The sequence below is a fragment of the Tachyglossus aculeatus genome, unplaced genomic scaffold, assembly GCF_015852505.1.
Source record: "Tachyglossus aculeatus isolate mTacAcu1 unplaced genomic scaffold, mTacAcu1.pri scaffold_78_arrow_ctg1, whole genome shotgun sequence".
Classification (NCBI taxonomy): Eukaryota; Metazoa; Chordata; class Mammalia; order Monotremata; family Tachyglossidae; genus Tachyglossus; species Tachyglossus aculeatus.
In genome coordinates this window covers 1,861,931-2,006,109 of record NW_024045093.1, presented here as the reverse complement: position 1 = coordinate 2,006,109, position 144,179 = coordinate 1,861,931, and the positions used below count along the sequence as shown (strand labels likewise).

Here is a 144,179-nt window from a genome sequence, read left to right as displayed (position 1 = left end):
AGACAGGCAGATGAAGAGAAACAAAGATAGGGAGACTGAAGCACAAAGAACAAACAAAATTCAGGGAGATACCTAGATCAAGAGACAAAGTTTTAATTATAGATCTGCCACTACCTTGCCATGTGACCTGCTGTGAGACCTTGGGACCTTGGGACAGTTACATAACTTGTTTTGTTTTGTTGTCTGTCTCCCCCTTCTAGACGGTGAGCCTGTTGTTGGGTAGGGATCGTCTCTATGTGTTGCCGACTTGTACTTTCCAAGCGCTTAGTACAGTGCTCTGAACACAGTAAGTGCTCAATAAATACGATTGAATGAATGAATGAACTTCCCTGGCCTCAGTTCCTTTATTTGTAAATAGAGATTAATGACCTTTTCTACCTGCTATGTAAACTGCGAGCTCCATTTGGGAGAGAGTTTATGCCCAACCTGATTATTAGAAAAGCAGCATGGCTTAGTGGAAAGAGCATGGGCTTGGGAGTGTGTTCTAACCTGACCTCTGCCACTCGTCCGCTGTGTGACCTTGGGCAAGCCACTTAAATTTGTGCCTCAGTTATCTCACCTGTAAAATGGGGATTAAGACTAAGACTATAAGCCCCATGTGGGACAATATGATTTCCTTGTATCTACCTCAGTGCTTAGAACAGAGATTGACATATAGTAAACGCTTAACAAATGCCATTATTATTATTGTTATTACTGTTATTATCTTGTATCTCTCCCAACACTTAGAACAATACTAGGTACATACTAAGTGCTTAACAAGTATCAATAAAGAAAAAAATGGTTCTCCATTCTACTTAGAGTGTGAGCTCCATGTGGGATATGGGCTATGTCCAATCTTGTATCAAGTTCATCACTTAGAGCAGTTTCAGCCCTTAGTACAGTGCCTGGAACATAGTAAGCACATAACCAATACCATAATCATTATTATTTTTATTATTATTACAAGACACTCACTAAGTACTTAGTACCTATAAAAATATCTGTTCTCCCTCCAATTTAGACTGTGAGCCCCTTGTGGGACATGTACTTTGTCCAATCTTGTATCTACTCCAGAGCCTAGCCCTGTGCTTGGAATATAGTAAGCGCTTATTAAGTTAGAGGAATACAAGGATGAGACAGGAACTCACATAGACAATGAAACAGCTGAAGATCACTGAAATGGATTTCCTGATGCACGTTGGCACTTACCAATGGATGGAAACAGGAGATTTCTCATCACATTTCTCCCAGACTTAAAACCTCCCCTTTTTGCTCAAGCTCGTAGTGGTAGGGGAACTTGTTTCCCAACTCTGTTATATTGCACTCTCCTGAGTGCTTAATACAGAGCTCTGAATAAAGGAACCGTTCAGTAAATACCACTGATTGATTGATTAAAGTCTGTCTCTCCCTCTGGACTGTGTGCTCATTATGGCCAGGGAACATATCCCCCAACTCTGTTATATTGTACTCTCCCGAGCGCTTAGTCCAGTGCCCTGCATACAGTAAGCACTCAATAAATACCACTTACTGGCCTATGGTTGTATTTGGGAGGAGACATCACTCTCTTGTTGAGGAGTTCCCAAAAGATGGTGTTTTTCACATTCTGCGCTCCTCTCGAGTGGCAGTTTATAATCCTTCCCACGTGACCTCTCTGTTCCCTTTGGAGAAAGCAGTATTCCTCTTTTCTTCTGAGGGAACCTCGTGACTGAAAGCCCCCAGAATCTACTGTGCTGTCAAATATGATTGAATGAATGAATCATCCTGGCTTCACCACGAGGATAATCAAGATACTCTCAACCTCACAACACTTCATATTTATAAATTATGAATTGTGTATCATGTTATTTAATTAGATTAATGCCTGTCTCCCTCTCTAGCCTTTTCACTTCTTGTGGGTAGGGAAGGTGTCTACCAACTCTGTTATACTGCAATGAAAATAATAATAATAATAATAGTATTTGTTAAGCAGTTACTATGTTCCAAGAGCTGTAGTAAATGCTGGGGTGGTTACAAGCAAATTAGGTTGCACACAGTCCCTGTCCCAGTGGGACTCACATTTTCGATCCCCACTTTACAGAGGAGGAAACTGAGGCATAGAGAACTGAAGGGACTTGCAAAAGGTTACCCAGCAGACAGATGACAGAGCCAGGATGAGAACCCATGACCCCAAGCCAATGCTCTATCCACTATGCAATGCTGCTTCTCTGTTACACTGTACTCTCTGAGCACTTAGTCCAGTGCTCTGTACACGGTAAGTGCTCAATAAACACGATTGATAGTGATGATTGATGATGGATGGCATCAAGTGAAGGAGGCTGGTATAATTTCTTCTTACCAGTACCATATCCTCATAGATTCTAAGATGTCTTCTCAGAGGCTACTTTTCTGTCATCTGGAATCAATTTTGTGATCAGTAGTCTCTTTATGATTCCTTCTGTATGATCTGGGATCCCCCCTTATCTAAGTCTTTCCTCTCTCTGTTTTTCTGTGCTTCTGCTCTCTTGTTCATTGAAGATAGTAATAATAATAACTGTGCCGTTTGTTAAGCACTTGCAATGTGCCAAGATCTGTATAAGCACTGGGGGTAGATACAAGCTAATCAGGTTGGACACAGCTTCCATTTCACATGGGGTTCACAGCCTTCATCCTCATTTTACAGATAAGGAAACTGAACCACAGAGAAGTGACTTGACCAAGGTCACAGTCACAGAGCAGACAAGTGGTGGAAAGGGGATTAGAACCCAGGTCCTCTGATTCCCCGGCTTGGGGTCTTTCTGCTAGGCTATTCTTCTTCCCCATTTGGTGAGCTCTACCAGAGCACTGTTCTAAGCCTTTGGAGAAAACACTAGGCTTGTTAAACAGTATCCTTATCTCAAGGGGCTTGCAATCTTATCGGGGAGGCAGACATTCAAGTGAATTCCCGAGGGAAGGAACTGAGTGTAAGGATTTGGACGTAAGTTCTGTGGGGCAGGGGCGTGGTAAGTATCCATGTCCTTAGGGGTAATGACCTAAGGGTCCAAGCAACCCAGAAAGGACGGTGAATATATAGGGTGGGTGGAGGCAGGGAAACCTTCATACCCGAACCACCCAAATACTACATCATACTATTCCCAAGCATTGGGAATCAATTCTGGGAGAGCACCTGGATTCTAGGGAGAAGGAAGTTAGCCACTTAATGCTAAAATATTGCATGGAAAGTCATCTGGGACCATATTAACCAATCAATCAGTGGTATTAATTGAGTGCTTACCATGGGCAGAATGCTATATTCAGCGCCTGGGATAGTATACTATAACAGAGTCGGTAGACACGTTTCCTGCCCACAGTGAGTTTACAGACTACTGGGGAGACAGAAATGAATATAAATAAATAAATTACGGTTATGCACATAAGTGTTGTGGGGCTGAGAAAGGGGTGAATAAAGAGAGCAAATCCAAGTGCAAGGGTGAAGCGGAAGGGAGTGGAAGAAGAGGAAATGAGGGCTTGGTCAGGGAAGACCTCTTGGAGAAGATTTGCCTGTAATAAGGCTGTGAAGGTGGGGAGAGTGTTCTTTAGTGGACATGAAATGGATCTGTTGAAAACGGAACGTCTTATGATTCTGGATAGATAGCAATTTAGCTGGGGACAGATTTGGAATCTGGGAAGTCAAGGGAAGGGAGATAGGGTAGGGAAGAGTGTTCAAGACTTTAAGATCCTTGTGGGAGAGGAATGTCTGCCAATTCTGTTGTGTTGGACTCTCCCAAATGCTTAGTTGGTTGCAGAGGGTAAACACCCAATAAATACCACTGATTGATCACCAGGGAAGGAGAAACAACAACACCAAATACAGTGCAGTTCATTACCAGGGGATTTGGAAATATTCTAGGGGCAAAGGTCAGGTCAAAAAGAGGGGATCTTTATTCTGGAGGAATGGGTGCCCCCTCAGGACCCTCCCCGGGGCCGTCTTCATGTCTCCGTTCCTCAGGCTGTAGATGAGGGGGTTCAGAGAGGAGGGCACCACAGTGTATAACGCGGAGACCAGCAGGTCCAGGGTCGAGGGGGAATATGACACGGATTTGAAGTAGGCAATGGCGCCAGTCGAGAAGAAGACGGTGACAACGATGAGGTGAGGAACGCAAGTGAAGAAGGTTTTGGCCCAGCCCTCGGTGGCCGGCATCCTCAGCACGGCCCGGAAGATGTGCACCTATGAGATGATAATGAAAATGAAGAATATGAAACTAAAGGTAAATGCAGTGGCCACAGTGACATCGATCACAATATGCGTTTTGGAACAGGAGATCCTCAGTAAGGAAGGGATTTCACAGAAAAACTGCTGGATCAAGTTAGAGCCACAGAAGCTCAGGGTTAATGTCCCGAATATGTACATCACCCCTAACAGGCCACCGCCTAGCCATGAGGCAGCGGCCATTTTCCCACAGGCCCTTTGGTCCATGATGACCTCGTAATGCAGGGGGCGGCAGATGGCAGCGTAGTGGTCGTAGGACATCACCGTGAGCAGGGCCACTTCGACAAATCCAGGGGTGACTACTAAGAAGACTTGAGAGATGGAATACGGGACAGAGATTTCTCTGCGGTCGGTCAGGGAATTATGGATGGATTTGGGGACGATGCCAGAGATGAGGCAGAGGTCGAGGATGGGTAGGTTCCTAAGGAAGAAGTACATGGGTGGGTGGAGGCGCCGGTCGAGGGCGGTGATGGTGATGATGAGGAGATTCCCAATCAGAGCAGTCAGGTAGACCAGAAGGAACAGAGTGGCATGGACCAGCTGCAGCTCCCGGACCTCCGAGAATCCCAGCAGGAGACATTCTCTCACTTTGGTGGTGTTTCCCATTTTCATGGATTATCTGTGGATTTTCCTTGAAGGCACAGAGGGAGCACATTTACAGGAAGTAATCTGAAAATCTCCATTTTTACTTTCAACTAACAGGCTCCTTCCGTTTTGGCTTCTACATCTGCCTTTTCACTTTCACAGAGACCCAGGATGGCAAAGCAATGGTTTTAGAGCATTGAAAAAGGGTCTGGGGTCCTAACACCCCCCACACCCACCCCTGTCTCTCTCTCACATACATACACACACACACACACACACACACACACACACGGACACACGGACACACGGACACGGACACACGGACACACACACACACGGACACACTTTACAAAGATATTTTTGTATCGTCTACCAACTCTGTTCTACTATACTCTCCCAATTGCGGTAAATGTTCAAATAAATACCGTTCATTAATTTATCATTTCTGCAAGCATCTTTTTGATGTGTGTCATAATGGAATCCTGATATTATCATTCAATTGTATTCATTCATTCATTCAATCGTATTTATTGAGCACTTACTGTGTGCAGAGCACTGTACTAAGAGCTTAGGAAGTACAAATCGGCAACATATAAAGATGGCCCCTACCCAACAACGAGCTCACAGTCTAGAAGGGGGAGACAGACAACAAAGCAAAACAAGTAGTCAGGTGTCAGTACCATCAGAATAAATAGAATTATAGCTATAAACAAATCATTAATAAAAGAGTAGTAAATTTGTACAAATAAAATGAATAGAGTAGTAAATATGTACAGATATATACCAGTGCTGTGGGGATGGGAAGGGTGTAGGACAGAGGGAGGGAGGGGCGATGGGGAGGGGATGAGGACGAGGAGAGGAAAAGGGGGGCTCAGTCTTGGAAGGCTTCCTGGAGGAGGTGAGTTCTCAGTAGGGCTTTGAATGGAGGAAGAGAGCTAGTTTGGTGGATGTGTTGGGGGAGGACATTCCAGGCCAGTGGAAGGACGTGGGCCAGGGGTCGACGACAGGACAGGAAAGAACGAGGCACAATGAGGAGGTTAGCAGCAGAGGAGTGGAGTGTGTGGGCTGACCTGTAGAGGGAGAGAAAGAGGGCCGCGGTGATGGAGAGCCTTGAAGACGAGAGTGAGGAGTTTTTGCTTGATTCGAAGGTTGACAGACAACAAGTGGAGATTTTTGAGGAGGGGAGTAACATGCCCAGAGCGTTTCTGTACAAAGATAATCCGGGCAGCAGAATGAAGTATAGACTGAAGCGGGGAGAGACAGGAGGATGAGAGATCAGAAAGGAGGCCGATGCAGTAATCCAGTCGGGATAGGATGAGAGATTGAACCAATAAGGTAGAGGTTTGGATGGAGAGGAAAGGGCGGATCTTGGTGATGTTGTGGAGGTGAGAACGGCAGGTTTTGCTGAAGGATTCAATGTGTGTCGTGAATGAGAGAGGAGAGTCAAAGATGACACCAAGGTTACGGGCTTGTAAGACGGGAAGGGTGATAGTGCTGTCTAGAGTGACAAGAAAGCAGGGAGAAGATAAGGTTTGGGAGGGAAGATAAGGAGCTCAGCACTGGACATATTGAGTTTTAGATGGCTGGAAGAATTGCAGATAGATATGTCCTGAAGGCAGGAGGAGATAGCCTAGAGGGAGGGAGAGAGAACTGGGTGGAGATGTAGATTTGGGTGTCATCAGTGTAGAGTTGATAGTTGAAGCCGTGAGCACTTACTGTATGCAAAGGACTGTACTAAGCACTTGTAAAGTACAATTCAGCAACAGAGACAATCTCTGTCCGCACCAGGCTCACAATCTAGAAATGAATGATTTACCTACATTGCCTAATATTTCTTCAACATTAATAGTGTTTCTTGAGCACTTTCTGTGTGCAGGGCACTGTACTAAGCGTTTGGGAGAGTACAATAGAACAAAATTAGTGGAAACGTTCCCTGCTCACAGCGAGTTTACAGGAGACAGACATTAATAAAAGTATATGTTATGAAAATGAGTATAAGTTCCCATCCTTATTTTGAGTGTGCTCTGCAGGTAGGCTCATCTTCAACCCAACTAAATATGACTGAGAGAAATCAATATAGGTAGATAGATTTTGTTATTCATAGCCTAAAAGGCAGTCCAGTAGGCAATCGATCAATCATTGGTATTTACCGAGCACTGACTGGGTACAGAGCACTGTACTAAGCCTTGGGGGGAGTACAGTAGAACAGAATTGGAAGACACGTTCCCTGTCTGCAGAGAGCTTCGAGACTAGTCCAGTCTCAGACTCGTTGTCCTTCGTCCTTCTCTTGGGATCCTGCCAGCTTCGTCTCGACTGGTTTCAACTAGATGTTTGCAGTCCACGCCTCCTAAGGCCTAAAACTCCTAACTCTTTTCTTTGGGCGGTCAATATCATTTCCATGGTGGCGGGTTTTACACCCACATCCCACGCCTGGCCTTTCATCTCACACCCATCCTTCCAGTTCCATCTTCTCTGCATTAATGGCTTTTTATCTTGCCCCTCTTTACAACCCGGCCTTGCATTCTACATCTTCCTTCCTGGTCTGGGATTGGCAAGCAGCGTGGCCTAGTGGAAATCCTGGGAGTCAGGGGACCTGGGTTCTAATCCCAACTCCACCATCTACCCTTTTTTGGGTGGTGTTTGTTAAGAGGTTACTAGGTGCAAGGCACTATACTAAATGCTAGGGTAGATACAAGCTAATCAGGTTGGACACAGTCCATATTCCACATGAGGGTCACAGTCTTAATCCCCATTTTACAGATGAGGTAGCTGAGGCAGAGAGCAGTGAAGTGACTTGCTCGAGGTCACGAAGTTGATAAACTGTGGAGCTTGAATTAGGACCTAAGTGCTCTGAGGCCCGTGATGTTTACATTAGGCCACGCTGCTTCTCACACACGTACTTATTCTCATATTCTCCTACTTTCCCTATCTGTAATTCATTTTAATGTCTCTTTTTCACACTAGATTCTAAGCTTCTTGAGGGTGGGCATTGTATTTACCCTCTAGTTAATGGAAAGCGCCCGGCCTTGTGTGTTCTAATCCCGGCTCCGTTGCCTATCAGCTGTGTGACTTTGGGCAAGTCACTTACCTTCTCTGTGCCTCAGTAACCTCATGTGTAAAATGGGGATTGATACTGGGAGCCCCACGTGGGACAATCTGATTACTTTGTATCTGTCCCAGTGCTTTGAACAAGAGTTGTCACATAGTAACAGCTTACCAAGTACCATCATCATCATCATCATCACTCTGTTGTATTGGACTCACCAAAGCACTTAGTACAACACTCTGCACACAGTCAATTGTAAGCTGCGGATGGGCACAGATCTTGTCTAAGAACTCAATTGTATTGTGCTCTCCCAAGTGCTCAGTACTGTGCTCTGTACCCAGTAAGTGCTCCATAACTATGATGGATGGATTGATCGATTGACTTTGACTCACCGGGGCGGTCCGGAGTTGGGGATGCTGAGTTCCTCCTCCTCGTCTCTTCATGTGGGTCTGTGGCCATGATGGGAAAGAGTGTGACATAAAACCAGTGCTCCGAGCTCCTCGGAGACAGCAGTCTCTGTTCTGGGCTGGATGGGGGAAGGGGGTTCCCCCGGGAGAACCAGCCCCAGGCTCTCCAGAGAGACTCGTCACCTTGGAAGACTCAGGAATATCAGAGGTGATGTTATCCCCGAGGCTCAGACTGTACCACTAATGTTACCTCCCTCACCCACGAGATTGTCCATGGTCACAAATTCATTCAATTGTCTTCATTTAGTGCTTGCTATGAGTAAAGCACTGTAGTAAGCTCTTAAGAGTGTACAGCACAACAATAAACAGATGTATTCACCACTCACAATGAATGTATGACGTAGAGAAATTCCAATAACGAACGAAACTCTGGCCAACTGACAAATTATGTGATCCTCCTCTGAGTTCTCACTCTCCCCACCTTCACAGTCTTATACAAATCTCCTCCAAGAGACCTTTCCTGTCTAGGCCCTCATTTCCTCTTCTCCCACTACCTTCCATGTCACCCTTGTACTTGGATTTGCACCATTTATTCAGCCCTCCCTCAGCTCCATAGCACTTATGTCCATATCCATAAATTATTTATTTATAGTAACGTCTGTCCCACCCGCTAGATTGTAAGCTCATTGTGGCCAGGGAACGTGTCTACCAACTCTGCTGTATTATACTCTCCCAACGGCTCAGTGCAGTGCTCTCCACACCGTAAGTGTTCAGTAAATGAGATTGATTGACTGATTCACTCATTCAATCGGATTTATTCAGTGCTTACATGTGCAGAGCACTTTACTAAGTGGTTGATTGGCCATGCATCTGGTTTTGCACTGGGTAGTCTGGTTTCTGTCTGTTCTGTCTCCTACTCTGGCCCCAGTATCCATGAGCGACCCCGTTGACCACATCACAGTTTCTCTGCCCCCTTGTCTAACAGCACCAACACCCCAGTGCCCAGTTGGGTGCCATGGCTATTGGCTTTCCTAGTCTTCTCTTACAATTCTATCTCCCCTTACATTCCTCCTTTCCTCTTATCCCACTCCCTTCTGCTCTGCACACAGTAAGCACTCAGTTAATACGATTAACTAACTGATTATTAAATGCCACCTCAATTTCACACCATCTCAGTCCTGATCAAGAACTGATCTTGGTCTGGTCCCAGTCAATGTTAATGCACTGGGTGAGCCTAATGGAAAGATCACGGGGTTGGGAGTCAGAGAAGGACCTGGGTTCTAATCCCTACCCCGCCATGTACCTGCTGTATGATCTTGGGTACGTCACTTCAATTCTCTGGGCCTCAGTTACTTCATCTATGCAATGGAGATTATGACTGTGAGCCCCGTGTGGGACAAGGACTAGATACAACCCGATTTTCTCGTATCTTCCCCAGCGCTTAGTACAGTACCCGGCATATAACGGGAACATATGTACTGATTCTGCTATATTGTGCTCCCCCAAGAATTCAGTTCAGGACTCTCTACACAGTAAACACTAAATTGATTGATTATTTTCTGTTTTCTCTTTTCTGTTAAGACAACTTCCCCTCCCTCCTGGGTGGCCTTTGCACTTGTATGTGTACCCTTTAGCACTTGGTGAATATTCACCCCAGGTCCACAGCACTCAGATACATATCCGTAAGCTAGACTGTAAGGTCCTGGTGGGCAGGGAATCCGTCTACCAACGCTGTCATATTGTCCTCTTCCAAGAGCTTAGTACATAAGTACATAAGGTACTTAAGGTACATAAGTGCTCTGGGACTGAGGGTGGGGTGAATAATCGATCAATATTGAGCGGTTCCAGTGTGCAGAGCACTGTACTAAGAGCTGGAGAGAGTACAATAGAACAGAGTTGGTAAGCTCAATCCCTGCCAGCAGCGAGTTACCAGGTCAGTCTAGTCTCTGTTTCATTGTCTGCTGATCTCCTTTTGGGATCCTTACAACTCGGTCTGATTGATAATAATCGCTTTACAAATGTTACAATTAGCCAATCTCCATGGTCACTACTCCATGTAGACGGCTGGCATTATGATCCATTTGGGCATGGTGGTTCTGGATCTTGAGGTCCAGATGAACTGGCTGTTCATCTTTCTCCGTGGGAGACTCCATGGTCACCAGTAGTTCTTATGTGACCGACCCTAAGGGGTGGATACCCAGCATTCTCCAGGCTAGAAGGGCCTCTGACCTCAGTTTCTATCGCCATTTTAGAGACATCGCCCCACTATCATTCTCCTCAGGGTGGTTTTCATGTCTCGGTTCCTCAGGCTGTACAGGAGGGGGTTCAAAGTGGGGGACACCACCGCGTAGAACACGGTTACCAGCAGGTTCTGGACTGAGGGCGAGTCAGACAGAGGTTTGAGATAGACAAAGGCATCTTTGGCTACAAATAAAGTGACGACAGCGAGGTGGGGTAGGCAGGTGGAGAAGGCGTTGACCTGGCCTTCGGCAGCCGGCATCCTCAGCACGGCCAAAAGATGTGCACGTTCGAGAAGACGATGAAAATGAAGGAGATGAAAGCAAAACCAAATGCATTGGCCACGCTGACATTGATAACAACGTGCTTTTCTGAACAGGTGATCTTCAGTAAGAAGGGACGTCACAGAAAAACTGCTGGATCAGGTTAGAGCCACAGAAGCTCAAAGTCAATGTCCCAGCTGTGTACATCACCCCAAACAGGCCTTCGCTGAAAAATGAGGCAGTCGCCATCTTCCAACAGGCCCCTCGTTACATGATGACCTTAGGGCAGGGGGCGTGAAATGGCGGCATAGCAGTCAGTGGACAATGCCATGAGGACTGACAGCTCCGAGGCAGCTAATGAAATCACAAAAAAACCTGAGCCACACAACCCCATAAAGAGAAGGTTGTGCCATTGATCAGGTAGTTATGGATGGATTTGGGGACGGGGACGTAGATGAGGTAGAATTCGTGAACGGATAGGTTCCTGAGGAAGAAGAACACGGGAGCATGGAGGTGCCAGTCGAAGGCAATGACAGCGATGTTAAGGAGATTCCCCGACAGGGCCGCCCGGTAGACCAGGAAGAACACTGCAGCGTGGACCAGCTGCAGCTCCAGGACCTCCAAGAATCCCAGCAGGAGGAATTTTGTCACCATTGTGGTGTTGGTCATTTTCATGGAGAATCTCTGGATTGCCCATGGAGGCGCAGAAAATTGATTCTGTTATTTATAACCTAAAAGGCAGCATAGTAGGCAATCAATCACTGATATTTATTAAGCACATACAGTGTGCAGAGCACTGTACTAAGCATTTGGAAGAGTACAATAGGACAAAGTCGGTAGACTCATTTCCTGTCCACCCTGAACTAACATTCTAGAGGGGAAACTGACATTCATATCAATCGGTAAGTGATGGAAAGGTTCATAAGTTCTCTGGGACTGAGGGTGGGGTGAATAATCGATCAATATTGAATGGTTCCTGTGTGCAGAGCACTGTACTAAGCGCTGTAGAGAGTACAATAGAACAGAGTTGGTAGGCTCAATCCCTGCCAGCAGCGAGTTACCAGGTCAGTCTAGCCTCTGTTTCATTGTCCTCTGACTTCCTTTTGGGATCCTTACAGCTCGGTCCTGACCGGTTTCTACTAGAGGTTAGCAGTGTGGCTTAGGGAAAAGAGCCCGGGCATGGGAGTCAGAGGTCGTAGGTTCTAATCCCGGCTCCGCCACTTATCTGCTGGGTGACCTTGGGTCAGGCCACTTAACTTCTCTGGGCCTCAGTGACCTTATCTGTAAAATGGGGTTTAAGACTGTGAGCCCCACGTGGGACAACCTGATTACCTTGTATCTACCCCAGGGCTTAAATAGTGCTTGGCACATATTAAGCACATAAGAAATACCATAATTATTATTAATCCACGCGTCCCACCTCAGAGACTTTTATTTTTCGGGCGTTCAGTATCTTTTCCACAGCGACTGGTTTTCCACCCACGTTCCACATCTGGACGCTCATCTCACACCTAGCCTTCCCGTTCCATCTTCTCTGCCTTCCTGGCTTTTTGTCTGCCCCTTCTTACAACCTGGACTTGTATTCTATATCTTCCATTTCGGTCTGTGATTGGGAAGCATCATAACCTAAGTGGAAAGCGCACAGGCATGGGAGGCAGAGGACCTGCGTTCTAATCCCAGCTCCACCACCTACCCTTTTTTGGATGGTATTTGTTAAGAGGTTATTATGTGCCAGGCACTATTCCAAGTGCTAGGGTAGATACAAGCTAATCAAGTTGGACACAGTCCATGTTCCACATGAGAGTCACAATCTTAAACCCCATGTTACAGAAGAGGTAACTGAGTCAGAGAGAAGTGAAGTGACTTGCTCAAGGTCACAAAGCAAATAAGTGGTGGAGCTGGGATTAGGTCTATGTTCTCTGGCTTCCAGGCCTGTGGTCTTTCCCCTAGGTAACACTACTTTTTAGTTGCTTCTCACACATGGACGTATTCTTATACTCTGATACTTCTGATGCTTTGAAAAGGCAGAGTGGCTCAGTGGAAAGAGCCCTGGCTTGGGAGTCAGAGGTCATTTGTTCAAATCCCGGCTCTGTTAATTGTCAGCTGGGTGACTTTGGGCAACTCACTTAACTTCTCTTTGTCTCAGTTAACTCATGTGTAAAATGGGGATTAAGACTGTGAGACCCCATGGGACAACCTGATTACCATGTAACCTCCCCAGCGCTTAGAACAGTGTTTTGCACATAGCGCTTAATAAATGCCATCATTATTTATCGCTATTCCCCTGTCTTTAATTCATTTTAATATCTGTTTCTCACACTAGACTGTAAACCTCTTTAGGTCTGACATTGTGTCTACCCACTCTGTTGCACTGGACTCTCCCAAACACTTAGAGCAGCACTCTGAACACAGTCAGTTGTAAGCTCCATGTGGGCACGGATTCTGTCTATCAACTCAATTGTACTGTGACCTCCCAAGTGCTCAGTACAGTGCTCTGCACCAAGTAAGTACTCCATAACTACGATGGCTAGACTGATCGATTGACTTTGACTCATTGGGGCGGTCCGGGGTTGGGGATGCTAAGTTCCTTCTTCTCACCTCCTCACGAGGATTTGTGGCCATGACGGGAAACAGTCTGGCATAAAACCAGTGCTCCGGGATCCTTGGGGACAGCAGTTGCTGTTCTGGGCAGGACGAGGGGAGGAAACCCCTGGGAGGACCAACCACGGGCTCAGCCTGAGAGACTCATTAACTGGAAGACTCAGGAGTCCCAGAGGTGATGTTATCCCCGATGTTCAGCAGGGCTCAGTCTGTCCCACTAATGTTACCTCCCTCACCCACGAGAATGTCCATGGTCACAAATTCACTCAGTTGTCTTTGTTTGGCACATGCAAGGTATTGAAGTAAGTGCTTAGGGGAGTAGAATACAACAGTAAACATAGTCACAGCTCCCAATAAATTTATAATGTAGAGACCCTCTGATAACGAACTAGACTCTGGCAAACTGACTAGTTATACGACCCTCCTCTGAGCTCTCACTCTCTCCACCTTTAGAGATTTATTAAGAGCACCTCTCCTCAGGAGCCCTTCTCAGATTAAGCCCCCATTTCCTCTTCTACTCCTTTCTGCGTAGCCCTTGCACTTGTATTTGCACCCTTTATTCACCCCGCTGTCATCCTCCTGCACTTATGTTCATATCTGTAATTTGTTTATTTACAGTAATCTCAGCCTCCCCCTCTAGACAGTAAACTTTTTGTGGGCAGGGAATATGTGCTTATGATTATACTGTACTCTCCCAAGTGCTTGGTACAGTGCTTTGCCCACAGTAAGTGCTCAATAAATACAACTGATTGGTAATAAGCCCTTTACAAATGCTACAGACAAATGATCTATCTCCACAGCCACCACTGTCTGTAGAGGGCCTGGCATTGTAATCAATTCAGGCAAGGAAGACCTTGATCCTGAGGTCTCAGTAACCAGGCCAGCCATCTTTCCTCACAGGAGACTCCCTCATCACCTGGGACTCCGGTGGGACCGATGCCAAGACGGGAGTGGGAGAGGGTGGGATCCGGCATTATTCGGGCTAGGAGGCCCCATGACCTCATGGAAAATGATGTTTTACTGTGCCATTTTAGAGGCATTTCCCTGCTATCATTCTTCTCAGGGCGGACTTCATGTCCCGGTTCCTCAGGCTGTAGATGAGGGGGTTCAAGACGGGGGGCACCACGGTGTAGAACACGGACAGCAGCAGGTCCAGGGTCGAGGGGTAGTATGACACGAGCTTGAGGTAGGCAATGGCTCCAGTCGAGAGGAAGACGGTGACGATGGTGAGGTGAGGCAGGCATGTGGAGAAGGCTTTGGCCCTGCCCTTGGTGGCCGGCATCCCCAGCACTGTCCCGAAGATGCGATGATGGCGAGGAAGTAACCGAAGGTGAGGCCGACTCAGATGGCTTTTGTCACAAATTCCTGGAGATTTCCAGTGGGCCCCGTGAGACTGATGAGCTGAGGGATGTCACAGAAGAACTGGGGGAGGACATTGGACCTCCAGACGGGGATGGAGAAGGTGGCGATGGTGTGCATCATGTCGCTCAGTGAGCAAAAGAACCACGAGGCTGCCGCCATCCTCCCACTGGTCCCATCATCCAAGATGACCCCGTAGTGCAGGGGGAGGCAGATGGCCGTGTAGCAGTCGAAAGACGTCGCCGTGAGCAGGGGAGTCTCTGAACAGGCACAGAGTATGAATGTAAACCCTTGGAAAGCACAAACCCAGGGAGGAGATTTCTCTACGGTCTGTCAGGGAGTTGGGGATGGAGTGATGCAGATGAGGCAGAGGTCGAGGATGGAGAGGTGCCTGAGGAAGAAGTACATGGGGGTATGGAGGCACCGGTCGAGAGCGGTGACAGTGAAAATGAGGAGATTCCCCGTCAAGGCCGCCAGGTAGACCAGGAGGAATAGCGTGGCCTGGACCAGCTGCAGCTCCTGGATCTCAGAGAAACTCAGCAGGTGAAATTCTGAAACCTCCATGAGATTGGCCATTTCCTTTTGGAAGATGGTTTTATCCAGCATGCTAGGATGAGAGAGCAGTGGGAAATGAGAAGTAAAGTGGGAGTCTTTTCCAAGTAATATCCAGGTCTTCGTGGGCACTAACAAGTTACTTATTCTTACCTCAGAAGGTAACAGTGCCTTCTGAGGTAGTAGACAATTCTTAACATTGCCTCACCTGGGCTTGGGAGTCAGAGGTCGTGGGTTCTAATCCCGGATCCCCCACCTATCAGCTGTGTGACTTTGGCCAAATCACTTAACTTCTTTGGGCCTCAGTTCCCTCATCTGTAAAATGCGGGTTAGGATTGTGTGCTTCATGTGGGACAACCCAATTACCTGTCTACCTCAGGGCTTAGAACAAAGCTTGGCACATAGTAAGCGCTTAACAAATACTATTATTATTATTGTTATTATTATTATTACAGGCCAACCTTCCCACTCCACTCTTGTAGCATCAACTTACTCACTGCGCCCCGATCTCGTATATCTCACTGCCGACCCCTTTACCAAGACCTCCCCCTAGCCTGGAACTCTGCACATGACATGCGCTCTGCACATGAATGCGTTCAATAAAAACCATTGATTGCTTTGATTGTCTCTATGAAATCTGTTGTATTTTACGCTCCCAAACTTAGTAAAGACTCAGTGATACTACTGCTACTACTAATAATAATGGTATTTTAAGTGCTTACTATGTGATGACTGGTGTTCTAAGCGCTGGGGTAGATACAAGGTAATCAGGGTGTCCCACGGGGGGCTCACAGTTTTAATCCCCATTTTACAGATGAGGTAACCGAGGCACAGAGAAGTTAAGTGACTTGACTAAGGTCTCACAGCAGACAAGTGGCCGAGCCGGGATTAGAACCCATGTCCTCTGACTCCCAAGTCCATGATTTTTCCACTAAGCCACGCTTGACTGACATGTCTTAACTGACCACCCTGTCTTTGTTTGTCCACTAGATCACACCTGTTAACTAACATGATGTGGCATATGTGTATCATGAGGATAAAAAAGGAAAAGTTTTACCTATGTAATTGCTGTATTTATCACCAGATGCTCTAGAGTGGTGTCTCAGACTGGATGGTCTGGTTTCCCGATATGTGTTCCGGATTTTTAATTCAATACTAGTGCTGAAAACCAAGGCTGGTACATTTTCAAGGACATGATAGAGGAATACAATTACTCTAGGATTAGGGGGGTCTGGATATCCTCACTTGCCCCCCTACAGCCTGGGAGAAGTGGTCTAGGAAATAACCACTTAGCATAGCTTACCAAGATCAGTCAGTGGTATTGGGGTACTTACTGTGTACAGAGAAATGTACTAAGCCCTGGCAGAGTCCAATAGAATAAGTTGACATGATTCATTCGCTAAAGGATCTTATAATCTAGTGGTAGAATTTATTATCATTATTTATTTTTAAGGACGATTGAGTCGGCACATATGTACATTCCAATCAATCAACCAATCATGTTTATTGAGTGTTTATTGTATGCAGAGCACCATATTAAGCACTGAGTAATAGAGCTGGTAGACACATTTCCTACCCACAAGGAGTTTAGTTAGAGTCTAGAGGGAGAGATAGACATTGCCATAAACAAACAAGTTACATCTATGTACATAAATGCTCTGGGGCTGAGGGAGGGCGAATAAAGGGTGGAAATCCAAATGTATTATATTTTATTATATAATAAGTTACAATTCATGAATTACATCCAGAATTGATTTATTTATGTTTATGTCTGTCTCCCCCCTCTATAAGCACACTATGTGCTGGGAACACATCTGCCAACTCTGTTATATTGTAGAACAGTACTTGGCACATAGTAAGTTCTTCACAAATACCGTAAATATTATTATTACTCTCCCAAACGCCTAGTACAGTGCTCTGCACACATTCAAAGTTCCATAAATCAATCGATTGATCAATGATAGGTGGTGAGTGCAGTTTGCTGGGTAAATTCTGTAAGGCTCTGGCCTCCCTTTGAACAGGTGGCTGGAACTCTCTCCCTCTCCATATACACCAGACCACCACTCTCCCCACCTTCAAAGCATTAATAAATACATTCACATCTCCTCCGAGAGGCCTTACCCAATTAATCCTTCTTTTCCTGACTTGCTCTCCCGATTCCGTGTCACCTATGCACTTGGATTTGTTTCACCACACGTTCAGCTCCATAGCACTTATATACACAGACATAATTTATTTTAATGACTGTCTCCTCACTCTAGACTTTGAGCTTCTCGTGGGCAGGGAATGTGTCTACCAACTTGCTTGTACTGGACTCTTCCAAGCACTTAGTACAGTGCTCTGCACATGACATGCGTTTAATAAAAACCATTGATTGCTTTGATTGTCTCTATGAAATCTGTTTTATTGTGCGCTCCCAAACTTAGTAAACACTCAGTGATAAGTGAAGGACAACCCATACGTGTGTCTGGTTGCTTGGGGACCTCAAGGCACGGGGGGAAACCTTGGGCTTTATTACCCAGAAGCCTTCAGGGACAAGGTGGTTGGCATCCCCGGGGTGAGCCTATAATGCATACCTATGTGGACCCAGAGGATGCTGCAGTGGAAACTGGGGAGGGGAAGGGGTGACATCAGCTCTCAGATCTCCCCCAGGTCCAAACTCCTCAGGGGCTGAGATGCGTGATGAAAAGGAAACAGTTACGACAGTGACTGTGCTGTCCTTTTTTTTAGGGTCTTTGTTAAGTGTGCACTATGTGCCAGTCACTGTACTAAGTGCTGGGGTAGGTACAAACTGATCAGGTTGGACACAGTCCATGTCCCACATGGGGGTCACAGTTTAATCCCCATTTAAAGATGAGGTAACTGAGGCTCCGAGAAGTGAAGGGACGTGCCCATGCTGACTACCTTGGGGAGTCACTGGAGCCCCATAGACGTGAAGTGAGTTGGTATGGGGGAGGAGGGGGATGTTACCAGCTCTGATTAGACCCTCTGGACTCTGCACCTTACGGGGTGGGAAATGAGAGTCTCAGCGGGGCAGTCTACTGGAAAGGGCCCTGGATTGGGAAGCCTAGTTTGGCTCCTTGCCCGCTATAACCTTGGACTAGTTAATTAGCCTCTCCGTACCCCAGTTTCTTCAACTGTACTCTCTCAAGCATTTAGTCATTCGGCCAATTGTATTTATTGACCGCTTACAGTATGCAGAGCTTGGAAGAGTTCAAGATAGTAATAGTAATAATTATGATATTTGTTAAGCGCTTACTTTGTTCCAGACACTGTGGTGGATACAAGCAAATTGGGTTGAACACAGTCCCTTGTCCCACATGAGACTCACAGTTTCAATCCCCATTTTACAAATGAGGTAAATGAGCCAGAGAGAAGATAAGGGACTTGTCCAAGGTTACCCAGCAGACAAGTGGCAAAGCTGGGATTAGAACCCATTACCTTCTGACTCCCAGGCCTGTGTTCTGAAACCCAGCAGAATGCCTCTAGTCTGTTCAAAAGTGGAAGATCATCATTGTCTCTATCCACCAATTATTCCGCTGTATTTACTGAGTGCTTACTGTATGCAGAGCACTCTACTAAGCATAGATCCATTGGAGGACAGAGATATGTGCTTCTCCTATGAATCACATGCACAGTCACTGCCCACAACGAACTTTTAGCCTAGAGGAGGAGGCAGACATTGATATAAATACATTCCAGATATGGGCATAAGAGTTGTAGGGCTGAGGGAGAGGTGAACTAAGGGAACAAATCAGAACAAGGCTAAAGGGAGAGGGAGAAAAGGAAAGGAAGGGTTTAGTCATGGAAGGCCTCTTGGAGGAAATGTCCCTTCAATAAGGCTTTGAAAGTGGGGATGGTCATTGTCTGTTGGATTTGAGGATGAAGGGTGTTCCAGGCCAGAGGCAGGACACGGGCAAGAGGTCGTTAGCACGATAGAAAAGATTGAGGTACAATAAGAAGGTTGGCATTAGAGGAGTGAAGTGTGTGGGCTGGGTTTTAATCTAGTGCTCAACAGAGTAAAGGAATATTAAATGTCCAAAGGTCAGAGATCCAAGCGCATAGATGACAAAGAAGGGAGAGGGAGCAGGAGAAAAGAGAGTTTAGTTGGGGAAGGCCTCTTGGAGGAGATGGGATTTTAATAAGGCTTTGAAGGTGGGGAGGGTGGTGGTCTGTCAGATATGAAGGGGGAAGTTGTTCTAGGCCAGAGGAAGGATATGGATGAGGGTTGCTGGTGAGATAGACAAGATAGAGGCACAAATTGTTCTATTTGAGTCAGTCAATCAGTGGTATTTATTAAGTGCTTATTGTGTGCTTATTGTGTGCACTTATTTATTAAGTGCTTATTGTGTACTAAGCGCTTAGTAGAGGACATTACAGTCTACGCCTATCTATCCTAATCTAGCAGGAGGGTATATTTTTCAGTACAGTGCTTGGAACACAGTAAGCATTTAGTAAATATGGCAGAAGACAAGTTTTCTAATTCCAGCTCTGCAGTTTGTCTGCTGTGAGATTTTGGGCAAGCCACTTATCTTCTCCATACCTCAGTTACCTCATCTGTCAAATGGGAACTAAGACTGTGATCCCTATGTGGGACACTGAACTGTGTCCAGCCCGAGTAGCTTGTATTTACCCTAATGCTTAAGCCAGAGTCTAGCACATACTAATAGCTTAACAATTATCATTAAAAAAGTAAGCCCTCAACAAATACAATTAAATGAATATCTAAGTGCCAAAATCTTCAGATTGCACATACTCATTCAATTCAATCGTATTTATTGAGCGCTTACTGTGTGCAGAGCCCTGTACTAAGCGCTTGGGAAGTACAAGTTGGCAACATATAGAGACGGTCCCTAACCAACAGTGGGCTCACAGTCTAGAAGGGGGAGACATATCTCTGTCCTCCAATAGATCTATGCTTAGTACAGTGCTCTGCATACAGTAAGCACTCAGTAAATACAGTGGATGGAGTCAATGTTGATCTTCCGCTTTTGAACAGAAAAGAGGCATTCCATTCCTTGTGAAAAATTTCCACCTAAGGACCTCCCCATGGCGGGCCTTCATGTCCCGGTTCCTAGGGTGTAGATGAGGGGGTTCTGGGCTGGGGGCACGACGGCAGAGAATGCGGACATCAGCAGGTTGAGCACCGAGGAAGAGTAAGAGGGTGGCTTGAGATAGCCAGACACGCCTGTGGAGGAAAAAACAGTGATGACAACGCGGTGGGGCAGGCAGGTGGAGCAGGCTTTGGCCCGGCCCTCGGTGGTCGGCATCCTAGGCACGGCCCGGAAGATGCATGCATATGAGACATCGATGGAGATGAAACAACCTAGGCACAGAAACATATCGAGGCCCAAAATGGCACTCTCATCACTATAGCATCTGGAACCGGAGAGTCGGATGAGGGAAGGGATGTCGCAGAAGAACTGATGGATGTTATTGGTGCCCCAGAAGAAGAGAGAGAAGGTCACGGAGGTGTGGATGCCTTCATTCAGCCTCCCGCTGAGCTATGAGGTGGCGGCCATCTTTCCACAGGCCCCTCGGTCCGTGATGACCTCATAGTACAGAGGGAGGTAGATGGCAGTGTAGTGTTCGTAGGATATTGCCGTGAGCAGGGCAACTTCAACATCCCCAAGGGTGATTACTAAGACGACTTGAGATATGCAGCCTGAGACAGAGAGTTCTCTGTGGTCAGTCAGGACATCGTGGATGGATTTGGGGACGGTAACAGAGATGTAGAAGAGGTCAAAGATGGACAGGTTCCTGAGGAGGTGCCAGTCGAGAGCGGTGACAGTGACGATGAGGAGATTCCCTATCAGGGCCTCTAGGTAGACCAGGAGGAACAGCATGGCCTGAATCAGCTGCAGCTCCCAGATCTCCGTGAAAACCAGCAGGAGGAATTCTGTCACCGGTGTGCGATTGGCCATTTCTTCCTTGTGGGGAAATAGGGTCCTGTCGGATGGATGGAGGTAAAAATATTAAATTATCCAAGCAGTGTGGCTTTAATCCCGGTTCTGCCATGTGTCTGCTGTGTGACCTTGGGTAAGTTACTTTCACTTCTCTGGGCCCCAGTTACCTCAACTGTAAAATGAGGATTAAATCCTACTCTTTTCTCCTTTGCATTTTCTCCTCTGTTCCCCTCTATCCAGGGTATGGCGTCTACAAATGAAAGACATTCAATCAGTGCTATTGTTTGATTGATGGATTGACTATTGGGAAATGCTGTGCTGGCAGGGAAATACTTGAGAAAATTGCCAGCAACTTTAATTTTTCTCTAAAACGAAGAAAGCTGCAACTACAACTGAACCCAAGCTCCTCCAGTTTTCAGCACCACCATGTACAATAATAATAATAATAATAATAATAATAATAATGATATTTGTTAAGTGCTTACTATGTGTCAAGCACTGTTCTAAGCACTGGGGGAGATACAAGTATTCAGGTTGTCCCTCGTGGGGCACACAGTCTTACTCCCCATTTTACAGATGAGATAACTGAGGCACAGAGAAGTTAAGTGACTTACCCAAAGTCACACAGCTGATAAGTGGCAGAACCAGGATTAGAACTCCCAACCTCTGACTCCCTAGCTCAAGCTCTTTCCACTAAGCCACACTGCTTCTCATAATTAATCAATCAGTTAATCTATCAGTGGTATTTATTGGGTATTTGCACAGCAATATACTAAATGCTTGGGAGAGTATGATACAACAGAATTAGCAGACATGTTCTCTGCCCACAATGAGCTCACAGTCTAGAGGGGAAGACAGATATTAATATAAATAAAAAATATGGTACAAAGCACCATATCACAGGCCACGGCAGGATGTAGGGCAGGTTAAGACTTCTCAGGGCAGGGTCTCAGCAGCCTCCAAGGACCCTCACACTAACAAGCCTGGGAGAAACAGCATGGCCTAGTGGAAAGAGCATGGGCCTGGAAGTCAGAGAAGCTGGGTTGTAATTTTGGCTCTGCCAACTGCTTGCTGTGTGACCTTGGATGGATCACTTAACTTCTCTGTGCCTCAGTTCTCCTCTCCTTTCCCTTATTTAGACTGTGAGCCCCATGTCGGACAGGGGCTGTATACAACCTAATTAACTTGTAATCTACTCCATTTCTTAGAAGATTAATAATAGAACAGCAGAGCAGCACAGAATGTAGAGCAGTAAAATAGAACAGTAATTCGAGTAATAATGGTTATACCATAAAAACAATATAGTAATGATGATAGTAAGCACTTAGCAAATACAAGCAGCGTGGCTTACAGGATAGAACCCAGGTTTGGGAGTCAGAGGTCATGGGTTCTAATCCGGCCTCCACTTCTTGTAAACTGTGCGACTTTGGGCAAGACACTTCACTTCTCTGTGCCTCAGTTCCCTCATCTGTAAAATGGGGATTAAGACTGTGAGCCCTACGTGGGACAACGTGATTACCTGGAATCTGTCCCAGGGTTTAGAACAGTGCTGGGAACATAGTAAGAACTTAACATACCATCATCATCATAAAAAAGCCTCTCTGTTCTCGGTCCCTGCTTCAGACCAGAACATCTCTCCCCAGACTAGTCATCCCCTATCCTATGAACAGTACCATGAGCTTGGTCTAATACAAAGAGCATAATTCCAGTTCTGTTGCTTGCCTTGACCTTGGGCAAGCCACTATGCTCCTCTGCATTTCGATTTCCTCAGTTGTTATACCGTAATTATTAAAATCAGGAAAATCCAGCTCAACTTCCTCACGGGTCTTCTTAGAATCAAATCTGGAATAAAGTGTCAATAAAATGAGCAAGCTTTGCTTCCTCCCTCTAGAAGGTCAGCTCTTTGTGGACAGGGAATGTGTCTACCGACTCTGTTATATCATACTCTTCTAGTATCTTCTAGTATCTAGTATCATTATTATTATTATCTTCTACCTCTGTCCTCAAATGCCCTCCCTCTACAAATCAATCAATCAATCAATCAATCGTATTTATTGAGGGCTTACTGTGTGCAGAGCACTGTACTAAGCGCTTGGGAAGTACAAGTTGGCAACATATAGAGACAGTCCCTACCCAACAGTGGGCTCACAGTCTAAAGGGGGGAGACAGAGAACAAAACCAAACATACTAACAAAATAAAATAAATGGAATAGATATGTACAAGTGAAATAAATGAATAAATAAATAAATAGAGTAATAAATATGTACAAACATATATACATATATACAGGGGCTGTGGGGAAGGGAAGAAGGTAAGATGGGGGATGGAGAGGGGAACGAGAGGGAGAGGAAGGAAGGGGCTCAGTCTGGGAAGGCCTCCTGGAGGAGGTGAGTTCTCAGCAGGGCCTTGAAGGGAGGAAGAGAGCTAACGTGGCGGATGGGCAGAGGGAGGGCAATCCAGGCCAGAGGGATGACGTGGGCCGGGGGCGATGGCGGGACTGGCGAGAACGAGGCACGGTGAGGAGATTAGTGGCAGAGGAACGGAGGGTGTGGTCTGGGCTGTAGAAGGAGAGAAGGGAGGTGAGGTAGGAGGGGGCGAGGTGATGGACAGCCTTGAAGCCCAGGGTGAGGAGTTTCTGCCGGATGCGCAGATTGATTGGTAGCCACTGGAGATTTTTGAGGAGGGGAGTAACATGCTCAGAGCGCTTCTGGACAAAGACAATGTGGGCAGCAGCATGAAGTATGGATTGAAGTGGGAGAGACATGAGGACGGGAGAACAGAGAGAAGGCTGATACAGTAGTCCAGACGGGATAGGATTAGAACTTGAACGAGCAGGGTAGTGGTTTGGATGGAGAGGAAAGGGCGGATCTTGGCAATGTTGCGGAGCTGAGACCGGCAGGTTTTGGTGACAGCTTGGATGTGAGGGGTGAATGAGAGAGCGGAGTCGAGGATGACACCAAAGTTGCGGGCTTGTGAGACGGGAAGGATGGTAGTGCCGTCAACAGAGATGGGAAAGTCCGGGAGAGGGCAGGGTTTGGGAGGGAAGACAAGGAGTTCAGTCTTGGACATGTTGAGTTTTCGGTGGCGGGCAGACATCCAGCTGGAGATGTCCTGAAGGCAGGAGGAGATGCGAGCCTGGAGAGAGGGGGAGAGAGCAGGGGCAGAGATGTAGATCTGGGTGTCATCAGCGTAGAGACGATAGCTGAAGCCGTGGGAGCGAATGAGGTCACCAAGTGAGTGAGTGTAGATCGAGAACAGAAGGGGGTCAAGCACTGAAACTTGGGGAACCCCCACAGTAAGGGGATGGGAGGGGGAGGAGGAGCCTGCAAAAGAGATTGAGAATGAACGACCGGAGAGATGAGGAGAACCAGGAGAGGACGGAAACTGTGAAGCCAAGGTTGTATACCGTATTGAGGAGAAGGGGGTGGTCCACAGTGTTGAAGGCAGCTGAGAGGTCGGGGAGGATTATGATAGAGTATGAGCCGTTGGATTTGGCAAGCAGGAGGTCATTGGTGACCTTTGAGAGGGCAGTTTCGGTGGAATGTAGGGGACGGAAGCCAGACTGGAGGGGGTCTAGGAGAAAGCTGGTGTTGAGGAATTCTAGGCAGCGCGTGTAGAAAACTCGTTCAAGGAGTTTGGAAAGGAATGGTAGGAGGCATATGGGGCGATAACTCGAAGGTAAGGTGGGTTCAAGAGAGGGTTTTTTTTTAGGATGGGAGAGACATGGGCATGTTTGAAGGCAGAGGGGAAGGAACCTCTGGAGAGTGAGCGGTTGAAGATCGAAGTTAAGGAGGAGGGAAGGGATGGAGCGAGAGATTCATGAGATGAGAGGGAATGGAGTCAGAAGCACAGGTGGCCTCAGTAGCACTTGAGAGGAGGGAGGAGAGCTCCTCTGAGGATACTGCTGGGAAGGAAGGGAGAGTAGCAGAGAGTGTTGAGAGCCGGGGGGTTGGAGAAGCAGGGAGAGTGACTTTGGGGAGGTCGGACCTGATGGATTTCATTTTGTTAATGACGTAGGAGGCCAGATCGTTGGGTTTGAGGGAAGCAGGAGGGGGAGAAACCGGGGGCCTGAGAAGGGAGTTGAATGTACGGAAGAGCTGGCGGGGATGATGGTCATGGGTGTCAATAAGGGAAGAAAAATAGTTTTGTCTGGCAGAGGAGAGGGCTGAGTTAAGGCAGGGAAGGATAAACTTGAAGTGAACGAGGGTGGCATGGTGTTTAGACTTTCGCCAGCAGCGTTCGGCAGCTCGAGCATAAGAGCGAAGGAGGCGGACAGTGGCAGTGATCCAGGGCTGTGGGTAAGTGGTACGAGAGCGGCGAAGGGAAAGGGGAGCGAGTGAGTCTAGCTGAGTAGAAAGGGTAGAGTTGAGAGCAGTAATCTGATCATCAAGACTGGGCAGAGAGGGGAGGGAGGCGAGGTGGGGTGTTAGGCGCTCAGAAAAATGGATGGGGTCAAGAGAGCGGAGATCTCTGTGAGGGAGCCTGCGAAAGAGACTGAGGATGAACGACCAGAGAGATAAGAGAAGAACCAGGAGAGGACGGAGTCAGTGAAGCCAAGGTTGGATGGCGTGTTTAGGAGAAGGGGGTGGTCCACAGTGTCGAAGGCAGCTGAGAACAATTTGCTGCACAGAGGAGCCAGTTTTATGAACTTCTGAAAAATGTACAACTCTCATCTTCTCCCATACCCGGGGGATCCTGCCTGCTCACAGAGGCTAGGATTCCCAGTGGGCCATTATGTTAAACCTCTAGAAGCAGAAGAATAGCAAATCTCACGGGAGAGATTGGTCCACCTAGATTTAACTGCCTAAATTCATGATAATTATTAATTTTATCAGCATTGCTGTTGCATTTGTTAAGCGCTTACCATCCTTTCATGGCATTTGTTAAGCACTCACTATATTGTTATTATGACATTTATTAAACACACACTACACTATTATTATAGCATTTGTTAGACACTCATATTGTTATTAGTATGGCATTTGTTAAGTACCCACTATATTATCATTATGGCATTTGTTAAGCACTTACGATATTCTTATTATGGTAAGTATTAAGCATTAGCTATATACGTACTATGGGATTTATTAGGCATTTACTATATTCTTATTACGGTATTTGTTAAGCACTCAATATTTTCTTAGGGCATTTATTAAGCACTCACTATATTGTTATTACAGTATTTGTGAAGCACTTCCTAGATTATTATTATGGCATTTGTTAAGCACTCACTGTATTATTAGTACGACATTTTTCAGTACTTACTATATTATTATTATGGTATTTGTTAGGCACTCATTATATCAATCAATCAATCAATCGTATTTATTGAGCGCTTACTGTGTGCAGAGCACTGTACAAAGCGCTTGGGAAGTCAAGTTGGCAACATATAGAGACAGTCCCTACCCAACAGTGGGCTCACAGTCTAAAAGGGGGAGACAGAGAACAAAATAAAACATACTAACAAAATAAAATAAATAGAATAGATATGTACAAGTAAAATAAATAAATAGAGTAATAAATATGTACAAACATATATACATATATACAGATGATGTGGGGAAGGGAAGGAGGTAAGACGGGGGAGATGGAGAGGCAGACGAGGGGGAGAGGAAGGAGGGGGCTCAGTCTGGGAAGGCTTCCTGGAGAAGGTGAGCTCTCAGCAGGGCCTTGAAGGGAGGAAGAGAGTTAGCTTGGCGGATGGGCAGAGGGAGGGCATTCCAGGGCCGGGAGATGACGTGGGCTGGGGATAGATGGCGGGACAGGCGAGAACGAGGTACGGTGAGGAGATTAGCGGCAGAGGAGCGGAGGGTGCGGGCTGGGCTGTAGAAGGAGAGACGGGAGGTGAGGTAGGAGGGGGCGAGGTGATGGAGAGCCTTGAAGCCTAGGGTGAGGAGTTTCTGCCTGATGCGCAGATTGATTGGTAGCCACTGGAGATTTTTTGAGGAGGGGAGTAACATGCCCAGAGCGTTTCTGGACAAAGATAATCCGGGCAGCTGCATGAAGTATGGATTGAAGTGGGGAGAGACACGAGGATGGGAGATCAGAGAGAAGGCTGATGCAGTAGTCCAGACGGGATAGGATGAGAGCTTGAACGAGCAGGGTAACAGTTTGGATGGAGAGGAAAGGGCGGATCTTGGCAATGTAGCAGATTTGAGACCGGCAGGTTTTGGTGACGGCTTGGATGTGAGGGGTGAATGAGAGAGCGGAGTCGAGGTTGACACCAAGGTTGCGGGTTTGTGAGACGGGAGGGATGGAAGTGCCATCAACAGTGATGGGAAAGTCATGGAGAGGGCAGGGTTTGGGAGGGAAGGCAAGGAGTTCAGTGTTGGACATGTTGAGTTTTAGGTGGCGGGCAGACATCCAGATGGAGATGTCCTGAAGGCAGGAGGAGATGCGAGCCTCGAGGGAGGGGGAGAGAGCAGGGGCAGAGATGTAGATTTGGGTGTCATCAGCGTAGAGATGGTAGTTGAAGCCGTGGGAGCGAATGAGGCCACCAAGGGAGAGAGTGTAGATCGAGAACAGAAGGGGACCAACAACTGAACCTTGGGGAACCCCCACAGTAAGTGGATGGGAGGGGGAGGAGGAGCCTGCAATAGAGACTGAGAATGAATGACCGGAGAGATAAGAGGAGAACCAGGAGAGGACGGAGTCTGTGAAGCCAAGGTTGGATAGCGTGTTGAGGAGAATGGGGTGGTTCACAGTTTCGAAGGCAGCTGAAAGGTCGAGGAGGATGAGGATAGAGTATGAGCCGTTGGATTTGGCAATCAGGAGGTCATTGGTAACCTTTGAGAGGGCTGTTTCGGTGGAATGTAGGGGACGGAAGTCAGACTGGAGGGCGTCGAGGAGAGAGTTGGTGTTGAGGAATTCGAGGCAGCGCGTGTAGACAACTCGTTCAAGAAGTTTGGAAAGGAATGGTAGGAGGGAGATGGGGCGATAACTAGAAGGTGAGGTGGGGTCAGGAGAAGGTTTTTCTAGGATGTTAGAGACATGGGCATGTTTGAAGGCAAAGGGGAAGGAACCTCTGGAGAGTGAGCGGTTGAAGATGGAAGTTAAGGAGGGGAGAAGGGATGGAGTGAGAGATTTCATGAGATGAGAGGGAATGGGGTCAGAAGCACAGGTGGCCGAAGTAGCACTTGAGAGGAGGGAGGAGAGCTCCTTTGAGGATACTGCTGAGAAGGATGGGAGAGTAACAGAGAGTGTTGAGAGCCGGGGGGTTGGAGAAGGGGGGGAGTGACTTTGGGGAGGTTGGACCTGATGGATTTCATTTTGTTAATGAAGTAGGAGGCCCGATAGTTGGGGATGAGGGAAGGAGGAGGGGGAGGAACCGGGGGCCTTAGAAGGGAGCTGAATGTACAGAAGAGCTGACGGGGATGATGGGCATGAGTGTCAATAAGGGAGGAGAAATAATTTTGTCTGGCAGAGGAGAGGGCTGATTTAAGACAGGAAAGGATAGACTCCCGGGACTCCGTTCCCGAGAGACCCGCCCGCCCGCCATCACACCGCGCGACCTTGATGCTCCCGGAAGGTTTCTCTCCTCAGAGCGCCGCTATAGACGCCAGGGACTCAGTTCCCGAGAGGCCCGCACGCCCGCCATCACACCTCGCGGCCTTGCTCCTTCCGGAATGTTCCTCTCCTCAGAGCGCCGCCATAGACGCCCGGGACTCCGTTCCCGAGAGGCCCGCCCGCCCGCCCGCCATCACACCGCGTGGCCCCCGCTGCTCCCGGAAGGATCCACTCCTCAGAGCGCTGCCATTGACGCCCGGGACTCCGTTCCCGAGAGGCCCGCCCGCCATCACACCGCGCGGCCTTGCTGCTCCCGGAAGGATCCTCTCCTCAGAACGCCGCCATAGACGCCGGGGCCTCCTTTCCCGAGAGGCCCGCCCGCCCGCCCGCTGCTCCCGGAAGGCTCCCCTCCACAGAGCGCCCCCATAGATGCCCCCTGCTCCCCCCCCAAATAAGCGACCTTCCTTAAGGTGCCCCCCATCCCCCCACTTCCCGCTCCGGTCCTGACTGACTCTCCCCTCTCCCCACACCGGAACAAAGGCCCTTGTTAGCACCAAGCTACCTTAACGACAACCTCATTGGCACCTACTCAGCCCTCCCATGCTAGTTGGCAGTTCACTCCTCTCCCCAGGTATCTCGCCTACCTGACCTCCTTAACAGGTCCACCTTACTCCAGGGCATAATAGTTTGTATCTGCTCTCTGTGACATCATTATCCGCCAATTTTATTATTGCCATAGCATATTAATTGTTTGACTACACCCTGTGATGCCATCGCCTTCTTGTATCATTGCTACTGTTCTATTGCTTCCGCATCTCAATTGTTAACGTCCCGCTGTACTGTCACTCGCCCTGCTGACCTCACCATGAACTTTCAATTCCCTTGCTCCCAACTGCCGTTCCCATTCCTCACCTTCCCCTTTCCCTCACCCACCCAGCTTTTCCCCTCCCTCTCCCCCACCAAGATCACTCCCCCTCACCCCCTACCAAGGATCTCTCTGTACCAGAGCCAGTCCTCCGCTCCTTCCTCCCAGCCCCCTCACTCCCCTCCTCCTCGCCCCCAACCCATCCCAGTTCCCCTTTCCCATTGCCACCCAACTTCCCACTCTCCCCACCCAGGCCCCTGCCAACTCATCCCAATCCAAACCCTCCCAACCCCTTACACCCTTCCCCCTCCCTCCCCTCCCTCTACAGATACTGTCAAGTGTGGCCTCTGGAACCCCCGCTCCGTTTTAAGTAAGACCCTTTCATCCTGGACCTATTCCTTTCAAGCTCTCTACTCCTCCTCGCCCTAACTGAAACATGGCTGTCTCCGGACGACACGGTCTCTTCTGCTGCTCTCTCCAGTGGAGGCCTGTTCTTCTCCCACTCTCCCAGACTCACCGGAAATGGAGGAGGTGTTGGTTTCCTTCTCGCCCCCCAATGTCGCTTTCGGACTATCCCTCCTCCCCCTTCCCTTTCCTTTCCTTCCTTTGAAGCCCACATTATTCGCCTCTACCACCCGCTCCAGATTCTTGTAGCCGTCATCTACCGCTCTCCCGGCCCCACCTCCAACTTCTTTAACGATTTTGATACCTTCCTCACCTTCCTTCTCTCCTTCTCCATGCCCACTCTGATCCTAGGACACTTCAACATCCACATGGTTATCCATGATGACTCCTGTGCCGCCCGCCTTCTATCTCTCCTCGACGCTGCCAACCTCTTGCTCCACCCCACCTCACCCACTCACCAACTTGGTCATACCCTCGACCTCATCATCTCCTATCGCTGCACTGTGCCCACCATCACCAACTCAGAAATCCCTCTCTCTGATCATAATCTTTTCACCTGCCTCCTCACTCACACTCCTTTCCTCTGTAAATCCATATTACTCCCTCACAGAGATCTCCACTCTCTTGACTCCATCCATCTTTCTGAGCGCCTCACACCCCACCTCGCCTCCCTCTCCTCTCTACCCAGTCTTGATGATCAGATCACTGCTCTCAACCCTACCCTTTCTACTCAGACTGCCTCAGTCCCTCCCCTTTCCCTTCGCAGCTCTCGTACCACTAACCCACAGCCCTGGATCACTGCCACTGTCCGCCTCCTTCGCTCTTATGCTCGAGCTGCCGAAAGCTGCTGGCGAAAGTCTAAACAACATGCCAAACTCGTTCACTTCAAGTTTATCCTTTCCTGCCTTACCTCAGCCCTCTCCTCTGCCAGACAAAACAATTTCTCCTCGCTCATTGACACCCACGCCCATCACCCCCGCCAGCTCTTCCGTACATTCAACTCCCTTCTCAGGCCCCCGGTTCCTCCCCCTCCTCCTTCCCTTACCCTCAACGATCTGGCCTCCTACTTCATTAACAAAATGAAATCCACCAGGTCCGACTCCCCCAAAGCCATTTACCCCGCTTCTCCAACCCCCCGGCTCTCAACACTCTCTGTTACTCTCCCATCCTTCCCAGCAGTATCTTCAGAGGAGCTCTCCTCTCTCCTCTCAAGTGCGACTCCGGCCACCTGTGCTTCTGATCCCATTCCCTCTCATCTCATGAAATCTGTCGCTCCATCCCTTCTCCCCTCCTTAACTTCCATCTTCAACCGCTCACTCTCCAGAGGTTCCTTCCCCTTTGCCTTCAAACATGCCCATGTCTCTCCCATCCTAAAAAAACCTCTTTTGACCCCAGCTCACCTTCTAGTTATCGCCCCATATGCCTCCTACCATTCCTTTCCAAACTCCTTGAAAGAGTTGTCTACACGCGCTGCCTCGAATTCCTCAACACCAACTCTCTCCTCGACCCCCTCCAGTCTGGCTTCCGTCTCCTACATTCCACGGAAACCGCCCTCTGAAAGGTCACCAATGACTTGCTGCTTGCCAAATCCAACGGCTCATACTCCATCCTAATCCTCCTCGACCTCTCAGCTGCCTTCGACACTGTGGACCACCCCCTTCTCCTCAACACGCTATCTGACCTTGGCTTCACAGACTCCGTCCTCTCCTGGTTCTCCTCTTATCTCTCCGGTCGTTCATTCTCAGTCTCTTTTGCAGGCTCCTCCTCCCCCTCCCATCCACTTACTGTGGGGGTTCCCCAAGGTTCAGTTGTTGGTCCCCTTCTGTTCTCGATCTACACGCACTCACTTGGTGACCTCATTCGCTCCCACGGCTTCAACTATCATCTCTACGCTGATGACACCCAGATCTACATCTCTGCCCCTGTTCTCTCCCCCTGTCTCCAGGCTCGCATCTCCTCCTGACTTCAGGACATCTCCATCTGGATGTCTTCCCGCCACCTAAAACTCAACATGTCCAAGACTGAACTCCTTGTCTTCCCTCCCAAACCCTGCCCTCTCCCGGACTTTCCCATCTCTGTTGACGGCACTACCATCTTACCCGTCTCACAAGCCCGCAACCTTGGTGTCATCATTGACCCCGCACTCTCATTCACCCCTCACATCCAAGCCGTCAACAAAACCTGCCAGTCTCAGCACCGCAACATTGCCAAGATCTGCCCTTTCCTCTCCATCCATACCTCTACCCTGCTCGTTCAAGCTCTCATCCTATCCCGTCTGGACTACTGCATCAGCCTTCTCTCTGATCTCCAATCCTCGTGTCTCTCCCCACTTCAATCCATACTTCATGCTGCTGCCCGGATTTTCTTTGTCCAGAAACGCTCTGGGCATATTACTCCCCTCCTCAAAAATCTCCAGTGGCTACCAATCAATCTGCGCATCAGGCAGAAACTCCTCACCCTCGGCTCTCCATCACCTCGCCCCCTCCTACCTCACCTCCCTTCTCTCCTTCTACAGCCCACGCCGCATCCTCCGCGCCTCTGCCGCTAATCTCTTCACCGTACCTCGTTCTCGCCTGTCCCGCCATCGACCCCCAGCCCACGTCATCCCCCGGGCCTGGAATGCCCTCCCTCTGCCCATCCGCCAAACTAGCTCTCTTCCTCCCTTCAAGGCCCTACTGAGAGCTCACCTCCTCCAGGAGGTGTTCCCAGACAGAGCGCCTTCCTTCCTCTCCCCCTCGTCTGCCTCTCCATCCCCCCATCTTACCTCCTTCCCTTCCCCACAGCCCCTGTATATATGTATATATGTTTGTACATATTTATTACTCTATTTATTTTTTTATTTATTTTACTTGTACATATCTATTCTATTTATTTTATTTTGTTAGTATGTTTGGTTTTGTTTTCTGTCTCCCCCTTTTCGACTGAGAGCCCAGTGTTGGGTAGGGACTGTCTCTTTATGTTGTCAACTTGTACTTCCCAAGCGCTTAGTACAGTGTTCTGCACACAGTAAGAGCTCAATAAATACGATTGATTGATTGATTGATTGATTGATAAACTTGAAGTGAACGAGGTTGGCATGGTGTATAGACTTTCGCCAGCCGCGTTCGGCTGCTCGAGAATAAGAGCGAAGGAGGCGGACAGTGGCACTGATCCAGGGCTGTGGGTTAGTGGTACGAGAGCGGCGAAGGGGAAGGGAAGCGAGTGAGTCTAGCTGAGTAGAAAGGGTAGGGTTGACAGCAGTAATCTGATCATGAAGACTGGGTAAAGAGGAGAGGGAGGCGAGTTGGGGTATGAGGAGCTCAGAAAGATGGATGGGGTCAATAGAGTGGAGATCTCTGTTAGGGAGTAATATGGATTTACAGGGGAAAGGAGTGTGAGTGAGGAGGCAGGTGAGAAGATTATGATCAGAGAGAGAAATTTCAGAGTTGGTGATGGTGGACACAGTGCAGCGATAGGAGATGATGAGGTCGAGGGTATGACCAACTTGGTGAGTGGGTGAGGTGGGGTGGAGCAAGAGCTTTGCAGCGTCAAGGAGAGATGGAAGGCAGGCCGCAGAGGAGTCATCATGGATATCCATGTGGATGTTAAATCTCCGAGGATCAGAGTGGGCATGGAAAAGGAGAGAAGGAAGGTGAGGAAGGGGTCAAAATCGTTAAAGAAATTGGAGGTGGGGCCTGGGGGGCGGTAGATGACGGCTACAAGAATCCGGAGGGGGTGGTAAAGGCGAATAATGTGGGCTTCAGAGGAAGCGAATGAAAGGGAAGGGGGAGGAGGGATAGTGCGAAAGTGACATTGGGTGGCGAGAAGGAAACCGACACCTCCTCTTTTTCCGGTGAGTTTGGGGGAGTGGGAGAAGAAGAGGCCTCCACCGGAGAGAGCAGCAGAAGAGACCGTGTCGTCCGGAGACAACCATGTTTCAGTTAGGGCGAGGAGGAGTAGAGAGCTGGAAAGGAATAGGTCTAGGATGAAAGAGATCTTACTTAAAACACAGCGGGGTTTCTAGAGGCCACACTTGGCAGTAGCTGCCGAGGGAGGGGAGGGAGGGGGAAGGGTGTGAGGGGTGGGGAGGTTTTGGATTGGGATGAGTTGGCGGGGGCCTAGGCGTGGAGAGTGGGAAAGGGGTGGCGATGGCAAAGGAGAACTGGGATGGGGTGGGGGCGGGGAGAAGTGGAGTGGGGGGCTGGGAGGGAGTAGTGAAGGACTGGCGCTGGTATAGAGGGATCCTTGGTAGGGGGTGAGGGGTTGTGGTCTTGGTGGGGGAGAGGGAGGGAAAAAGCTGGGTGGGAGAGGGGAAGGGGAAGGTGAGGAATGGGAATGGCAGTTGGGAGCAAGGGAATTGAAAGTTCATGGTGAGGTCAGCAGGGCGAGTGACAGTACAGTGGGAGGTTAACAATTGAGATGCAGAAGCATTAAAACAGTAGCAATGATATAAATAGGCGATGGCATCACATGGAGTAGTTAAATGATTAACATACTATGGCAGTAATAAAATAGGCAGATAATGATGTCACAGAGAGCAGATACAAACTATTATGTACTGGAGTAGGGTGGACCTGTTGAGGGGGTCAGGTAGCAGAGATACCTGGGGAGAGGAGTGAACAGCGAACTAGCATGGGAGGGCTGAGTAGGTGCCAATGAGGTTGTCGTTAATGTAACTCGGTTTTAACAAGGGCCTTTTTCCCGGAGGGGGATGCGGAGAGTCAGTCAGGATCGAACCGGGAAGGGGTGGATGGGGGCACTTTAAGGAAGGTCGCTTAAGTGGGGCGGGTGGAAGCAGAGGGCGTCTATGGGGGCGCTCTGAAGAGAGGATCCTTACGGGAGCAGCGGGGGCCACGCCGTGTAATGGCGGGAGGGCCTATCGGGAACGGAGTCCCCGGCGACTATTGCGGCGCTCTGAGGAGAGGATCCTTCCGGGAGCAGCAAGGCCGCGAGGTGTGATGGCGGGCGGGCCTCTCGGGAACGGAGTCCCGGGTGTCTATGGTGGCGCTCTGAGAAGAGGATCCCCCCGGGAGCAGCAAGGCAGCGCAGTGTGATGGCGAGCGGGGCCATCATTACGACGGCATTTGTTAAACACTTACTATATTATTATTATGGCATTTAGCAAGCAGTCACTATATTATTATTGCAGCATTAGTTAGGATTAATTATATTATTAACTATATTTACTGTATTAACTAACTAACTAATTATTCAGTCAATTAATTAATTAATTAATTAATTAACTATATTAATTAACTAAATTAACTATATTCATAACTACATTATTATTATGGCATTTGTTAAGCACTTACTATATTATTATTATTGTGGTATTTGTTAAGCCTCACTATCTTATCATTATGTGATTCAATAATATTAATAATAATAACAATAATAAAAGTGTTTGTTAAGTGCTTGCAGTGTGCCCTCCCTCTGCCCATCCGCGAAGCTAGCTCTCTTCCTCCCTTCAAGGCCCTGCTGAGAGCTCACCTCCTCCAGGAGGCCTTTCCAGACTGAGCCCCTTCCTTCCTCTCCCCCTCGTCTCCCTCTCCATCCCCCCATCTTACCTCCTTCCCTTCCCCACAGCACCTGTATATATGTATATATGTTTGTACATATTTATTACTCTATTTATTTATTTATTTTATTTGTACATATCTATTCTATTTATTTTATTTGGTTAGTATGTTTGGTTTTGTTCTCTGTCTCCCCCTTTTAGACTGTGAGCCCACTGTTGGGTAGGGACTGTCTGTATATGTTGCCAATTTGTACTACCCAAGCGCTTAGTACAGTGCTCTGCACATAGTAAGCGCTCAATAAATACGATTGATGATGATGATGATGATGCCACTAGGCACTGTTCTAAGCACTGGGGCACTGTTCATTCACTACATTATTATTATGGAATTTGTTAAGTACTCACTATATTACTATTATGGCATTTGTTTAACACTCACTATATCATTATTATGGCATCTGTTAAGCAATTATTATATCATTGTTATTATTATGATGTTTGTTAAGCACTCAGTATATAATTATTATGGCATTTGTTAAGCACTTATTATATTCTTATAATCGATGTGGAATCTTCTTCGAAGATGAATGACAACTCTCCCTTGCCCTCTTTCATACGTTTTTCTCCTTCCCTCTCTTTTCCTCATGCTCACTCTCATTTTTTCTGTTGTCGTCTTGCTATTTTTCTATCACTTTCTCCCTCTAGTTTTTCTCTCCCTCATTTTTTCTTGCACTTTTTTCTCCATCTCACTGTTGCCCTCACTCCCAATTTTTCTTTCCTATCCCCCTCTATTCCCTTGCTTTCTCCGGCTCTTGTTTTTCTCTCTCTTGCTCTCTCACGTTGTTTTCTCCCTCTCACTCTGTCCTGCTTTTTCTCTCCCTCTTACTCTTTCCCCTTTCTCTCTCACTTTTTCCTCTCCCTTATGTTCTCTCTCACTCCCTCGTGCTTTTCTCTCTCTCTCTCACGCTCTCTCATACTTTTTCTCCCTCTAACTTGCTTTCCCTCACTCTCTTTCTGGCTTTTTCTCTCCTTTGTGCTTTTCCTCTCACTCTCTCTCTTATTTTTCTCTTCCTCTCACTCTCATTCTTCCTCCCTTTTCGCCCACTCCTTCGGTTTCTTCCCTCTTTCTTCTTCTCTCCTTGCTCTCTCGTTTTTTCTTCCCCTCACGATCGTTTTCGCTCTCTCTGTCTTCCCTTTTCTCTCCCTCACATTCTTTCCCTCACTTTTTCTATTGCTTTTTCGCTCCTCACACTTTCTCTCACTCACTCCTTTTCCTCTAACCTTTTGCTCCCTTGCATTCTCTTTCACTCACTCTCTCACATTTTCTCTTCTTCTTTCCCTCACGTCCTCTATCTCATTTTTCCCTCATTTTTCTCTTTCCCACTCCCAGTTTCCATCATCCTCTCTCTCCCTGACTTCCTTACGCTTTTTTCTCTCCCTCACTTTCTTATTTTTTCTCTCCTCCTCATTCCCTTCCCTTCTCCCTCTTTCTCTCATCTTTTCCCTCTCCCTGCCTCCCTCGCTTTCCCTACAAGGACAAGGATGATGCTGAATGACACTTATGGAGAGGACTTTGTCTTGGTGTGTTTCTCTGCTCAACCCCAGTTAGAGAAGATCCTCTTCGTGGTTGTTTTGATCTTCTGCCTCTTAACCCTGGTGGGCAACACTGCCATCACTTTGGTGACCCGACTGGATCTCCGTCTCCATAAACCCATGTACGTCTTCCTCTCTCACTTCTCCCTCGTGGACCTCTGCTTCACCACCAGCATCGTCCCCCAGCTTCTGTGGATCCTCCTGGGGCCCTCCAAGACCATCAGCTTTGTCGGTTGTGTGGTCCAGATCTAGGTCACCCTGGCCCTGGAGTCGATACGGTGCGTCCTCTTGACTGCCATGGCCTTCGACCATCACACCGCCATCTGCCGACCCCTTCACTCCACCAAGGTCATGGATCCGCAGGTCTGCCTGGTACTGGTGGGCTTAGTCTGGCTGAGCGGGGTTGGGGACACCGAGATTCAGGCTACCATCATCTTCTTCCTGCCCCGCTGTTGGCATGGGCAACTTCCCCACTTCCTCTGTGAACTGCCTACAAGCTGGCATGTGTGGACAACCGGGCCAATGAGGTCCAGCTCTTCGTGGGCACTTTGGTACTGATTCTCCAGCCCTTGAGCCTGACCATGGTCTTCAATGGGTCCATCGCCGGGCCATGTTGAGGATCAAGTCACCCCAGGTCTGGAAGAAGGCCCTAGGAACCTGCAGGTCCCGCCTCCTCGTGGTCATTCTCTTTTATGGGTCCATCATCGTGGTCTACATCTGGCCCAACAGCTCCTTCTCTGGGACTTTGGACAGGTTTCTGACCCTCATCTACACCGTCATCACCCCCACCCTCAAACCGCTCATCTATGCCCTGAGGAACAAGGACAGGAAGGGGGAGGAGAGGCGGATTCTGGGAAAAGACCAGAGTTCAGAGAAGGGCCAACATCCTGAATCAAATTGTTCTAGAGGTCTTGAGAAGGGCGAGAAAGGTAGCAGCTAAAACAGACAACTTTCCATTTGAAGGAAAATAGATATCTGGACCAAAATCAGATAATGAAAATAATTGTGGTATTTGTTAAGCGCTTACCTATCACTATCACTGAACTAAGCCCTGGGTTAGGTACAAGTTAAGCAGGTCCCTCATGGATCTCACAACCTAAGTAGGAGAAAGAACAGGTATCGAGGAAACTGAGGCACAGATGTTAAGTGAGTTGCCTAAGGTCAAACTGCTGGTAAGTGGCAGAGCCAGGATTAGAACCCAGGTCCTCTTTCTCCCAGGCCCATGCTCTGTCCACTAGGCCAAGCTGCTTCTCTAAAATATCACCGGGTGCACACATCCAAGGAATCCTAAGCTTTCCATACTGAATTACACTGACAGATATGCATATCCATTGATCAGACACTCTATGCTACAGAATGTGTGTCACTCAACTTTCCCAACTTCAGTATGATTAATGCCTGTTTCCCTGTCTAGACTGCAAGCTCCTTGTGGGCAGGAATGGTGTCTGTTATATTGTATTCTCCCAAGTGCTTAGTACAGTGCTCTCCATACAGTAATCATTCAATAAGTACCATTGATGGATAGACTAATGTCTGCCTCCCCCTTTGGACTGTAAGCTTGGTGTGGTAAGGGAATGTGACTACCAACTCTGTTTTATCGTTAGTACAATGCTCTGCACACAGTAAGCGCTCAATAAATACCACTGATAGATTGATTGATGTCTGTTTCCCCCTCTAGGCTGTGAGCTCCTTTGTAGTCAGTGGACATGTCTACCAAATCTGTTTTATTGTAATCTCTCAAGTGTTTATGACAGTGCTATGCACACTTAACACGCTCAATAAATATGATTAAGTGATTGATTGACACTGATCCCGGCCCCACAGTACTTACTGTAAATATTCTTAATCCTCTACTATTTTTCCTTTCTGCAGTCTATTTTTATGCCTGTCTTCCCCTGAAGATTCTTAGCTCATTGTGGGCAAGGAATGTGTCTACCATCTCTGTTGTACTTTTCCAAGTGCTTAGCACAGTGCTATGCACACATTAAGTGCTCAATTGATCGTTGATTGATTACAGTAAGTAAGCCCGGATGAGGTTATTATATGCCATAATTTGGTAAAAATGTAGCTATCGAGATGAATATACTGTAAATAACCACTAGGGGTGAGAGTCAATGAGAGGGCAGAAAAACCCAAGACAGAGAATAATAGGAATTCCGTTCCACTGAACTTTCCCAAGTAATTGATACAGTGCTCTGCACACAGTAAGCGCAAAATAAATACCATTGATTCATTTTTCGATTGATGGTGTTGCCTAGTGGCCATGAGATTCAGGAGATCTTTCTTCAAGTCCCTAGTCTATTATGTGACCTTAGGCAAGTCAATTTACTTTACTAGACCACTGTTTCTTCATCTGTAAAATGGGGTTAATATAGCTGTTGTGACGCCTCTGTGAACCAAGGACTATGTCCAATTTCATAACCCTGTATTGATCCCAGAGCCTAGCATGTTGTAAGTGCCAGATAATTTTTAATGGTATTTGATAAGCACTTACTATGTGTCAAGCAAACACTGTCCCTTTCCCCTACAGGGAGCTCACAGTCTAAGGGGGAGGGAGGAGAGGTATTGAATCCTGTTCTACAAGTAAGGAAACCGAAGCAAAGAGAAGTTCAGTGACTTCTCCAAGACCATCCAGCAGACAAGTGGTGGAGCCAGAAATAGGACCGAGGTCTGGCAGAGAATGTGTCTTTTTGCTGTTATATTGTACTCTCCCAAGCACTTAGTACAGTGCTCTTCAAAGAGTAAGTACTCAATAAATCCGACTGACTGATTCTGATTCCCACACCTATAGTCTTTCCACTAGGCTCTTGTTTGTGGGAAGGAAACATGTCTATCAACTCTGACATACTGTACTCGTCCAAGTGCTTAGTTGAGTGCAGTAAGCGCTCAATAAATGCAATTGATTAACTAATGGATTGCTGCCTATCCATCCCATGAACAAATCCGCTCCATTCCTGATTCCCTATGAAGACTGCGGACATGAAAGACTGCTTTTTCCCACAGTATCGGAATTTTCACCTCTCGTCGGAACTCACAGAGATGCTGGAAAACAGAGAAGACATCTCAGCGTCTGTTCCCTGCTCAATGGTGCCCTGATGCTTTACAGTACAAAAAGGACTTTTAATGTGCAATAGATTTTCTTAATGATATCCCTAAGCGCTTACTATGTGCCAAGTACGGTACTAAGTGCTGTGATAAATACAAGAGGGTTCGACTGGACACAGTCCATGTCCCATGGGGCTCACCATTTTCATTCACATTTTACAGATGAGGTAACTGAGGCACGAAGAAGTGAAGTGCTTACTGTGCTTCATCCCCCGGGTCTGGAATGCCCTCCCTCTGCCCATCCGCCAAGCTAGCTCTCTTCCTCCCTTCAAGGCCCTACTGAGAGCTCACCTCCTCCAGGAGGCCTTTCCAGACTGAGCCCCTTCCTTCCTCTCCCCCTCGTCTCCCTCTCCATCCCCCCATCTTACCTCCTTCCTTTCCCCACAGCACCTGTATATATGTATATATGTTTGTACATATTTATTACTTTATTTATTTATTTATTTATTTTACTTGTACATATCTATTCTATTTATTTTATTCTGTTAGTATGTTTGGTTTTGTTCTCTGTCTCCCCCTTTTAGACTGTGAGCCCACTGTTGAGTAGGGACTGTCTATGCATGTTGCTAACTTGTACTTCCCAAGCGCTTAGTACAGTGCTCTGCACACAGTAAGCGCTCAATAAATACGATTGATTGATTTATTGAAGTGACTTGTCCAAGGTTCATCAAGGCTCCTTGGCATTCTGTTGATGTGAGCCCGTTGTTGGGTAGGGATTGTCTCTATTTGTTGCTGAATTGTACTTTCCAAGCGCTTAGCACAGTGCTCTGCACACATTAAGCTCTCGATAAATACGATTGAATGAATGATTTTCATGAGACTTAGAGTGGCTTAGTGGAAAGACTACTGGCTTGAGAGTCAGAGGACGTGGGTTCTAATCCTGATTCCAACACCTATCTGCTGTGTGACCTTGGGCAAGCCACGTAATGTCTCTGGGCCTCAGTTACCTCATCTGTAAAATGGGGATTAAGACTGTGAGCCCCAAAAGGGACAACCTGATTACCTTCTATCTACCCCACTGCTTAGAACAGTGCTTGGAACACAGTAAGCACTTAACAAATACCGTAATTATTAATTATTATTATTTTTATTTCAGAGAATCGGCCGTTGACAGCAAGCCTGCTCCCAAAGAGCTGACAATCTAAAGGAAAGGTCCCTGGGGCAGCTTCTGCCCTAAAAGATTTTCCATCACGGCCTTCACGTCCAGGTTCTTCAGGCTGTAGATAAGGGGGTTTAGGGTGGGGGGCACCACAGAGTAGAACACGGATAGCATCATTTTCAGCACTAAGGGGGAGTCGGATATCGGCTTCAAGTAGTCAGAGGAGCCAGAAGTGATGGAAAGGGTGACGATGGCAAGGTAAGACAGGCAGGTGGAAAAGGATTTTCCCCGGCCCTCAGCGGCCAGCATCCTCAGCATGGCCCAGAAGATGAGTGCGTATGAGATGATGAAGAGCACGGAGCAGAAGAAGGGTAAGCCGGTGGTCGTGGCTAACCTCAAGTTTTTGACGCTTTGGATAGAGGAGCAGGCGAGCCTCAGCTACTGGTGACCGTCGTAGAAGAACTGGTGGACGACGTTGGGGCCACAGAGGACAGGGAGAAGACGCTGGTGGTGTAGAGGGAGGTGTTCAGACTGCTGCTGAGCCAGGAGGTGGCCAGCATTGAGGCACAGGCACTCTGGTGCATAATGGTGTCATAGCACAGGGAACGGCAGATGACCACAAAACGGTCTTGGGACATGATGGTCAGCAGGCCTATCTCCGGTACCACCAAGAAAATCACGAGAAAGACCTGAGCAGCGCAAGCAGGCAGGGAGATGGAGATGACGTTTGAAAGGGAGTTGAGGATGGATTTGGGGACGGTGATGGAGACGTAGCAGAGGTCGATGAGGGACAGGAGCCTGAGTTAGAAGTACATGGGGGTGTGAAGGCGCAGGTCGAGGACGATAATGGCGATGATGAGGAGATTCCCCGTCAGGGTCATCAGGTGGACCAGGAGGAACAGCTCTGCATGGACCAGCTGCAGCTCCTAGACCTACGATAATCCCCGCAGCAAGAATCTCTTCGCTTCCGTGTGGTTGGCCATGTCGTCTGACATCTGTCCGGAATTCAACACTTAGAACCTGAGCATCACCCCAAGGACAGTATGTCAGAAAGATGAAATTGTTGGGTTGGATGGCACGCCTGAGATTTTGCTGTCCCGGTAGGATCCCTTTCCTCCGGGCGCTGCCATAGGAGCCCGGGATCCCGATCCTGAGGGGACCGCCCGCCATCACACCACAAGTCCCCTGCTGTTCCCGGTAGGATCCCTCTCCTCCGGACGTCGCCGCGAGGGACGGGGATCCGCCTCCCTCCCACCGTCCCCGAGCAGCCTGCTATCGGGCACCCATGCCCAGTGGTCGGGCTCCTGGCTGTCCCCCATTTGGAGATCTGCAACCCCACCCGAAGACACCGAGGACCCTGGGCTGGGCCCACCACCCCCATCATCACTACAGTCACCCCTCGAAGTCACCTCCACTTTGTCCTAGACTCACCCCTCGAAGCCACATCCACTCTATTCAGGTAGCCAACTGGGATCGTGGGACATTATGCCCCCCTGCTTGATCATGAGACATTGTGTCCCCCTACTTCCGTCCCCCCTCCATAAGCGACCTTCCTTGAGTGTCCTGCTCACTCCCCCCTTCCTGGTCCGGACCTGACTGATTCCCCCCCAACTCCCCTCCCCGGGGAAAAAGGCCCTTGTTATCACCGAGTTACTTTAACAAAAAACCCCATTAGTACCTAGTCAGCCCCGCCCCCCCCCCCATGCTATTTGGCTGTTTACTCCTCTCCCCAGGCGTCTCCTCTCTCATGACTCCCCTTAACAGTTCCACCCTACTCCAGAACTGCCATCCATAGGACTCCATCTTCCACCACGTCAGAGACATTTTTGCCAAGGGCCCCTGGACTATCCTTGCCATTAGACTTTTTGATTTGATTTGACTGAGCCATGGACAATTCATCCTTCTGCCTTGGGCATCATCTGCCTATTTTATGGTTGCTTCTGCATGTTAATTGTTAACTGCTCTCTGGGTTGTCATCATCTGCTTATTGCATTATTACCGTCGAATGTTAATTGTTAACGGCTCTCAATGATATCATCACCTGCTTATTTTATTGCCATTGCATGTTCATTGTTAACTACTTTCTGTGATGTAATCTGCTGATTTTATTATTGATAGAGCATGTTAATTAACAACCTTGCTGACCCCATCATGTACTATCAATTCCACTGCTCGCAACTGCCCTGCCTATTCCTCACCTTCCCCTTCCCCTCAACCACCCAGCTCTTTCCCTCCGTTTCCCCAGACCCTCCCCCTCGCCTCCTCCCCAGAATCCCTCTGTACCGGCACCAGCCCTCAACCCCTCCCTTCCAACCCCTCCCTCCCCTCGTCCCCACCCCATCCCCATCTCAGTTCTCCTTTCTCATGGCAACCCGTCTTCCCCCTCTCCCAGCCCACGGGTGCCCAGCTCTCCCTACCCCTCACACCATTCCCCCTCCATCCCCTCCCTCCACAGCTCCTGCCAAGTGTGGCATTTAGAACACCCTGCTCCACTTTAGGTAAGCTCCCTTTCATCTTGGACCTATACCTTTCCAGGTCTCTCCTCCTCCTCGCCTTAACCAAAACATGGCTCATTCCGGAAGACACGGTCTCTTCTGCTGCTCTCTCCAGTGGAGGCGTCTTCTTCTCCCAATTCCCCAGACTCACAGAGAAAGGAGGAGATGTCGTCTTTCTTCTTGCTCCCCAATATCGCTTTTACACTATCCCTCCTCCCCCTTCCCTTCCCTTCCCGTTCTTTGAAGCCCGTATTTTACGCATCTACCACCCACTCCAGATTCTTGTAGCCGTCATCTACCGCCCCCCACGGCCCCACCTCCAACTGGTTTTTTTTTTTACCGATTTTGACCCCTTTCTCACCTTCCTTCTCTCCTTTTCCATTCCCACTCTGACCCTCGAAGACTTCAACATCCACATGGAAGTCCCGGGTGACTCCTTTGCTGACCTCTTTCTATCTCTCCTTGATGCTGCCAACCTCTTGTTCCACCCCACTTCACCCACTCTCCAACCTGGTCACACCTTCGACCTCATCATCTCCTACCGCTGCAGTAACTCCACCCTCACAAACTCTGAAATCCCTCTCTCTGATCATAACCTTCTCACCTGCCTCCTCACTCACATTCCTCCCCCCTGCACATCTATATTACTACCCTACAGAGACCTCCGGTCTTTCTACTCCAACCATCATTCTCAGCGTATCACACTCTACCTCGCCTCCTTATCCTCTCTACCCAATCTTGGTGACCAGATTAGTGCTCTCAACTGCACTCTCTCTACTCAACTCAACTCGCTCGCTTCCCTTTCCGTTCACCGCTCTCGTACCACTAACCCACAAACTTGGATCTCTCCCGCTGTCCGCCTCCATTGCTCTTATGCTTGAGTTGCTGAACGCTGCTGGTGAAAGTCCAAACACCAAGCCAACCTTGTTCAATTCAAATTTATCCTTTCCTGCCATAAGTCTGCCCTCTCCTCTGTCAGGCAAAACTATATTTCCTCCCTTATTGACACCCATGCCTATCATCCCTATCAGCTGTTCCGTCTATTTAACTACATTCACAGGCCCCTTGTTCCTCCCCCTCCTCCATCACTCACTCCCAACGAACTGGCCTCATACTTCATTAGTAACACCATCAGGTCTGAGCTCCCCAAAGTCACCCCTACCCCTTCTATATCCCTCCCTCTCTCAACCCTCTCTGCCACTCTCCCATCCTTCCCAGCAGTATCTTCAGATGAGATCTCCTCCCTCGTTTTAAGTGATACTCCATCCACCTGTGCTTCAGACCCCTTTCCCTCTCATTTTATGAAATCTCTCGCCCTTTCCCTCCTCCCCTCCCTAAGTTTCATTTTCAACAGCTCACTCTCCACTGGTCCCTTCCCCTCTTGCTTCAAACATGCCCGCGTCTCCCCCGTCCTAAAAAAAATCCTCTCCTGACCCCACCTCCCCTTCTAGTTATCGCCCCATCTCCCTCCTACCCTTTCTTTCCAAACTCCTAGAATGAATCGTCTACACCCGCTCGCTGCCTCGAATTCCTCAACACCAACTCCCTCCTTGACGCCCTCCAATTTGGATTCCATCCCCTACCCTCCACCGATACTACCCTCTCAAAGATCACCAATGACTTCCTTGTTGCCAAATCCAACGGCTACTACTCTATCCTAATACTCCTCGACCTCTCAGCTGCCTTCGACAGTGTGTATCACCCCCTTCTCCTCAACACGCTATCCAACCTCGGCTTCACAGACTCAATCCTCTTTTGGTTCTTCTCATCTCTCTAGCCGTTCATTCTCAGTCTCCTTTGCGGGATTCTCCTCCTTCTCCCATTCCCTTAGTGTAGGGGGTCCTCAAGGGTCAGTTCCTGGTCCCCTTCTGTTCTCTATCTACACTCACTCCCTTGGTGAACTCATTCGCTCCCACGGCTTCAACTATCATCCCTACGCTGATGATACCCAAAATGTACATATCTTCCCCTGCTCTCTCTCCCTCCCTCCAGGCTCGTATCTCCTCCTGCCTTCAGCACATCTCCACCTGGATGTCTGCCCGCCATCTAAAGCTCAGTGTGTCCTAGACTGAACTCTTTATCTTCCCTCCCAAACTCTGCCCTCTCCTTGACTTTCCCATCACTGTAGACAGCAATACCATCCTTCCCATCTCATAAGCCCGCAACCTTGTTGTCATCCTCGACCCCGCTCTCTCGTTCACCCCACACATCCAATCTGTCACCAAAACCTGCTGGTCTCACCTCCGCAACATCGCCAAGATCTTCCCTTTCCTCTCCATCCAAACTGCTACCTTAATGGTTCAATCTCTCATCCTATCCCGACTGGATTACTGCATCAGCCTCCTCTCTGATCTCCCATCCTCCTGTCTCTTCCCACTTCATTCTATATGTCACTATGCTGCCCTATTATCTTTGTGCAGAAGCACTCTGGGCATGTCACTCCCCTCCTAAAAATCTCCAGTGGCTGCCTGTAAACCTACGAATCAAGCAAAAACTCCTCACTCTCGGCTTCAAGGCTCTCCATCACCTCGCCCCCTCCTACATCACTTCCCTTCTCTCCTTCTACAGCTCAGCCCGCACCCTCTGCTGTTCTGCCGCTAACCTCCTCACTGTACCTCGTTCTCGCCTGTCCCGCCGTCGAACCGCGGGCCACATTGTCCCCTGGCCTGGAATGCCCTCCCTCCACACATCAGCCTAGCTAGCTCTCTTCCTCTTTTCCAAGCCCTACTGAGAGCTCATAACCTCCAGTAGGCCTTCCCAGAGTGAGCCCCCGCTTTTCCTCTTCTCCTCCCCTTCCCCCCCACCCACCTCCTTTCCCTCCCCACAGCACTTGCATATATTTGTACAGATTTATTACTTTATTTCACTTGTACATATTTACTATTCTATTAATTTTGTTAATGATGTGCATATAGCTTTAATCCTATTTCATCCGATGATTTTAACACCTGTCAACATGCTTTGTTTTGTTGTCTGTCTCCTCCTTCTAGACTGTTAGCCCGTTAATGGGTAGGGACCGTCTCTATTTGTTGCCGACTTGTCCTTCCCAAGCGCTTAGTACAGTGCTCTGCACACCGTAAGCCCTCAATAAATACGATTGAATGAATGAGTGAATGAATTCCTTCTCCCTCAACCTCTGGCCCTGAGTGGAATTCGGTCACTGCAGTGGCATGGACAATGGCTGGCAGAGGCATAGAGCTTCCTGTGGACAGATGGAGAATTGTCAGGACAAAAAGTCCACACCTTGAGCTAAGCTTCATGTGGAAAGGAAACCCGTCTACCGACTTTGTTGCATTGCACTCTCCCAAGCGCTCAGTTCAGTGCCTTGCATTCAGGAAGTGCTCAATAAAATAGTTGACTGACCCATCATTTTTATGTGCCTACGATTAATAATAGTATTTGTTAAGTACTTAATATGCTAACTTGAAGAGCAGCGTGGCTTGAGTCTCTGTCTAAACTGTACGCTCTTGTGGGCAGGGAATGTGTCTGTTGTACTGTTGCATTTTAATAATAATAATTGTTTTGATATTTTTTAGGCACTTGCTATGTGCCGAGCACTGCTCTAAGCGCTGGGGTAGATACAAGATTATCAGGTTGGCCCACTTGGGGCTCACAGTCTTAATTCCCATTTTACAGATGAGGGAACTGAGGTGCAGAGAAGTTAAGTGACTTGCCACAAGTCACACAGCTGATAAGTGGTGGAGCTAGGATTAGAACCCAAGACCTGTGATTCCCAAGCCCGGGCTCTTTCCACTAAGCCATGATGCTCCCACATAGAGTATTGTACTCTTCCAAGTACTTAGTATCGTGCTCTGCACACAGTAAGCACTCAATGAATATGACTGACAAGTGCAAAGAGCCCAGGCCTGGGAGTCAGAGGACCTGGGTTTTAATCCAGCCTCCACCACTTGTCCGCTGTGTGACTTTGGGCAAGTCACTTAATTTCTCTGTGCCTCAATTCTCTCGTCTGTAAAGTGAGGTTTAAGATTGTGACATGTGGGACAGGGACTGGCTTCAACATGATTATTCTATGTCTACCTCAGTGCTTAGTATAGTGTCTGGCACAGAGTTAGCGCTTATCAATTGCAATTATGTGCCACACAGTGTTCTAAGTGCTGGGGTAGATACAAGGTAAACAGGTTAGATGCATTCCCTATCCCACATGGGGCTCACAGTAGAATTCCTCATCTACCTCTCCAATCCCACCTCTCTTGGCTCCTAACTCCTCTCCTTGGATATCCAGTTACCTCCCACATGACTTTTTAAGAGGTATTTGTTAAGCGTTTACTATGTGTCAAACGCTCTTCTAAACGCTGGGATAGATACAAATTAATTAGGCTGGGCACAGTCTTTGTCCCACAAGAGGCCCACAGTCTAAATAGGAGGGACAACAGGAGAACAAAGGCACAGAGAAGTGAAGTGATTTGCCCAGAGTCTCACAGTCAGCAATTGGAAGAGTCGGGATAAGAATCCACGTCCTCTGATACCCAGTCCTGGGGTCTTTTCACTAGGCCCCGCTGCTTCTCGTTTAAAACCAAGCTACTCATCTTCCACCCTAAACCCATCCCGTATCTAACTTTTCCATCTCTGAAAATGACACCAGTTATCTCTGTCCCTAAAACCTGGGGACCTCCTCTACTCCTCATTCAGGATAATAATGATAGCATTTAGGATGGAAATGAAATAGGATGGAAATTGAAGGACAATTTCCTGATAAATCTTGCCTATTCTTCTTCTTCAACATTTCATAGAATCTCTCCTCACCCAAAGAATTATCACCCTAATCCAAGCTTTCATTATATAGCCACTACACTAATGTATCAGCCCTTCACCACATTGCTTCTAGACTGTGAGTTTGTTGTGGGTTGGGAATGTGTCTTTTGTTGCTGTAGTGTACTCTCCCAAGCGCTTAGTATAGTGCTTTGCACATGGTAAGCGCTCAATCAATACAATTGAATGAACTGTCTCTGTCCTCATCCTTATCCATTGTTTTATAGATCATTTTTTTGAAGTGTCCAAACCAATTCTGATAGTCTCTGCACATAGTAAGCGCTCAATAAATACGATTGATGATAGTCAGGTCCTGGGAGTCAGAGAACCTTAGTTCCAATCCTGGCTCTGACACTTGCTGACGGACCTTGAACAACCTACAAGTTCTCCGTACCTCAGTTTCCTCATCTGTAAAATGGCTATCAATACTTGTTCTCCCTCTCTTTTTGGCTATGAGCTCCATCTGGCATGGAGTCTGTCTGACCTTACCATCCTATATCTACTATATTGCTTGGTACACAGTAACCACTTAATAAAATACCATAATTATTATTACATATCATTTCTCTTCTCTCTTTTTGTTCCATGCAAACTAACTGCCTAATTATGCTTCCCTTTTAATCCTTTCTCCTGTATCCCCAGCTTCACGGAGTCATTAATTTTAATGTCCCGTCCCTCAAAAATCCACCAGACTTCAGTCTCCCTAAAATCTCACCTCTTCTAACAAGTAACCCCTTTTTGACTCCAACATTCCTTCATAACAACCACAATCCACTTTTACAGAAGAGGGAACCGAGTCACAGAGAAATGAAGTGTCACGACTTGCCCAAGGTCCCACAGCAGATAAGTGGTGGAGGGGGGATTAGAATCCAAATGTCCCAAGTTCCAGGCCTGGGCTCTTTCCACTGGGCCAGGCTGCTTGAATAACCACCCAATACCATACATAACCATAACCAATGCATCAACGTCTCACCCTCTAGATTGTAAGCTTGTTGTGGAAACAGAATGTGTCTACCAACTCTGTTCCATAATACTCTCCCAACTGCTTAGTACAGTACTCTGCACACACTAGGTGATCAGCAAATACCGTCGACGATGGTTAACCTAGTTTACCTTCTGTAGTTTGGAGTGTTCTGGTCTCCGCTGCTTTCTCCTTTTCCTCGCTGATCAGTTGGCCTTAGGTCCATCAATGCTGGCTCGCTGAGGTTGAGGACTGAAAAGTATCTCAGATTTTAACCACGGCAGACTCTCCTCCAGGGTCAGTACTGTTCTCTGACTAGACTGGTCTTGTCCACTGAACAGCCCCGAGGGTGGGGGGCCCTTGAGAGGGTCCCACAAGTAGGGCCAGTCATAAGTGTGCCCCAGGGAGCCTCATTAAGGCTCTGCAGATCTCCGGCCCCGGGTCAACTGGGATACCTGACTGTTTCAGGACACGGGTCCTCCCCAATAGGGAGGGAGCAGCGTCCCCTAGTAGTTGGAGCCCACACCTGCTACTCAGAAAGACCTGGATTTTAATCCTGGCTCTGTCACCTGTCTGCTGTGTGAGATTAGTCAAGTCGTTTTACTTCTCTGGGCCTGTATTTACCTCATCTGTAAAATGGGGATTTAGACCTTGATCCCCATGTGGGATGTGAACTGTGTCCAACCAGCTTGTTTCTGTCTCAGGGCTTAGTACAGTGCCTGACGCCTAGTAAGAGCTTAACAAATACTACACTTAGTAAGGCCTGTGACATTTCTGAAACTTGCAGGCTGCTCTTCTGATGTTGCCATGTCTGGCCAAAGACATCTTTTAATAATACTAATAATTGTTATTATTACTATTATTGTGGTATTTGTTAAGTGCTTACTATGTGCCAAGCAGTGATCTAAGTACTGGGGTAGATACAAGGTAATCAGGTTGTCCCACGTGAGGCTCACAGTCTTCATTCCCATTTTACAAATGAGGTAACTGAGGCCCAGAGAAGTTGATTGACTTGCCCAAGGTCACACAGCAGACAAGTGTCAGTGCAGGGATTAGAACTCATGTCCTCCGACTCCCAGGCCCATGCTCTTACCGTGACCTAGTGGATAGAACGCGGGCCTGGGAGCCAGAAGGACCTTGGTTCTAATCCTGGCTCCACCACATGTCTGCTGTGTGACCTCAAGCAATTAATTTCCCCTCTCTGTGCCTCTGTTACTTCATCTGTAGAATGGGGATTAAGACTGTGAGCCCCATGTGGGACGTGGACTATGTCCAATCTACTTAGAGTGTATCTACCCCAGTGCTTAGTACAGTGCCTGGCACATAGTAGGTGGTTAATAAATAACACAGTTATTATCTCTGATGGGTTGACGACGAGTCCATAATAGCAGGGAGGATTCTGGGTTCATTTCGTCCCATACTGAGGTGTCCTCAGGGAAGAGAGAGTGGGTAAAACTGACAGGGTGAATTAATTATGTTCATACACACCATACACCACACACACACACACACACACACACACACACACACACACACACACACACACACAGTCACTAATCAGTACCCGACGGCAGTGAAAAATGGCTGCCTCAGCTTCGATCTGTCAGCTTCTGCCCACCATCGGACCTTCAAGCCAGCATGAGATGGATGAGTAGGGTAAAGCTATCTTTCTGTCAGTGGCTTCTCGATGCTTTCTGTAGCTTCGATCATATTTACTGAGTGCTCACTGTGTGCAGGGCACTGTACTAAATGCCTGGGAGAGTCTAATATAGCAACTTCCAATTGTGATGGGGATCAGGGATGGTCAGCCTCACCCTTCTCCCCGGACTCCAAGTATCTTAGAAGAAGGGACCCCCTCAGAAGTTTTGGAAAACAGTCCACTTTAATCTTGATATCTGAAAGGAAAAATGTTGCTCTCCAGATAATACTGATTGTGGTATTTGTTAAGCACGTGCTATGTGCCAAGCACTGTACCAAGCGCTGTGGTCCCACATGGGGCTCTCAGTCTAAGTAGGAGGGAGAACAAGTATTGAAACCCCATTTTGCAAATGAAGGAACTGGAGGCACAGGGAGGTGAAGTGACTAGACTTAGGTGGCTCAGCACATGAGCGGCAGAGTGACTTTTGAAAGTCTTCCAGATGTCAGGAAGGTGGTGATTAGCTGGGAGGATTGGTACACAGAGTGGTGCCCCCCACCGACTCCAGCCCACATTATCCTGTGCCCCCGTTTCTGATCTCCACTTCAGCCCGGGTGACAATGTTGTGGGTCAAGACAATGAGGAGCAGAGTAACAAAGACAAGTAACAGAAAGAATGAGCGAGGGTGAGAGAGCTGGAGGGGTTTAGTAATAATGATAATTGTATTTGTTAAGCGCTTATATGTGTTGTGCACTTTTCTAAGCGTTGGGGTAGATACTAGATAATTGCATTGGTTATCATCCCTGTTCCACATAGGGCTCACTGTCTTAATCTCCATTTTCCAGATGAGGGAACTGAGGCCCAGAGAAGATAAGCGATTTGCTCAAGGTCTCACAGCAGACAAGTGGCAGAGCCAGGATTGGAACCCACATCCTTCTGACTCCCAGGCCCAGGCCCTATCCACTACGCCATGCTGCCTCTCTACCTATTCAATCACAGTCGTATTTATTGAGTGTTTACTGTGTGCAGAACACTGTACTAAGTGCTTGGGAGAGTACAGTGGAACAGAGTTGGTAGGCACCCTCTCTGCCCACAAAGAGCTTACATTCTACAGGGAGAGACCGACATTAAAACAAATTACAGATATGTTCATGAGTGCTTAGGAGTGATGTTGGGGTGAATATTAAATGTTCAGAGGATTCAGATCCATGTGGAGGGTGACAATATGGTGAGGGAGTAGGGGAAATGAGGATTTAGTCAGGAAGGCCAATCAGGGAAGGCCTCTTGGAGGAAGTGTGATTTTAATAAGGCTTTGAATATGGGAGAGTGGTGGTGTGTTGGATATGAAAGGAGAGGGAGTTCCAGGCAAGAGACAGGATGTAGGTGAGGGGTTGGTGGTGAGATAGATGAGATGGAGGTACAGTAAGTAGGATGGCATTAGAGGAGTGAAGTGTGCAGGCTGGGCTGTAGTAGGAAATCAGTGAGGTAAGGTAGGATGGGGCAAGGTGGTTGAGTGCTTTAAAGCCAATGGCAAGAAGTTTCTGTGTGATGTGGAGATAGATGGGCAACCACTGGAGTATTTTGAGAAGTGGGGAAACATGTTCTGATCGTTTGTGTAGAAAAATGATCCGGGCAGAAGAGTGAAGTACTGACGGCAATGAGGAAAGACAGGAGGCTGGGGAGGGGGTGTCGGCAACGAGCCTGATGCAGTAGTCAAGGTGGGATAGGATAAGTGTTTGGATCAGTATAGTAGCAGTTTGGATGGAGAGACCATAATTATCAACTTATTATTATTATTATTTGGAGATGCTAAATACAATTGCTGGAGCACAAATGGCTTACGTAGAGAGGTGTGGGTTGGAATCTGAGAAATGGGCAGAAAGAACCACCAGGATTTAGTAAAGTGAGAGCCGATGGTAAGGATTCAAGGTCGACAACGATGTGGAAGGTTGGTGGAACAGGGAGGGTGATGGTGTCATCAATTTATCAATCAATCATATTTATTGAGCGCTTACCTGTGCAGGGCACTGTACGAAGTGCTTGGGAGAGAATGATACAACAACAAAGCAGACACATTCCCTACCCACAACAAGCTTACAGTCTAGGGGAGGAGGAAATAAACAAATAAATGGCAGATCTGGACATAATTCCTGTGGGACAGGGAGAGGGGATGAATTATGGGAACAAGTCAGGGAGAGGCAGAAGGGAGTGGCAGAAGAGGAAATGAGGGTTTAGTCATGGAAGGCCTCTCAGAGGAGATGTGCCTTTAATAAGGCTTTGAACGCTGGGGGAGAGTGATGATTTGTCATCTCCAGAAATGGAAAGCAATGGCAGAAGAGAAGGTTTAAGAGGGAAGGTCAGGAGTTTGATTTTAGATGTTTTTAATGTGAGGTTTTGGTGGGACAGCAAAGTGGGGATTGCCTGGAAATAAGAGGAGTTGGGGAACTGCAGGTTGGATGAGAACTCAGGGCTGGATGGGAAGTCTTGGGAGTTATCTGTAAGACATCTAAAGAGGTGCTAGCCCAGTTCCCCTTACCCCTACTTTTTTTAAAGGAATTTGTAGGGTTGGTTTTTTATGGTACTTTTTACCCACCAGGCACTGTTCTAAACGATGGGCTAGATACAAGATAATCAGGTTGGACACAGTTCATGTCCCACTTGGGGCTCACAGTCTTACTTCCCATTTTACAGATGAGGGAACTGAGGCACAGAAAAGTGAAGTGGCTTGCCCAAGTTCACACAGCAGCCGGGATTAGAGCCCAAGTCCTCTGACTCCTATTTCCATGCTCTTTCCACTAGGCCAGGTTGCTCTGTGAACTTGGACAGGTCACCTAACTTCTTTGTGCCTCAATTTCCTCAACAGCAAAATGGGGATTGAATGCCAATCTTCCTTCCTACTTAGACTTTGAGCCCCATGTGGGACAGGGACCGTGCCCCATCTGATTAATATGGATCTACGCCAGTGCTTAGAGCAGTGCTTGGCTTACGGTAAGTGCTTAAAAAATATCACAGTCATCAAGTGAAGGTCCAGACATTAGCTGGAGGGATTAAACACATTCAGGGAGTTGTGGCAGATCCAATGTCAGTGGCCATAATCATTTTCATACTCCATATCTTCCAAGGGGCAGAGCACAGCGAGATCACACCACAGTCAATCAATCAATCCATCCATTGTATTTATTGAGCGCTTACTGTGACCAGAGCACTCTACTAAGCACTTGGGAGAGTACACAACAATAGAACTGATAGACACGCTCCCTGCCCACAACCGCCTCACAGACTAGAGGGGAAGACAGATATTAAGATAAATAAGTAACTTACAGAAGAGATTCAGCTGTGGAGTTCCTGTCTCACCTTCCTCTCTCCTTCATCCCAGATTTCTTTGCAGGAGGCCTCTTCCGGTTTTGAAGAAAAATGAAAGAGAATGAATGGCATTTCCATGTCCTTCGGTACTGTGATGCTGTTTCAGATCACCTTTGGGACCTTGGTGAATATACTCCTCCTGGTGTTTTATATCCACACGTTGGTCATCAGCCCCAAGTTCAGCTCCTTGGATCTGATTTTCAGCCACTTGACTTTGGCCAACATCTTGATTCTTCTCACCTTCGGAATCCCGGAGACCCTATCAGCATGGGGATGGAGACATTTCCTGAGTGACATCAGATGCAAATTCCTCATGTACGGTTCTCTAGTAGGCCGGGAGCTGTCCATCTGCATCACCTGCCTCCTAAGCGTCTGCCAGGCCATCACCATCAGCCCCGGAACCCCACTATTGGTCCAGATCAAAGCCAGGTTACCAAGAGGTGTAGTCCTCTCCTGCCTCCTGTTCTAAGGCCTCAGTCTGCTCGTAGATTTAAGTATATCAATGCGCATGTCAGGCCCCAGGAACAGGAACAGTGTTAAACTCATGTTGGACCTCAAATATTGCATAAAGGTCAGCGTCAGTGCAGAAACCACCTTACTCATCACCAGCATGTTCTCCCTCCCCGACTTGTTCTTCGTGGGGCTCATGAGCGCGGCCAGTGGCTACTTGATGTTCATTCTGTACAGACACCACCAGCGGGTCCGGCACCTCCATGGCCCTGGATGCTCCACCGGGGCGGTGCCCGAGGTCAGGGCGACCAAGAATATGGTGGCCCTAGTTGCCCTCTGTGTCCTCTTCTTCGGGCAGCACTCCATCATGCTGAGTGTTATACTCAACATGAAAGAAAAATCTCCTCTGCTGGTGAGCTTCCAAATGTTGTTAGGGTTCACCTTTCTGGTCGTCTGCCCGTTTCTTATTATTCAGAGCGATTGGAGGATAAATGCAATCTGAAAAAAGGAATCAACTGGTTCCAACATAGATTTTCCATAGATTCCAAGCGAAGCTGCCTATTATCCACTCCAATTAAGTCCCACTCGTGTAAAGACAACAGGTATCTTGATCCCAGCAGCAGCAAGCCAAGAGAAACAGTGTTGCCTAGTGGACAGAGTACGTGAGGACCTGGGTTCTAATCCCAGATCCACAACCTGCCTGCTGTGTAACCTTGGGCAAGTCACTTCACTTCTCTGTGTCTCATTTACCTCATCTTCGAAATGGGGATTAAGACTATGAGCCTCATGTGGGACAGGAGCTTGTCTGACCCAATTTGGTTGTATCCACTCCAGCGCTTAGTACAATGCCTGGCACATAGTAAATGCTATCAAATATGACAATTATTATTATTGTTATTATTATTATTAAGGATGGGGATCGATCCTATTTATTGAGCACTTACTATGTGAAGACCTCGGTACTAAGCACTTGGGAAAGTATGATATAAGCATATAACAGGGTTGGTAGCCACATTCCCTGCTCATAATGAGTTTATAGTCTAGAAGGGAATGTCTAAATTGGATTGCTGCTGATTTCAGGTAGTCCCAAACCCTGGCATGGGATGAAGCTCCAAACCTCAGAGCTTAACCAGAACGCTATTATTAAATTATTTATTTTATTAATGATGTGTATATATCTATAATCCTATTTATCTATTTTTATGGTATTGACGCCTGTCTACTTGTTTAGTTTTGTTGTCTGTCTCCCCCTTCAAGACTGTGAGCCCGTTACTGGGTAGGGATTGTCTCCGTCTGTTGCCAAATTGTACTTTCCAAACACTTAGTCCAGTGATCTGCACACAGTAAACGCTCAGTACATGCGATTGAATGAATGAATGAATCACAGAAAGGGAATGAGATTAGCCCGTTGACGTTGCCATAGGAAGGAGTCCCATAATGGGAACCACATGGGACTGGGCAGTCAATTAGGTTGTGGGGGCCAGGACCACAGGGAGCCACGGTCCCGGCCTTCCGAGATTCCCGGACAGTCAGCTGTTTCAGCGGAGCCCCAGGCCTTCCCTCCCATGGGGAATCCCCCAGGAAATAACCCGGCCATCGTCTGAGGGGACAGCGCAGGCACTCGGAGAACCGAGAGGGGAAGGGAGGATCCTGACAGCTCTCACCCCTTGCCCAGACCTTCCTGTCACCGCCACCTGCTCATAGGACCGGGGAGATAGAGTGAGCCTCTCTCTCAGCAGAGGTCGGTGCTCCCCAGCCCAGGACAGGCCCGGTGACTCCATAGTGGAGCAGGGGAAAGGTGAGAGAAATTTCAATAGGGAACTGGGATGACCTAGGTCAGACTCACAATTTCGCTAAATTTAAAGCAGTGCTGCTTAGTGGAAAGAGCATGGGCCCGGGAGTCAAAAAGACCTGAGTTCTAATCCCAATTCTGCCACTTATCTGGTGTGTGACATTGGGCAAGTCACTTCTCTTCTTTGTGCCTCAATTACCTCATCCATGAAATGGAGATTAAGACTTTAAACCCCGTGTGGGACAGGGACTGCGTCCAATCCGATTTGCTTGTTGTCCCGTAGTGCTTAGTACAGTGTCTGGCACATAGTAAGCCTTTAACAAATACCATAAAAAAATCCTGAGAGTGAGAGCTTGTTGATAGACTCAATTTTGACATTGTCTTTGCTTTTGCTGGATCATGTCTTGGCTAGGAAGCTGTCTGAGAATTTGCAAAATTCCATTCTACACTAGGAGCCCGTTTGGACCCAATGTGCTGTGTTGCAGGAAGAATTGGCTTGTGTTTGTAGTTTCTGAGAAAGTGAATTAGACCGCACCAGCCTTCCTTGAACACTTAGTTTTGTGATTACACAACCCCTGCGTTCTAGATTTTTATAAGCCCAAATGAATCAGTGGAACTTATTGAGCACTTACTGTGTGCAGAACACTGGACACAATAATAATAATAATAATGGTAATAATAATAATAATAATAATAATAATAATAATAATGGTATTTGTTAAGCGCTTACTATGTGCAAAGCACTGCTCTAAGCGCTGGGGAGGTTACAAGGTGATCAGGGTGTCCCACGGGGGTGCTCATAGTTTTAATCCCCATTTTGCAGATGAGGTAACTGAGGCCCAGAGAAGTTAAGTGACTCGCCCTAAGTCACACAGCTGACAGTTGGAGGAGACCGAATTCGAACCTATGACCTCTGACTCTAAAGCCCGGGCTCTTTCCAACGAGCCACACTGCTGCTCCAATCTCTGCTGATGTTTCAGAATAAAATAGACATCATCAACGTGGAAAGTTTTCAGTTTTGTCGTGAATCAAGACAGGAGGCAGGAGGAATTGGCCAGGTGAGGTTCCCTTTCTAGACTGCAGACTGCAAGTGGGTTGTGGGCAGGGAACGTAACTACCAACTCTGTTTTAGTGGACTCTCCCAAGTTCTGAGTACAGTGCTCTGCACAGAGTACGCACTCAATAAATACCATTGATTGATTAATGGATTGATTGAGGTTCATCCCCGGACAAGGGCATTATCTTGCCGTGTGAGTTTCTTCCTGAATGTTTTTAATCTCTGTCTGAAATTAGGTCCTATCATGATACCCAAGGACATCTTGAAAGACATGCTAAACGTCTCCAAGGTGAGGGAATTCCTCCTGCTGTGATTCTCGGAGATCCGGAAGCTGCAGCTGGTCCACACCGCGCTGTTCCTCCTGGTCTACCTGGTGGCTCTCACGGGGAATCTCCTCATCGTTGCCATCACCGCCTGCGACCGGCGCCTTCACACCCTCATGTACTTCTTCCTCAGAATCCTGTCCCTCATCGACATCTGCTAAATCTCCATTACGGTCCCCAAATCCATCCACAACTCCCTGACCGACCGTAGATCCAACTCCTTCCTGGGCTGTCTCACATAAGTCTTCTTGGTAGTTTTCATTGCAGCTGCAGAATATTTTGTCCTTACTCCTATGACCACTATGCCAACATCTGCCTCCCTCTGCACTACGAGGTCGTCATGAACAGAGTGGCCTGTGGGAAGATGGCAGTCACCTTGTGGCTCAGTGGGAGTCTTGTTTTCAGCTTCGAACTGCTCTCTGTCCTTCTGAGGGTCCAACATCGTCCAGCAGTTTTTCTGTGACGTCCCCTCCCTGCTGAAGTTCACCTGCTCCAAGGACCATGTCACCATCGATGTGTCACCGCCGCGTTAGTGTTAGGCATCATTTGCTTCATTCTCGTCATCGTCTCCTACGTGCACATCTTCTGTGCCCTGCTGAGGATGCCGGCCACCGAGGGCTGGGCCAAAGCCTTCTCCACCTGCCTGCTTCACCTCGGCATCGTCACTCTCTTTGTCATGACTTGTTCCTGTGCTTACTTGAAGCCACCCTCAGATTCTTCCTCAATACTGGACCTGCTGGTGCCCATGTTCTATACGGTATTTCCCCCCTTCCTGAACCCCCTCAACTACAGCCTGATGAACAGGGACATGAAGGCCACCCTGGACAGGATCCTAAAAGGGTCACTCACCCAGCCTCAGCTCTGGGGCAAAATGTTTCCTTCCTTGTGCAAATAATCTCACACCACCACTTAACCAAGGAATTGCCCTTGGACCTAGCCATTTACTTAGCTGTCCTACTGAGTTCACAGAAAACACTGGACTCAGATGTATTGTCAAAGTCTGGGAGGGAGGTGGCTAAGATTGAAGTATGATTGACAATCCATTTGGGGGGAGGCATCATGGCCTAAAGGAAGGGGAGTCCCTGTAGACTGTAAGCTCACTTTGGGCAGGAAATATGTTTAACAACTCTGTTCCAGTGAACTCTCCCAAGTGCCTAGTACAGTAAATCCTGTTCTGGGGTGGTTCTAATTCCTGATCTGCCACTTATCTTGTGTGTGACCTTGGGTGAGGCACTTAACCTCTCCGTGTCTCAGTTACCTCATCTGTAAAATGGGGGTTAAGACTGTGAACCCCACGTGGGAAACCCAATTACCTTCTATCTACCCCAGTGTTTACAATAGTGCTTGGCACATAGCAAGTGCTTAACAAATACCATAACTTTATTTTTTTTTAATTTTATCATGGCCTAAAGGAATGGGAATTGCTCTAGACTGTAAGCTTATTCTGGGCAGGGAACGTCTCTACCAACTCTGTTATATTGAACTTTTCCAAGTGCTTAATACTGTGCTGGGCCCAGAGTAAGTGCGCAATAAATATGATTGATTGATTGATTGAGACTTGAGTTCTGATGCCAGCTCCGCTACTGGCTTGCTTTGAGACCTAGGGGCAGTGACTTAACATCCCTAAGTGCTTAACAAATACCAACGTTATTATTATTATTATCCCTAGGATCTCTATTTCTCTTACACTGTGAGCCGCTGTGGGACAGGAATTGTGTCTGAACTGATTCTTATGTTTCTAGTCCAGCAGGTAGAACAATTTAGGCATACAACCTTTTAATAAATATGATAATGATATCATTATTAGTAATAACTATGAAAAAAGTAATGATATGCTCAGTAGCATGACTCCGGGGGTGGAAATGAACGTTGGAAAATGGGAAGACGTATGGGAAAAGGGAAGAAAAGATGAGTGCAGTACCATCTGTCTTGTCAAAAACATTCTTTCTCATCAGTCCATCTTTCTTCCTTCCATCCATCTATCCTTTCGACCATTCATCTATCACTCCATCCATCCATCCAGATCACAGACTTGGGAGTCATAAATCGCGGGTTCTAATCCCGGTTCCACTACTTGTCTACCATGTGACCTTGGGCGAGTCACTTTGCTTCTCTGTGACTCAGTTACCTCATCTGTAAAATGGCGATTGAGACTGTGAACTCCTTGTGGGACAGGGACTGAATCCAACTTGTTTACCTTGTATCATCATCATCATCATCATCATCATCATCATCATCAATCGTATTTATTGAGCACTCACTGTGTGCAGAGCACTGTACTAAGCGTTTGGGAAGTACAAGTTGGCAACATATAGAGACAGTCCCTACCCCACAGTGGGCTCACAGTCTAAAAGGGGGAGACAGAGGACAAAACCAAACATACTAACAAAATAAAATAAATTGAATAGATATGTACAAGTAAAATAAATAAATAAATAGAGTAACAAACATGTACAAACATATATACATATAAACAGGTGCTGTGGGGAAGGGAAGGAGGTAAGATGGGGGGATGGAGAGGGGGACGAGGGGGAGAGGAAGGAAGGGGCTCTGTCTGGGAAGGCCTCCTGGAGGAGGTGAGCTCTCAGTAGGGCCTTGAAGGGAGGAAGAGAGCTATCTTGGAGGATGGGCAGAGGGAGGGCATTCCAGACCAGGGGGATGACGTGGGCCGGGGGTCGTTGGCGGGACAGGCGAGAACGAGGTACGGTGAGGAGATTAGCGGCACAGGAGCGGAGGTTGCGGGGTGGGCTGTAGAAGGAGAGAAGGGAGGTGAGGTAGGAGGGGGCGAGGTGATGGAGAGCCTTGAAGCCCAGGGTGAGGAGTTTCTGCCTGATGCGCAGATTGATTGGTAGCCACTGGAGATTTTTGAGGAGGGGAGTAACATGCCCAGAGCGTTTCTGGACAAAGACAATCCGGGCAGCAGCATGAAGTACGGATTGAAGTGGGGAGAGGCAAGAGGATGGGAGATCAGAAGGCTGATGCAGTAGTCCAGACGGGATAGGATGAGAGCTTGAACGAGAAGGGTAGCGGTGTGGATGGAGAGGAAAGGGCGGATCTTGGCAATGTTGCGAAGCTGAGACCGGCAGGTTTTGGTGACGTCTTGGATGTGAGGGGTGAACGAGAGAGCGGAGTCGAGGATTATACCAAGGTTGCGGGCTTGTGAGACGGGAAGGATGGTAGTGCCGTCAACAGAGATGGGAAAGTCAGGGAGAGGACAGGGTTTGGGAGGGAAGACAAGGAGTTCATTCTTGGACAGCACTTAGAAGAGTGCTTGACACATAGTAAGCGCTTAACAAAGACCATAATAATTACTCTTATTATTATCAATCGTATTTATTGACCACATTCTGTGTGCAAAGCACTGCAGTAATCTCTCACGAGAGTTGAAAAGAGATATAATTGCACTGTTCCTGCTTTCCAGGAGATTATAACCTACTGGGGGAGATAGGCACAGAAAAAAATACGTATAGGAGGAAAGAGAGAAGGGAAAATGGAAAAGTGGACAAATGCTTGTTTCAAGAGGACAGTTTACATAGTCAGTATGAACAGAGCTTCAACGGATTTGCAATCAGGACAAGTCAGAAAAAGCAGCATTGCCTAGAGCGTAGATCACGGGCCTGGGATTCAGTTGGACATGGCTTCTGATCCCGGTACCACCACGTGTCTGCTATACGACCTTGGGAAGGGTCATTTAACTTATCCGTGCCTCAGTTCCCTCAACTGTAAAAGAGGGACTGAGATGTGAGCCCCACGGGGGACATGGACTCTGTCCAATCTAATTAGCTTGTATCTACACTAGCACTTAGTATAGTGACTGATATATAGTAAGCGCTTCACAAAGGCCATAAGAAAAAGTTACAGCTGGTCGATTGTCTGACAGATTGAGTGTCTTATGTTGTGAATCATACAAAGGTGAAACCATTCACAGTTGCTAAAGACTGTCGTTGAAAACAGGAACTGTTGGGATGCTGGGATGCAGATGCCTCTGTTTCCACGGGAACGCCGAGGGGCAGCACCATTGCTGATGCTTCTGGGACCAGGCCCTTGTCCCAAGAGCCTCAGGAACCACGTGACCAGAGGGTGCTTGGCTTGTCCAGGCCACGAGGTCCCTTGACAGGGCCCCGAGCCATGCTTCAGGGATCCCCCTCAGAGCAGCTCCTCCTTTATCTACTGGGATGGGGGCTATCTGGAGAGCTTCTCAAGGTCTGAGGGAGAGCAGAGCGGGAACGAGGGCTCCTCGCTGTTCCTTCCTCGCTGACCAAACCCATGAATCTGAAGCAAAAGAGAGGACCAGCCCAGCCCTGCAGAGGTTAGCGACCACCAGCAGCATGCTACCCCGATGAGAATGACCAGGGATGAATGGGATGGTGGGTCGAGGGGGACGAGGATGAGGATGGAAGAGATGGAGCTAGTCTGGGCTCTACATTGGTGTCAGACCAGGGCCGCGGCCCCCAGCAGAGCAGGGATGCTAGCAGGAGGAGAGGTGATTTCCACGTCGGTAACCCCCAACCATCATACACCTCTCCTCCTTCCTCCTCAAACCTCGCTACTATGTCAACTACCCACCAGAATATAGTGCTCCAGCACAGTGTCAGCACTGTGCCCACTTTGTCCTTCAGTGGGTCCCAGAATCCCTTGCAGAGGGTAAATGACAGGCAGGACTGAGAGAGTGTGACCAGCTTTGGACAACCACTGCACTATCAGCAATTCCTCCCTTTAAGAGTTCTTCCCAAATTTTGAGAGAAGACAAATAGTTGGAAAGGTTGTAATCCCTGCCCTCATGGGGTTTCCAGCCTACTGGACTAGGTTAACACAATCTAATTTACTATCAATCAATTAACCTTGAATCATATTTATTGAGTATTTATTGTATGCATTAAGCACTTGGAGAGTAATAAAAACGATAGTAGTATTTGTTAAGTTCTTACTGTGTCCTAAGCATTGGCCTACGTACTTGGGTAGATACAAGTTAAGGTTGGATACAGTCTTTGTCCCACATGGGGCTCACAGTCTTAACCACCATTTTACAGATGAGGTAACTGAGGCTCAGACAAGTTAAATGACTTGCCCATGGTTACACAGCAGACATGAGGTGGAGCCATAATTAGAACCCAGGTCCTTCTGACTCCTGACTCCCAAGATCGTGCTTTATCCACTTTATAACACTATGACAGACACATTCCCTACCCCTACTAGAAGGGAAAAAAAAGAATGGAAAGATGAATATGCATTTATTGTGTGCTATTTATCAGATGAGGAAACTGAGGACCGGATAAGTACAGCGCCTTGCCCAAGGTCCCACAGCAGCCAGGGGACAGAGGCAGAATTAGTACCAAAGTCCTCTGACTCCCACCAAGCTATACTTGGGAGAATATAATAAAAGAGAGCTGGTAGATGTGTATGCTCCCTTCAAGGAGCTCACAGTCAAGAAGAGAACTCTTGGGCCTAAACTTTTTCCACTAAATGAGGACAGATATTAGCTGATTCGCAATTGAGTTAGTTGAAATGGGTTTAGAGGGATGGGAAATTATTTGGGGGGATTTTAGCAGTGCTCAGAATTCGGAAAGAACTGTGCTATCTCTGATTTTGATTGGATAAGAGAGGGAGTTCCAGGCTATGATGGAACAGGAAAGTCGATCAGGAGTAACAGCTACAAAGTTGCTTTGAGAGCTGAGAAGATGAGTTGAAGGATGGAAAGGGATTAGGGGCCATCATAGCCTTCAAGCCCATTGTGAGTTTTTGTTGTTTGTGAAAAGATACAATTGTCATGAGAGGAGACTGAGGAGAGGAGAGATGTGGGCTGAGAGATGCTTTAGGGAAGGACTAGATTACTGATGAGGTATGCTTGTGTTTGTGTGTGTACAAGTGTGAATCAGTTTGGACGATTTGTGGGGGGTTTTTGTTGTTGGTTTGTTTCATGATCTCGTTAAGTGCTTATTATATGCCAGGTACTGTAGTAAGCACTGAGGTACATACAGGCTAATCAGAGTGGACATAATCCATGCCCCATAGGATGCTCACAGTTGTAATCCCCATTTTTCAGATGAGGTAACCGAGGCACAGAGAAGGTAAGTGCCAGGTCACGTAGCAGACAAGGAGTGGAGACAGAATTAGAATTCAGGTCCTTCTGTCTACCAGGCCCATAGTCTCTCCACTAAATGGATGAATTTATGTGTAAAGGCACTGCTTGTTTGACTCTAAAAACATCGAAAAAAATTCATAACGATCATGTACAAATATTTATGTTCTCTGACCTCTGCTATCTGCTATTCATTTTAGTTTCAGTCTCCTCATCCAAAAATAATTCTCTTGATATTTATTATGTCCTTAATATGTGCCAAGAAAAGTATTTAAGTGGTAGGGGAGAGTCAGGACAATCTGGTAGAACACAGTCCGTGTCCCAGAAGGGATCACAGACTAGGAGGGAAAAGAGGTATCGATTCCCCATTTTAATAATAATAATAAAAATAATAGTAATATAATGATGGTATTTGTTAAGCACTTACCATTTGCAAAGTACTGGTCTAAGCCCTGGGAGAGATACACGGTTATCTGGTTGTTCCACATGGGGCTCACAGTCTTAATACCCATTTTACAGATGAGGGAACTGAGGCACAGAGAAGTTAAGTAACTTGCCTGAAGTCACACAGCTGACAAGTGGTGGAGATGGTATTTGAGGCCACGACCTCTGACTCCCAAGCCCGGGCTCTTTCCACTGAGTCACGCTACTAGAAAACCGAGGCGGAGAGAAATTGTCACTTTCCCGTGGCTATGCAGCCGATAAGTAGTAGAGTTGGGATTAGAACCCAGGTCCTCTAACTCCTAGGCATGTGTTCTTCCCAATAGCACCCTGCTTCTACACAATTCTAAGCTGGTGCTTCCAATAGAATGGAAGCTCAATGTGGGCAGTGATCGTTTGTACTAATACAGTGTCCTCTGGAGGTACTCAATAATCAGAATTGTTTTCTATGTTGCTGAAATGTTGCCAATTTGTACTTTCCAAGTATACAGTGCTGTGCTCTTCACACAGTAAGCACTCAAAAAATGTAATTTAATGAATGAATGCATGCACTGATTGATTGACTTGGAGAAGCAGCATGGCATAGTGGCTAGAACACGGGCCTGGATATGAGAATGCCATGAGTTCTAATCCCGGTTTTGCCACTTGTCTATTGTGTGACCTTGGGCACGTTACTTCACTTCTCTGAGCCTCAGTGACCTCATCTGTAAGATAGGGATTGAGACGGTGAGCCCCATGTGGGACAGGGACTGTGTTCAATAGGATTTACTTGTGTCCACCCCAGAGCTTAGTACAGTACCTGGCACATTGTAAACACTTCAAATATACCAGGATTATTACTATTATTATTATCATTGCTTCACCCACAACATCAGTATCTCTAAATTAAAGTCTTCCCTCCCTCTTCCTGTTCAGGGAGTCGACATCATTCCCCCAAAATGTTCAATATCTCCACAGTGAACTCAATGATCATTTTGAATTCAATAACTGTTTCTTCTACATAGAGAATCACCAGCAAGTATCCTGTCAATTCCTTCACTTATCCCATCAGTGGACTCTAATTTTGGCTCTTCCCTCACCACATGCAGAAGGTCAATGCTGCAATGTCTCGACGGTGAGGGAATTCCACCTGCTGGGTTTCTCGGAGATCTGGGAGCTGCAGCTGGTCCATGCTGTGCTGTTCCTCCTGGTCTACCTGGCGGTCCTGACAGGGAATCTTCTAATTGCCGCCATCACTGCCTTCGACCGGCACCTCCACACCCCCATGTACTATTTCCTCAGGCAGCTGTCCGTCCTCGACCTCTGCTACATCTCCGTCACCGTCCCCAAATATGTCGTCATCTCCCTGACCGATTATAGATCCATTTCCCTCCTGGGCTGTGTGGCCCAGGTCTTTTTGGTGGTTCTGTTTGCTGCTTCAGAACTGTTCATCCTTACGGCAATGTCCTACGACCGCTATGCCGCCATCTGCCGCCCCCTGAGCTATGAGCTCATCATGAACAACACGGCCTGTTTAAAGATGGTGGCCGCCTCCTGGCTCAGCGGGGTGGTGTTTGGGGTCTCTTTTTCAGCTTCAACTTTCTCCCTGAGCTTTTGTGCGTCGAACATCATACAGCATTTCTTCTGTGACGTCCCCTCTCTTCTGAAGATCTCCAGCTCCGAAGCCCATGTTGCCATCGATGTGAGCGTCACCGGTGGGGTAGCTTTAGGTGTAGTCTGCTTCGTCTTCATTATCATCTCCTACATGCGCATCTTCCAGGCAGTGATTAGGATGCCGGCCGCCAAGGGCCGGGCCAAGGCCTTCTCCACCTGTCTGCCCCATCTCACCGTCTTCACCGTCTTTGTTTCGACTGGATCCGTTTCCTACCTCAAGCCCGTGTCAGACTTCCCCTCGACCCAGGACCTGCTGGTGTCCGCGTTCTACACCGTGGTGCCCCCCACTCTGAACCCCCTCATCTACAGCCTGAGGAACCAGGACATGAAGGCCGCCCTGGGGAGAGTCCTAAAGGGGAGATTCCTCCTCCCTCGTCTAAAGGACAAAATGTCTGTTTCCTTTTGCTGACTATCCCATTTCTCATCAGGGTTCTGACCGTGGGGGTATTCAGATAAAGAGCTATCCAAAGAGAAAGTCCAGCATCTGAGGATTTGTCAATGTCTGGGACAGAGGCTGATAAGACTTGTGTGACTTTAAGCCTGGTTTGGGCAGAGATTGTTTCACTTTATTCTGAACGGTACTTTCCAAGAGCTTAGTACAATGCTCTGTACACGGTAATCACTCAATAATTACGAGTGAATGAATTAATGAAAGAAAGAGAGAAAGAAAGAAAGAAAGAAAGAATGAATGAATGAATGAATGAATGAATGAATGAATGAATGAATGAATGACAAGTGATTGTTTGGGTGGCATCATGGCTTAGTGGAATAAGTATGTGGCTGGGAGTCATAAGGTTTGAAAGGTGTGTCCGGTTCTGCTACTGGCCTGCTGTATGACCTTGGTTCAGCCTCGTAACCTCTTTGGGTCTCTCTGTAAAATCGGGATTCAATATCTGCTCTCTCTTTCTCTTACAATCTGAGCCCCTGTGGGTCAGGAAACGTATCCCATCTGATTAGTTTGTTTCTACTCCATCACTTGGCAGTCTTTTGTAAGTAAGTTCTTAATAAATTCTATAATGATAATGTTTATACTACTACTAATAATAACAGTAATTCGATTAATTTTAAGATCACTCTTGGTGGTTATGAAAATCAGAAAATCGGAGGGTGACAAGGGAGAAATGACGCACTTATGGGAACTGTCCCCCACATTTGACTGCATGCTTACTTGTTTTGATGCCTGTCTCCCCTTTCTCGACTGTGAGCCCGTTATGGCCAGGGATTATCTCTAATTGTTGCTGAATAGTACTTTCCAAGAGCTTAGTACAGTGCTCTGAGCACAGTAAGCGCTCAATAAGTACACTTGATGGGAGAATGAATTTGACTGATCAAATCCTTGCCTCTAATCCATTCGTTCATCCATCCATCCGTCCGTCCATCCATCCATCCATCCATGCATCCATCCATCCACCCATCTGTCTGTCCATCCATCCATCAATCCATCCATCCATCCATAATAATGATAATTAGTGACATTTGCTAAGCGCTTACTATGTGCCTGGCATTGTACTAAGTACCGAGGCTGACCCAAGCTAATCACGTTTTACAAAGTCCCTACCCTACATGGTGCTTACAGTCACAATTCCCATTTTACAGATGAGATAACTGAGGCACAGAGAAGTGAAGTGCCTTGCCTAAGGTCACACAACAGACAATCCACCCATCCATCCATCTATCCATCCATCTACCCACTCATCCTTCCACCCATCCATCCATCCTACAACCCATCCATGGATCCATCTTTCAATCCATCCATTAATTATTCAGTGATATTTGTTGAATGCATCCTGGGTATAAAGTACTGTAGTGAATGCTTTAGAGAGATCAAAATAAATTAAACACCATCCCTGCTTTCCAAGAGCCCAGGGGCGATAGGCACAGAATTAATTAATGAGAGGACAAAGAAGGGAATGGACAGAATGGTAAATAGATGACTATATGCTTAAAAAGTACATTTTATAAAAGCCACTACGTGCAAAACTATAATGGTGTGTGTGAGTGCAAAAATAGGGGAAAGCTGTGCTCAGATGGACAGCAAGGGTGAAGGAGGAAAAGAGAGATCAATCAATCAATCAATCGTATTTATGAGCGCTTACTGTGTGCAGAGCACTGTACTAAGCGTTTGGGAAGTACAAGTTTACAACATATAGAGACAGTCCCTACACAACAGTGGGCTCACAGTCTAACAGGGGGAGACAGAGAACAAAACCAAACGTACTAACAAAATAAAATAAATGGAATAGATATGTACTAGTAAAATAAATAAATAAATAAATAGAGTAATAAATATGTACAAACATATATACATATATACAGGTGCTGTGGGGAAGGGAAGGAGGTAAGATGAGGGGGATGGAGAGGAGGACGAGGGGGAGAGGAAGGAAGGGGCTCAGTCTGGGAAGGCCTCCTGGAGGAGGTGAGCTCTCAGTAGGGCCTTGAAGGGAGGAAGAGAGCTAGCTTAGCGGATGTGCAGAGGGAGGGCATTCCAGGCCCGGGGGATGACGTGGGCCGGGGGTCGATGGCGGGACAAGCAAGAACGAGGTACGGTGAGGAGATTAGCGGCAGAGGAGCAGAAGGTGAGGGCTGGGCTGTAGAAGGAGAGAAGGGAGGTGAGGTAGGAGGGGTCGAGGTGATGGAGAGCCTTGAAGCCCAGGGTGAGGAGTTTCTGCCTGATGCGCAGATTGATTGGTAGCCACTGGAGATTTTTGAGGAGGGGAGTAACATGCCCAGAGCGTTTCTGGACAAAGACAATCCGGGCAGCAGCATGACTTTTGGATTGAAGTGGGGAGAGACACGAGGATGGGAGATCAGAGAGAAGGCTGGTGCAGTAGTCCAGACGGGATAGGATGAGAGCTTGACCGAGCAGGGTAGCGGTTTGGATGGAGAGGAAAGTGCGGACCTTGGCAATGTTGCGGAGCTGTGAGAGGCAGGTTTTGGTGACGGCTTGCATGTGAGGGGTGAATGAGAGAGCGGAGTCGAGGATGACACCAAGGTTGCGGGCTTGTGAGACGGGAAGGATGGTAGTGCCGTCAACAGAGATGGGAAAGTCAGGGAGAGGGCAGGGTTTGGGAGGGAAGACAAGGAGTTCAGTCTTGGACATGTTAGATTATTTCTCCATTTTCCATTACTGGGATATTTTGAAAGAGGACAGGGCCATTCGGTGGAGAGAATGCACTGACGCCCTCACCCCGGTTTGGTACATTGTCTCAACTCTGAGATAGAAGAGGACGAACCCTAGGCTACAACCTATTCCTTCTGAAACCTGGCATTTTCCCATCGAACACACCCAGATTCCTTCCCATCACCTCGTTCTCAGAATCCCGCAGGCTCTCCCTAGCTGATAATAATAATAACAATGATAATAATAATAACATTTGTTAAGCGCCATGTGTCAAGCACTGTTCTAAGCGCTGGGGTATACAACATAATCAGGTTGCCCCACCTGGGGTTCTCAGTCTTAATCCCCATTTTCTGGATGAAGTAACTGAGGTCCAGAGAAGTTAAGTGTCTTGACCAAGGTCACACAGCAGACAAGTGGCAGACCTGGGATTAGAATCCACGTCCTCTGACTCCCAAGACAGTGCTCTTGCCACTAAGCTATGCCGCTTCTCATGCTGCTTCTCTGGGTTAATCCACAAACCAGCCCGCGGGAGGGTCTTAGGATGGTTTAGAGTCATTTCTCGTTCTCTCTAGATTTGCAATCAGAAGACCTCAGAAAAAGGAATTGATAAAATGACCGACTGATTGTTTAAAGTCATGAACAATATGAAACTCAGAGAAGCAGCGTGACGTAGTAGATAGAGCAGGGACCTGGGAGTCAAAATGACCTTGGTTCTAATCTGTGCTCTGCTACCTTTCTGCTGTGTGACTTTGGGCAAGTCTTTTCACTTCTCTGGGCTTCAGTTCCCTCATCTGTAAAATGGGGATTGAGATTGTGAGCCCCATGTCGGACAGGGACTATGTCCCACCTGATTAGCTTGTATCGAATTCCAGGACTTAGTATGGTGCCTGGTACATGGTAAGCGCTGAACAGGTACCACTGAAGAAAAAGAAAGAAGCTGAAGCGCCCACCCGTTGACCCAGATGATCACTAACAGTGGGAACAGTTAGGATTCTGTTGCCATGGGAATAATAATAATAATAAAGTTGGTATTTGTTAAACACTTACTATCTGCCTAGCACTGTTCTAAGCCCTAGAGTAGATACAAAGTAATCAGGTTGTCCCATGTGCGGCTCACAATCTTCATCCCCATTTTACGGATGAGGGAACTGAGGCCTAGAGAAGTTAAGTGACTTCCCCTATGTCACACAGCTGACAAGTGGTGGAGCCGGGATTTGAACCCACGACCCCTAGCTCCCCAGCCCGTGGTCTTTCCACTGATCCACGCTGAATAACAATAATAATAATAATGTCATTTTTATTAAACGCTTACTATGTGCAAAGCACTGTTTTAAACGTTGGGGAGGTTACAAGGTGATCAGGTTGTCCCTCGTGGGGCTCATAGTCTTAATCCCCATTTTACAGATGAAGTAACTGAGTCACAGAGAAGTTAAGTAACTTGCCCAAAGTCACACATCTGACAACTGGCGGAGCCGGGATTTGGACCCATGACCTCTGACTCCAAAGCCCGCGCTCTTTCCAATGAGCCACGCTAATTCCCACGCTGCTTCTGCTGAGGAGACAAGTGCCATCACCGGATCCTCATTTCTGTGGGGACTCAAAGACTGTGGATACGAGCCTCTGTGAACCGATTCGCTGGGGACCGCTCCCCCCCCCACCCCCCACCTCGGGGCAGCGGTGGCTTTATCTAAGGGGACAGGAGCCCTGTCTGGAAAGCGCATCTCAATGTTCGCGGGAGAGCAGAGTGAGGCTGACGTCTCCTAGGTTTCACTCCATGGCGACTGCATTCAGGAGTCCCAGGAAAGAGGAGGAACCAGCCCAGCCCAGAGAGGATCAGGCTAGCCCGGTGAATGTGACCAGGGGTGGGGAGGGTCAGAAAGGGATCATCAGGCTACTCAACGTGAGTGCGAGAGTCACTCTGAGAAGATGTTCATACCCGGGGTCCAGGGTGGAGTTGGAACTAGGGCTGCGTACACAAGCAGAGAAAAAATATTTGCCCTTATGGTAGCCCTCTGGCCCCCTCTTTCCGCCTCTCAAACCCCGGCTACCATGTCACCGGACTAGAACGTTATGGCATGGCATCAGCCATGTGCCGTGGTGACGTCAACCATCAGCTCAACACTCCGGGCAGGGAAAAGATGGTATGACTGAGACTGCACCAGCCAGATACTTCATCACCCATTCCTCCTCACAGGACGTCCCTCATCCCCACCACTCAAATCTTGGGAAGATGTAAGATGTGCAGGATTCGCCACCATAGGAGTCCGGGATCCCGATACTGAGAGGCCCGCCCAGCATCACACCGTGCAGCCCTCCTGCTCCCGGAAGGATCCTTCTCCTCTGGGCGCTGCCGCGAGGGCCAGGAATCCCCCTCCCTAACTCCCCCAGCAGCTTTCTATCAGGCTTCCATGACCGGCGGCTGGGCTCCTGGCCGTCCCCCGCCCGGACATCTGCATTCCCGCCCGAGGGCACCAAGGCACCTGGATTGTCCCACGCCCCATCATCATTATACTCACCCCTCGAAGCCACCTCGACTCTGTCCAAGTAGCCAACTGGGAGCGTGGGACATTGTGTCCCCCGGCTTGCACTCCCCCCAACCACACAAGCAACCTTTTTTGAGGAGCCCCCTCACTCCCTCCTTTCCGGACCGGACATGAATGATTCCCCCCCTCGCCCCTCCCTAGGGAAAAAGGCCCTTGATATCACCGAGTTACTTTAACAACAACCCCATTCACAGCTAGTCAGCCCGCACATGCTCTTTGGCTTCCCAGGCGTCCCCTCTCCCTTTAATAGTTTCGCCCTACTCCAGAACTGCCATCCATAGGACTCCATCCTCCACCACGTCTGAGATTTTTCTTCCAAGAACCCCTGGACTCTCCTTGCCATTAGCCTTTTTAATTTGATTTAAATGACCCATGGACAATTCATCCTTCTGCTGTGTGCATCATCTGCCTATTTTTATGTTTGCTTCTACATGTTAATTGCTAACTGCCTTCTTTGATGTCATCATCTGCTTATCTTTTTCACTGCCATCGCATGTTAATTGTTAACAGCTCTCAGTGATGTCAGCATCTGCTAATTTTATTGTTGCCGCCGAATGTTAATTGTTGACAGCTCTCGGTGATGTCATCATCGGCTCATTTCATTGCCATCTCATGGTAATTGTTAACTGTTTTCTGTGATGTCATCATCTTTTATTGCATTGCCATCCCACGTTAATTGTCAACTGCTCTCTGTGATGTCATCACCTGCTTATTTTACTATTGCTATAGCATATCAATTGTTAAGGGCTCTCTATGATATGGTCACCTGCTTATTTTATAACCATCTCATGTTAATTGTTAATGGCTCTCTGTGATGTCATCATCTGCTTATTTTATTCTCATCGCATGTTGATTGTTAATTGCTCTCTGTGATGCCATTACCTGCTTATTTTATTATTGCCATCGCATGTTAATTGTTACCTACTCTCTGTGATGTCATCCTGTACTTATTTTATTATTGCTACTGCATGCTAATTGTTAACTACTCTCTGTGCTGTCATTTACCTTGCTGACGTCACCATGAACTATCAATTCCCCTGCTCCCATATGCCCTTCTCATTCCTCACCTTCCCCTTCCCCTCTCCCACCCAGCTATTTCCCTCCCTATCCCCCGCCCCCACCCCTCCCCCTTACCCCTTCCGCAGAATCCCTCTGAACTAGCACTAACCCTCAACCCCTCCTTTCCAACACCCTCCCTCCCCTTCTCCCCGCCCCCGCTCCATCCCAGTTCTTCTTTCTCATCACCACCCGTCTTCTCCCTCTCCCCGCCCAGGCACCCGCCAACTCATTCCAATCCAAACACTCCCCATCCCTCTCACCCTTCCTTCTCCGTCCCCTCCCTCCACAGCTGCTACCAGGTGTGGCCTTTGGAACCCCCACTCCATTATAGGTAAGCTCCCTTTCATCCTTAACCTGTTCGTTTCCAGCTTTCTCCTCCATCTCGCTCTAACCGAAACATAGCTCACTCCGGATGACACGGTCTCATCTGCTGCTCTTTCCAGCGGAGGCCTCGTCTGCCACTCCCCTAGACTCACCTGAAAAGGAGAAGGTATCGGCTTCCTTCTCGCACCCCAATGTCACTTTCACACTATCCCTCCTTCCCCTTCCCTTTCCTTCCCCTCCTTTGAAGCCCATATTATTCTACTCTACTACCCCTTCCGGATTTTTGTGGCCATCATCTACCTCCCCGCTGGCCCCACCTAGAACATTTTTAAACGCTTTTGACCCCTTTCTTACCTTCCTTCTCTCTATTTACATGCCTACTCTGATCCTTGCAGACTTCAATATCCACATGGATGTCCCAGATGACTGCTGTCCGCTTTCTATCTCCCCATGAGGCTGCCAACCTCCTGCTCCACCCCACCTCACCCACTCACCAACCTGGTCACACCCTCGACCTCATCATCTCCTACTGCTGCACTATATCTACCCTCACAAACCATGAAATCCCTCTCTCTGATCATAACCATCTCACCTGCCTCCTCAATCACACTCCTCCCCGCTGTAAATCTATATTACTACACCACAGAGACCTCCGCTCTCGACTCCATCCATTTTTATCAGCGCATCACACCCCACCTCGCCTCCCTATCCTCTGTACCAAAACCTGATGACCAGAGTACTGCTCTCAACTCCTACCTTTCCACGCAATTCAACTCGCTCTCTCCCCTTTCCCTTCTCCGCTCTCGTACCACTAACACAGAGCCTTGGATCACTGCCACTGTCCGCCTCCATCGCTCTTATGCTCGAGCTGCTGAACGCAGCTGAAGAAAGTCTGAACACCAAGCCAATCTTGTTCACTTCAGGTTTATCCTTTCGGGCTTAGCTCTGCCCTCTGCTCTGCCAGGCAACTATTTTTCCTGCCTTGTTGACACCCATGCCCATCTTCCCCGTCAGCTCTTCCGTATATTGAACTAGATTCACAGGCCCCCTGTTCCTCTCCCTCCTCCATCGCTCACCCCCAACGATCTGGCCTCCTACTTCATTAGTAAAATTAACTCCATTAGGTGTGAGCTCCCCAAAGTCACCCCTCCCCTTTCTCCATCCCCCCCCCGCTCTCAGCCCTCTCCGCTACTCTCCCATCCCTCCCAGCAGTATCTTCAGATGAGATCTCCGCCCTCCTCTCAAGTGCTACTCCATCCACCTGTGCTTCAGTCCCCATTCCCTCTCATCTTATGAAATCTCTTGCCCCTTCCCTCCACCCGTCCTTAACTTCCATCTTCAACCGCTCACTCTCCACTGGTGCATTACCCTCTGCCTTCAAACATGTCCACGTCTCCCCCATCCAAAAAAAAAAAACAATCTTGACCACACCTCCCCTTCTAGCTATCGCCCTACCTCCCTCCTGCCCTTCCTTTCCAAACTCCTAGAACGAGTCGTCTACACTCGCTGCCTCGAATTCCTCAATGCCAACCCTCTCTTTGACCCCCCCAACAAGTCTGGCTTCGGTCCCCTGCACTCCACCGAAACCGCCCTCTCAAAGGTCACCAATGACCTCCTTCTTGCCAGATCCAATGGCTCCTACTCTATACTAATCCTCCTCGATCTCTCAGCTTCCTTCGACACTTTGGACCTCCCCCTTCTCCTCAACACGCCATCCAACCCTGGCTTCACAGACTCCGTCCTCTCCTGGTTCTCCTCTTATCTCTCCAGCCCTTCATTCACAGTCTCCTTCGCGGGCTGCTCCTCCCCCTCCCATCCCTTTAGTGTAGGGGTTCCTCAAGGGTCAGTCCTTGGTCCCCTTCTGTTCTCTATCTACACTCACTCCCTTGGTGAACTCATTTGCTACCACGGCTTCAAATATTATCTCTACGCTGATGGCACCCAAATCTACATCTCCGCCCCTGCTCTCCCTTCCTCCCTCCAGGCTCGTATCTCCTCCTGCCTTCAGGACAACTCCATCTGGATGTCTGTCCGCCATCTAAAGCTCAATGTGTCTAAGACTGAACTCTTTATTCCCTCCCAAACCCTGCCCTCTCCCTGACTTTCCCATCACTGTAGACGGGACTACCATCCTTCCTGTCTCACATGCCCGCAACCTTGATGCCATCCTCGATTCCGCTCTCTCGTTCACCCCACACATCCAATCCGTCACCAGAACCTGCCGGTCTCACCTCCACAATATTGCCAAGATCCGCCCTTTCCTCTCCATTCAAACCGTTACCTTGCTGGTTCAATCTCTCATCCTTTCCCGACTGGATTACTGCATCAGCTTCCTCTCTGATCTCCCATCCTCCTGACTCACCCTGCTACAGTTTATTCTTCACTCTGCTGCCGGATTATCTTTGTACAGAAACGCTCTGGGCATGTTACTCCCCTCCTCAAAAGTCTCCAGTGGCTGCCTGTCAACCTACGAATCAAGCAAAAACTCCTCACTCTCAGCTTCAAGGCTCTCCATCACCTCGCCCACTCCTACCTCACCTCTCCTCTCTCCTTCTACAGCCCAACCCTCACTCTCCGCTCCTCTACCGCTAACCTCCTCACTGGGCTTCGTTCTCGCCTGTCCCGCCGTCGACCCCCGACCCACGTCCTCCCCTTGACCTGGAATGCCCTCTCTCTGCACATCCGCCAAGCTAGCTCTCTTCCTCCCTTCAAAGCCCTACTGAGAGCTCACCTCCTGCAAGAGGCTTTCCCAGATTGAGCCCCCATTTCACTCCCCATCCCCCACCCTACCTCCTTACCCTCCCCACAGCACCTGTATATATGTTTGTACCGATGTATTACTCTATTTATTTAACTTGTACATATTTACTATTCTATTTATTTTGTTAATGATGTACATATAGGTATGATTCTATTTGTTCTGACGATTTTGTCACTTTTCCACGTTTTGTTTTGTTGTCTGTCTCGCCCTTCTAGACTTTGAGCCCGTTGTTGGGTAGGGACCGTCTCTATATGTTGCCGACGTGTACTTTCCAAGAGCTTAGGACAGTGCTCTGCACACATTAAGCGCTCAATAAATACGATTGGATGAATGAATGCAAGAGAGTGGCAGTGTACCTAGTGGATAGAGCATGGGCTGGGAGTCAGAGGACTTGGGTTCTAATAACTACTCCCCCTTTTTTATGTTTTACTGGTATTTGTTATGCGCTTACTATGTGTCAAGCATTGTTCCAAGCACTGGGCAAGTTAATCAGGTTGCACACAATCCCTGTACATAGTGAGGCTCACAGTCTGAATAGGAAGGAATAGGAGAACTGAGGCACAGAGAAGATGAGTTATTTGCCCAGGGTTACACAGTAAGCAATTAGCAGAGCTGGAATTAGATCCCAGGTCTACGCTCTTTCCACTGGGCCAGGCCCCTTCTCTTCTAGGTGACTTTGGGCAACAAGTCACTTCGTTTTTCTGTGCCTCAGTTCCCTCATCAGTAAAATGGGCACTGGGACTCTGAGCCCTGTGTTGGATGGGGACTGCGACCCACCCAATTTTCTTGAATTCGTCCCAGAGCTTAGTACAGTCCCTGGATCATAATGAGACCTTAAGAAATAGCATAAAAAGAGAGGTAAAAGGCATGATCCCTGTCCTCAAAGACTTCCCAATGTAGTAGGTACGATAGGCAAAATGCCATTTACAACTGGGAGGAGAAAAGAATGGAACAACGAATTTGTGGATGAGAAGCAGCCTGGCTTAGTAGAAAGAGCATGGGCATGGGAGTCAGAGGTCGTGGGTTTCAATCCCAGCTCCACCACTTGCCAGCTATGGGACTTCGGGCAAGTCACTTAACTTCTCTGGGCCTCCATTACCTTATCTGTAAAATGGTGGATTAAGACTGTGAGTCCCAAGTAGGACAACCTGATTACCTTCTATCTCCCCCCGCACTTAGAACAGTGTTTTGCACACAGTAAGTGCTTAAGAAATACTATTACTATTATTATTACTATTATTAGTGCTTTATAATCATATTTTTGAGTGCTTAATTGGTGCAGAGCACTATTCTTAGTGCTGAGGAGAGTACCCTATGAAAGAGTCGGTAGACATGTTCCCTGCTCACAAGTACCTCTCCGTCTAAGGGGAAATCAGACATTAATCACTCACCCATTGAGCGCTTACTGTGTCCAGAGAACTGTACTAAATGCTTGAAGGAATACAATATAAATGAGTTGGTAGACATGTTTCCTCAAGGAGTTTATAGTGCAGAGTAGTGAACCTTACCTTCAGCAGCAATATCCTGTGGGTATACGGATACATTAAGTTAGCAGATGTTCACTGACAGATGGTGGGAAGAAGTGAATTAGCTAAATCCACCTTGAGAAGGTGGAATTCCAGAGGGTTTTTAAGGGTGGGATATCTTCGGGCCGGGGAATTGAAAAGGGTGGATTTTTAGGCCAAAGGAAGGGTGGGAGACAGAGGTAGGGGAAGGAAGTGTCGAAAGCGATTCACGATAAGAAGGTTCTTTTTGGATGGTTGTTTGAAAAACGATGATAATGAGGAGGAGAGTTAGAACAGGTGGATGGAACTGAAGCCAGTGAAATCACTCAACTACAATCCGTTATTCCTCTAAACCGTAAGCTCACTGTGGGCAGGGACTGTGTCTGTTTAATATTCTATTGTACGCTCCCCAGCATTTAGCACACAGTAAGCGCTTAAGAAATATTACTGAACGAATGCATTTTACACTTTACAGGAACTGCCGTAATCAGATTCCCTGTTTTAGAAGCTGTGTGTGTTTGTGTGTGTATGTGTGTGCAAGCAATGTATTGGGTAGCAGAAGCCAGCAAAGCAGTTCAGGTATTGGGGAGGGTTGAAGACGAAGATAGAAAAAGATTTTCCTTCAGAATGTTAACTCGATGTGGGCAGGGAATGTATCTACCAACTCTGTTGGGGTGGCAGAGGGTAGGCAATTTCAGGAATTCCCTTTAAATCGACCAAAATAATGTGGAAATCTGGATCTTTCCTTATCCCTGCTGGATATGAAACTCAAAGATCATTTTGAATTCAGTACCTGTCTCCTTTCCATAGAGAATCACTAGCAAATGTAGTGTCAGTTTGTTCACTCATCCCATCAATGGACTCTAACTTTGGCTCGTCTCTCATCCATTGCAGAAAGTCAATGTTGCCTTCCAAAAATGCCCAACGTCTCTAGGGTGACGGGATTCCTCCTGCTGGCTTTCTCGGAGGTCCAGGAGCTGCAGCTGGTCCATGAGGCATTGTGTCTCCTGGTCTACCTGGAGTCCCTGTTGGGGAATCTCCATATCGTCGTCGTCACTATCTTCGACCGGCGCCCCCATATCCCTGTGTACGTTTTCCTCAGGACCCTGTCTGTCCTCGACCTCTGCTTCATCTCTGTCACCGTCCCCAATTCCATCCATAACTCCCTGACCAACAAGAGATCCATCCCCTCACTGGGCCGTGTCACACAGGTCTTCATAGGGGTTTTCCTTCTAAGTCCAGAATATTTTGTCCTCCCGGTGATGTCCAACGATGGCTGTGCCTTCCCCTGCGCTACGAGGTCATGAACAGAGTGGCCTGTGGGAAGACGGCGGGCACCTCGTGGCTCACTGGGGGCCTGTTTGGAGTCTTGTTATCAGCTTCGACTTTCTCCCCGTCCTTCTGCGGGTCCAACATCGTCCAGCAGTTTTTCTGTGATGTCCTCTCCTTGCTGAAGATCACCTGCTCCAAGGACCATGTCGTCGTCGACGTGAGCGTCACTGCCGGTGTAGCATTAGGCGTCGTCTGCTTCATTCTCATCATCACCTCGTATGTGCACATCTTCCGGGCTGTGCTGAGGATACTGGCCGACAAGGGCCGGGCCAAAGCCTTTTCCACCTGTCTGTCTCACCTCGGCGTTGTCACTCTCTTTGTCATGAATTATTTCTGTGCTTGCTTGAAGCCACTCTCAAATTCACCCTCAGTATTGGGCCTACTGGTGGCCATGTTCTATGCCGTTGTGCCCCCCGCCCTGAATCCTCCTCATCTACAGTCTGAGGAACAGGGACGTGAAGACCAACCTGGGGAGGGGGCTAGGCAGGGAATAGCTTCCATCTTGGGTTCTTGAAGTTTACCATTCTTTGCCTGTTGAAGTTAACATGGCCATAGTGAATGGCCCAGCATCTTTCAGAGACCAGACCTTTGCATCTAAGTGTGTGTGTGTCACCCACAGACCACCCTAGGAGAAGGGAAAACCACCGATAACGCTTATCTGGAACAAGCTCCTCATTTCCACAGGCAGACTGGGTCAGGCTAGATTCGTTTTCTGCCTACTGAGCTGAAGCCCAACCCTCGAAGGAGAGCACAAGTCTTAATGGAAGGTGACACTCAAAGTCGTACCTTGGTCAGTCAGAACTGATTTTCCTAGAGAAATAATGTCATCGGTGGGGGATTAACTACTGAATTGACTCATCTCCCTGCTGTGGAGACCGACCTGAAACTTCTAAACTTTACACTGTCCAGTTACCAAGTTGCAGAATGTACCTCGCTCCTATTTTTGAATTACTTTTAAGTGTTTCATGTCTAAGTGTGTGTGTGTGTGTGTGTGTGTGTGTGTGCCTGTATGTGTGTGCACAGTATGGCTCAATCAAAAGTAATTTTCCCCAGAGTGATTAATTAATTTTTGGTTTGTTTTTGTTCTTTTACTGGTGCTCAGAGGGATCAATCAATCGATCAGTCAATGCTTTTTTATGTTGGTTTTTTTCGAACTGGTATTTATTAAGTAATAATAATAATAATAATAATGGCATTTGTTAAGTGCTTACTATGTGCAAAGCACTGTTATAAGCGCTGGGGGGATACAAGGTGATCACGTTGTCCCACGTGGTGCTCACAGTCTTAATCCCCATTTTACAGATGAGGTAACTGAGGCTCAGAGAAGTTAAGTAACTTTCCCAAGGTCACACAGCAGACACGTGGGGGAGTTGGATTAGAACCCATGACCTCTGACTCCCAAGCCCGTGCTCTTTCCACTGAGCCATGCTGCTTCTCATATTAGTTACTATGAGAAGTATTTCATATAGTAATTCACATAGTACTTACTATGTGACAGGCACTGCACTAAGCACTTGGGTAGATACAAGTTAATCAGGTTGGACACAGTGCCTGTTCCTCCTGGGATTCATGGTCTTAGTTCCCATTTTACAGATGAGGTAACCGAGGCCCAGATAAGTGAAGTGACTTGTCCAAGATCACACAGCAGACAGGTGGCAGAGCTGGGGTTAGAACCCATGAATTTCTGACTCCCAGGCCCATGCTCTATCCACTAAGCCATCTAGGCACCACACCTGCTAATGATGTTCTGCCAGCACCACTAATTGTTCACTACTAACTCTCAAATTACAAGAAAAGATCAGCGAAGCAGCACTGCCTGGTGAAAGAGCCCGGGCCCAGAAGTCAGAGGACATGGGTTCTAATCCTAGCTCTGCCAATTCCCTGCTGTGTGACCTTGGGCAAGTCACTTCATTTCTCCACTCCTCAGTTTCCTCGTGTGTAAAATGCGGATTCAATACCAGCCGCCCCCCCCCCCCGCCCCCCGTCACTTACTTGTGAGTCCCGTGTGGAACCTGATTGTTTTGTATCTACCCCTGTGTTTAGAAGAGTGCTTGACATTTAGTAAGTGCTTAACTAATTCCATGAACAGTGAAGTTCTGGATGGTAGTCTTCCAGCATCAAGGTTATACTCACATGAACTAGTGGGGTGATGTACACAGTTCGGCACACAGTAAAATTTAAATTAAAAGTATTTAACTATCGAATGATTGATTGAGTGAGTGATTGATGAAAAGAGAATGAGCAACAGCAGATTACCCAAACAGCTACTCAATGGAAAGCAGAAATCGAGAAACTGATAACAAGGAAGCAGACGGTAGAACAACATCTGAGACGATATTTCATCCTGTTGACCAGTTTAAAAGACCAGGAATCACGTGACCAGAGGGTTCTCATGTGGCCTGGGCCCCGAGGTCCCTGGGTAGGGCCCCGATCCGGTCGTCCAGAGATTCCCCTCAGAGAGGCAGCTGCTTCATCTTCCGGGACTGATCCATCTGGAGAAGTAACTCAGTGTCTGCAGCAGAGCGGCGAGGTGTTCAGGGATCCTCGATGTCCCTCTTTGGCTGAACGAACCCAGGATTCCGAGGGGAGACGGGTGACTAGCCCAGCCTGGCAGAGGTCGGCGACTCCCAGCCCCACACTGCCCTGGTGAGTGTGCCCTGGGGAGAGAATAGAGGGGTGGGCAGAGGCCAGTAGCCCGTAGTGAGTCAGTGGAGAATGTCGCACTCGACCCCCAGGTTGGAAGCAGATTTGCAGGAGCAGAAACCAGGCTTCAGCCTGCATGAGACAGTGGAAGGTGCCAAAGCACAAGCCACTAGTATTGGAATCAGTTCCTCTGCTCAGGCTCTCAGTCGCCTGATCTTTGTACGTGGACCAGCACTCATCTGCTATTTGTTCTAGGACACCCCCTCCATCGTTTCACTGACATCCTTTCACCCGCCCTCCGTTGGCTCTCCGTCATACGTCCATCACCACTCCATCGTCACCACCCGCAACCTTGGTGTCATCCTCGACTCTGCTCTCTCATTCACCCTTCACATCCAAGCCGTCACCAAAACCTGCCGGCCTCAGCTCCGCAACATTGCCAAGATCCGCCCTTTCCTCTCCATCCATACCGCTACCCTGCTCATTCAAGCTCTCATCCTATCCCGTCTGGACTACTGCATCAGCCTTCTCTCTGATCTCCCATCCTCGTGTCTCTCTCCACTTCAATCCATACTTCATGCTGTTGCCCGGATTATCTTTGTCCAGAAACGCTCTGGGCATGTTACTCCCCTCCTCAAAAATCTCCAGTGGCTACCAATCAATCTGCGCATCAGGCAGAAACTCCTCACCCTGAGCTTCAAGGCTCTCCATCACCTCGCCCCCTCCTACCTCACCTCCCTTCTCTCCTTCTACAGCCCACCCCGCACCCTCCATTCCTCCGCCGCTAATCTCCTCACCGTACCTCGTTCTCGCCTGTCCCGCCATCCACCCCCGGCCCACGTCATCCCCCGGGCCTGGAATGCCCTCCCTTTGCCCATCCGCCAAGCTAGCTCTCTTCCTCCCTCCAAGGCCCTACTGAGAGCTCACCTCCTCCAGGAGGCCTTCCCTGACTGAGCCCCTTCCTTCCCCTCGTCCCCCCTCCATCCCCCCATCTTACCTCCTTCCCTTCCCCACAGCCCCTGTATATATGTATATATGTTTGTACATATTTATTACTCTATTTATTTATTTATTGATTTTACTTGTACATATCTATTCTATTTATTTTATTTTGTTAGTATGTTTGGTTTTGTTCTCTGTCTCCCCTTTTTAGACTGTGAGCCCACTGTTGGGTAGGGACTGTCTCTATATGTTGCCAATTTGTACTTCCCAAGCTCTTAGTACAGTGGTCTGCACATAGTAAGCGCTCAATAAATACGATTGATGATGATGATGATCGTCCTTCCATCATCCCTCCATCGTCCCTCCATCAACGCCCCAACGTGCATCCATCCCGCTACACTGTCAGCTTGTTATGGGCAGCGCACGTATCTTCCACCTCTGTTGGATTGTCCTCTCCTTAACGCTTTAGTCCAGTGCTCTGCACACAATAAACGCTCAGTAAATACCATCGATTAATTAATTAATGCATTCATTCATTCAATCGTATTTATTGAGCGCTTACTGTGCAGACCACTGTACTAAGAGCTTGGAAAGTGAAATTCAGTAACAGATAGAGACTATTCCTGCCCAACAACGGACTCACGGTCTAGACGGGGGAGCACCGACGTCTGCTGAGAGAGAGGCTCACTGTATCTCGTCTGTCCTGGACGCTGGTGGCTTAATTTCTCTATGCTTCAGCTTTCGCAAAAGTAAAATGAGGATTCATTACATGTTTTCTCTCCTATTTAGTCCGTGAATCCCATGTGGGACAGGGACTCTGTTCTGTCAGGTTGTCCTGAATCTCCCCCAGCACTTAATCATTTGCTTGGCACACAGTAAGCACTTGATTAATATCAAGAGAATTATTTTTGGTTGACGAGACAAAGTAAAATGAATACGAGGTAGCAGAGGTAGCAAAACATAAAGGTATGAAAATGACTATTGAGAATTTTTTTCGGTGGCTTCAGAGTCAAACAAGAAGTGCCTTTACGCATAAATTCATCCATTAAGTGGAAAGAGAATGGGCCTAATATTCATTCATTCATTCATTCATTCATTCAATCGTATTTATTGAGTGCTTACTGTGTGCAGAGCACTGTACTAAGCGCTTGGTAAGTACAAGTTGGCAACATATAGAGACGGTCCCTACCCAACAGCGGGCTCACAGTCTAGAATGGGGAGACAGACAACAAAACAAAACATACTAACAAAATAAAATGAATAGAATAAATATGTACAAGCAAAATAAATTAATAGAGTAATAAATATGTACAAACATATATACATATATACAGGTGCTGTGGGGAGATGAAGGAGGTAAGGCGAGCGGGATGGGGAGGGGGAGGAGGGGGAGAGGAAGGAGGAGGTTCAGTCTGGGAAGGCCTCCTAGTAGACAGAGGGACTTGGATTCTAATCCTGTCTCTTTGTCTGCTATGTGACATGGGGCCAGTCACTTACCTTCTCTGTGCCTCGGTTGCCTCATCTGAAAAATGGGGATTACAATTGTGAGCACTCTATGGGGCATGGACTATGTCCACCCTTATTACCATGTATCAGTCCCAGTGTCTAGTACAGTTCCTGGCACATAATAAGCAATTAACGATACCATTAAAAAACCAACAAAAATAAACCCACATATACATCAAACTGATTCCATCAATATCTGCATTCTTGCTTGTACTCACTCAAACGCAAACATACCTCATCATTCATCTAGTCCTTTTCTAAAGCATCGCTCAACCTATATCTTCACCCTTCCTCAACCTTCCCTCAGGACAAGTTGTGTGTTTTCACAAGCAACAAAAACTCATAGTTGGTTTGAAAGTTCTCCACCCTATGCCGGCACTTCACCCCCTTTCCATTGTTCAACTCATCTTCTCAGCTCTTACAACAACTTTCCAGTTGTACCTCACGATCGACTCTCTCATTTCCATCTTAGCCTGGAAATCCCTCTCTTATCCACTCAAAATCAGAGACAGCGCAGTTCTTTTCGAATTCTGAGCAATGATAAAATCCCCCCCTCCTTCCCCGATTCATTTCCCAGCCCTCTAAACCCACTTCACCTAACTCAAGACTGAATCAACTCATTTCCATCATCATTTAGTGGGAAAAGCATGTGCCCAGGAGTTCTATTCTTGACTGTGAGCTACTTCCGGGAAGCATACCCATCTACCAGCTCTGTTCTATTGTACTCTCTCAGGAATAGCTTAGTGGGAGTCAGAGGACTTGGGTTCTAATCCTAACACTTTCCCTTTGCTGCTGTGGGACCTTGGGAAAATCATTTCACGTCTCTGGACCTCAGTTTCCTCATCTGTAAAATGGCATGCAATAACTGAATATTCATTTTTCCAGTCTTTTCTTCCTTCTAGAAGGGGCAGGGAATGCTATGTCTGCTATGGTGTTATAACGTGGACTGAGTACGGGCTTCAGAATCAGTAAGAGTAAAAAGGACCTGGGTTCTAATTCCGGCTCCACCTCATGTCTGCTGTGTGGCCATGGGTAAGTAATTTACCTTCTCTGAGCCTCTGGTACGTCATCTGTAAAATGGGGGTAAGTCTGTGAGCCCCATGTAGAACAAGAACTGTATCCAACCTGCTTAATTGTATCTACTCCAGCGCTTAGTACAGTGCTTGGGACATATTCAGAGCTTAACGAGTGTTACCATTATTATTATTTCTCTCCAGGTTCATAGGGCACACAATAAGTACTCAAACAATATGATTCAAGATTAATTGATTGATAGTAAATTAGACTGTGTCAACTAGCCCAGTAGCCTGGAAACCTCATGAGGGCAGGAATTACAACCTTTCCCTCTATTTGTTTTCTTGCAACATTTGGGGAGTACTCTAACACAGAGGAATTGCTGATAAGGCCAGTGGCTGTCCAAAGCTGATCACATGCTCTCAGGCCTGCCTGTCAATTACCTTCTGCAAGGGATTCTGGGACCCACTGATGGCCAAAGTGACTATCCATAGTGATGACACTCCTGGAGCACCGTAGCTTGGTGGGTAGTTGGCATGGTATCAAGGTTTGAGGAGGAAGGAGGAGAGGCATGTGATGCCTAGGGATTACTGAACTGGAAAACACCTTCCCTCCTGGTAGCCCCCCTGCCTAGCTGGGGGCCGCGGCCCAGGTACAAACCCCAATTTAGACCCCAGACTGGCTCCAAATTTTCCATCCTCATCCTCCTCCCCTCCTGACCCTCCATCCCACTCACTCCCGGTCTTTGTCACCGGGACAGCGAGGAGCTGGGGGTCGCTGACCTCTGGATGGCTTGGTTGGTCCCCTCTTCCCCCTCAGACTCATGGGTTTGGTCAGCAAGGAAGGAACAGAGAGGAGCTCCCCTTCCGTTCCCCCTCAGGCTCTGAGAAGCTTTCCAGATGGCCCCTATCCCTGTAGATAAAGGAGGAGCTGCTCCGAGGGGGATCCCTGGAGGATGACTCAGGGCCCTGCCGAGGGACCCCATGGCTTGGACAAGCCAAGCACGCTCTGGTCATGTAGTTCCTGAGGCTTCTGGGAGACAAGAGCCCGGTTCCTGCAGCATCAGCGATGGTGCCGGCTCTCAGGGCTCTCGTGAAAACCGTGGCATCAGCATCCCAGCATGCCAACGGTTCCTCTTTTCAACGACAGTCTATGGTTACTGGGAATGGTTTTACCTTTGTCTAATTGACAACCTGCTAAACTCAATCTGTCAGTCAATCAGCCAACTGTACCTTTTTCGTATGCCCTTTGAGAAGCGCTTGCTATATATAAGGCACTATACTAAGTGCTGGAGTAGTTACTAGCTAATCACATTGGACAGAGTCCATGTTCCCAGAGGGGCTCACACCCCAATCCCCATTTTACAGATGAGGGAACTGAGGCACGGAGAAGTTGTGACCCTGCCCAAGGTCACACATCGGGCATATTGTGGAACCTAGATCAGAGCCCATTCCTATTTGAATTCCAGGCCTGCGCTCTACTCACTAGGCAATGCTGCTTCTTCTGACTTGTCCTGATTGCAAATCAGTTGAAGCTCTGTTCATAATGACTAAATAAACGGTAATTTTGAATCCAGCATTCGTCCGCTTTTTCATCTTTCCCTTCTTCCCCTTCCTCCTCTACGTAATTTATTCTGTGTCTTTTTCCCCATTAGATCATAATCTCCTGGAGAGCAGGAATAATGCATTTTAGCTATTTTCAACTCTCCTGAGAGCTTACTACAGTTCTTTGTACCCAGGATGTGGTCAATAATTACAATGGATGGATGGATGAATTTTTTGTTGGATGGATGCATGGATTGATGGATAGTTAGATGGGAGGATGGAAGGATGAATAGATGTATGGTTGGATGGATCGATGGATGGATGGTTGGGAGGCAAGGATTTGACCAGTCAAACGTGGGCAGGGGAAGTTCCATGGTTGCTTCCCTTCCCCTTGTCACTGAGCTATTTTTCGATTTTCATAACCACTAAGAGTGATCTTAAAATTTATATAATGTTTTTTATCGTTAATAGTTCTATCAACATTATAATTATTGAATTCATTAAGAATTTATTTGCAAAAGACTGCCAAGTGCAGGAGTAGAAACAGAATAATCAGAACGGACATATTTCCCGGTCCACAGGGCTCAGAGGGTAAGAAAAAGACAGAGAACATATTGAATCCTGATTTACAGAGAGGTCCAGAGAGGTTAAGTTGCTGGAGCGAGGTCCAGTGGCACAACTGGGCAAGAATCTCAAGTCGTACGACTTCCAGACACATGTTCAATCCATTAGGTCTTGATATCCCCAAACAATGAATTGTCAATCAAACACATCTTATCAGCCTCCCTCATTCATTCATTCATTCATTCATCCATTCATTCAATCTTATTTATTGAGCGCTTACTGTGTGCAGAGCACTGTATTAAGTGCTTGGGAAGTACAAGTTGGCAACAGATAGAGACGGTCCCTACCCAACAGCGGGCTCACAGTCTAGACTGTGACTCAGACACCGACAAATCCTCAGTCCCTGGACTTTCTCTTTGGATTTGTAGGCTAGCTGATTAGGGACGGGATAATCAGTGCAATGAAGTAGACATTTTGCCCCATAGAGGAGGGATTAGGAATTTCCCTTTTAGGATTTTCCCCAGAGACTCCTTCATGTCTGAACTCCCTAAAGTCACCCCTCCCCCTTCTCCATCCCCCCGCTCTCAACCCTCTCCGTTACTCTCCCATCCTTCCCAGCAGTATCTTCAGATGAGATCTCCTCCCTCCGCTAAAGTGCTACTCCATCCACCTGTGCTTCGGACCCCATTCCCTCTTATCTTATGACATCTCTCACCCCTTCCCTCCTCCCCTCCTTAACTTCCATCTTCAACCGCTCACTCTCCACTTGTTCCATCTCCTCTGCCTTCAAACATGCCCACGTCTCCCCCATCCTAAAAAAACCCTCTCTTGACCCCACTGCCCCGTCCAGTTATCGGCCTATCTCCCTCCTACCCGTCTTTTCCAAACTCCTAGAACGAGTTGTCTACACTCCCTGCCTCGAATTCGTGAACTCCAACTCTCTCCTTGACCCCTTCCAACCTGGCTTCCATCCCCTACACTCCACCTAAACTGCACTCTCCAAAGTCACCAATGACCTCCGTCTTGCCAACTCCAATGGCTCCTACTCTGTCCTAATCCTCCTCGAACCCTCAGCCACCTTCGAAACTGTGGGCCACACCCTTCTCCTCAACACGCTATCCAACCTTAGCTTCACAGACTCTGTCCTCTCCTGGTCCTCCTCTTATCTCTCCGGCCGTTCATTCTCAGTCTCCTTTTCAGGCTCCTCCTCCCCCTCCCATCCCCTTAGTATAGGGGTTCCTCAAGGGTCAGTTCTTGGTCCCCTTCTGTTCTCTACCTAGACTCACTCCCTTGGTAAACTCATTCGATTCCATGGCTTCAACTATCATCTCTACCCTGATGACTTCCAAATCAACATATTACTCCCCTGCTTTCTCTCCCTCCCTCCAGGTTCATATCTTCACCTGCCTTCAGGACATCTCCATCTCGATGTCTTCCCGCCATCTAAAATTCAATATGTTCAAGACTGAACTCCTTATCTTCCCTCCCAAACCCTGTCCTCTCTCTGACTTTCCCTTCCCATCTCACAAGTCCACAAACTTGGTGTCTTTCTCGACTCCGCTGTCTCATTCATCCTACACATCCAATCCGTCCCAAAACCTGCCGGTCTCACCTCATCCCCAAGATCCGCCCTTTCCTCTCCATCCAAACCTCTACCTTGCTGGTTCAATCTCTCATCCTATCCCGACTGGATAACTGCATCAGCCTCCTCTACAATCTCCCATCCTCCTGTCTCTCCCCACATCAGTCTATACTTCACTCTGCTGCCCGGATTATCTTTGTACAGAAACGCTCTGGGCATGTTACCTCCCTCCTCGAAAATCCCCAGTGGCTGCCTGTCAACCTATGAATCAAGCAAAAACTCCTCACTCTCGGCTTCAAGGCTCTCCATCACCTCGCCCCCTCCTATCTCACCTCCCTTCTCTCCTACAGAACAGTCCACACCCTCCGCTCCTCTGCCACTGATCCCCTCACCGTGCCTCGTTCTTGCCTGTCCCTAAGTCGATCTCTGGCCCACGTCTGTCCCCTGTCCTGGAATGCCCTCCCTCCACACATCCGCCAAACTAGCTCTCTTCCTCCCTTCAAAGCCCTACTGAGAGCTCACCTCCTCCAGGGGGCCTTTTTCCACTTCTCCTCCCCATTCCCCCGCCCTACCACACTCATCTCCCCACAGCACTTGTATATATTTGTACAGATTTATTACTCTATTTTACTTGTACATATTTACTATTCTATTTAGTTATGATGTGTACTATAGCTATAATTATATTATTTGTTCTGATGATTTTAACACCTGTCTACCTGTTTTGTATTGTTGTCTGTCTCCCCCTTCTAGACTGTGAGCCCGTTGTTGGGTATGGACCATTTCTATATGTTGCCATCTTGTACTTCCCAAGCGCTTAGTACAGTGCTCTGCACACAGTAAGCGCTCAATAAATACAATTGAATGAATGAACTAGCAGTCGAGAAGACAATCTAATTGACTATTTGGTCAGCAAACTGGATAAAGTCACCCAAATCTGGCACAGTTGGGAGACTGAAATATCTTAGATGCTAGATCGGGATTCCACTAGGTGAATGGCTATCCCTCTTATCCCCATACTTTAGGAAAAATCAAAACAATGCAGGGAATCATTGTTGTCCATCCATCCGGATTCTAATCCAAGCTCTGCCACTGGTCTGCTGTGCAACATTTGGCAAGTCCCTTCACTTCTCTGGACCTCAGTTACCTCATCTGTAAAATGGGGATTGAGACTGGAAGTCCCATGTGGGACAGGGGACTATGTCCAACCCTATTTGCTTGTATCCACTCCAGTGCTTAATACTGTGCCTGGCACAAAGAAAGCACTTAACAAATACCATAATGATAATAATAATAATAATAATAATACTAATAATAATGATGATGATTATTATTATTATTAACCCACCTGGAAGATACGCTGGAAAGCAATTATATGATCCTTCTAAATATACTGTTGCAATACTCTGCATGGGGTAGCTGGATCTAACCCAGGAATTATAAATTCAGGGATTCCTGATCATAATCATAATGATCATAATCATACCTATAAACATCATCATTATAGTCTTTATTTACAGTTTACATGCAAAAGGCTGTAACAAGTGTTGAGCAGAAAAACAAATCAGCTCAGACATAGTCCCTGGCCGTATGAGGCTCAGAATATAAGAAAAAGAGAATGTATTTATCAATTCCTCATGTTACAGAGAGGCCCAGAGAGGTTAAGATGGTCACCCAAGGTCACACAGCTGGTCAGTGGCAGGGTTGGCATTTGACCTCGTGTCATGGATCCCAGTGCCATGAAAAATCTCCTCTAGACTGTAAACTCCTTGGGAGAAGGGAACTTGCCTACCAAATATTTTCTTTATCTTTCCCTCCAAACCCTGTCCTCCCCTTGATTTTCCCATAATCACCGTAGATTACCCACCATTCATCCTGTCTCACAAGCCCATAACCTTGGAATGATCCTCGACATCTCTCTTTCATTCAACACGCAAATTCAATCCATCATTAAATCCTGTCAGTTCCACCTTCACAACATTGCTAAAATCAGCCCTTTCTTCTCCATCTGAACTGCTACCACGTTAATCCAATCCCTTATTCTGTCATTCATTCATTCATTCAATCGTATTTATTGAGCACTTACTGTGTGCAGAGCACTGTACTAAGTGCTTGGGAAGTACAAGTTGGCAACACATAGAGACGGTCCCTACCCAACAGTGGGCTCGCAGTTTATATGGGGGAGACAGACAACAGAACAAAACATATTAACAGAATAAAATAAATAAAATAGTAAATATGTACAAGTAAAATAAATAGGGTAATAAATCTGTCCCACCTTCATCACTTTATCAGCCTCCTTGCTGACTTTCCATGCCTCCTGTCTCTCCCCACTCCAGTCCATACTTCACTCTGCTGCCTGGATCATTATTCTATAAAAACTTTCAGTCCATGTTTTCCCACTTCTCGAGAAACTACAGCAGTTACCCATGCACCTCTGCTTCAAGTGGAAACTCCTTACCACTGGCTTTAAAGCACTCACTAAGTTGCCCCCTCCTACCTCACCTCGCTACTCTCCTAAACAACCCAGACAGCATGCTTTGCTCCTGTAGTAAATATGATTGATTGACTGATGGATTGAATATCAGCACAAGGAAATAGAAATTACACTCTATAGAAGAGTCTGGGAGAATCTCCTTTTCAAAACTGTCCACTGAGAAACTTTCAAGTCCAGTTTCCTCTGGCTGTAGATGAGGGGGTTCAGGGCCGGGGGCATGACGGCATAGAACACGGACATCAGCAGGTCAAACACTGAGGAAGAATGTGAGAGAGGATTGAGATAGCCAAACACGCCTGTGGAGAGGAAACGATGATTACGGGCAGGCAGGTGAAGAGGGCTTTGGCCCGGCCCTCGGCGGCCGGCATCCTCAGAACGACCCAGAAGATGTGCACGCGCGAGACGACAATGGAAATGGAGCCTACGGCACTTATGGTTAGCACAAAGATTACGCTCACACCGATGGCGGAGTGGTCTTCAGAGCAGGTGATCTTCAGCATGGGGGAGACGTCACAGAAGAACTGCTGGACAACAGTGGACCCCCAGAAGGACAAGGAGAATGTCGAAGCTGCAAACAACCCCTAACAGCTCTCCGCTGAGCCAGTAAGCGGCCGCCATCTTCCCACAAGCTCCTGGTTTCATGACGACCTCGTAGTGAATTTGGAGGCAGATGGCGGCATAGTGGTCATAGGACATTGCCATAAGGACGAAAAACTCCGAGGCAGCACAAAGGGCCACCAGGAAGAGCTGAGTGGCACAGCTCAAGAAGGAGATGGATCGGCAGTTAGTCAAGGAGATGGTGATGGATTATGGGACGGTCGCAGAGATGAGGCAGAGGTCGATGAGGGACAGGTTACTGAGGAAGACGTACATGGGAGTGTTGAGGCGCCGGTCGAGGGCGGTGACAGTGACAATGAGGAGTTTCCCCATCAGGGTCGCCAGATAGACCAGGAAGAACAGTGCGGCGTGGACCAGCTGCAACTCCCAGACCTCTGAGAAACTCAGCATGAAGAATTCCCTCACCGTGGAGACGTTGGGCATTTCTGGGGGATGATGTCGACTCCCTGAACAGGAAGAGACAAGCCTTCAATTTACTGGCCTTGATGACATCGATAATCGAATCAACATTAATTACTGAAGGAGTAATTCAATCATTTATATGTATTGAGCACCTACAGAGTTCAATAGTATTAGTACACATGATGCCTGCTGTCAAGGAATTCCCAGCTCATAGTCCCGTAGGAGTGGCATAATGTAGTGGAAAGAGCAGTCCTTGGAGTCGGAGTACCTGGGTTCTAATTCTGGCTCTACCACTTGCCGGCTGTGACCTTGGGCAGCATACTTAACTTCTTTGAGCCTCAGATTATTCATCTATAAAATGGAAATTCAAGGCCTGAATTTCTCCCAACTACTGAGAATGTGAACCCAATGTGGTGTGAACACTGTATCCTACCTGATTACTGTGTATCTGTCCCTGCATGCTACTGTGCTTGGTTTATAATTATCATTTAACAAGAGACACAAGCATTATTATTATTTGGGGAGACAGAAACCTAAAATAAATTGCAGAAAGGAGACGACCAGAGAGCATAAAGAGATGAATTTGGCTGCTGTGAAATGTTGTAGGTCAATCAATGCATTTATTGAGCAGTTACTATGTGCAGAGCTCTGTACTAAATGTTCAGAAGAGTACTACATAATGGAGTTGGTAGGAACTTTCCCTGCCTACGACGAGCTTATATTCTAGAAATGATTTTCTACTCAAACTAATATCCTCAATCCCTCTCAGGATCGCACCTAGAGAGTTTCCAGTACTCTACCAGTCTCGGCTATGGGAGAAAGAGTCAAGCATGCCTAGCTTGGGCAGTGGCTAGCGATTGACAGGCAATCTGTTACAAGTCAAATCTCACCTGTGCCGGGCAGCAACAGCATGGGAGAGAATCAAGCGTGGAGACTCAGGTTTTCTCCATGGAAGAAGGCAATGGTAAACCACTGACATATGTTTACCAAGAAGGCTTTATGGACAAACTACCAGTAACCATTCTGGTATATATATCCATAGAGCTTTCTTGGCAAACATGAAGAAGTGGTTTACCATTGCCTCCCTATGTGCAGTGAAAGCCTGAGTCTCTGCTGTTGTCTTTGATCCACATTTTTATCATTTGTTTATCTGCCTTTGACTCTTTCCCGTGCAGCTCTGTCCAGCACAGGTAAATCAACTTCGTCTGCTGCTTCTGCTTAGACCTTTCTGTTATCGGTAACCCTAGAGAGAGTATCTCTCAGTGGCATAGCTCTAGGCTACACTGGCATATACAAACTCTCCTGCCATGATAAGACATTGATTCGTAGGAGAACTTCCGTTCAGAAGAATTGATGATGGTACTGGGTATTTTCCCAGAATCAGTCATGCTCTCTCATTTCTCACAATCACGTTCCCGCTGAAAGCGTTTTTTGCATACAGGAAGCACAAACAGCCGAAGTGACTGTAGCATCGTGCCGATGCTCGGTTGTGGCATCCAAGCCTTGCAGGCTGTTCCCATGGTAGCCAGGGTGGGGATGCTGGAGGGAAGAAAGCTGTGTCGGTGATGGGGCCACTGGTGGAGAGAGCACAGGCCTAGGAGTCAGAAGGATGTGAGTTCTAATCCCAGCTCCCTCACAAGCCTGCTTTGCGACTTTGAGCAAGTCACTTCACTTCCCAGTGCCTCGGTTACCTCATCTGTAAAATGGGGATAAGAATGTGAGCGCCATGATGGACAGGGACTGTGTGTAATCTGATTACCTTGTACCTAACCTAGAGTTTAGAACAGTGCTTGGCACACAGTAAGCGCTTAACATGTACCAAAAGTATTTATTATATATTATTGCTGGCAAGGCATTCCCCTCCTACAAGCCTGTCCTGTCTGGGGTACGGTCTTGGTCTGAACCTGTTTCTCCCCCTTCTAGACTGTGATCCCGTTGTGGGCAGGGATTGTCTCTGTTGCTGAATTGTACTTTCCAAGCGCTTAATGCAGTGCTGTACACACAGTAAGCGCTCAGTAAATACGATTGAATGAATGAATGAAATCTATCCTGTTCTCCGAGTGTGAGAATCTCCCCAGAATGGCTCTATCTCTGGCTTCATCCTTCTGGTTCCATCCCGCCTCTCTCCACTCCTGCTCATTCTCACCAGGGCAGCTGAGGCTGGTGGGGGGCACTGACCTCCCTTGGACTGGGCTGGTCTCCTTTTCTCCTCGGATTCCTGGGTTTGGTCAGCCACAGAGGGACGGCCAGGAGCCCTCAGCCACTCTCCGCTCTCCCATGAATGCTGACCTGCTCTCCAAACGGGTTCCATCCCTGTAGATAAAGGAGTCACTGCTCCAAGAGGGATCTCTGGAGGACCGACTTGGACCCCTGTGGAGGGACCTCGTGGGCCAGGCGATGCAAGAACCCTCTGGAGATAAGGACCTTGCACTCGCAACTGCAGCAACGATCCTGGCCCGTGATGTTCCAGTGGCAACAACAGCAGCTTCTTCTTCATAAATATAGCCATATCCAGAGAGAGAGAGAGAGACAGGGAAAGAGCGATATGCTTCCGAATAGTAGAAGCAGCACGATTTAGTGGAAAGAAAGTGGTTATGAGAGTCAGAAGAACTTTGTTCTAATCCTGGCTCTCCCGAATGCATGCCGGTTTCCCTTGGGCAAGTCACTTCACTTCTCTGGGCCTCAGTTTCCTCAGCTGTAAAATGGAGCTGCAATACCGGTTCTCCTTCCTACATAGACTGTGGAGCTCATGTGGGGCATGGATTGGGTACAACCTGATTGATTTGTTTCTATCCCAGCTCTTAGAGCAGTGCTTGACACGAAGTATTTGCTTAACAATACCATATCAAAAATGGAATATATCCTCATATCCTCACTGGGAGACTACGATTGGTTACTCAGAGTAACCAATGAAGATTCAGAGCCTTCAACACAGGGGTAGAGAATGACAGATTGGCAAGCTCAGTTAGTGTCTGCAGTTTGGCCTAGTGGAAAGAGCCCAGGCCTTGGAGTCAGAGAACCTGGGTTCCAATCCCGACTTCACTGCTAATTTGCTGTGTGACTTTGGGTACATCACCTGGGGAGCTCAGGTTCCGGGAAGACCATGCTGCTGGACACGCTGTCGGGGCGGCTGAGGCAGCAGGGGTCACTGGTGGGAGACGTGTGTGTGAACGGCCACCAGCGGCTCCCCGACCAGTTTCAGGATTGCATCTCCTACGCCCTGCAGGAGGACATTTTTCTGGGCTACCTCACCATCCGGGAGACCCTGACGTACACAGCGCAACTGGCCATCGGCACCAGCTCCCCTGACTTCTGCAGGAAGGTAGAATCGGGGATGGTGGAGCTGAGCCTCAGCCACGTGGCGGACACGCTGATCGGGAGCCGTGCGACCGGAGGCATTTCTGATGGCGAAAGGCGTCGTGTGTCCATCGCGGCCCAACTCCTCCGGAATCCAGCCCAGCCCACCCTCTGCTCCTCTACCGCTAATCTCCTCACCCCGTGCTTCGTTCTAGCCTGTCCCGCCGTCAACCCCCGGCCCGCGTCATCCCCCTGGTCTGGAATGCCCTCCCTCCACACATCTGCCAAGCTAGCTCTCTTCCTTCCTTCAAGGCCCTACTGAGAGCTCACCTCCTCCAGGAGACCTTCCCAGACTGAGCCTCCTCCTTCCTCTCCCCCTCCTCCCCCTCCCCACCCCCAGCTTTACCTCCTTCCACTCCCCACACCACCTTTATATATGTACATATGTTTGTAAGTATTTATTACTCTATTTTCTTTGTACATATTCTATTTATTTTATTTTGTTAATATGTTTTGTTTTGTTCTTTGTCTCCCCCTTCTAGACTGTGAGCCCACTGTTGGGTAGGGACCGTCTCTATATGTTGCCAACTTGTAATTCCCAAGCGCTTAGTACAGTGCTCTGCACAAAGTAAGTGCTCAATAAATACGATTGAATGAATGAATGAATAAACATCATTTCCTAGTGCCTCAGTTATTCCCTCTGATGGACTGAGAGTCCCATGTAGGACAGGGACTGTGCCCAACCTGAGTATCTTGCATCTACTCTAGTATTTAGCCACATGTTAGCTGGGTAACCTTGGACAAGTCGCTTTACTTCTTCTGTGCATCAGTCTCCCTATCTGTAAAATGGGGATTATCGCCTACGCCCTCCTTACTTAGACTGTGTACCCCATGTGGACAAGGGCTATATCCAACCTGATTATTTGTTCATTCATTCATTCAATCGTATTTGTTGAGTGTTTACCGAGTGCAGAGCACTGTACTAAATACTCGGAAAGTACAATTCAGCATCAAATAATAATAATAATAATAATAATAATAATAATAATAATAATAATAATAATAATAATAATGGCATTGTTAAGCGCTTACTATGTGCAAAGCACTGTTCTAAGCGCTGGGGACGATACAAGGTGATCAGGGTATCCCACATGGGGCTTGCAGTCTTAATCCCCATTTTACAGATGAGGTAACTGAGGCACAGAGGAGCTAAGTTACTTGCCCAAATTGACAATTGACAGGGCCGGGATTTGAATCCATGACCTCTGACTCACAAACCCGTGCTCTTTCCATTGAGTCACGCTGCTTCTCAATCCCAAATAGAAACAATCCCTGCCCACAACGGGCTCACAGTGTAGAAGCTGGGAAAAGGGCATCAAAACAAGTAAACAGGCATCAATGGAATCAATATAAATAAATAGAATTATAGACATATGCACACAATTAATATAAACAAATAGAATTATAAATATGTACAAATATATACAAGTGCTGTTCCGGGGGGGAAGGAGGTAGAGCAAAGGGAGCGAGTCAGGGCAATGGGGAGTGGAGGAGGAGTAGAGGAAAAGGAGTGTTTAGTCTGGGATTACCTTGTATCCACCTCAGCATACAGCTCAGTGGTTGGCACAAAGCAAGCCGATAACAATACCTTAAAAAGTCCTCACTGGCCTCTGGAAGGCTTCAGCTTCCTCCTGTCTGGGCCTACAAAAACATGCATAACCGCAGGGGTGGTGCAAAAGTGCTGAAGAGGTAATTCAACCAGTCATTCGATCTTCGATCTGTAGTATTTATTGTGCTCCTAAGGTGTGCAGAGTCTTATGCCAAATTATTTAAGAGGGTGTGATAGAATACTAAGACATAAACCCTCTCTCCTTAATCTAGAGGGGGGAAACAAACAATTCAGTTGTAGACAGAAGGAAGAAGGAAAAGTAAGTGCTTAAGTAATGGGACATGTAAAAAATCAATCAATGATATTAAGTGAGTGCTTATTAAGTGCAGCACAGTGTACTAAGGGCTTGGGTAGGGAGTACAATATGACAGATTTAGCGAATATGTTACCTGATAATAACGAGTTTAAGAAATCTACAGAAAAGCAAAAAGAGTTCGTGGGTGTGATCTTGAGAGAAGAGAAATGAATGGGGAAATGTTCTGAGTGATGATGATGATGGAGATGATTATGGTATTTGCTAAGAGCTTACTTTGTGCCAAGCACTGTTCTAAGCAGTGGGGTAGATGCAAGGTCATCAGGTTTTCCTGTGTGGAGCTCACAGTCTTAATCTCCATTTTACGGATGAGGTAACTGAGGCACAGAGAAGTTAAGTGGCTTGCACAAGGTCACACGGCAGACAAGTGGCGGAGCCGGGATTAGAACCCATGTCCTTGGACTCCCAGGCCCGTGCTCTTTCCCCTAAGCCATGCTGCTTCTTGGCGTGGGGTGGGAGGAGATTTCAGATGGATTTTGAAGATGGGGAGAGCACAGGCCTGGTCGGGTTATCGATCAATCAATGAGTGTTTACTGCGTTCAGAGCACTGACCTACACACTTGGGAGAGTAAATATAACAGAGTTGGTAGGCCCGATACCTGCCCACGAGGAGTTTTCAGTCTATAGGGGAGACAGTCATGAATATAAATAAATAAATGACTTATATGAACGTAAGTGTTGTGGGACTGATAGTGGGATGAATAACAGGAGCTAATTCAAGCGCAAGGGTGACATAGAAGGGGGTGGATTGAATGGGGAGGAAGTTCCTCTCAGGAGGATTTGCAAGAGCTAGGGTCTGGATGGCTGTTATAATCTCTGGGATCCAGGGCTCCACTCCCTGCTCAGAGATGAGAAGTTGTATTTTTTAAGAGTTTATAGTGTGTTAAACACTCTTCTAAGTGCTGGGGTAATACAAGTGAATTGGGTTGGGCAGGGTCCTTGTCCCGCCGGGGGCTCACCATCTAAGTAGGAGAGAGAACAGAAGAACAGAGGCCCAGAAAAGTGAAGTGAATTGCCCAAGGTCACACAGTAGACCAATGGGGGAGCCGAAATTAGATCCCAGGTCCTCTGACTCCCAGGCCAGTAATCTATCCGTGAACCAACCTGCTTCTCACTCCTCAACTTTACTGACTTCATCCTTCACCCCACCTTCTCACCAACTTAGACGTAAGCTTGATCTTGTCATCTCTAATCACTGTACATGTTTCCTATTACTGTCTTCCATCCACAAGGAACTGGGGTTGCTAAACTCCGGGTAGCAGTAAGAAACTATAAATGTAATGAATCAACTGGTCAGTCAATCAATGGTGTTTATTGAGTGCTTTTTATGTGCAGAGCACTGTACTAAATTCATTCATTCATTCAGTCGTATTTATTGTGTGCAGAGCGGTGTACTAAGCGCTTGGAAAGTACAAGTCGGCAATATCTAGAGAGGGTCCCTACCCAACAACGGGCTCACAGTCGAGACGGGGGAGACAGACAACAAAACAAAATATATTAACAAAGTAAAATAGATAGAATAGTAAATATGTACAAGTAAAATAAATAGAGTAATACATATGTACAAACATATATACAGGTGCTGTGGGGAGGGGTAGGAGGTAAGGCGGGGGTATGGGGAGGGGGAGGGGGAGAGGAAGGAGGGGACCCAGTCTGGGAAGGCCTCCTGGAGGAGGTGAGCTTTCAGTAGGGCTTTGAAGAGAGGAAGAGAGCTAGTTTGGCAGTTGTGCGGAGGGAGGGCATTCCAGGCCAGGGGGAGGACGTGGGCCAGGGGTCGACGGCGGGACAGGCGAGAATGAGGCACAGTGAGGAGGTTAGCGACACAGGAGCAGAGGGTGTGGGCTGGGCTGTAGAAGGAAAGAAGGGAGGTGAGGTAGGTGGGGGCGAGGTGATGGGGAACCTTGAAGCCGAGAGTGAGGAGTTTTTGCCGGATGTGTAGGTTGGTTGGTAGCCACTGGAGATTTTTGAGGAGGGGCGTAACATGCCCAGAGCGTTTCTACAAAAAGATGATCCGGGCAGCAGCTTGAAGTATAGACTGAGGCGGGGAGAGACAGGAGGATGGGAGAGCGGAGAGGAGGCCGGTGCAGTAATCCAGTCGGGATAGGATGAGAGATTGAACCAGCAGGGTAGCGGTTTGGATGGAGAGGAAAGGGCAGATCTAGGCGATGTTGCGGAGGTGAGACCGGCAGGTTTTAGTGACGGACTGGATGTGAGGGGAGAACAAGAGAGCGGAGTCGAGGGTGACACTAAGGTTGCCGGCTTGTGAGACGGGAAGGATGGTAGTGCTGTCAACAGTGATGGGAAAGTCAGGGAGAGGGCAGAGTTTGGGAGGGAAGATAAGGAGTTCAGTCTTGAACATATTGAGTTATAGATGGCGGGCAGACATCTAGATGGAGATGTCTTGAAGGCAGGAGGAGACATGAGCCTGAAGGAAAGGAGAGAGAGCAGGGGCAGAGATGTAGATTTGGGTGTCACGAGCGTCGAGATGATAGTTGAAGCCGTGGGAGTGAATCAATCAATCAATCAATCAATCAATCAATCATATTTATTGAGAGCTTACTGTGTGCAGAGCACTGTACTAAGCGCTTGGGAAGTACAAGTTGGCAACATATAGAGACAGTCCCTACCCAACAGTGGGATCACAGTCTAGAAGGGGGAGACAGAGAACAAAACCAAACATATTAACAAAATAAAATAAATAGAATAGATATGTACATGTAAAATAAATAAATGAATAGAGTAATAACTATGTACAAACATATATACATATATACAGGTGATGTGGGGAAGGGAAGGAGGTAAGATGGGGGGATGGAGAGAGGGACGAGGGGGAGAGGAAGGAGGGGGATCAGTCTGGGAAGGCCTCCTGGAGGAGGTGAGCTCTCAGTAGGGCCTTGAAGGAAGGAAGAGAGCTAGCTGGGCGGATGTTGGGATGGAGGGCATTCCAAGCCAGGGGGATGATGTGGGCCGGGAATCGACGGCGGGACAGGTGAGTTGGGGGATCAGTCAAGTCCGGACCGGGAAGGGGAAAGTGGGGAGCTCCTCAGAGGTGGTCGCTTAAGCGGTGGTGGGATGGATGGAAGCAGGGTGACACAATGACCCACGGATGAGCAAGGGGATACAATGAACCACGAAGAAGCAGGGGGACACAATGCCCATGATCTAGCAGCGGGACATAATGTCCCGTGATCCCAGCTGGCTACTTGGACAGCGTGGAGGTGGCTTTGAGGGGTGAGTGTAGCGATGATGGGGGGGGGGAGCCCAGCCCAGGGGCCTCGGTGTGGTCGGGAGGGGTTGCAGGTGTCCAGGTGGGGGACCACCATGAGCCCGGACGCGGGGCATAAGCGCCCGATAGCAGACTGCTCGGGGACGGACGGAGAGCGGGAGGGTGGGGGAGCCGTGGCCCCCGCGGCGGCGTCCGGAGGACAGGATCCTTCCGGGAGCAGCGGGGCCACGCGGTGTTATGGCGGGCGGGCGGGAGGGCTTCTCGGGAACGGAGTCCCGGGCTTCTTTGGCGGCGCTCTGCGGAGAGGATCTTTTCGGGAGCAGCAAGGCCGCACGGTGTGATGGTGGGCTGGCCTCTCGGGAACGGAGTGGGGCTCACAGTCACAATCCCCATTTTACATGAGGGAACTGAGACCCAGAGAAGTGACTTGCCCAAGGTTACACAGCAAACACGTGACCAAGCCAGGGTTAGAGCCCATGACATTCTGATTCCCGGCTCCTTGCTCTACCCGTTACGCCAAGCTGACTACATAAACCAAACGTCAATACCTTAATTTCAGGCTGTTCAATTGAAGACAATACCTATCATAGTGTTGATGTTATATGATATGATTCCCAAACTAATTTCTGTGTTTCAACCTCTTTTTTGGGAACCAAATGATAGCCTGCAATACAAAACAACCTAGTTAATTTAATAATGTTAGTATTTCAGGAGTATACCCCCATAGCTCACATTTTCAAATATCATGAACTTTCTTTGATTCCTATTTGAAATGTAGTGTGTTATAATCCAACTATAATTTCCTTTTGTATCTTCTCACAGACAAATGAGGAAAGAAGACTTGAGAAGAGGAAGAATAAGAGAAAAGAGTTTGTAAGGAACTGTTTAAAAAGAGAGAGAAATAGAGAGAGGCTTTAAGAAGGACATTCAACAAATTTCTGAAAATATAAATTGCTTCAGTTGGTTTTAAATTAGAAAGGAAAAGCAATCAACTCTACTGAGCGTAAAGTAGGCACTATAAGATAATGTGTGACCATTGTGAAAAATGGTTGAATAGCAGGTCAAAACTGAAGCGGTGGGGCAAAAGTGAAAGGGTGGATTTTCCTCGCGTCGCTGTCAATAAATATTCTTTGCTCTACGAGGTTAATGTTTGAGTCCGGAAGGAAGATAAAGGAGGGAAAGTTCCAAAACAGAAATGTGGTGACTTGCCTGATTTGAAGTAAAATTAAACTGGAAAGCTAGCTCATGCGCTTCACTTGTACTCAAGATTTTATTGGCTTTGAAATGAGGCCACAGAGTTTCCAGCAAGTGTTTGCTGATCTGGCTTCTCCCTTTCTCTTGGGGAGGATCAACCGCTCCATTCTCCTTTTTTCTTTCCTATTCGTTTCCAAACCTGTTTGAGGACGAGGAGTACTGAGATTGGCCTTGGTCTATGAGACCAACTGGAGGGAAATCCAATCTTCTTGAAACAGAGCCATCTGAAGAAGGGGAAACAGACCCAGACATTAAACTGATCCCAGCCCTAGAAGCAGTTTCAGTGACTGTCTCTAAATATCGAATATTCAGTAATACAAGTGAAAGTGTCAAGAATCCAAATCACTGAAAGAGCACAAAGTATAGTTGAGTCTCACCAAAAGAGAGGGATCTCTTTAGCTCAAGACCGGTGGTAGAGAAATCTAAAGTTATAGGGTGGAATCCATCCACCCTATTTATTAGGGTGGAATCCATCCACCCATATTTATTACTCTATTTATTTATTTATTTATTTATTTATTTTACTTGAACATTTCTATCCTATTTATTTTATTTTGTTGGTATGTTTGGTTCTGTTCTCTGTCTCCCCCTTTTAGACTGTGAGCCCACTGTTGGGTAGGGACTGTCTCTATGTGTTGCCAATTTGTACTTCCCAAGCGCTTAGTACAGTGCTCTGCACATAGTAAGCGCTCAATAAATACGATTGATTGATTGATTGATTGATTGATTGATCCACGAGAATTTCATTCATTCATTCATTCATTCATTCAATCGTATTTATTGAGTGGTTACTGTGTGTAGAGCCTGGACTAAGCTCTTGGGAAGTATGAGAATGACTGCAAAACTGAAGAGAACCTAGCGGGAAAAGCATCATGTAATGATGCCCACGAGTTGAGGATTAAAATGGCAAACGCGTCACCTCCCTACAGCATTTGTGTATATTTGTAGATATTTATTAATTTATTTATCTTATTAATGATGTGAATATATCTATAATTCTGTTTATATTGATGTTCTTGATGCCTGTGTACTTGTTTTATTTTGTTTTGTTGTTTTTCTCCCCACTTATAGACTGTGAGAGCCCGTTGTTGGGTACGGATTCTCTCTATCTGTTGACGAATTGTACTTTCCAAGCGCTTAGTACAGTGCTCTGCACACAGTAAGCGCTCAATAAATATGAATGAATGAATGATTTAATGAATGAATGAATGAATGGGCTAGTGGAAAGAGCCTGCTCATGGGAGTCAGAGGACATGAGTTCTAATCCAGGTTCCACCACTTCTTTGTTATGTGATCATGGGCAAGTGACTTAATGTGTCTGTGTCTCATTTACCTTATCTGTGTAATGGGGGTTAAGACTATGAGCGTAATATGGGACATAAACTATGTATTACCTGATTATCTTGTGAAGCAAGTATCAGAGAAGCAGCGTGGCTCAGTGTCAAGAGCCCGGGTTTGCGAGTCAAAGGTCATGGGGTCTAATCCCGGTTCCCCACATGTCTGCTGTGTGACCTTGGACAAGTCACTTAACTTCTCTGAGCCTGTTACCTCATCTGTAAAATGGGGAGGAATACTGCGAGCCCCACGTGGGACAACGTGATCACCTTGTATCCCCCCAGCGCTTAGAACAGTGCTTTGCACATAGTAAGCACTTAACAAATGCCATTATTATGATTATTATTGTGCCTACCCCAGAGCTTAGTACAGAGCCTGGTGCATAGTAAGTGCTTAATAAATACCTTAAAAATGGGTGTAGGCCATATGAAAGTAATATTCGGTAAAAATAAATTAATAGAAAAAATGGGGGGAGAGAAAATAAATCAAATCACTTGGAAACTACGTCTTCCACATAAATTCATGTTCAAACTCTCCACATTTTTAAATTAATGATTCCATCCTCTCCTCAACAACATTTTCAAAAAGCTAATTAAATTGCACTCCAGTCTCACCAAGAGAAGGTAGGAAAAAATACATTCGGAAATGGGAACCAAGCAAACGCTAAACGAAGGACAGAAATGGGGATTTTCTAAAGGACTACAGCGAAGGTTATCTCCCTCAGCAGTGCCCGCCAGCTACTACCTCCTGAGCTCTGATCTGCATCAGCAATTTCCTCCCAGAAACATTTGATATTTTGCAAAGTGTCTGGGGTATAGGGCAGGAAGGCAGCCTCTTGTATTCTCATCATCTCCAGGATGAGCCCATCCACTTTGCTGTCCCAGTCGAAGATCACCAAATCGGGTTAGTTTAGGGGACGAGAAAATCAAGAGCAAAAAAAGGCATCATATCAGCAGGATCATTACCATCATTGTCGTTTATTGTGTTCTTACCGAGCAATGGACTAGGTGAACAAATAAGAGCATAGATACGAATAATAAATATAAAATAATCAGTAAAATAGCTAGAAATACCTAAATATTAAGTTTACTGATGACTCCATAAACTGCTCCCTCCCTCCCTTTTTATTGATATCTCGGAAAATATGAATGGTTCCCCAGTGTAAACGGCTCACTTCTTTCCCAGCATCTCTTGCAAGGTTTCCCAGATGCTCTTCCCATGGGATTCAATCAGGAAAAAACACCATCTCCCAAATCCCATTTCAAATCCTAGATTCCCTAAATTTCTGGAATTTACCTGCGGAAGGTAAGGTTTGTTTTAACCCCAAAGGAGTTGTGAAAGTTTCTGGTTCTTTAGATAGGGAAAGGAGTTAACCTCACCTGTGTTCTCAGAATAATCATAATCATAAATCAGCCCGGCATACTGTTGCAAACAACTGGAAAAGTCATTTGCTTCCTAAAAGAAACTGCTTATGTCGTCCAAAATTCTGAAGTGTAGGTAGGGTACTCAGAGTTCACACTGCTTCTCTGATACTTGCTTCACAAGATAATCAGGTAATACATAGTTTATGTCCCATATTAGGCTCATAGTCTTAACTCTCATTTTACAGATAAGGTAAATGAGACACAGAGACGTTAAGTCACTTGCCCGTGGTCACATAACAAGGAAGTGGTGGAACCTGGATTAGAACTCATGCGGAAGGGCTGCTGCCATGGTTTTTCAGAGAACAAGGGTGGCTTCAGTGAACACAGATCTGTAGCGACCTACCGGGAGAATGTTCTCATACTAGTTTTTATCTGACCCTGGGGATGTTCAATAGGAAGTCTTCAACGACTTCTCACCTTCATCGCGGCCATTTAAGAGGCTATTATTGCATTGTAAAAGAAATGTGTGAACTCAGCGCATAGAGCAAAAAAGGAGTTTCCTTCCCCCTGGATTTTCAGAATCATCATTATCAGTAATTAGAGGTGTTTAATGTAAATCTGTACTAAGCGTATAATAATAATTATGATGGTATTTGTTAAGCGCTTATTATGTGCCAAACACTGTTCTAAACGCTGAGCACAGTTATAAGAGCTGAGCACTGTTCTAAGAGAGAACAGGAGGACTAAAAATGCATCCATCTTTAAAATAGGTTCTATCTAATGGAATAATTTGCAAACGAATTAAACTCCTGGTTTTTTGTTTTTGTTGTGGTTGTTTTAACCCCAAAGGAGTTGTGAAAGATTCTGGTTCTTTAGATAGGGGAAGGAGTTTACCTCACCTGTGTAATCAGAATAATCATAATCATAAATCAGCCCGGCATACTGTTGCAAAAAACTGGAAAAGCCATTCGGTTCCTAAAAGAAACTGCTTAGGTGGTCCAAAATTCTGAAGTGTAGGTAGAGTTCTATGGAATTGAGTGGAGTGTAAGATCTGGGAATCTTAGAGGCCTACACTTGTACTAGTTGTACACAGCTCAGGAGCAGGGGATTGGGTAGGCACATGAGAATCCCATCCGGGCCCCAGTCCAGCAAAGCACCTTGGAGAGATGGGCTTTAAATGGCGCAGCTCCCTCTGAAGAGTCTGTGGCCGAGCGTTTCCAGAAATTATTGGTCACTCGCCTCTGGACCCCAGGGATCTATTTGCACAGAGTACCCAAGCCCAAATTAGATGGTATGGGACATTTGACATTGTAACTACCACTTACTACTTGTAGGGATATAGAGAACTTACTACCGATCTGCTGGACTGGGGCTGAGAGACAGAGGACTAAGCCTAGTCCTCTGAATCTGCTGGGGCTGAGAGACAGAGGACTAAGCCTAGATCAGCCAGGCCACAAACACCTGACATTGTAACCATCACCTGCTCTCTGCAGGGACAAAGAGAACTCACTCCGCGTTGCTGAAGCCAAGAAGTGACTTCATCATAAGCCATCCTGCTCCCATCCTGAGTGTAGCCCGTCCTGAATTACACAATGGAAAACACAGAAATGGTGTGGGTGTCAGAAAAAGTGGTGAGAAAACCAGTACTTTTTACAGATCAACCGGACTGTTTGCCCATCATCACAGCCACCTGTTTACATCTCAACATTCGCCTTACTCTCAAGGATCCAAGGATCTTCTGACTGTGGTTTCATTCTCACCCACCTGAAAGGATTTGCATTCATTTCAGTAATTAATCTCCAGAAGCACCAGATTAAGCTCAACTGCTGCAGACCGTCTCGCATAAAACACTTAAACCTCTCAGACCTATAAATATCTCCTCTCCCTCTAATTACCCCATCCCTGTCCTTCTTTCCCACCACCACTTCACATTCCTCTCCCTTCACAGAGCTTCTTCCCCATCAGCTCATTCCATTGCATTCCAACCCCTCCCCACCTCTCATACCATAGCCCTTCCTTAATTCCCACCCCACAGTGTCAGGCGGCCAGGTGCAGCTTGCGGAACCCCCATTCCATAATGGGAAATCTTCCCTTTAACTCATGACCTGCTTCTGATCCAATCACTGTTCCTCTTCACCATCCATGAAACCTGGCTTTCCCTGGACAATATTGCACTCTCTCAAAGGGGATCCCATTTATTCCCACTCCCCAAGTTTCACTAGGAAAGGTATGGAGTTGGCATCTTTGTATTTCTTAGTATTTATAAAGCACCTACTGTGAGCAGAACACTGTACTAAGCGCTGGGAGAGAACACGCATATATGTTCTAAGAGGGTAAATTGGTAGAAGGGACTGGAGACAGATGCATCAGAAATAACGAGACATTAAAATACAATACAAATAGAATATAAACGAAAATCAGCCTGATGCTGTGGCAAGAGGAGCCTCCAAGGCCCACATGTAGCCATGGCGACTGCTACAGCAGTCACCAGGCTTACCTAGGCTTTACAGGGGCCTCTTAGTCCAGTTATTTTTGCTTCCTTGCTAGATTGTTGGAAGGCAGTGGTGGAAGGTGGTGGATGTAGTCTCATCAATGGAGTGGAGGAGAGCAGGTCCCAGTTCCTGGGGAGTCAATATGGCTGTCTGGTGGAGGGGACCCTGAGAACACATGGGAGCAACTTTCGTTCTGGACCCGGTGGCCGAGGAACATTTGGGGAGCAGGTCCTAAGTGGCAGTATGAAAGGTGGCAATTACTGCGGATAATTTTCCCAACACCCTTCTTCCCCACAAATGCCATTTTTGCATGATCCCATCCCCCTTTTATCCCTCTCTCTACCTCTTCCTTTGAGACCCATATTATTGGTGTCTAACACTCACTGCAATTACCGTTTGGTACCATCTCCCATCTCCCAGGCCCCATTGCCAAATTTATGAACCATTTCGATCCCTTTCTCAGTTTCTTTATCTCTTTTTCCACCTCTACAATGATCCTTGGTGATTGCAAAATTAATGTGGATATCTCCAATGACCTTCTCACTGCCCTCTTCCACACACTCATCCACCCTCTGAATCTCATCGTCTCCCATCACAGTACAATCTCTATCCTTTCCACCTCTGAAATTCCACCTTCCGAACACAACCATATCATTTTCTTTCTTCCCCACCCACTCCCTCTCTGCAAACTGTACTGTTTCCTCATAGAAACAGCTCCCGGCGCCCATCCCGCCGCGGCCCCATTTTTCCTGGGTGCCCCCGCCCAGCCTGGGCTACGGCTTGTTCCGCGGCCGCAGCTCGTGCGGGAGCTGTCCGAGCCGGGGCCCGGATCCCGGGGCTCCCTGGACGTGTGGGTTAGGCCGGCGGGCGGGCCCGGGCCCGGGGGGCCCCCGTCTCTATCCCCATCCGCCACCATCCGTTTCTTCTCCGTGCCGGACCCGGGGCCGGACTCGCCCGCCTTCCCCCGCCACCCGTCGTTCTCTCGGGGCGCGTCGACGCCCACACCTTCCCCGGGCACCACGTGGGGCCGCGGCCCGCACCCCCTGGTCGGGTTCGAGGGGCAGGGGGGCGTCCAGGAGGGGCTGGGCGGCTGTCAGTGCTGATTCCGGGAGCTGGGGTTCGAGCTGGAGGACAAGGAAGGGGCGAAGGCGCTACCACCCGCCTGGGCCCACGAGGAGAAACTGATTAAAGCCATTGAGCTTATAGGGCTGCCCATGTACATGAAGTCCCTCCGCTGGGCTCTGGCCCTCATGGCTCTGCTTTTTGCTGTGGCTGTGATCACCATCACCGCCCTGGCCTCCCGAGCCCCCCAATCAGGGAAGGGCTGCAGGCCGTGCTCGGCTGGCTGGCTGTGGGCAGAGGACCGGTGCTACTTCTACTCCAGCGATGGCCGGGACTGAGCAGCCAGCCACGAATTTTGCTCTGCCCATGGTGCAGCCCTGGCAGTGCTGACCCGCACGAAGCCCAGCCCTCACCCTCCGCTCCTCTGCTCCTGACCTCCTCACTGTGCCTCGTTCTTGCCTGTCTGGCTGTCGACCCCTGGCCCACGTCCTCCCCCTGGCCTGGAATGCCCTCCCTCCGCTCCTCTGCCGCTGACCTCCTCACTGTGCCTCGTTCTTGCCTGTCCGGCTGTCGAACCCTGGCCCACGTCCTCCCCCTGCCCTGGAATGCCCTCCCTCCGCACATCCGCCATGCTAGCTCTCTTCCTCCCTTCAAAGCCCTACTGAGAGCTCACCTCCTGCAGGAGGCCTTCCCAGACTGAGCCCCCTCCTTCCTCTCTCCCTCTTTCCTCTCCCCCTTCTCCCCCTCCCCCTCCCCCGCCTTACTTCCTTCCCCTCCCCATAGCACATGTGTATATGTTTGTACATATTTATTACTCTATTTATTTTACTTGTACATATCTATTCTATTCATTTTATTTTGTTAATATGTTTTGTTTTGTTGTCTGTCTCCCCCTTTTAGCCTGTGAGCCCGCTGTTGGGTAGGGACCGTCTCTACATGTTGCCAGCTTGTACTTCCCAAGCGCTTAGTACATTCATTCATTCATTCAATCGTATTTATTGAGCGCTTACTGTGTGCAGAGCACTGTACTAAGCGCTTGGGAAGTCCAAGTTGGCAACATATAGAGACGGTCCCTACCCAACAGCGGGCTCACAGTCTAGAAGGGGGAGACAGACAACAAAACAATTTATTGAGCACTTACTATGTGCAGAGCACTGTACTAAGCACTTGGGAAGTACAAGCTGGCAACATATAGAAACGGTCCCTACCCAACAGCGGGCTCACGGTCTAGAAGATAATAATATTATTATTACAGGAAACTGCTGGTCCCGGAACTAGAACCCACAACTCCCGACTGCTGGGCCCGGGCACTTTCCTCTAGGCCACGGCTTATTAATCATGTACTTTTTTAAGGAACCGTGAGACACATGGTTCTGGTATTTTAAATACAGCATTTATGGCTTGAAAACAAAATTAAGAGTACAGAATGTGCAGCGTTCTCCAGTTTTTATTATTCCATTTCATAAAAAAACTGGAAAAAATTGAAAATAATGCATTCTTTGGGCTAAAACAATATCACGACTCTCTCGGCCTGCAAGTCACTCTGAAGGCAGGAATTCCGTCGGTTCTAGAACACGTTACGTTCCACCCATCTGGCTCAGTGGAAAGAGCCCGGGCTTTGGAGTCAGAGATCCTGGGTTCGAATGCCAGCTCTGCCAATTGCCAGCTGTGTGACTCTGGGCAAGTCACTTCCTTTCTCTGGGCCTCAGTGACCTCATCTGGAAAATGGGGATGAACACTGGGAGCCCCCAGTGGGACATTTATATTGATGCTTGTTTAGTTATTTGGATGTGTCTCTATCTATAAATTTATATTGATGCCTGTTTACTTATTTGGATGTGTCTATATCTATAAATTTATATTGATGCCTGTTTACCTATTTGGATGTGTCTCTATCTATAAATTTATATTGCTGCCTGTTTACTTATTTGGATGTGTCCATATCTATAAATTTATATTGCTGCCCGTTTACTTATTTGGATGTGTCTCTATCTATAAATTTAAATTGAGGCCTGTTTACTTACTTGGATATGTCTCTATCTATAAGTTTATATTGATTCCTGTTTACTAACTTGGATATGTCTATATCTATAAATTTATATTGCTGCCTGCTTCCTTATTTGGATGTGTCTATATCTATAAATTTATATTGATGCCTGTTTTCTTATTTGGATGTGTCTCTATCGATAAATTTATATTGACGCCTGTTTACTTTTTTGGATGTGTCTCTATCTATAAATTTATATTGATGCCTGTTTACTTATTTGGATGTGTCTCTATCTATAAATTTGTATTGATGCTTGTTTACTTACTTGGATGTGTCTATATTTATGAATTTATATTGATGCCTGTTTACTTATTTGGATGTGTCTACACCTATAAATTTATATTGATGCCCGTTTACTTCTTAGGATATATCACTATAAATTTATATTGATGCCTGTTTACTTATTTGGATGTGTCTCTATCTATAAATTTATATTGAGACCTGTTTGCGTATTTGCATGTTTATATATCTATAAATTTATATTGATGCCCGTTTACTCATTTGGATGTGTCTATATCTATAAATTTATATTGATGCCTGCTTGCTTATTCGGATATATATATTTCTATAAATTTATATTGATGCCTGTTTACTTATTTGGATGTGTCTATATCTATAAATTTATATTGATGCCTGTTTATGTATTTGGATGTGTCTATATCTATAAATTTATATTGATGCCTGTTTACTTATTTGAATGTGTCTATATCTATAAATTTATATTGATGCCTGTTTACGTATTTGGATGTGTCTATATCTATAAATTTACATTGATGCTTGTTTACTTGGATGTGTCTCTATCTATAAATTTATATTGATGCATGTTTACTTATTTGGATGTGTCTAGATCTATAAATTTATATTGATGCCTGTTTACTTATTTGGATGTGTCTCTATCTATAAATTTATATTGATGCCTGTTTACTTATTTGGATGTGTATCAATCCGTTTGTCTATATTGATGTCTGCTTACTTGTTTTGATGTCTGTCTCCCCCCCTTCTAGACCGTAAACCCGGTGTGGGCAGGAATTGTCTGTCTTTATTATACTTTCGGCTATTGCCGAATTGTACTTTCCAAGTGCTCAGCAAATCCGATAAACCTCCATTCTACAGACTTGAATTTTCTCCGTTTGGGTCACTTCCTTCTCGTGGAAGCCCCTGGTTGCCCACCCGGAGGAGACCGGCCAAGATCCGAGGTCCAGAGAGAAAGGGGGTTAGGAAGAACCTCTTCTGGGCCACTGTGGCCATGGGCTCGGAGGGAGGAAAAAGGTTCTGTAACAGTGAAGTCTAGACCCACGTCACATATGGAAGTAGCGTGGCTCAGTAGAAAGAGCCCGGGCTTTGGAGTCAGAGGTCATGGGTTCAAATCCCGACTCTGCCACTTGACAGCTGTGGGACTTTGGGCAACTCACTTCAATTCTCCGTGCCTCAGTTCCCTCATCTGTAAAATGGGGATGAACACTGTGAGCCCCCCTTGCGACAACCTGATTACCCTGGAACCTCCCCAGGGCTTAGAACAGTGCTTTGCACATAGTAAGCGCTTAATAAATGCCATCATTATTATTACTATTATTCTGGGCCACTGTGGCCATGGGCTCGGAGGGAAGAAGCAAGTCCTATAACAGTGATGTCTAGACCCAAGTCATATATGGAAGCAGCGTGGGTCAGTGGAAAGAGCCCGGGCTTTGGAGTCGGAGGTCATGGGTTCAAATCCCGGCTTCGCCACTTTTCAGCTGTGGGAGTTTGGGCAAGTCACTTCACTTCTCTGGGTCTCAGTTCCCTCATCTGGAAAATGGGGGTGAAGACCGTGAGCCCCGCATGGGACAACCTGATCACCTTGGAATCTCCCCAGCGCTTAGAACAGTGCTTGGCACATAGTAAGCGCTTAACAAATACCATCATTATTATTCTCTGGGCCTCAGTTCCCTCATCTGGGAAACGTGGGTGAAAACTGTAAGCCCTCCGTGGGACAACCTTGTAACCTCCCCAGCGCTTAGAAGAGTGCTCTGTACATACTAAGCGCTTAATAAAATTATATCATTATTATTATTATTATTATTATTATTATCATTATTATTATTATTGTTATTATAAACGCTAGGGTAGATCCAAACCACGTCCCGTTGGTCCCACATGGGACTCACGGTCTTAATCCCCATTTTCTAGACGAGGTCACTGAGGCCCAGGGAAGCGAAGTGACATACCCAAGGTCACCCAGCCGGCAAGTGGCAGGGCCAGGATTAGAACTCGGGTCCCTCTGACTCCCGGGCAAATGAGTTCTCCAGGTGAGTGGGTATTCATTCAATCGTATTTATTGAGCACTTACTGCGTGCAGTGCTCTGCACACAGTAAGCGCTCAATAAGTACGATTGAATGAATGAATAGAAAATCTCCTTTCTCTCGACCCGATCTAATTTTCTAAAATCATCGTGCCCCACTTGGCTTCCATAAACACCCTTCCTTTTCTTGACCCACAAATACACACCCTCTCCAATGGACTCACCTTCCTCACTCCCCTTCCCTCTGTCGATCCCATATCAGCAAACCGCAGCCCTGCATCCCCTCCACAGTACGATTATTCTGCTCTTGTGCTCAAGCTGTGGAATGCTACTGGGAGAACTCCAAACGTCAGCCTATCTCATTCATCTCCGACTCACATTCCTATGCTCTAACTCTCCTCTCTCCTCTGCCAAGGAACAATATTTCTTCATTCTTAATGACTCTCATGACCAGTGTTCACATCAGTTGTTTAAGAGTATGAATTTCTTCCTCAGATTCCTGCCCTGACCACCCCATGAAGGCCTTGGAACCTATTCTGTTCATAAAATTGAAACCATCAGGCATGGACTCCGTAAAATCTTTCCTGCACATTTCCAGTACCACCCTCTTCCTTCTCAGACTGAGCACCCTCCATCCTCTCCTCCTCCTCCCCCTCCCCATCCCCCCGCCTTACCTCCTTCCCCTTCCCACAGCACCTGTATATATGTATATATGTTTGTACGTAATTATTACTCCATTTATTTATTTATTTGTACATATTTATTCTATTCATTTTATTTTGTTAATATGATTTGTTTTGTTGTCTGTCTCCCAATTCTAGACTGTGAGCCCACTGTTGGGTAGGGGCCGTCTCTATATGTTGCCAGTTTGTACTTCCCAAGTGCTTAGTAGAGTGCTCTGCACACAGTGAACACTCAATAAATACGATTGAATGAATGTGCCCTCTTCAATTCTCCTTTATAGCAGTATCACAAAACGAGCTCTCCCACCTCATCTTAAAATCTTACCCCCTCCATCCGGACTTCTGATACCATCCCTTTGCACCTTATTGAAACCCTTGTACCTTTCCTCTTCCTCTCTAACCATTATCTTCAACCATTCAGCCTCCAATGGCTTTTTCTCCATCATAGCACTTCACCAGGGATTCGACTCACTTTTGAATTCAGACGCTCAAATAACGTGTTCCAAAAGTGAAACCAAACATCACTGATACAGTGGATAGCTTTATTTTATACTAAAAACAGGGGTTAGGCACATACACGCATACTCCCCTCCCCCCCCCCACACACACATTACAACAACTATAGTTACCAATCTAACTGTTTTTCCCCAAGTATTTATAAATATGATCCCACATTGGAGGAATTTCAGGGCGTCCAATTACCCGCAGCTCGTCATCCTGGTTCAAGTCTCAAAAGGTTTGTGCCACGGCAGCAATAGGTGTCATTCATGGCTTAGGGGGTTTCACGCCAGACAAGGGGGCCAGTTCTTCCCCCCTTTTATCCATTGTCTCCAGGATCGCATCTCCTCCTGCCTTCTGGACATCTCTACATGGATGTCCTCCCGCCACCTCACACTCAACATATCCAAGACAGAGCTTCTTATCTTCCCTCCCAAACCCTGTTCTCTCCCTGACTTTCCGGTCTCTGTGCATGGCACTACCATCGTTCCTTTCTCACAAGCCCATAAGCAGAGTGTCATCCTTGACTCTGCTCTCTCATTCAACCCACATATCCAATCAGTCACCAAATCCTGTCGGTCTCACTTTCACAACATCGCCAAGATCTGCCCTTTCCTCTCCATTCAAACCGCTACAACGTTAGTACAATCACTCATCCTATCCCGAATGGATTACTGCACCAGTCTCCCTTCTGACCTCCCAACCTTCTTCCTCTCCCCACTTCAGTTCATACTTTACTCCGCTATCCAGCTTATCTTTCTACAGAAAAGTTCAGGACATGTCACCCCGCCCCTCCTCTAAAATCTCCAGTGGTTGCCTATCAACCTCCATATCAAACAAAAACTCTTCACTATTGGCTTTAAAGATCTCCATCACTTTGCCCTTTCCTTCCTCATCTCCCTTCTCTCCTTTTGCATCCCAACCCACACACTCCATTCCTCTGGTGCTAACCTCACTGTGCCTTGATCTCGCCTATCTTGCCGCTGACCCCTGGCCCTTGTTATACTTCTGGCCTGTAACCCCCTCCCTCCTCAAATCTGCCAGGCAATCGTTCTATCCCGCTTCAAAGTGCTACTGAAGGTGCAACTCCTCCAAGAGATCTTCCCAGACTAAGTCCCGCACTTCCCCCTCTTCCTGCCCCAGAGTATATATATAATTCTATTAATTCATATTTATGCCTGTTTACTTGTATTGATGTCTTTCTCCCCCCTTCTAGACTGCCCGTGGTGGGCAGGGATTGTGTCTCTTTGTTGCTGTTTGTATTTTCCAAGAGCTTAGTACAGTCATCTGCACATAGTAAACGCTCAATAAATACAACTAAATGGATGAATGAATTAATGAATTAATGAAAGGATTGCCTGCTACCTTTGCTCATTACTGGGTAAGCCAGCCCCCTGCACCTGCCACCTGTGTTTATTCCCCATGGGTATAGCCCCATCCAGCAGTCTTTTTCCTGCCCAGCAGAGCGGTTTACCCCTTTTCTCTCAAACAATTTGCAAAACAATTCAGTTTCTCTCAACCATTAAGGTCCTCAGAATTCCTCAGAAAGATAATACAGTTTCTCCTCCAATTCTTCCTTCAGCTTTGTTGCTCCCAGAGTCAACAAATACAAGATAGAGTGACTCTTGGTCACCACAAATATCAAGCTTTTAAAATCTGTTCGTTCAGAGACTACTTTTAGAATAATGGCAATGTGTGAGTGTTGTCCATTATATTGATGATTACCATGATGATGTTAACTTTGATGATGCTGCCACTTGACCTTACTTTAAAATTCTTTACTATGCTCAAGACTCATCAAGAAAAAGGCTTTGGAACCAATTGCTAACCTGCAAAAATAGAAGTATCCAGTTGCTTTAATAATATCAGAATTATAGGAGAACACTATGATTAGAAAATAACTTTAAAGGTCTTGAAATGTCTTTGAATCCCATTTGATTATATATTATAAATTATTCATTATTAATTGAGCACACAATAAACGCTCAATAAATACTGATGACGATGATGAGGAAATGTAGCATATTGCAATCTCCCCAACTGTTTTCTTGAATGTCCACCCATAAAGAGAGGGCATGAAGGAAGCAGAAAGATGTGGAGAGAAAGAGGAAGAATGAAAGAAGAGTCATAGAAGTAATAATAGGAAAGGTGGTGTGAGTGTATCATTTTTATAATCAGGCTATTCAATAAATTTCAAATCACTGGAAATTGCCTCAGTTGACTTTAATGGAGAAGCAATTGGTTGTTGCATAATTTATAGTGGGAATTGCAAGATGACTGGAATGTAAAATGAAACACAGCTAAGTCAATGTGTGACTAAAGCTGAAAGGATGACTTTGATTTGTGTCACTGTCACTTAGGAGCGAACAGGAGTCTGGAACACATTGCCACTGTAAAATAGTGTAGTATCGAATGGACGAGCTTACAAACAAATCAAGAGTTTCTGTTTCCACAGGAGGAGTGGAAGCCCTCAGAATGTGGAGAGGGAAATAATTTTCTGTGATGTTTTTTGAACTTTGTAATCATCAGTTTGTGGTTAGAGAAGCAGCTTGGCTCCGTAGAAAGAGCACGGGCTTTGGAGCCAGAGGTTATGGGTTCAAATCCGGGATCCGCCAATTGTCAGCTGTGTGACTTTGGGCAAGTCACTTTACTTCTCTGTGCCTCTGTTCCTTCATCTGTAAAATGGTGATTAAGACTGTGAGCCCCACGTGAGACAATCTGATCACCTTGTAACCTCCCCAGCGCTTAGAACAGTGCTTTGCACATAGTAGGCACTTAGAAAAATGCCATCATCATCAATTAATCATTCAGTGGTGTTATAAATTAATCAGCCTGGCATGCTGACACAGGACACTGTAAATGGTTTTATCTGCAATGCATGAGCCATTCAGGAGTTTTAAGTGCTTTCCTGGGTGTGAAAAGTTTATGTAACATTCAGTGGAGGTGCAGAACTAAGATTACTAGGGATCTGTGTATGTTGCAGTTGGGAATTTAATCTAGCTCAAGACCGGGAGATTTCCAGTTGGAAATTTAGTATATCTCAAGACCAAGAGATTTATTGGACCTTTATTTCCAACTGCTTCCTGGGTGACCAGCACTCCCATGGCCCTAGGTTCTTCTGTAACATTCCATTTTGTTATGTGTCCATCGGTGTCTTATCAGCACCATTTTTCTACCCATGAAGGAGAGTTGGTTCATTTTAAGTTGGGAGGCAGAAGCAAGAATAGAAAATTTGAAAAATAATTATTGAAATACTTTATACGATGGTATTGTTTATTAACATATACACAAGTGTATAAGTGGTGACTTATAATGGTATGTTTTCTTATAAGTGCCTACTATTTGCTATGTGCTGGAGTAGATATAAGGCAAGTATATCTATACCACATCAGATGTTGGGCTAAATCTGGGCTGCCGGGTGAGGCTCAGGACTCTGGCCCTGCCCTTCCATCCCCATAGCTGGACAACAGAGTAGCGAGATTGGGGATTGGTAGAGGAGAGGCGGCGGGAACTTGGAGCAAATCTCCAGAGCTGGGAAAGCCAGATTTGATGGAGAGTACCCATCTTCTATTGCGTCAGAGCACAAATGAGCGCATGGGAAACGTGTATGAGAAGCCAGAACCCATCACAGGCCCCAGGGAGCTTGAAACCTCCAGCTCCGTGACTTGGCAACGATGCCAGACCAGCAAAAATACTGAGGTCTGGAGAATGACCAGGAGAGAATAAATAACCAGATGAGCATGGGAGCTCTGGGATAGCTGATGTGGTGGAGCATGTGGGGAACTGTGGGGACTGATTGGAGAAGGCTTCCCAAGGAGATGGTATCTGGAGAAAACTAGTTAGGAGTGGGAGGATGAGGCTTGGCTGGGCTGAAATGAGAGAGTCCATTAGGCAGAGGTGAAGTAGTGAGCCAAAGGGCAGGGGCAGAAAAGCTGAGAGTGAGGGATGGTCAAGGAGGTTTGTCTGAGGGATCATATCCCTGCTCTCCCACCCTCTTTGACTGGGAGCTTGGTGGTTATCTCACATCCACCTCAGCGCTTAGCACTGTGCTTGTTATGTCTTGAGTACTTGAGCTATACCATCATTATCATCATCATCATTACCATCATCATCGTTACCCTGTGCTTAGCGCAGAGTAAATGCATAAGTCTCCCTTTCCTCCCCATCTAAACTGCTACTACTCTATTTCAAGCATTTATCCTCTCTTGTCCTGACCTCTCGCTGACCTCCCTGCCTTCTGTCTCTCCCTACTCTAGTCCATACTTCATTTTGCTGCACGGAAAAGTTTTCCAAAAACAGTCCATCCATGTCTCCCCACTCCTCACCAACTTCCAATGGCTGTCCATACACCTCTGCATCAAACAAAAACTTACCATTGGCTTTAAAGTACTCATTCAGCTCTTCCCCTCCTACCTTAACTCACAGATCTGATACCACAACCCTGCCGACACACATCTCCGTTCCCAAAAGGCCCGCCCGCCATCACACCGCGCGGCCTTGCTGCTCCTGGAAGGTTCCTCTCCTCAGAGCGCGCCGCCATAGACGCCCGGGACTCCGTTCCCGAGAGGCCCGCCCGCCCGCCCCCATCACACCGCGTGGCCTTACCGCTCCCGGAAGGCTCCTCTCCTCAGAGCGCCGCCATTGACGCCCGGGACTCTGTTCCCGAGAGGCCCGGCCGCCCACCCTCCCACCATCTCAGCGCCCCCACGGACACACCCCCTGCTTCCACCCCCCCACTTCGGAGGCCTTCGGTAAAGTGCCCCTCATCCCCCCCCCACCTTCCCGGTCCGGTTCTGACTGACTCTCCCCCCGCCCGCCCCCAGGTAAAAAGCCCTTGTTAGCACCTTGTTAGCACCATGTTAGCACCATGTTACATGTTACATTAACGACAACCTCATTCACACCTCCTCAGCCCTCCCATGCTAGTTGACTGTTCGCTCCCCTCCCCAGGTATCTCTGCTCCCTGACCCCCCTTAACTGGCCCACCCTACTCCAGCTCTTAATAGTTTGTATCTGCTCTCTGTGGCATCATTGTCTGCCAATTCTATTATTGCCATAGCATATTGATTGCTCAACTACACCCTGTGATGCCATCGCCTACTTTTATCATTGTTACTGTTTTATTGCTTCTGCATCTCAATTGTTACCCCCCCGCGGTACTGTCACTCGCCCTGCTGACCTCACCATGAACTATCAGTTCCCTTGCTCCCAACTGCCAGTCCCATTCCTCACCTTCCCCTTCCCCTCTCCCACCCAGCTGTTTCCCTCCCTCTCACCCACCAAGACCGCTCCCCCTCAACCCCTACCAAGGATTCCTCTGTACCAGCGCAGGTCCTCCGCTTCTCCCTCCCGGCCCCCCTCCTCCCCTTCTCCCCGCCCCCACCCCATCCCAGTTCTCCTTTCCCATCGCCACCCCCCTTCCCACTATCCCCGCCCAGGCCCCCGCCAACTCATCCCAATCCAAACCCTCCCCACCCCTCGCACCCTTCCCCCTCCCTCCCCACCCTCGACAGCTGATGCCAAGTGTGGCCTCTGGAACCCCCGCTCCGTTTTAAGTAAGATCCCTTTCATCCTGGACCTTTTCCTTTCCAGTTCTCTACTCCTCCTCGCCCTAACTGAAACATGGCTGTCGCCGGACGACACGGTCTCTTCTGCTGCTCTCTGCAGGGCAGGCCTCTTCTTCTCCCACTCCCCCAGACTCACCGGAAAAGGAGGAGGTGTCGGTTTCCTTCTCGCCCCCCAATGTCGCTTTCGCACTATCCCTCCTCCCCCTTCCCTTTCCTTCCCTTCCTTTGAAGCCCACATTATTCGCCTCTACCACCCCCTCCAGATTCTTGTAGCCGTCATCTACCGCCCTCCGGGCCCCACTTCCAACTTCTTTAATGACTTTGACCCCTTCCTCACATTCCTTCTCTCCTTCTCCATGCCCACTCTGATCCTCGGAGACTTCAATATCCACATGGATATCCCTAACGACTCCTCTGCCGCCCGGCTTCTATCTCTCCTTGACGCTGCCAACCTCTTCCTCCACCCCACCTCACCCACTCACCAACTTGGTCATACCCTCGACCTCATCATCTCCTACCGCTGCACTGTGTCCACCCTCACCAACTCTGTGATCCCTCTCTCTGATCATAATCTTCTCACCTGCCTCCTCACTCACACTCCTTTCCCCTGTAAATCCGTTTTACTCCCTCACAGAGATCTCCGCTCTCTGGACCCCACCCATCTTTCAGAGCGCCTCACACCCCACCTCGCCACCCTCTCCTCTCTACCCAGTCTTGATGATCAGATTACTGCTCTCAACTCTACCCTTTCTACTCAGCTAGACTCGCTCGCTCCCCTTTCCCTTCGCCGCTCTCGCACCACTAACCCACAGCCCTGGATCACTGCCACTGTCCGCCTCCTTCGCTCTTATGCTCGAGCTGCCGAACGCTGCTGGCGAAAGTCTAAACACCATGCCAACCTCGTTCACTTCAAGTTTATCCTTTCCTGCCTTAACTCAGCCCTCTCTTCTGCCAGACAAAACTATTTCTCCTCCCTTATTGACACCCATGCCCATCACCCCCCGCCAGCTCTTCCGTACATTCAACTCCCTTCTCAGGCCCCCGGTTCCTCCCCCTCCTCCTTCCCTCACCCCCAACGATCTGGCCTCCTACTTCATTAACAAAATTAAATCCATCAGGTCCGACCTCCCCAAAGTCTCTTCCCCCCTTTCTCCAACCCCCCGGCTCTCAACACTCTCTGCTACTCTCCCATCCTTCCCAGCGGTATCCTCAGAGGAACTCTCCTCCCTCCTCTCAAGTGCTACTCCGGCCACCTGTGCTTCTGACCCCATTCCCTCTCATCTTATGAAATCTCTCGCTCCATCCCTTCTCCCCTCCTTAACTTCCATCTTCAACCGCTCACTCTCCACTGGTTCCTTCCCCTCTGCCTTCAAACATGCCCATGTCTCTCCCATCCTAAAAAAACCCTCTCTTGACCCCACCTCACCTTCTAGTTATCGTCCCATATCCCTCCTACCATTCCTTTCCAAACTCCTTGAACGAGTTGTCTACACGCGCTGCCTAGAATTCCTCAACAACAACTCTCTCCTCGACCCCCTCCAGTCTGGCTTCCGTCCCCTTCATTCCACGGAAACTGCGCTCTCAAAGGTCACCAATGACCTCCTGCTTGCCAAGTCCAACGGCTCATACTCTGTCTTAATCCTCCTCGACCTCTCAGCTGCCTTTGACACTGTGGACCACCCCCTTCTCCTCAACACGTTATCTGACCTTGGCTTCACTGACTCCGTCCTCTCCTGGTTCTCCTCTTATCTCTCCGGTCGTTCTTTCTCAGTCTCTTTTGCAGGCTCCTCCTCCCCCTCCCATCCTCTTACTGTGGGGGTTCCCCAAGGTTCAGTGCTTGGTCCCCTTCTGTTCTCAATCTACACTCACTCCCTTGGTGGCCTCATTCGCTCCCACGGCTTCAACTATCATCTCTACGCTGATGACACCCAGATCTACATCTCTGCCCCTGCTCTCTCCCCCTCCCTCCAGGCTCGCATCTACTCCTGCCTTCAGGACATCTCCATCTGGATGTCCGCCCGCCACCTAAAGCTCAACATGTCGAAGACTGAGCTCCTTGTCTTCCCTCCCAAACCTTGTCCTCTCCCTAACTTTCCCATCTCTGTTGACGGCACTACCATCCTTCCCGTCTCACAAGCCCGCAACCTCGGTGTCATCCTCGACTCCGCTCTCTCATTCACCCCTCACATCCAAGCCGTCACCAAAACCTGCCGGTCTCAGCTCCGCAACATTGCCAAGATCCGCCCTTTCCTCTCCATCCAAACTGCTACCCTGCTCATTCAAGCTCTCATCCTATCCCGTCTGGACTACTGCACTAGCCTTCTCTCTGATCTCCCATCCTCGTGTCTCTCTCCACTTCAATCCATACTTCATGCTGCTGCCCGGATTATCTTTGTCCAGAAACGCTCTGGACATATTACTCCCCTCCTCAAAAACCTCCAATGGCTACCGATCAATCTGCGCATCAAGCAGAAACTCCTCACCCTGGGCTTCAAGGCTCTCCATCACCTCGCCCCCTCCTACCTCACCTCCCTTCTCTCCTTCTACTGCCCAGCCCGAACCCTCCGCTCCTCCACCACTAATCTCCTCACCGTACCTCGCTCTCGCCTGTCCCGCCATCGACCCCCGGCCCACGTCATCCCCCGGGCCTGGAATGCCCTCCCTCTGCCCCTCCGCCAAGCTAGCTCTCTTCCTCCCTTCAAGGCCCTGCTGAGAGCTCACCTCCTCCAGGAGGCCTTCCCAGACTGAGCCCCTTCTTTCCTCTCCCCTCGTCCCCCTCTCCATCCCCCCGTCTTACCTCCTTCCCTTCCCCACAGCACCTGTATATATGTATATATGGTTGTACATATTTTTTACTCTATTTATTTATTTATTTATTTATTTTATTTGTACATTTCTATCCTACTTATTTTATTTTGTTGGTATGTTTGGTTCTGTTCTCTGTCTCCCCCTTTTAGACTGTGAGCCCACTGTTGGGTAGGGACTGTCTCTATGTGATGCCAATTTGTACTTCCCAAGCGCTTAGTACAGTGCTCTGCACATAGTAAGCGCTCAATAAATACGATTGATTGATTGATTGATTGATCTCGCTCCTCTAATGCCTACCTATTCACTGTATCTCGATCCATTCTATCTAGCTGCTTACCACTCTACCACATCCTCCCTCTAAATATGGAACTCCCTCCCCCTCCATATATGCCAGACCACCACTCTCCCCACATTCAAAGCTTGACTCAGGTGACAATTTCTCCAAGACACCTTCTCTGATTAAAGACTTCTTTTCCCCGGCTCCCACTCCTTTCTGCATCATCTTGGATCTGTGATCTTTGGGCATTTGATATTCACCCCACTCTCAACACAACATCATTTACATACATAGTTATTCATTCATTCATTTCTTCATTGATTTATTCAATCATATTTATTGAGCGCTACCTGTGTGGAGAGCACTGTACTGTGCATTGGAAAGTACAATTCGGCAATGGAGACAATCCTTGCCTACGGCAGGCTTACAGTCTAGAAGGAAGGAGACAGACATCAAAAAAGGTAAACAGTCATTAATATAAATAAATAGAATTATAGATATGTACATATATACACAAGTGCTGCGTGGTGGGGAGTAGAGCAAAGGGAGCGAATCAGGGCGATTGCGTGGAGAGGGAGAAGAGAAAAAGGGAGCTTAGTCTGGGAAGGCCTCTTGGAGGAGGTGAGATTTCAGTAGGGCTTTGACAGGGGGAGGTGTGATTGGTAGATTTGAGGAAGGAGGGCATTCCAGACCAGAGGATAGACGTGGGCCAGGGGTGGGACACGTGAGTACGGGACATGGTGAGGAGGTTAGCACCAGAGGAGCAGCGTGTGCAGACTGGTATGTAGAAGGAGAGAAGGGAGGTGAGGTAGGCGAAGGCAAAGTGATGTAGAACTTTGAAGCCAATAGTGAGGAGGTTTTGCTTGATATGGAGTTTGATAGGCATCCCTGGAGATTTTTGAGGAGGGGGGTGACATGTCTAGAACGTTTCTGTAGAGAGATAATCCGGGCAGCATAGAGAATTTAGATTGAAGTGGGGAAAGACAGGAGATTGGGAGATCAGAAAGGATGCTGATGTTGTAATCCAGCCGGGATAGGATGAGTGATTGTACTAACATGGTAGCAGTTTGAATAGAATGGAAAAGGCAGATCTTGGCGATGTTGTGAAGGTGTGACCGGCAGCCTTTGGTGACAAATTGGAAATGAGGGGTAAATGAGAGAGCAGAGTCAAGGATGACACCAAGGTTGTGGGCTTGGGAGACGGGAAGGATGGTAGTGCCGTCCACAGTGACAGGAAAGTCACAGAGAGAACAGGGTTTGGGAGGGAAGACAAGAAGCAATGTCTTGGACATGTTGAATTTGAGGTTGAGGGAAGACATCCAAATAGAGATGTCCTGAAGGCAGGAGGAGATGCGAGCCTAGAGAGAGGGAGAGAGAACAGGGGAGAAGATACAGATTTGGGTATCATCTGCGTAGAGATGATAGCTGAAGCTGTGGGAGCGAATGAGATAACCAAGGGAGGAGTGAGTATAGATGTAGAATAGAAGGTTTTAGGGTTAGAACTGACCGTTGAGGAACTCCTACAGTTAAGGGATGGGAGGGGGAGGAGGAGTCCGCGAAAGAGACCGATAATGAACGATCAGAGAGATAAGAGGAGAACCAGGAGAGAACGGAGTCAGTGAAGCCAAGGTTGGTTAACAAGTTGAGGAGAAGGGGATGACCAACTTTGCCAAAGGCAGCTGAGAGGTCAAAGAGGATTGCGATGGAGTAGGAGCCACTGGATTTGGCAAGAAGGAGGTCCTTGGTGACCTTTGAGAAGGCGGTTCCTGTGGATTTCAGGGAACAGAAGCCAGATTGGAGGGGGTCCAGGAAAGAGTTGGAGGAGAAGAATTAGGGGCAGCGAATGTAGGTGACTCACTCCAGACCTTTGGTAAGGAAGGGTAGGAGGGACATGGGGCGATAACTGGAGGGGGTTGTAGGGTCAGGTAAGGGTTTTTTCAGGATGGGGAAACGAGGGTATGTTTCAAGGCAGAGAGGAAGAAGGCGCTGGGGATTGAGCAGTTAAAGATGGAAGTTAAGCGGGGAGGAGGGAAGGAGTGAGAGCTTTTATAAGGTGGGAGGGAATGGGGTCTGATGCGTATGTGGAGGGGTTGCACTTCAGAAGAGGGAGGAGATCTCCTCTGAAGATACTGTTGGGAAGGATGGAAAAGTAGTAGAGGGATTCTAGAGGAGAGGGGTTGAAGAAGGAGGAGAGGTGATTTTGGGGAGCTCAGACCTGATAGTGTTAATTTTCCTAATGAAGTAGGTGGCCAGATGGCTTGGGGTGAGGAATAGGGGAGGGGGAGGGAGAGGGGCAGGGGGCCTGAGGAGGGAGTTTAGTGTCTGGAACAACTGACAAGGGTGACGGGCATGGGTGTCAATAAGGGAAGAGAAATAGTTTTGCCAGACAGAGTAGAGGGCAGAGTTAAGGCAAGAAAAGACAAACTTAGAGTGGACAAGTTTGCCCTGGTGTTTAGATTTCCATCTGCAGAGTTCTCTGTTCTCTCGAGCATAACAGAGAAGCAGGAGGACAATGGAGGTTATCCAGGGCTACAGGTTAGGGGTGCGAGAGAGACGAAGGTATAGGGGAGCGACAAGTTGAGTTGAGTAGAGAGTGGAACTGATAGCATCTATTTGTTCATCAAAAGTGGGTAGAGTGGGTAGAGTCGGTAGAGTGGGTATGGAGGCTTGGTGGTGTGTGACGCGCTGAGAGAGATGGAGGGGGATGAAAGAGCGGAGGTCTCTGTGGGGGAATAGTACAGATATATGGGGAGGAGGACTGTAAGAGAGGAGGCAAATGAGAAAGTTTTCTTCAGAAAGAGGGATTTCAGAATTGTTGAGGTCGGAGATTATGTGGCAGTTAGTGATGATGAGATCAAGTGTGTGTCCACGGTGGTGAGTGGGGGAGGTGGGGTGGAGCAGGAGGTGGGCAGAGGTGAGTAGTGATAGAAGGTGGACGGCAGAGGAGTCACCAAATATATTCATGTGCAAGTTGAAATTTCCAAGAGTCAAAGTGGGCACGGAAAAAGAGAGGATGAAGGTGAGAAAGGGGTCAAAATGGTTAAAGACGTTGGAGTTGGGACCAGAGGAGCGGTAGATGATGGATGCAAGAATCTTGAGGGGGTGGTAGAGGCGGATGACATGGGCTTCAAGAGAGGGGGAGGAAAGGGAAGGGGGAGGAGGGATGGAGCTAAAGCTAAAGTGGCACTGTGGTGAAAGAAGCAGCTGACACCTCCTCCTTTCCCAGTGAGCCTGGGGAACTGGGAGAAGAAGACACCTCCGCTGGAGAGAGAAGCAGGAGAGATCGTGTTATCAGAGGGGATCCAGGTTTCAGTGATGGCGAAGAGGAGGAGAGATCGAGACAGGGACATGTCAAGGATGAATGGGAGCTTTCCCATGATGGAGTGGCGGTTCGATAGGCCACACTTGGCAGCAGCTGCGGAGGGAGGGGATAGAGGGGAAGGGCGCGGGGGTGGGGAGGGTTTGGATGGGAATGTCTTGGTGGGGGCGGGGCGGGGGGGAGGGGGATGAGGGGTGGCGCTGAGACAAGAGGATGGGGTGGGACGGGGTCGTGGGGCGGAGGGAAGGGGTTCATTCATTAATTCATTAATTCATTCAATCGTATTTGTTGAGCGTTTACCCTGTGCAGAGCACTGTACTAAACGCTTGGGAAGTACAAATCGGCAATCCTTACCCAACAATGGGCTCACAGTCTAGAAGGGGAGAGACAGACAACAAAACGAAAACAAGTAGACAAGTGACAATACCATCAGAATAAATAGAATTATAGCTGTATACATATCATTGATATGTGATTGATTTGTACAAAAAGACACAAGTGCTGCGGGGCGGGGAAGGGAGTAGAGCATAGGGAGGGAGGGGGGACGATGGGAAGGGGAGGAGGAGGAGAGGAAAAGGGGGATTCAGTCTGGGAAGGTCTCCAGGAAGAGGTGAGCTCTCAGTAGGGCTTTGAAGGGAAGAAGAGAGCTAGATCGGAGAATATGTGGAGAGAGGGGTTAGATGGGAGGGGATTAACGGGGGCCTGAGCAAGGGGAGGGGGATGAGGGGTGGTGCTGTTATAGAGGGATTCCAGGGAAGGAGCGGGGATAAGGGTAAGAGCTGGGTGGGAGAGGGGCCGAGGGAGGGGAGGACTGGGATAGGCAGGCAGGAACTGGGGAAGTGAGAGGTCATGGTGAAGTTCAGATACTACGTGCACTCGCACCTACTCGTCCCACCCAAGTTTTTTGGTTCTTTACTCCCCTCCCGAGGTGCTTCGTCTCCCATGCCCCCCATAACAGATTCGCCCTTCTCCAGAACTCCCATCTACAGGACTCCACCCCTGCCACCGCCTCAAAGACAATTCAGCCAAGAGCCACTGGACTCTCTTTGCCATTAGCCTTTTTGATTTGATTGGCCCATGGACAATTCTACCTTCTGTCCAGGGCATCACCCGCTTATTTTGTTGTTGCCATATAATGTTATTATTATTTTACTATTTTATAATATTATTTTATTGTTGCCATTGGATGTTAATTGTTAACTGCTCTCTGTGCTGTCATTTACCTCTCTGACCTCTCCATGACCTATCAATTCCCCGGGTCCCATCTGCCCTTCCCCGTCCTCACCTTCCCCATCCTCTCTTCTGCCCAGCTCTTTTCCTCCCTTTGTTCCGCCCCCACCCCTCCTCCTCGCCCCCTCCCTCGAATCCCTCTATACCAGCGCCAGCCTTCATCCCCCACCCCTTGCACCGTTCCCGCAGAACTCCTCCCTTCCAACCCCTCACGTCCTCCCCAACCCTTCCCCTCCTCCCCACCCCCGTTCCTTTCCATTCTCCTTTCTCATCACGAGCCTTCAGCCCCCTCTCCCCGCCCAAGCCCCCGCCAACTCATTCCCATCCAAACTCTCCCCACTCCTCGCACCCTTCCCCTTCCCTCCCCTCCCTCCACAGCAGCTGCCAAGTGTGGCCTATGGAACCCCAGCTCCACTATAGGTAAGCTCGCCTTCATCCTTGACCTATTCCTTTCCAGCTCTCTCCTCCTCCTCGCCCTCACTGGAACGTGGATTACCCCGGATGACATGGTCCCTTCTGCTGCTCTCTCCAGTGGAAGCCTCTTCTTCTCTCACTCCCCTAGACTCACCGGGAAAGGAGGAGGTGTCGACTTCCTTCTCGCACCCCAATGTCTCTTTCGCACCATCTCTCCTTCCCTTTCCTTCCCCTTATTGTAAGCCATATTAATCGCCAATACCACCCGCTCCAGATTCTTGTAGCCGTCACCTACCGCCCCCATGTTCCCACCTCCAATTTCTTTAACAATTTTGACCCCTTTCTAACCTTCCTTCTCTTCTTTTCCATGCCCACAGTGATCCTCGGAGACTTCAACATCCACAGAGATATACCCGGTGACTCCTCTGCCCCCCACCTTCTAACTCTCCTTGACTTCTCCACCCTCCTGCTCCACCCCACCTCACCCACATACCAATTTGGTCACATCCTCGACCTCATCATCTCTTACCGCTGCACTATCGCCACCCTCATCAACTCTGAAATCCCTCTCTCTGATCATAACCTTCTCACCTGCCTCCTCACTCACACTCCTTCCCCCTGTAAATCTATATTAATCTCCCAGAGACCTGTTTTCTAGACCCCATCCAGCTCCCTCAGCGCATCACACCCCAGCTCAATCAATCAATCAATCGTATTTATTGAGCGCTTACTGTGTGCAGAGCACTGTACTAAGCGCTTGGGAAGTACAAGTTGACAACATATACAGTCCCTACCCAACAGTGGGCTCACAGTCTAAAAGGGGGAGACAGAGAACAAAACCAAACATACTAACAAAATAAAATAAATAGAATAGATATGTACAAGTAAAATAAATAAATAAATAGAGTAATAAATATGTACAAACATATATACATATAAACAGGTGCTGTGGGGAAGGGAAGGAGGTAAGATGAGGGGGATGGAGAGGGGGACGAGGGGGAGAGGAAGGAAGGGGCTCAGTCTGGGAAGGCCTCCTGGAGGAGGTGAGCTCTCAGTAGGGCCTTGAAGGGAGGAAGAGAGCTAGCTTGGCGGGTGGGCAGAGGGAGGGCATTCCAGGCACGGGGGATGACGTGGGCCGGGGGTCGATGGCGGGACAGGCGAGAACGAGGCACGGTGGGATTAGTGACAGAGGAGCAGAGGTTGCGGGGTGGGCTGTAGAAGGATAGAATGGAGGTGAGGTAGGAGGGGGCGAGGTGATGGAGAGCCTTGAAGCCGAGGGTGAGGAGTTTCTGCCTTATGCGCAGATTCATTGGTAGCAACTGGAGATTATTGAGGAGGGGAGTAACATGGCCAGAGCGTTTCTGGAGAGAGACAATCCGGGCAGCAGCATGAAGTATGGATTGAAGTGGGGAGAGAAAGGAGGATGGGAGATCAGAGAGAAGGCTGATGCAGTAGTCCAGACGGGACAGGATGAGAGCTTGAACGAGCAGGGTAGCGGTTTGGATGGAGAGGAAAGGGCGGATCTTGGCGATGTTGCGGAGCTGAGACTGGCAGGTTTTGGTGACGGCTTGGATGTGAGGGGTGAATGAGAGAGCGGTGTCGAGGATGACACCAAGGTTGTGGTCTTGTGAGGCGGGAAGGATGGTAGTGCCGTCAACAGAGATGGGAAAGTCAGGGAGAGGGCAGGGTTTGGGAGGGAAGACAAGGAGTTCAGTCTTGGACATGTTGAGTTTTAGGTGGTGGGAAGACATCCAGATGGAGATGTCCTGAAGGCAGGAGGAGATGCGAGCCTGGAGAGAGGGGAGAGAGCAGGGGCAGAGATGTAGATCTTGTTGTCATCAGCATACAGAATGCGCTTCCTTAGCCTCTCTACCCACTCTTGATGACCAGATTGCAGCCCTCAACTCCACCCTTTCTATTCAAATGAACTCGATCGCTTCCTTTTCCGTTCGTGGCTCTCGCTCCACTAACCCATAGTCTTGGATCACTGCCACTGTCTGCCTCCGTCGCTCTTATGCTAGAGCTGCTGAACGCTGCTGGCGAAAGTCTAAACACCAAGTCAACCTCGTTAATTTAAACTTATCCTTTCCAGCCTTAACTCTGCTCTCTCCTCTAACAGGCAAAGCAATTTTTCTTCCCTTATTGACACCCATGCCCATCACCCCGGTCAGCTGTTCCGGACATTTAACTCCTTCCTCAGGCCCTCCGTTCCTCCCTCTCCTCCATCCTTCACCCCCAACGATCTGGCGACTTACTTCATTAGGAAAATTAGCACCATCAGATATGAGGTGCTCATAGTCACCCCTCTCTCTTCCCCAACCCCCATGCTCTCAACCCTCTCCTCCACTTTCCCATTCTTCCCAGCAGTATCTTCAGATGAGATCTCCTCCATCCTCTCAAGTGCCACCCCATCCACCTGTGCTTTGGACGCCATTCCCTCTCATTTTATAAAACCTCTCACCCCTTCCCTCCTCCCCTCCTGAACTTCCATCTTCAACTGCTCACTCTCCAGTGGTTTCTTCCCTTCTGCCTTCAAATATGTCCACGTCTCTCCCATCCTAAAAAAGAACTTCTCTTGACCCCATTGCCCCTTCCAGGTATTGCCCTATCTCCCTCCTACCCTTCCTTTCCAAACTCCTAGAACGTGTCGTCTACCCTCGCTGCCTCCAATTCCCCAACTCCAAATCCCTCTTAGGCTCCCTCCAATATGGCTTCCGTCCCCTGGACTCCACCGTAACTGGCCTCTCAAAGGTCACCAATGATCTCCTTCTTGCAAAATCCAATGGCTCCTACTTTATCCTAATCCTCCTCGACCTCTCAGCTGCCTTTGACAATGTGGACCATCCCCTTCTCCTCAACATGTTATCCAACCTTGGCTTCACAGAATTCGTCCTCTCCTGATTCTCCTCTTATGGCTCTGGCCGTAAATTCTCAGTCTCCTTCTTGGGCTCCTCCTAGCCCTCCCATCCCCTTACTGTAGGGGTTCCTCAAAGGTCAGTTCTCGGTCCCCTTCTGTTCTCCATCTATACTCACTCCATAGGTGAACTCATTAGCTCCCACGGCTTCAACTATCATCTCCGTGCAAACGATACCCAAATCTACATCTACTCCCCTGTTCTCTCTTTCTCCTCCATGCTCGTACCTCCTCCTGCCTTCAGGACATTTCCACCTAGTTGTTCGCCCGCCACATAAAGCTCAATATGTCCAAGACTGAGCTCCTTATATTCCCTCCCAAACCCTGTCCCCTCCCTGACTTTCCCATCACTGTGGATGGCACTACCATCTTTCCCGTCTCAAAAACCAGCAACCTTGGTGTCATCCTCGATTCCACTCTCTCATTCACCCAATTCATCTCATTCACCCAATTCTCTCATTCATCCAATCCTTTAACGAGACCTGCTGGTCTCACCTTCACAGCATCACCAAGATCTGCCCTTTTCTCTCCATCCAAACCGCTACCTTGCTTGTTCAATTTCTCATCCTATTCCGACTGGATTACTGCATCGGCCTCCTTTCTGATCTCCCATCCTTCTGTCTCTCCCCTCTTCAGTCTATTCTTCACTCTGTTGCCCGGATTATCTTTCTACAGAAACGCTCTGGGTATGTCACTTCCCTCCTCAAAAACCTCCTCTCGTTGCCTCTCAACCTTCGCATGAAGCAAAAACTCCTCCTTCTCGGCTTCAAAGCTCTCCATTACCTCTTCCCCTCCTATCTCACCTCCCTTCTCTCCTTCTACAGCCCAGCCCGCACACTATGCTCCTCTGCCCCTGGCCTCCTCACTGTTCCTCGTTCTTGCCTATCCTGCCATCGACCCCTTGCCCACGTCCTTCCTCTGTCCTGGAATGCCCTCCCTCCATATATCCACCAAATTAGCTCTCTTCCTCCCTTCAAAGCCCTACTTAGAGCTCACCTCCTCCAGGAACCCTTCCTAGACTGAGCCCCACTTTTCCTCTGCTCCTCCTCCCCTCCCCATCACCCCAACCCCTCCTTCCGCCCTACCCTCTTCCCCTTCCAACAGTACTTGTGTATATTTGTACATACTGATTACTCTATTTATTTAACTAATGAAGTGTATATAGGTAAAATTCTATTTATTCGTGGTTCAGTGGAAAGAGCCCGGGCTTTAGAGTCAGGGTCATGGGTTCAAATCCCGGCTCTGCCAATTGTCAGCTGTGTGACCTTGGGCAAGTCACTTCACTTCTCTGTGCCTCGGTTGCCTCATCTGTAAAGTGGGAATTAAGACTGTGAGCCCCCTGTGGGACAACCTGATCACCTTGTAACCTTCCCAGCGCTTAGAACAGTGCTTTACATATAGTAAGCGCTTAAAAATGCCATTATTATTATTATTATTATTATTATCATTAATTCTGAAGTCTGTCTACTTGTTTTGTTTTGTTGTATGTCTCCTCCTTCTAGACTGTGAGCCCATTGACGGTAGGGACCGTCTCTATATGTTGCCGATTTGTATTTTGCAAGCCCTTAGTTCAGTGCTCTGCACACAGTAAGTGCTCAAGAAATACGATTGAATGAATGAATGAATGAAAAGGGAGGGAGAATAGAAGAGGAAACAGAAACTGTACGAGTTGCTCAACACCAGTAGCCATGTGTCAAAATCCAGACTAGAACCTTTATATCCTGAATCTAAATCACATTTGCTTTCCATTCATCATGCTTCGTCCTGAACATCTCACTCTACTGACGTCGTGGCAGATTTCAGTCCCATGGAGACATACAGATTTTTGTTCAGTATAGAAGTTCGTAAAACTGGTTTTTGAAGGCCTGGAGCTGGTGGAGCACCTTTACTTCGTTTAGCCAGAGCCTGGGCACGGAGTCTGTAACACAGACAGAACTGTTTTCTCAATTTGCCTTACTTGAAGCCCAAGCCATGGAAAGTTTCAAACTAAGGACAAACTGAGGACAAAAAAAAGGTTCAAATCTATTGGATATTTAGAGATATCTACAACACACTATCTCCAAGGGATCTATCTATCTTTCTGAATTATATAATGTCTATACTCTCATAGTTCTCTGTCCATACATCCCCTGCCCTCCTCATCCCCAGTCTCTGCCTAGGAAGTTTCAAATGACTTTACTAATGACTGATGATGCTGTAGGAATTACAAAGCAAATGATGATGATAATAATAATTATGGTATTTGTTAAGCACTTACTATGTGCTAAACACTGTTCTAAGCACTGGGGTAGATACAAGGTAATCAGGTTTTCCCTCGTGGGGCTCAAACTCTCAATCTACATTTTACAGATGAGGTAATTGAGGCCCAGAGAAGTTAAGAGGCTTCCTGAAGGTCACACAGCCGACAAGTGGTGGAGCTGGGATTAGAAGTAAGTGCTCTTCTTCAGAGGATGTGATCCATGTCCTCTGACTCCCAAGCCCGTGTTCTTTCTACTGAGCCACGCAGAGCAGCAAACATAGCAAATGCCTCATATCAAATATTAAAGGTATATAATCAATCATATTCATTCCCTGTGAGTGGGCAGGAAATATGTCTATTATATTGTTATAACGACAAACTGTTAATTTTTTTCTCCCAAGTGCTTAAACAGTGCTCTGCACTCAGTAAGCACTTAATAAATATGGCTGATTAACTGGTGAACACTGTAATAATTACTTGGGAGAATACAGTATAATAGAGTTGGCAAGCACATTTCCTGCCCACAATGAGCTTGCAGTCTGGAGAGGGATACAGGCATTATCAAAAAGAAACAAATTTTGGCTATGTACATACGTTCTGTGTGGCTGAGGGAGGTGTGAATAAATGGTGAAAACCCAAGTGCTAAAGTGACACAGGAGGAAGTGGAAGAAGAGGAAATGAGGGCTTAGTTAGGGAAGGCTTCTTGAAGATGGGAAGAGTGGACGTCTACCGAATATGAAGTGGGAGACTATTCAAAGTCAGACGCAGGAGAGGGCATCAGCAAGACAGATGAGATCGAGGTACAGTAAGTAAGCCGGCATTAGAGGAGCAAAATGTGCAGGCTGGGTTGTAGAAGGAAATCACGGAGGTAAGGTATAAGGCACTAAGGTGATTGAGGGTTTAAAGGCTTATGGTGAGGAGTTTCTCTTTGATACAGAGGTGGATGTGCAATCGTTTTCTATCATTCTTTGCTGGGGCCCAGATCCGATCAATATCAACACCATCTCTCAACTCCCAATTGAAATAATCCAAATGACATTACCTACTATTCACAGTTACATCTCTTCCACTACGAGAACAGTTTGAGATTCACACCAAATTTTTCCTCCAGCCTACCTGAACTATGAGTGGTCTCCAGTCCTGGGCAATAGGATTGTCTTCCTGTCTTGTGGGTGGAATTCTTATTCCATGATTGCTCAACCTCTTCATTGCCTTCAATCATTTGGAATAATGCTATGGACTGCTAAAGATTTCGACCCAGGTTACCTAAGGGCTGATCTAGACGATGGTCCTGGATAAGGCATCATGGGAGGTAATGGTCTTTGGCAGCAGACGTGTTCTGCAGGGAAGAAGAACGGAGACTAGTAAGCGCAGGCACTTTGTGCCGTCCCCATCACATGTGTTCTCTGCCTTCCAGGCAAGCAGGAAGGAAAATGGAATTGGGATTCTAGGAGATTCCGGTAGGGCATCTCAAGGAGCCTCAATGGAATGCACAGGTCTGATTGCTTTCTCGAGGAGTAATAAAGACTTTAAAATACTCAGATCAGTTATCATCCAGCTGGGTAGCAGTAGCTGGGTACCGGAGTGGAGGACATAAGGGAGCTGATGTTTTGGGAACTGTATTGACTTAGAACTCCCTGCCCCATAGGCTTTCCCAGTGGCAACCGCCAAGGTGGGACCCCACTGGCCTGACTGGCCTGACTAGACCTGGGGCCAGATGCATTCCTTTTGGGTGAGCCACTCTCATGGGGGACTGGGAAATGTCACCACATCCTGTTCTAGTCTGCCCCTCCCTAAGGACCCTAGTTGGGAAGCCCCACTCTCAAACCACCACTCCCAAAGCACCAGACCCAAACCTGCAATTTCCTTCCATTTTACTCTGCCAACTTGGTATGGATCCATTGCTGGAGCCTCAGCCATTGAGACACTTTGGCAGTCATGAGCTTCATGGAGAGAATCCAGCAACACAGCAGGATGACCCCAGAGTCCTTCTTGCAGAAAGAGCCAAGTGGGGCCATGGGCCACTCTTCTCCTCGCTGGCAGAGAGTTCACACTTTAATGAGGGCCACTGAATTCAAGTTAATTAGGAAGATCCAAAGTTTTATGCAAGTTGTTCTCTCCTCATTGATCAATCAATTAATCAATAATTAAATCAATGACTGCCTACTAAAATCCAGGGAAAGTTGGACAGCTACAAGACATGCTTTCTCTGTCCTCAAGGATCTTATAATTTGATGTGAGAGAGAGTGATGAAAATTATTAACCAGGAGAAAGTCTGCCATCCCTGAATCTTTTTGGTGAGATAATTTCTCCTATCTTTGGAGGGTTTTTCTGGACAAATTTCCTGGCATTGGCCTCACTGGAGATATGTAATTTCTATTTCCTGCTTTAGAAGTCCCAGTTTTTGAAGCTGAGCCTTGAATGCAGTGAAGGACAAAAATACTTTTATAAAACTGGATCTACTCTGAGAATGTAACCTCAGTTTTCTGTATGACAGATAGGCATGCTCACCAGTATGGCTAATTGGACCAGTCTTTCTTCAGAAATGTTTTTCAAAGGTAAATACCAGGCACTGATGAACATTTGCGTTGTCCATATTCCCCAACCGCCAATACCATCAGTGTGAGTATCCAAGGATGGAGCAAAAAACAGGCAGGACATTTGGTGGGGACAGAAGAAAGGAAGAGAGAGAAGGTCAGGGGGAGGGATAAAGATAGAGACGAAGGGATAAAGGAAGAGGGAGAGGGTGGAATAAAAGGAGACAAGGAAGAAGAAAGAGGAAGAAAGAAGGGGAGTATTGTCTAGGAAGGTTCCCGAGGCTACCATCCTCAGAATCAGCTTTAGAGTGGGCCAGGCATGAGGCTTGGGGAATGAGTTTCCCAAGAAGAAACCTCTTGGAACAATAGCAGCGTATTCAATTTTAGACAGGACATTGTCCTGGGATTACTTTAGCTAAAACCCACAAAAATCCCCACCTGCTGGACCATGGTTATTCATAGCTTCTCGGGGTGAATCCCATCCCACAGGAACAAGCCTAGTCTGGGTTCTGCTTCACCAGCTGTTTTACCCTCAGAGCTCTTAATGGTAATAATAATAACAATAATAATGGTATTTCATAAGCGCTTGCTATGTGCCACGCACTATTCTAAGCTCTGGGATAGATACAAGGTAATCAAGGTTGTCCCAAGGGAGGCTCACAGTGTTAATCTCCATTTCACAGATGAGGGAACTGAGGCACAGAGAAGTTATGACCTGCCCAAAGTCACACAGATGATAAGTAGCCGAGTGAGTATTCGAACCCACGACCTGTGACTCCCAAGCCCGTGCTCTTTCCACTGAACCACGCTGTTTCATGGAACTACAGAATATCCACAACTGGTAAATTGAGCATTTACAAGAGAAAAGACATTGCTGAGGATATACAGGATGGTAAGATGAGTTTGACTTCAGTCACAATTTCATTCTCAATATCATGTAGCCTAAAGAGAAAAAATAAAATAAATTAAAAAAAAATCTCGTTTGGGAATTGAATCCAGGATACATCAGTGAAGAGATGGAATGTTGATCACTAAACTCAGAAAGGCATGCTCTGAATACTAGGAGTGTGGGTTCACATGTGGAAGGAAATTATCCCAGAGTCCCAGGATTGGCCACTGAAAAGGAATTTCCCTTCTCATTCTGTTCTGAAATGAGTGTTTCAGCCTGAAAAACATCTCCATTATTAGCTTAGTGGTGAGCATCTCGCCTTGTCATATCTGGGTGTTTTGACCTCCCACAGCTCCCTCCAATTATCGTCCCATCTCCCTCCTACATTTCCTCTCCAAACTCCTAGAGTGAGTCCTTTACACCTGCTGTCTCAAATTCCTTTCCTCTAACTCTCTACTGGACCCCCTCCATCTGGCTTCCATCTCTTTCACTCCACTGAAAGTGCCCTTTCACAGGTCACTAAAGATTTCCTTTCTGCCAAATCAAATGGCTCATAGTCCATCCTAATCCTCCTCTACCTCTCGGCTGCCTTTGACACTGTGTATCACCCCCTTCTCCTGGATACGTTATCCAACTTTGGCTTCATTGACTCTGTCCTCTCCTGGTTCTATTCTTATCTCTTTGGCCACCTATTCTCAGTCTCTTTCGCAGGCTCCTCCTCTCTCTTTCAACCCCTGTGGGGAGCTCTTAATGTTCAGTTTTTAGTCCCCTTTAATTCTCCATCTACATTCATTCCCTTGGATAACTCATTCATTCCCACGATTTCAACTACCATCTCTACGTGGATCATACCCAAATCTACATCTCCTCTCTTGATCTCTCTCTCTCCAGGCTCAGGTCTCCTCCTGCCTTCAAGACATCTCTGCTTAGATGTCCTCACGTCACCTCAAATGTAACATTTCCAAAGCAGAGCTCCTTATCCTTCCTCCCAAACCCTGTCATCTCCCGAATTTTCCCATGACTGTAGGTAGCACAACCATCCTTTCTGTTTCACAAGCCCGTAGCCTTGACATTATCCTTGGCTCCACTCTCTCATTCAACCCATGTACCCAATCCATCACCAAATCCTGCTGGTCTCATCTTCACAACATCGTTAAGATCCTCCCATTCCTCTCCATCCAAATCGCTACCACGCTAGTACAATCACTCATCTAATCCCTCCTTTCAGCCTCCTTTCTGACCATCCAATCTTCTGCCTCTCCCGACTCCAGTCCATACTTTACTCTGCTTCCAGGATTATCTTTCTACAGAAACGTTCAGATCATGTCACCCCCCTCATCGAAAGCCTCCACTGGTTGCCTAACCACCTTTGTATCAAACAAAAGCTCCTCACCATTGGCTTTAAAGCTCTTCATCACCTTGCTCCCTCCTAGTTCACCTCGCTTCTCTCCTTCTACTTCTACCTCTCTGCTTCCAGGATTATCTTTCTACAGAAACGTTCAGGTCATGTCACCCCCTCATCAAAAGCCTCCACTGGTTGTCTAACCACCTTTGTATCAAAGCTCTTCATCACCTTGCTCCCTCCTAGTTCACCTCACTTCTCTCCTTCTACAACTCAGTCTGCAAACTTTGCTCCTCTGGTGCTAACCTTCTCAATCTGTCTCGATCTCTCCTACCTTGCCGCTGACCCCTGGCCCACATCCTACCTCTGGCCTGGAAAGCCCTCCCTCTTCAAATCCACCAGTCAATTACTCTCTCCACTTCAAAGACTTACTGAAGGCATATCTTCTCCAAGAGGACTTCCCAGACTAAACCTCACTTTTATGCATCTCCTGCTCCCTTCCACATCACCCTAACAATGCTGTCTTTGCTCTTCCCCACTCTCCACACCCCAAAGCACGTATGTATATGTCTGTAATTTTATTTATTTATAGTGATGTCTGTTGACTTGTATTGATGTCTGTCTCCCTCCACTAGACTGTGAATTCAATCATTCATTCATTCAATCATACTTATGGAGCTCTTACTGTGTGTAAAGCACTGTACTAAGCGCTTGGGAAGGACAATTCAGCAATGTTGTTGGCAGTGATTGTCTCTCTTTATTGCTGTTTTGTACTTTCCCAAACGCTTTGTACAGTGCTCTGCACACAGTAAGTGCTCAATAAATATGATTGAATGAATGAATGAATGCTATACATTGGAAATGAAACTGATACTATGGGAAACAGGAACAATCCAGAGGGCATGACACGGAGACAAGACATTTTGGAGGCACAGAAATTGAGGTAATGTATGTTGGGAAAGGACCTGGGAGAGGCGGGTGTTGCTAAATGACGACTCCTTCCGGCCTCTATCTTCATCCAGTAAAATGAAAAAATCTGCATACAAGATGTTCCCTCCATCTTCCCCTCCTCTACTGATCTGTGCTTTCCTGCTGGCTCTTCTATAAATGTTGCATAGCCAATCAATCAACAGTATTTATTCTCTCCTACTTTGTGAAGAACACCCCATTTGAGGTGCAGAAATACCTTAGCTAGGATAGAAGAAAAAGTTCTTTGTTAAAGGGCCTTTTTCTTAAAGGGGTGGAGAAAGAGTTCCAGGCTCAGCACACCTCGAATATCATTGGTTTTCTTGTCCCTTAGCTCATGTTATCATAATGTTTCCACTTTCTACCTTTGGCTAGTTTTTTTCTTGAGGAAGAAAATAAATTTCACTTGACTCTCTTCCCTTTCTTCCGGTTGGCAGCCATTTGTTTCATCAGTCTTGGCCATTCCTGTCAGCCTCCTGTCTCTGAGCTCCCCAACCCCGAAAAGGGGGATTCTTCTCTGGGAACAAAAGATGGTTGATTTTGAAACCATTCCCGGGAGACAGCGAGAAGCACAGGGTTTCCAGGCATATTGGGGAGACATCTCTACTGAAGGGAAATGTTAGCAAGTAAGAAGGAAGGAAAACTCCATAAGTGATTTGGAGCAGAGTCTTCAGATACTAAAAGTGAAGGACAAGGTGGATCCTGTTGTAAAGATTATTCTCATTATGATTTCTGAGGCCTAGTAAAGTGGTGCAGGAGAATTATGTTGTGCCTCCAACTCAGAAAGCTGACACTCCTCTTTAGAAATTATACGTAGCTGTCCTTCCTGCTCAAGGAAGAGGTCACTGATGATGGAGTTTACAATTTGGAACCCACTGTTCTGACTCCATATATGCATACACAAATATTGTCTTTAGATGTGCTGTCGTGTTCAATGTTTGTTATGCCTCCTGCTGGCTTACTTTTGAGCTCAAAAAGAGCCTTTTATTAATCTATTAGAGGAGCATGAGAGCAGATCTTTGGGGAGTGGATTTTCTACATCATTACAGTCTCCAAGACAAGAGAACTTTCTAGCAGGGCACTCTCAGTGCCAAGAGCTAGGAAACAACATTTGGATCCTTACTTTGAGGACTCAAGCTCATGTACATGGTCTTCTCATCTCTAGCTGTTTTCATCTGGCTAAAGATCCCTCAATTTCCCAGAAAAGGCTTGGCCTGACCCTTCCAGAGGGCTCACTGACACCGTGCTGAAATTTGAAGATTAATCATCCATTCTGAATGGCTCTGACTTCTCCAGCTGAGTCCAATGATCACTGATGCTTTTCCAGAAATAAAAGGACAATGCCCTGCTTCTTTCTTCTCAAATACAGACATTCCCTTCGCACTCCCTTACAGAGTAGTCACAGACACCTATACAGTTTTTGAACACTTTGTTATTCAGGATCCCAGGCCTGAAAGACCAGTAATTTTAAGTTAACTGTAGCTGTGGTTTTTATTAAGTGCCTACTATGTGCCAGACAATGTTCTGTATGTTGGAGTGGATACAGGCAAATCAGGTTGGACACAGTACCTGTCCCACCTGCTGCTCACCGTCTTAATCCCAACTTTAAGATGAGATAACTAAGGCACAGAGAAGTGATGTTCCTTGACCAAGGTCACAGAGCAGAGAAGTAGTGGAGTTGGGATGAGAAACCAGATCCTTCTGACTCCCAGGCCTGTTCTCTACCGACTAGACCACACTGCGTCACAGCCCTCGAATGCTCAGCTATAAACTAGACCTCTCTTCAATCTGCCAAACCCTCTCCAGTCCCCTTGTCAGACGTAATTGATTATGGCATTTCAGAAGCATTTGAGATGTGCTAAGCGCTGAGTTAAACATAAAATTACAAGATTGAACAGAGTCCTTGTCCCATACAATACTCACAATCCATCCCCATATTAAGAAAGAAGAAATGGAAAGATTTGTGGTCTTAATACAAGTAATTGTTCAAGGGAAAGTGACTCCCTCAAGCAAATGTTAAACTTGTTTATTTTGAGGTAGGGGCTTAAGTGTTTAGACAACTAGTTTTAAAATGTTTGGTATGATTATGCCAAAGAGCTAATGGGGAAAACTGAATTAAAATAAGCTTTCTCATTTTAGCGCTGCAAGTGAGAGTGGAGATTTAATTCCTCTACATTTAGGCTATCAGAGTAGAGCAATCTCACTATCCACTAGTGTTTCATTCTAGGGGAATGCCCTGGGGAAGTGTAATAAGTGTGGAATTGGAGAATCTGGGAAATTTGTGTCAAATGCCAGGAGGTCTGTCTTGTTAAACAGATTTCATTGAAAAGGCCCCGAGATATTCACGGGAAGATTCCAAAGAGATTTTTTTTTTAAAAAAACCTCTCTTTTCTGTGAGAGAGGAATTTTGGGTAGCTGATGACAGATAATTTTGGTGAATTAAAAAAAGACTTAGGACAATGACAGGGACTTAGGACAGGGAGAGTGACACATCCCCCTTTCAAGTTTAACGGGTCTTCAATGAAGGAGTTGACTACTCTCTACAGAGGTTAATTAGAAAGGCATTTGATGGAGAAGATGTTGCATATTCCATACCTTAGGATCTGGGATTCTATCACAAATGGGATTTACAAGACCATGACTGAGTTTTCATACACCCCAGATGGGGAAAATGGATGACCAGTTCTTGCAGGAAGGTAGGCAGGGAAGAAGAGTTATTGTGAGATTTTCAGTTATTCTCAGCTCTAAATCCCGACAAGAGAATGGGGGGAAGGATTAAAGAAGTGTGAACTCTGGAATCCCTAAAAGAAAGTACAGAGGGCCTTTGGAGTCTGGGGAGCAGGAAGAGGGGTGATGGTTGCGGCGGGGGGGCATATTAGATGTAGGGAAAAGAGATTTGAACCAGAATCATTTTTATTGTTACTGAGTAAAGAAAAGCCTAAGCATTTTTGGGATCTCTGATGATAGTGTGTCCCTGTGGAAGAGGTTGGAGGAGAACTCTAGTTTCCAGGGATACACATTGCTCTATGAAGCCATGAGAAAGGTAGGGAGCACTTTCTCCATGAGCATCCTGTAGTCAGCCTGGAATGGGGGTGGTAGACTAGTCCGTAATTACCCCTTCATATCCAGGGCAATTATTGGGCTTCAGTCAAAGGGTGGTGGCGGTGATAGGGATACGCTGAACTGAAGGTCCCGTAGTCTGTGTTTCAGAATGGAAGACCAGCAGAGTCCAACTAGGGTCCCAGCACTTCTGAAGTGCCACTTCTAGAGACACTTCTAAAATGCTTAGTCTTTTCTTTACTCAGTAACAATAAACATTATTTTGGTTCAAATCTCCTTTCCCTACATCTAATATGCGCCCCCTGCCCGCAACCATCACCCCTCTTCCTGCTCACCAAACCCCAAAGGCCCTCTGTACTTTCGTTTAGGGATTCCAGAGCTCACACTCTCTCCCCTTCCCTCCTCTCCTCCTTAACTTCCATCTTCAACAGCTAACTCTCCACTGGTTCCTTCCCCTCTGCCTTCAAACATGATCACGTTTCCCCTATCCTAAAAAACATCCTCTCTGGACCCACTGCCCCTTCTAGTTATCGCCTTATCTTCCTCCTACCCTTTCTTTCCAAACTCTTAGAACTTGTCGTCTACTCTCACTGCCTCAGATTCCCCAACTCCAACTCTCTCCTTGCCCCCTCCAATCTGGCTTCCGTCCCCTACACTCCACCGAAACTGCCCTCTCAAAGGTCACCAATGACCTCCTTCTTGCCAAATCCAATGGCTCCTCCTCTTTCCTAATCCTCCTCGACCTCTCAGCTGCCTTCTATACTGTGGACCAGCCCCTTCTCCTCAACATGCTATCCAACCTTGGCTTCAAAGAGTCCATCCTCTCCTGGTTCTCCTCTTATCTCTCCGGCCGTTCATTCTCAGTCTCCTTCGCAGGCGCCTCCTCCCCCTCGCATCCCCTTATTTAGGTGTTCCTCAAGAGTCAGTTCCTGGTCCCCTTCTGTTCTCTATATACACTCACTCCCTTGGTGAACTCATTCTCTCCCACGGCTTCATCATCTCTACGCTGATGACACCAAAATCTACCTCTCCACCCCTGCTCTCTCTTCGTCCCTCCAGACTCGTATCTCCTCCTGCCTTCAGGACATCTCCATCTGGATGTCTGCCCGCCATCTAAAACTCAATATGTTCAAGACTGAACTTCTAATCTTCCCTCTCAAACCCTGTCCTCTCCCCGACGTTCCCGTCACTGTAGACAGCACTACCATCCTTCCCATCTCACAAGCCCGCAACCTTGGTGTCATACTAGACTCTGCTCTCCCATTCACCCCACACATCCAATCCGTCACCAAAACTGCCGGTCTCGCCTCCATTACATCGCCAAGATCCACCCTTTCCTCTCCATCCAAACCGCTACCTTGCTGGTTCAATCTCTCATTCTATCCCGACTGGATTCCTTCATTAGCCTCCCTTCTGATCTCCCATCCTCCTATCTCTCCTCCCTTCAGTCTATACTTCACTCTGCTGTCCGGATTATCTTTCTACAGAAATGCTCTGGGCATGTCACACCTCTCCTCAACAATCTTCAGTGGTTGCCTGTCAACCTACAAATCAAGCAAACACTCTTCACTCTCAGATTAAAAGCCCTCCATCACCTCGCCCCCTTCTATCTCACCTCCCTTCTCTCCTTCTACAGCCCAGTCCGTACCCTCTGCTCCTCTGCCATCAACCTCTAAACTGTGCCTCGCTCTCGCCTGTCCCACCGTCAATCTCTGGCCTACATCCTTCCCCTGACCTGGATCCTTCCCCTGACCTGGAATGCCCTCCCTCCACACATCCACCAAAATAGCTCTCTTCCTCCCTTCAAAGCCCTACCTTAGGAGGAGCTCACCTCCTCCAGGGGGCCATCCCAGTCTGACCCCCCTTTTCCCCTCCTCCTCCCCATCCCCCCCCGCCCTACCTCCTTCCCCTCCCCACAGCACTTAAATATACTTTTACACATTTATTACTCTATTTATTTTACTTGTACATATTTACTACTCTATTTCATTAATGACGTGCATATAGCTATAATTCAGTTTATTCTAAGAGTTTTGACACCTGACTACATGTTTTGTATTGTTGTCTGTCTCCTCCTTCTACACTGTGAGCCCGTGGTTGGGTAGGGACCGTATCTATGTGTTGCCGAGTTGTACTTCCCAAGCGTTTAGTACACTGCTCTGTATACAGTAAGCGTTCAATAAATACGATTGAATGAATCAATGAATAAAGTTACTTCAGGGTCTGTTTTGGCCGGGATTTAGGGCAGCCCTATTTTCTGCCAAATGTTTTGTAAAATAAAAAAAGATGACACCTTTTTCCTTCCTTTTAGCTCTGTAGAAACATGGGCTGCCCATTTTCCTAATACTATTAGTAGTATTAGTATTAGTATTAGTAGTAGTAATAGTAGTAGTAGTAGTGGTGGTGGTGGTAATAGTAGGACTAGCACCAATAGTAGTATTAGTATTAGTAGTATAATAATTTTATTAATTGTTTAATGCCTGCAGAGCTCTGTACTAAGTGTTGGGAAAATTATAATAACAGTAAGGATAATGTTGGTATTTGTTAAGTGCTTACTATGTTTCAAGCACTGTTCTAAGCGCTGGCATATATACAACGTTATTAGATTGTCCCACTTGGGGCTCACAGTCTTGATCCCCATTTTACAGATGAGTTCACTGAGGCACAGAGAAGTTAAGTGACTTGCTGAAAGTCACACAGCTGACAGGTGGTTGAGTCGGGATTACAACCCACGATCTTTGACTCCCAAGCCCGTACTTTGTCCACAAAACCACGCTGTTTCTCACGTAAGTGAGACTGATGAGAACGATTATGTCTTAGTGAAAAGAGTCTGGGTCTGGGAGTTAGAGGGTCTGGGTTCTAATCCTGGCTCAGCCACTTTTTTAA

The 144,179-nt window shown here is 47.5% G+C and overlaps 1 protein-coding gene and 1 pseudogene across 1 annotated transcript; both read left to right on the top strand.

The window, feature by feature from the left end:
- Positions 1–54,521: 54,521 nt before the first annotated feature.
- On the top strand, positions 54,522–55,412 carry LOC119924061 (annotated as a pseudogene).
- Positions 55,413–58,003: 2,591 nt separating this feature from the next.
- Positions 58,004–94,711, top strand: LOC119924050 (putative olfactory receptor 14L1). The gene is made up of 8 exons (XM_038743133.1): positions 58,004–58,048; positions 58,565–58,610; positions 65,691–66,652; positions 78,543–78,655; positions 81,636–81,762; positions 91,567–91,627; positions 93,654–93,733; positions 94,532–94,711. The coding sequence occupies exons 1-8, from the start codon at positions 58,004–58,006 to the stop codon at positions 94,709–94,711; spliced, it is 1,614 nt and encodes a 537-aa protein (XP_038599061.1).
- Positions 94,712–144,179: the final 49,468 nt, after the last annotated feature.

Bases quoted from the DNA above. Each gene is read 5' to 3' on its own strand.
- LOC119924050 (XM_038743133.1), top strand. From the start codon at position 58,004: ATGATACCCAAGGACATCTTGAAAGACATGCTAAACGTCTCCAAG. The intron at 66,653-78,542 runs TCCTTTTGCTGA...TCGGAGGTCCAG, and splicing joins TAAAGGACAAAATGTCTGTT to GAGCTGCAGCTGGTCCATGA. The intron at 78,656-81,635 runs GTACGTTTTCCT...CTCGACCCCCAG, and splicing joins CGGCGCCCCCATATCCCTGT to GTTGGAAGCAGATTTGCAGG.